Source organism: Hypanus sabinus (genome assembly GCF_030144855.1).
Source record: "Hypanus sabinus isolate sHypSab1 chromosome Y unlocalized genomic scaffold, sHypSab1.hap1 SUPER_Y_unloc_8, whole genome shotgun sequence".
Classification (NCBI taxonomy): domain Eukaryota; kingdom Metazoa; phylum Chordata; class Chondrichthyes; order Myliobatiformes; family Dasyatidae; genus Hypanus; species Hypanus sabinus.
This window is the reverse complement of record NW_026779038.1, coordinates 516,425-660,603: the sequence shown is the minus strand read 5'-3', so window position 1 is coordinate 660,603 and position 144,179 is coordinate 516,425. Positions and strand designations below refer to the sequence as shown.

Here is a 144,179-nt window from a genome sequence, read left to right as displayed (position 1 = left end):
CCTGTCTGATCTTTACGTATCAGTATGGGTAGAAACTCCTCTAATCGTTTGGCCATGATGGAGGTAAAGGACCTATAATCTACATTAAGAACGGATATTGGTCTAAATGACCCGCATTCCATCTGATCCTTACCTTCTTTCGGTATAGCTGAGATTATCGCTTCCTTCCAACTGGGTGGCATTTGTGCCTTTCTTAGAGCCCAGTTCAGTGTGGGGAGTAAAACAGGAATTAACTCATTTTTAAATTCTTTGTACCACTCTGCTGTATACCCATCTGATCCTGGTGACTTGCCTAATTTAAGCCTACTAATTGCAGCTTTTAATTCAACTTTAGTTATGTCAGCAGTCATCGTTCTATTTTGTTCTTCGCTTAAAGTGGGTAACTCTAGAGAATTCAAGTAGGTGTCAATTTAGGTTATGCTCCCCCCGGAAATTTGGAATATAGCGTTTTGTAAAATACTTCAAAAGCTTCTTGAATTTCACTTAGCTTATTTTTTAATCATTTTTGTTCTTGGGTCCCTAATTTCTATGAATTGTATTTTCTGCTATCTTTTTTTTTCAGTTTCCATGCCAGTATTTTCATAGATTTCAATTCACTTTCATAATGTCTCTGTTTCAGAAACATTAAGTTTTTCCTGATTTCTTGTGTAGCCAAATTATTTATTTCAATCCTAATCTTTTAATTTCCCCTAATGTATCCCGTGCCAAATTCAATTTGTGTTTTTTCTTTAGTTCCTTCAGCCTATTTTGTAATTCCACTAATGTTTTATTCCTTTTTTTTATATGAAGATATCGCTATAATTTTCCCTCTTAAGACCGCCTTCAGAGTATCCCATAAAATGGGAGGTGGAACCTCTCCATTATCATTAAATTCTAAGTAGAGGCCAATTTCTTTTTTTAATTTGTTCCTTAAAATATGGATCATTGAGTAGACTTGAATTTAGTTTCCAAATAGTATTCTTCGGTTGTAGGTCAAAATCATCAGATAAATATATAGGTGCATGGTCACTTACATCTATTGTCCCAATTCCACAGGTGTTTATTTTGACTTTGTCTATTCCAAATGTTATGAAATAGTCTATTCTTGTATATACAGAATGGGGAGCAGAATAATGAGTGTAATCCCTTCTGTCAGGGAAAAGATCCCTCCATGTATCAATTAAACCAACATCCTCAAAGTGTGTGTTAACTTTCTTATGTAAAGATTTTGTTTCATAGGTTTTTCTATTGGAAGAGTCTAACTTTGATTGTAATTGTAAATTTAATTCTCCCCCACATATCAGGAGACCTTCTGTTTCCATTACCATAATATCAGTAATTTTCTGAAAGAAACCAATATCACTTCCTGGGGGTGCGTATATATTCAATAGAGAAACTGAATTGCCATCTATATTCCCCCTTACCAGAATATATATCTGCCTTCTTTATCTCCCATTTCAAATATTTTTTTCAAAATTTAGCTTACTTGAGGTAAGAATAGCAACTGCTCTCCTATGTCCTGATTTATATGAGGAGTAAAACAGATTAGTGAAGCCCATTCCCTTTAGTTTTTATGCTCATTATCATTTAAATGAGTTTCCTGTAAATATACTACATGGGCTTGTTCTTTTTTCATTTTGGGTAAAATTCTCTTACGTTTGGTTGGATTTAATAGCCCATTGACATTAAAAGAAATGAATTTTACCTTGTCCTTAGCCATCTGTATTTATCTGTCAATGTATCATTGAAATTAGAATAAAATTTAATCAATCTATTCCCTGAACAAATAAGAACCAAGAAATGGAAATAATAACAAAAATGGCAACGAACGTGTGATTCCAAGGCTGAGGTCTCTGGTAGATGATCCTGCGTTGAGCTAGAGGAAATGTCTAGCTGTGGGGGAATAACCCCTCCTACTTGTGAACTTGTGAGTTGAGGGCCTCCATTACAGTATTCATAAAAGTCAGTGAACAAATCCATTACACAGAAAAAATTTCCCTGTGTACTCCTCTTATATATATATATATACACACACGCACATTACACACATACACATATATGCACACACACACATACACACACACACACACACACATACACACACACACACACACACACACACACACACACACACACACACACACACACATACACACACACACACACACACACACACACACAGACACTCACACACACACACACACACACACACACACACACACACACACACACACACACACACACACACACACACACACACACACACACACACACACGCATATATATATATTCTCATTTTGGTGGGGAAAAAGGAGTAACAACTAAGTAATATAAAATCCACATTATAATAAGTATTTCTCGAGATAGGTATATCACCGTCTACTTTTGCTTCTGTTTAGCTTCTCAACATTTGTAAAGTTAGCCAAACCTTATGGCTCTTCTGAAGGGGGTGAGGACTGACTTTAGGAAACTCCCGGTCTCTTCCTGATATATTTCTCTCGGCCTCCTCCTGTCTCCTGCCTTCTCGATTTTCGCACTATTTCCCAAGTCGAGCAGGACAATTCCTCTGTCAGGCTTTCCCTTGTTTTGGTCATGCTGACGAGCAACCCTCTGGCCTTCATGTCTGTAGTCACCTCTTCCACTGTCTGGTATAACCACGTTCCGTTGTCATAAAACACTCGAAGTTTAGCAGGGTACGGAGTTTAAAATCTAATCTCATTTTGCTTTAATACTCGCTTTATTTTGGAGTATTCTTTGCATTTCTGGAAAACCACGGGGGGGGGTAATCTTGGTCGAAATATATTAATTTATTGTCTAAAAACACTCTCTTCTTACCCCAGGCCCTTTGTAGAATCTCCGCCTTGGTGCTGGGTCCTGAGGTCCACTGCATTGAGACAGGTTGAATAAGGGACTTCAGCATCTGCGTTTTTTGGTATCTGCGAGGGGTTCCGGAACCAATCCCCTGCAGATAAGGAGGGCCGACTGTATATCTCTTCTGTAAGGGGAATTGTGAGTCAGTTGGTGAACCAGGCAGGAACAGCCACAGACTGTCCTGTTTGAGTGTCTAACTGAGTACACACCAGGTGCTTTGAATAAAGAGTTTGTACTTATACAGTCTCTGAGTGAGGTTTTCCGGCCACACGTTCCTGCCTGATAGCCATATTTCTCCTTACTCAAATTAAATGCTTTCCTAACTTATCTGTTCCTATTCCTCTTCATTGCTATGGTAAAGGAGATAGAATTGTGATCACTATCTCCAAAATGCTCTCACTGGGAGATCTGACACCTGACCAGGTTCATTTCCCAATACCAGATCAAGTACAGCCTCTCCTCTTGTAGGTTTATCTACATATTGTGTCAGGAAACCACCCTGAACACACCTAACAAACTCCACCCCATTTAAATCCTCACTTATGATGCCAATTGATATTTGGGGAATTAAAATCTCCCACCACAACAACACTGTTACTATTACACAGGTTCAGAATCTCTCTCCTTAATTGCTTCTCAATGTCACTGTTACTATTGGGGGGGGGTCTATAAAAAACACCCAGTAAAGTTATTGACCCCTTCCTGTTCCTAATCTCCACCCACAGAGACTCCGTGGACAATCCCTCCATGACGTCCACCTTTTCTGCAGCCGTGACACTATCTCTGATCAAAAGTGCCACGCCCCCACCACTTTTGCCTCCCTCCCTGTCCTTTCTGAAACATCTAAAACCCAGCACTTGAAGTAACCATTCCTGTCCCTGAGCCATCCAAGTCTCTGTAATGGCCACCACATCGTAGCTCCAAGTACTGATCCACACTCTAAGCTCATCCACTTTGTTCACAACACTCCTTGTGTTAAAATAAACACATTTCAAACCATCGGTCTGAGCGTGTCCCTTCTCTATCACCTGCCTATCCTCCCCCTCACACTGTCTACAAGCTTTCTCTATTTGTGAGCCAACCTCCTCTTCTCCAGTCTCTTAGGTTTGGCTCCCACACCACCCCCAGCAATTCTAGTTTAAACTCTCCCCAGTAGCCTTAGCAAACCTCCCCGCCAGGATATTGGTCCCCCTGGGATTCAAGTACAACCTGTCCTTTTTGTACAGGTCACTCCTGCCCCAAAATTAAAGAAATCTGAATCCCTAACCCCTATTCCAATCCATCTGCCACACATTTATCATTCTTAATCTAGTCATACTCAGATTTATCTGACTTGTCTTCTCACAGTGAATGTGGACATGACAGGAGGGGAAGTCAATGGTGATGGTGGTGATGTTTTTTATTATAAATTTTTTAATTGTATTTTCAAATTGTTACAGAAGGAAAAAAAATTATCAACCTTTCCCCCTCCCCTTAACCCCTTCCCCCAACATATCAAGAAAGAAAGAAAGGAAGGAAGGAAGGGAGGGAGGGAGGGAGGGAAGGAAGGAAGGAAGGAAGGAAGGAAGGAAGGAAGGAAGAAAGAAAGAAAGAAAGAAAGAAAGAAAGAAAGAAAGAAAGAAAGAAAGAAAGAAAGAAAGAAAGAAAGAAAAAGAAAGAAAGAGTGAAAGAAAGAAAGATTCATGGAGTTCATAATAGCTTTAGTATATATATTTCTTTCTTTTCCCAAATAACCAATAATTATATCTTCAGAGCATCTATATATTTAATCCTATCTTTTGTAAATAAGGGTGCCAAATTTTCAGAAATATTTCATATTTATCTCAAGTAATTTTTTCAAGTGGAATGCAGCTGAAAATTTCATTCTTCCAACGATCTATACTTAAGTATGAATCTGATTTCCAAGTAACTGCAATCGCCTTTTTGGCTACTGCCAATGCAATTTTTATGAATTCTTTCTGATATTTATTCAGTTTGGATTTCAGTTTTATCCCTTCAATATCGCCTAGTAAAAATAATGTTGGATTATGTGGAAGTTGTATTCCAAAAATTGGTTCCAATAAAACTCTTAAATTTGTCCAAAAAGGTTGAATTTTAAAACAAGACCGTGTAAAAAAGTACCAATTTCTTGATTACATCGGAAACATTGATCAGATAAATTTGGCTTTAATTTATTTATTTTTTGTGGTGTAATATATAATTGATGTAAAAAATTATATTGCACTAATTTTAACCGAACATTTGTTGCATTTGTCATACTGTCAAGACATAGTCTCTACCAACTTGTTTCTTCAATTTTAATATTCAAATCACTTTCCCAGTTTTGTCTTGACATGAATTCCTTGTTTAATTGCCTGTTTTTGAATCAATCTATACATACAAGAAATATTTTTTAAAATTTTTCCTTTTTGAATTAAAGTTTCTATTTCATTAGGTTTCGGCAATAACATTGTTTGACCCAATTTATCTCTTAAATAAGCCCTTAATTGGAAATAACAAAAAAGAGTGTTGTTTGATATTTTGTCTTTATTCTTTAATTGACCAAATGACATTAATATACTTCCTTCAAAACTATCTCCTATATATCTAATCCCTTTTTGAAACCAATTGTATAAAAGTTGGTTATCCATTGTAAAAGGAATAAGTTTATTTTGAATTAAAGGTCTCTTTGCTAATAAAGATTTCTTTGTCTCATCATCAACATTTATCTTATTCCATAAATCAATCAAATGTGTTAGTATAGGAGATACTTTCTTTTCTGGTATCCATTTAGATTCCCATTTATATATTTCCTCTAGCTCAACGCAACGTCATCTACTAGAGACCTCAGCCTTGGAATCACACTTTCATTGCCATTTTTGTTATTATTTGCATTTCTTGATTCTTCTTTATTCAGGGAGTAGATCGATTAGGTTTTATTCTGCTAATTTCAATAATACATTGACAGATAAATACAGATGGCTAAGGACAAAGTAAGTTTCATTTCTTTTAATGTCAATGGGCTATTAAATCCAATCAAACATAAGAGAATTTTATCCAAAATGAAAAAAAGAACAAACCTGTTGTGGTGACCCACTTTCTGCGCAGGCTAACCGGCTATTTGATAAACTATTTGATAAATATCCATTGATTTAAATCCTAGCAGTAGGATTGTCATATAGTGTCTGTGTAGTTTTAATAATTCTGTCTTGGAAACCAAATCTATGTACAACTCTGTAAAGAAAATTACAATTAACCAAATTAAATGCTTTTTCAGCGTCCACACTTATCACTACTGCTTTGATTTTATTTTTTTGTATATGATCCATAATGTGAAGTGTCCTTCGTATATTGTCTTGAGTCTGGCATTGTCATATAAAACCAGTCTGATCGTTACATATCAGTATGGGTAGAAACTCCTCTAATCGTTTGGCCATGATGGAGGTAAAGGACCTATAATCTACATTAAGAACGGATATTGGTCTAAATGACCCGCATTCCATTTTACCCTGCCTTCTTTTGGTATAGCTGAGATTATCGCTTCCTTCCAACTGGGTGGTATTTGTGTCTTTTTTAGAGCCCAGTTCAGTGTAGGGAGTAAAACAGGAATTAACTCATTTTTAAATTCTTTGTACCACTCTGCCGTATATCCATCTGATCCTGGTGACTTGCCTAATTTAAGCCTACTAATTGCAGCTCTTAATTCAACTTTAGTTATGTCAGCAGTCATCGTTCTATTTTGTTCTTCGCTTAAAGTGGGTAACTCTAGAGAATTCAAGAAGGTGTCAATTTGGGTTATGCTTTCCCCTGGAACTCGGAATATAGAGTTTTGTAAAACACTTCAAAAGCTTCTGGAATTTCACAGCTTATTTTTTATCATTTTTGTTTTTGGGTCCCTAATTCTATGAATTGTATTTTCTGCTATCTGTTTATTTCAGTTTCCACACCAGTATTTTCATAGATTTTGATCCACTTTCATAATGTCTCTGTTTCAGAAACATTAATTTTTTCCTGATTTCTTGCATAACCAAATTATTAATTTCATTCCTAATTTTAAAAATGTCTCCTAATGTATCGTGCCAAATTCAATTTGTGTTTTTTCTCTAGTTCCTTCAGCCTATTTTGTAATTCCTCATGTTTTATTCCTTTTTTTTCTTTTATGAAGATATCGCTATAATTTTCCCTCTTAAGACTGCCTTCAGAGTATCCCATAAAATGGGAGGTGAAACCTCTCCATTATCATTAAATTCTAAATAGAGACCAATTAATTTTTAAATTTGTTCCTTAAAATATGGATCATTGAGTGGACTTGAATTTAGTTTCCAAATAGTATTCTTTGGTTGTAGGTCAAAATCAACAGATAAATATATAGGTCCATGGTGACTTACATTTATTGTCCCAATTCCACAGGTGTTTATTTTGACTTTGTCTATTCCAAATGTTGTGAAATAGTCTATTCTTGTATATACAGAATGGGGAGCAGAATAATGAGTGTAATCCCTTCTGTCAGGGAAAAGATCCCTTCATATATCAATTAAACCAACATCCTCAAAGAGTGTATTAACTTTCTTATGTAAGGATTTTGTTTCATAGGTTTTTCTATTGGAGAGTCTAACTTTGGTTGTAATTGTAAATTTAAGTCTCCCCTCATATCAGGAGACCTTCTGTTTCCGTTACCATAATATCAGTAATTTTCTGAAAGAAACCAATATCACTTCCTGGGGGTGCGTATATATTCAATAGAGTAACTGAATTGCCATCTATATTCCCCCTTACCAGAATATATCTTTCTATCTCCCATTTTGAATATTTTTTTCAAAATTTAGCTTACTTGAGATAAGAATAGCAACTTCTCTCCTATGTCCTGATTTATATGAGGAGAAAAACAGATTAGTGAAGCCCATTCCCTTTAGTTTTTTAAGCTCATTATCATTTAAATGAGTTTCCTGTAAATATACTACATGGGCTTGTTCTTTTTTCACTTTGGATAAAATTCTCTTACGTTTGATTGGATTTGATAGCCCATTGAAATTAAAAGAAATGAATTTTACCTTGTCCTTAGCCATCTGTATTTATCTGTCAATGTATCATTGAAATTAGAATAAAACTTAATCGATCTACTCCCTGAACAAATAAGAACCAAGAAACTCAAATAATAACAAAAACGACAATGAACGTGTGATTCCGAGGCTGAGGTCTCTAGTAGATGACCCTGCGTTAAGCTAGAGGAAATGTCTAGCTGTGGGGGATAACCCCTCCTACTTGTGAGTTGAGGGTCCCCTTTGCAGTATTCATAAAAGTCAGTGAACAAATCCATTACACAGAAAAGATTTCCCTATGTACTCCTCCTATATATATATCTATATATATACACACATACACACACACACACACACACACACACACACACACACACACACACACACACACACACACACACACACACACACACACACACACACACACACACACACACACACACACCACCCACACCCACACACATATATATTCTCATTTTTGTTGGGGAAAAGGAGCAAATAAAGAGATACAACTAAGTAATATAAAATCCACATTATAATAAGTATTTCTCGAGATAGGTATATCACCGTCTACTTTTGCTTCTGTTTAGCTTCTCAACATTTGTAAAGTTAGCCAAACCTTATGGCTCTTCTGAAGGGGGTGAGGACTGTCTTTGGGAAACTCCCAGTCCCTTCCTGATATATTTCTCTCGGCCTCCTCCTGTCTCCTGCCTTCTCGATTCCCAAGTGGGGCGGGATAATTCCTCTGTCAGGCTTTCCCTCATTTTGGTCAAGCTGACAGGCAACCCTCTGGCCTTCATGTCTGTAGTCGACTCTTCCACTGTCTGGTACAACCGCCTCCTGTCTTTATAAAAACACTCAAAGTTTAGCAGGGTACGGAGTTTGAAATCTAATCTTATTTTGCTGCAGTTCTACACTGCAGTCATTGAGTCTGTCCTGTGCATGTCCTGTGTGTGTGGTTTGGAGCCGCCACCAAGCAGGATAGAACCAGACTACAGCGCACAGTGAGGACTGCCAAGTGCATCATTGGGGCCTCCCTGCCCTCTATTGTGGACCTGTACTCTTCCAGGTTGAAGAAGAGGGCGGGGAACATCATAAAGGACTCCTTCCATCCTGCGCACGGACTGTTTGAACTGCTTCCGTCTGGTAGGCGCTTCAGATCCCTCCAGACTAAGACTAATAGGCACTGGAGAAGTTTTTTCCCTACTGCAGTCACTTTGCTGAACAGTTAACTGCCGGTTAACCGTCGGCTAACTATTACTTGGATTGCACTACTTGTATGTATAATCTATATTTTCATTTATATTTATCATTATTATTGTTATGAGCAGAGAGACAACATCAGCCGGAAGTAAATTCCTTGTATGTGTACAGGTACTTGGCGATTAAAGTCTGATTCTGATTCTGATATTTGCTTTACTTCTTTGCATTTCTGGAGGACCGTGGGGGGGGGGGTGATCTTGGTCTAAAAACACTCTCTTCTTACCCCAGGCCCTTTGTAGAATCTCCACCGTGGTGCTGTACTGAAGGAATTTAATTATAATTGAACGTGGCTTTCTATCTTGAGTAGGTTTCGGAATGAAAGCACAGTGCATTCTCTCTTGACTTCCAGCTTCATAGCCGGGGGAAGATCCAGTACGTCCCGCAGTAACTTTCTGACAAACTCCATCATGGACGAGCCCTTCGCTCCTTGGGGAACGTTGTAGATTCTGATATTTTTCCGCCGTGATCTTCCCTCCAGGTCAAACTGTTTACCTTCTTGGTGATGTATTATTTTTATTGTCTTACTCAGTATCCGTTCCACGTTTTGAATGCAATCTTCCACCTTCTCAATTCGAATCTCTGCCACCGCTATTTTTTGATTGACGTTGGCGAGCTCTGACTTAATATCATGTAGCTGCTGCTTTATTTCTTTCTGGAACTCTCTTATCTCTTTCAGGATTTCGAAGACATTCGCCACTTTGCCTGATCGAGGCCCAGCAGCTGCCTCGGTAGCACGTGATCGGGTCGAAGAGCCGCTCGCTGCACTCCTCTCGGACGCAGGCTCCACAGTGGCGCTTTTTTAATTTCCATTCCTTTCCCCCATTCTTGCCCCTCTTTTCAGTTCAAACATTTTTCAAAAAATATTATATTTGACGGGTTAACGGGGTTTAATACGTGTTTTTCCGGAGGAGGTAGTGACTTAAGCTGCCATTCTCGATGATGACGTCACCAGAAAACCTTCTATGTTTTCTAATGCAGACAGACTGCAGGGACATTCAGAGAGAGAGTGTCCTTCACCTATTCTGTGGATTACTGGAACTTTCTTGCTTGCCATCTTAAGGCTTTAAGGACTTGTGGTGAACTATGTGTATACCTGTCTGGACACGCCCCCTTCTGACTGCTCCTGTGGCTCCTCCCACAGGCCCCTGTATAAAGGAGACCTGAGGCCCAACGCCTGGCCTCAGTCTCCAGGACCTAGTATGATGGACACTCACTCCTGGTTCCTTCTTCCAGTCAATAAAAGCCGATATCTCGCCTTACGTCTCAGTGTGAGTTATTGATGGTGCATCAATTTTATTGACTGGAAGTTTTAAAACATGGAAACCATTTTACGTCCGGAAAGGTTGGATTTGGACCCTCAAGACCCTGACGCAGCTCTCGCTTTTGAACACTGGCTTGCCTGCTTCCAATCGTACTTGGAGGAGGTTCGTGCAACTGAACCCGCCATTATGCACAGAATCCTACTCTCGAGGGTCACCCCCAAAGTTTACTTCATTATCCAGGACCTGCCGACCTACGATGGGGCACTGGACGCCCTCAAAAGACAGTACCTGCGGCCGGTGAACACCGTCTATGCAAGGCATCGTTTAGCTACCCGGCAACAGCGGCCTGGCGAATCGTGCGCTGAGTTTCTCCGAGCACTACAGACACTCGTCCGACCTTGCGACTGCAAGACGCTCACGGCAGAACAGCATGCGGAGCTGCTGGTGCGAGACGCCTTTGTGACGGGACTGAGGTCAGTGTACATGCGCCAGCGGCTGCTGGAGAACTCGGATCTTACCTTAAGCTCGGCGATAGAGAAGGCCAACGCTCTAGAAGCTGCGCGGCATAACGCCGACGCTGTCCAGTCGCGCGATTCCCCGCCGGTTTCGTGGACGCCTCAGACCCCGCCACCGCCGGCTCCCGGGAGCGAATTCGCCAACGCCGCCGCCAGTCGCGATTCCACGAGCTCCCCGACCCAGACCACGGCTGTGGCCCGTAAGAAACTCGTGCTTTGTTATTTCTGTGGCCAAAAGAAACATCCTCGACAACGCTGTCCAGCGCGAGAAGCGACCTGCTCCAGCTGCGGAAAGCGGGGCCACTTCGCCAAGGACTGTAAGTCTCAACCTCGAGCGGAGTGCAGCGCTGCGGGTGAAACGTGGGGGCCGCCATCTTGCATGCCCGGATGTGGGCGGCCATCTTTGGTGACGTCAGCACGCCCCGCCCCCGATCCTCGGATGCTGACCGGGTACCCCGGATGTGAGCGGCCATCTTTGTCGGCGTCAGCATGCCCCGCCCCCGGCCCTCCGATGCTGACCGGGTCTCTGGCCACTGTAACTCTCAACCAAAGTGCCCCATACCAGCTTGCAAGGTCCATGATGGACATCCGGGTGGAGGGCCATAGGACTAGATGCCTGTTTGACATGGGCAGCACTGGGAGTTTTATTCACCCGGACACAGTGCAACGCTGCGGACTCGCAATGCGGCCGGTAAGTCGGAGGTTCCATTTGGCTTCTGGGTCGCAGTCCGCAGACATCTGGGCGGGTTGTGTAGCGATATTGGTGGTGCAAGGCACAGAATATCGGAACTTTGAGCTACTGGTCATGCCTAATCTGTACGCACCTGTGCTGTTGGGGCTGGACTTCCAGAGCCATCTCGGAAGTGTGACTATGGTATACGACGGGCCCCTCCCACCACTCACTGTCAGGAATCCTCAGTTTTGTGGGACTTCTTCACATACCCTGCTACTGACCACACACACACACGGACACACACATCCCATCCAGAACCAGGCCGACAGCTGCGCTACTGACACCACTTGCAGCCTCTCCACTCTCAAGGTCCCTCCCCCACCGCTGTTCGCCAACCTGACCCCCGACTGTAAGCCTGTGGCAACTAAAAGCAGGAGGTACAGCGCGGGGGACAGGGCCTTCATTCAGTCGGAGGTGCAGCGGCTGCTCAGGGAGGGGATCATGGAGCCAAGCTCAAGCCCTTGGAGGGCCCAGGTGGTTGTTGTTCGGACTGGGCAGAAAAATAGGATGGTGGTGGACTATAGTCAAACCATCAATAGGTTTACACAGCTTGACGCGTACCCCCTACCCCGCATCGCGGATATGGTCAACCAGATTGCTCAGTACAAAGTGTACTCGACCATAGATCTGAAATCCGCTTATCACCAGCTCCCCATCTGCCCAGAGGACCGCCCCTACACCGCCTTCGAGGCGGGCGGCCGGCTCTATCACTTCCTGCGCGTCCCATTCGGTGTCACAAATGGTGTCTCTGTCTTCCAGAGGGAAATGGACCGGATGGTGGACCAGTACCAACTGCAGGCCACATTTCCCTATCTGGATAACATCACCATCTGTGGTCACGACAGGCCAGATCACGACGCCAACCTCCAACGATTTCTCCAAGTGGCCGCAGCTCTGAACCTTACTTATAACAGGGACAAGTGTGTGTTTGGAACCACCCGCCTAGCTATACTTGGGTATGTCGTGGAAAACGGGATTATTGGCCCTGATCCCGAACGTATGCGCCCCCTGTTAGAACTCCCTCTTCCCACCACTCTCAAGGCCCTCAGACGGTGCCTGGGTTTTTTTTCCTATTACGCCCAATGGGTCCCCCATTACGCAGACAAGGCTCGCCCCCTGGTCAAGTCTACCTCGTTTCCCCTCTGCTGAGGCCCGCGCGGCCTTCAGCTGCATTAAAGAGGACATTGCCAAAGCTACGATGCATGCGGTGGACGAGACCGCTCCCTTCCAAGTGGAGTGTGATGCCTCCGATTTTGCTCTGGCTGCTACCCTCAATCAGGAAGGCAGACCAGTAGCATTCTTTTCTCGCACCCTCCAAGGCTCTGAAATTCGGCACTCCGCGGTGGAGAAAGAAGCCCAGGCCATAGTGGAAGCTATTAGGCACTGGAGGCACTATCTCGCCGGCAAAAGGTTCACCTTGCTGACCGACCAGCGCTCGGTTGCGTTCCTGTTCAGCAACCAACAGTGGGGCAAAATCAAAAATGATAAGATTTTGCGGTGGAGGATAGAACTCTCCACCTACACCTATGATATCCTGTACCGGCCTGGCAGACTCAATGAGCCCCCTGATGCCCTATCCCGGGGAACGTGTGCTAGCGCACAGCTCGACCAGCTATACGCCCTCCATGCAGATCTTTACCATCCGGGGGTCACCCGAATTTACCATTTTGTGAAAGCTCGGAACCTGCCATACTCCCTGGAGGACATCAGGATGATGACCAGGGACTGCCAAATTTGCGCTGAGTGCAAACCGCACTTCTACCGTCCTGACACGGCGCAACTTGTCAAGGCCACCCGCCCTTTTGAACGACTGAGTGTTGACTTTAAGGGCCCCCTTCCCTCCACTGACCGCAATGTCTATTTTCTCAGTGTTATCGACGAGTACTCACGGTTCCCCTTTGCCATCCCCTGCCCCGACACCACTGCCACGTCCGTCATAAAAGCCCTGCGCCAGCTCTTCACTCTGTTCGGGTATCCCTGCTATATCCACAGTGATAGAGGGTCCTCCTTTATGAGTGAGGAGCTGCGCCAGTACTTGCTAGCTAGGGGCATTGCTACCAGTCGGACCACGAGTTATAATCCCCGGGGTAATGGCCAGGTGGAGCGGGAGAATGCCACAGTGTGGAAGGCCACACTTTTAGCCCTTAAGTCAAAAGGGTTGCCGGTCTCTCGATGGCAGGAGGTCCTCCCTGAGGCACTGCACTCTATCCGCTCTCTGTTATGTACGTCCACCAATGCCACCCCTCACAAACGCCTATTTTCTTTTCCCAGGAAGTCTGTCACTGGGACCACCCTACCAGTTTGGCTGACGTCCCCGGGGCCAGTGCTGCTCCAGAAGCATGTGAGGAGCAATAAATACTCCCCGCTGGTAGAGAGGGTTCACCTTCTACATGCGAACCCCCAGTATGCTTACGTGGTCTTACCTGATGGGCGGGAGGACACGGTCTCCATCCGTGACCTGGCACCCGCAGGTGCTGCAGACCACTAGCCTGAAGGCTCTCCGGTAACTGTGAACCCTGCACCAGAGGTGACACCGTGCTCATTAGGCCCTACACAGACTCCTCACGACACTTGTATACCGGGCGTTTCGTACGCATTTATACCAGGCGCCTCGCACATGCATGAGGGATCACCGGCGCCTAGTGGGCAGGAACAAGCGCAACCTCCGTCCCCTGTGCAATCACCAATGTCGCCGGCATCCATGCGATCACAGCCGGTGCTACGTCGATCGCAGCGACAGATTCGACCACCTGATAGACTTGACTTGTAAGAAACTTTGCCACATGGGGACTCTTTCAAACAAAGGGGGGGTGAATGTGGTGAACTATGTGCCTGTCTGGACACGCCCCCTGCTGACTGCTCCTGTGGCTCCTCCCACAGGCCCCTGTATAAAGGAGATCTGAGGCCTGACGCTCGGCCTCAGTCTCCAGAACATAGTATGATGGACACTCACTCCTGGTCCCTTCTTCCAGTCAATAAAAGCCGATATCTCGCCTTACGTCTCAGTGTGAGTTATTGATGGTGCATCAGGACTGTCCCTAAGCCTAACAGTTTGGGAGCCACAAATACATAACATTGTTTAGGAGAGTAGTTTGTTTAATCTTCTGTGTTTTGAGTAGATACTAATAAATATAGTGGTTTAAACCTTGACTCTGGTTGTGGTCTATTGCTACTGGTGCTAACAAAAAAAAATAGAAAAATCTGAGACAAGTCGGTTTTGATAGTCCTTATGCAATATGTCCTAGAGGTTAATTTGCAGAATGAGTCTGAGGTACTGAGGGCAAATGCAATGATAGCATGCATTTCATGAGGACTAGAATATAAAAACAAGGATGTAATGTTGAGACTTCATAAAGCACTGATGAGGCTTCGTGTAGATTATTGTGAGCAGTTTCGGTCTCTATCTTAGAAAGGATGTGCTGAAACTAGAGAGGGTTCAAAGCAGGTTCATGAAAATGATTATGGGAATAAATGGATTGTCATATGCAGAGCATTTGATGTGTTTACTGGAATTCAGAAGAATGAGGAGTGATAGTGAAAATGATAGCGTTACTGGTTTTTATATGCATTCCAAGCAATCCCCTCCTTTGTTCCTAACCTGTTTTTTTATAGACTAAACTCTAAAATTTTATCTTTTATTTGGAATACCAAAAATCCTAGATTGAGTAAACCTTTATTGCAGAAATTATTAAAGTATGGTGGTATGGCCTTGCAAACTTTAGAACGTCCTACTGGGCAATTAATATTCGTTAACTTTCTTTTTGGATTCATTTTTCAGATATATATGACTGTCCCTTATGGGTGGATTTGGAGAAAAATTTGGTGAAGGGGTATTCTTTGGCCTCTTTACTGAGAGCTCCTCTCCCTTTGGTTGCTTTCTAAGATTGGTAGTTGAGATCTTAATCCTATTATTAAACATACATTAAGATTCTGGTTTCAGTTTCATAGATCCTTTGATTTTAATAATTTTGTCCTTTCTAGTAAAATTCATCTTAACTTTTTTTTAAATTTTAGTTTTCTATCAGACCTTTTCAATTTGGAAATCCAAAGTAATAATAACTTTTTTAGATTTGTTCATGGACAACAGTTTAATATCTTTTACTCAGTTAGTGGATAAATATGATCTATCTAATGTACACTTTTTTAGATATTTACTAATTAGGAATTTTCTACTTAGTTTGCTTCCAGCTTTTCCCTCTGCTTATTCATCTAATATTATTGATACTCCTTTTCAGGTCAAGCCATTTCAAAAAGGACTCATAGCTATAGTTTATAAATGGCTATTGAATTTCCGTTATGTTAGCTAATCATAAAATTAAAGCTGCATGGGAATTGGAGTTTCAGAAGTCTCTTTCAAAGAATTAATGGGATAAAGATAAATTAGCCTGTATTTTTTTTAGTATTAATCCTATTTGTGACAGATGTAATATTGAGGTGGCTACTTTAACAAGTATGTTCTAGTCTTCTATCGTTAGATAATTTTTGGAAAGAAGTCTACAAAACATTATGCAAAGTCTCAAATTTGGATTTACAACCAAAATTGCTATTAACAGCAATTTTTGGGACAATTCGATTGGAAGCAGGAGATATTCCAGCTTCTGCTCTACGAATGATAGCTTTTACATTTTGCTTAAATGGAAGGACTCTAATCCTCCTACCGTCTTTTATTGGCTTTCCCCTATCATGTCCTGTTTAAGTCTAGAGAAAATAAGAAGTTGGACATTGGATACATCCTTTATATTTGAGGAAACTTGACGACCCTTTATTCATTATTTTCATAGGCTCTGACTTATGGCCCTTCCAGTTACCTTTTTGAAGTTTTGGATTTGATCAGAAAGGCTTTCCTTTTATCCCGCAAACACCAGGAAATCTGCAGATGCTGGAAATTCAAACAACAACACACACAAAATGCTGGTGGAACACAGCAGGACAGGCAGCATCTATAGGAGAAGTACTGTCGACGTTTCGGGCCGAGACCCTTCGTCAGGACTAACTGAAAGGAAAGATACCGAGTGGGGGGGGGGTGGAGGAGGAAATGATAGGAGAAGACCGGAGGGGGTGGGATGAAGCTGAGAGCTGGAAAGGTAATTGGCGAAAGTGATACAGAGCTGGAGAAGGGAAAGGATCATGGGACGGGAGGCCTCGGGAGAAAGAAAGGGGGGGAACACCAGAGGGAGATGGAGAACAGGCAAACAACTAAATATGTCAGGGATGGGGTAAGATGGGGAGGAGGGGCATTAACAGAAGTTAGAGAAGTCAATGTTCATGCCATCAGGTTGGAGGCTACCCAGCCAGTTGTTCCTCCAACCTGAGTTTGGGTTCATTTGGACAACAGAGGAGGCCGTGGATAGACAGATCAGAATGGGAATGGGATGTGGAATTAAAATGTGTGGCCACTGGGAGATCCAGTGGGGGTGGTGAAACGAGGAGAGAGAATTGCAGGAGTATAAGAGTGAGAGACAGGGGAGATAGTGTGTAAAGGGACAGACAGGGTAGTTGGAGAGATGGGGAGAGTATGAGATATAGGTGAGGTAGTAATTGGGAAATGGGATGTTGTTGTTGTTCGTCCTTCGGAGTCGAAGATGACCACGACTTCTGTCAAGTGGAGGGTTGTGACTGTGGGTCCGGAGGTGACTGGTGAGGCCAATCCTGGCCCTGAAAGCTCGCCCACATGTGGGACACATGAGGGTAGGTGCTGCAGTGGAAGTGGAGGTAGTTCGAGCCTTGCGCACGGTGCGTTTCCTCTGAGCCTCTGCGGTGCGTCTGATTTCTGCTGCATACGCTCCTTTAGTGGTCCTGCTCCACCAGGTTGGGCGGTCCAGAGCAAGCGATTCCCAGCTACTGGGATTGATGTTGAAGTTTTTGAGGGACACTTTGAGTCAGTCTTTGAAATGTTTCTTCTGCCCTCCAACTGAGTGCTTGCCCTGGCTCAGCTCTCCATACAGCAGCTGTTTTGGTAGTCGACTGTCAGACATCCTGACGACATGGCCAGCCCATCTGGCTTGGGCTTTCTGTAGGAGGGTGTAGATGCTGTGGGTGCTAGCCCGCTCCAGGACCTCCGTGTCTGGGACTTTGTCCTGCCATCATATGTGGAGAAGTCTGCGGAGGCAGCTCAAGTGGAAGTGGTTGAGCTGTTTTGCGTGTCTGCTGTAGACAGTCCAGGTCTTGCTGGCATAGAGGAGGGTGGTGAGAACCACTGCTCGGTAGACCTTCAGCTTGGGTGTAAGGCTGAGTCCTCTCCGCTCCCATACATTCTCACGGAGTCTCCCAAAGGCGGCACTGGCTTTGGCAATTCTGTTGCTGATCCCTGCATCTATGTTCACCGCTCGTGATAGAGTACTGCCCAGATAAGTAAAACTGTCGACTACCAGTAGCTTTTGCCCCTTTATTGTGATGTGTGGTTCCTGGTAGGGCTTTCCACGTGCGGGCTGGTACATAACTTCAGTCTTTGTGGTGCTGATTGTAAGACCAAAGTTGGCACAGGCTCGTGAGAGGCAGTCCATTTCTCGCTGCATCTTCTGCTCTGTGCTGGCATTGAGAGCGCAATCATCAGCGAATAAGAGGTCTCTGACGACAGTCTCCTTTACCTTTGTAACAGCCTGTAGACTGAATGGAGGAGGGAAAGATGGGTGGTGAATGAGAGGTATTGAGAATTGGAGGAGAGTGAGACAAAGGTTAAGGAGAGAAGTGGGAAGGAAGAAATAGAGGAAGGAGAATGAGGATGTAATGGTGGACAGGGAAAGATGAGGGTTGATAATGTGGAAAGGATTGCAAGACAAGTAGAGAAAGTAGGTCAGACCCAGGATGGATGAAGTGATGGGCATGTTTAAACAAGGATGAGAAATGAATGGAGAGGTGAGGAATGGGAGGGAGAGATGGAGAAAATGGGGAAGACAAGACAGGGAGAGAAAGATTTTTGGGAGGGAAACGATTTTGGCAGGTTTCACAGGTGATGGGATGAAGGGGATGAAAAGGATGAGAGGCAGAGGCAGGAAAGAGGGAGAATCAGAAGGGAGGTAGAAATAGGGAGAAAGAGGGAGTTGCAGATAAAGTAAGGGGGATGGTGAAGGGGTGGAAGGGAGAAGGAGGACAAGATAGAAGGGAATGATAGGAGGGAGACATAGGTAGGAGTGTGATATTGGTCAATTATCTCGTGGTACGAGACAAGGCTGTCCCTTAAGTCCTTTATTATTCAATATTGCATTAGAACCTTTAGCAATTGCTATTCGTGAATCTCCTAATATTTTTGGTATTACCCGTAATGAGAAGTTATACAAATTATCTCTTTATGCTGATGATTTGTTGTTATATATTTCTGACCCTGATAGGTCTATTCCTGCTATTTTATCCTTGTTGGTTCAATTTGGTACTTTTTCTGGTTATAAACTAAATTTAGATAAGAGTGAATTATTTCCTTTAAATGCACAAACTTTATTGAGTGATAGGATACCATTTAAAGTTGTTACTGATAACTTTACCTATCTAGGTATAAAAATTACCAAGAAATATAAAGATTTATTTAGACTGAATTTTTTACCTATGCTTCATCAAATTCATCAACTTCCTACAAGATGGTCTCCTTTGTTTTTATCATTAATTGGTCGGATTAATGCTGTTAAAATGATGATTTTACCGAAATTTTTATACTTATTTCAAGCCCTACCAGTTTTTATTCCTAAATCTTCTTTTGATAGCATTGATTCAAAAATTTCCTCATTTGTGTGGCAAAATAAAAACCCTAGGTTAAGTGAAAAGCAATTACAAAAATCAAAAAAAGATGGTGGTTTAGCTTTACCCAATTTTAGATTTTATTATTGGGCAAATAATATTCGTAATTTATTGTATTGGAAACTAGATTTGGATTCACCACTGTGCCCACAGTGGGTAAATTTGGAATGTAATGAGGTAAAGGGATATTCTCTATTCTCTGTTCTTGGTTCTTGTCTTCCTGCGGATTTAATTAAATTTAATAAACAAATATTTAATCCTGTTATTAAACATACATTACGAATTTGGTTTCAATTTCGTAAGTTTTTTAGTTTGAAAAACTTTGTTCTTGATAGCCCTATCTTATTTAATTTCTTTTTCAAACCTTCCTGGACAGATCAAGCTTTTAACATATGGAAAAGGAAAGGTATAAAATGTTTTCGTGATCTCTTTTTTGAAGATACTTTGATGTCATTTGATCAACTTTCCAACAAATTTGAATTACCTAAATCTAATATTTTCAGATATTTACAAATTAGAAATTTCTTGCATAAAGTTTTACCATCTTTTCCTAATTCAACTTTGGTGGACATTACAGATTTGATCTTTACCTTAAATCCTTGTCAAAAGGGATTAGTAGCTTTTATTTATAATATGATTATGAAGATACAACCAGAAATATCAGTTAGAATTAAACAAGAATGGGAAAAAGAACTTCAATATAACATATCAACAGATAAATGGGAAAAAATTTTGCAAATGGTTAATTCTTCTTCTATATGTGCTAAACATGCTTTAATACAATTTAAAATTGTACATAGAGCTCATATGTCTAAAGATAAACTTGCTCGATTCTATTCTCATATTAACCCTCAATGTGACAGATGTCATTCAGAAGTGGCCTCATTGACCCATATGTTCTGGTCATGTCCCACTTTACATAATTATTGGAAGGACATATTTACTACTATTTCCTCAATTTGGAATATAGATTTACAACCTCATTCTATTACTGCAATTTTTGGCATACCAAATGAAGATGGTAATCAGTTTTCCCCTTCAATCAGACGAATGATTGCTTTTGTAACATTAATGGCCAGAAGGTCTATATTACAAAATTGGAAAGAAGTAAATCCTCCTACCATATTTCAATGGCTTTCTCAAACTATTTCTTATCTGAGTTTGGAAAAAATTAGAAGCACTATTTTTGACTCATCAATTAAATTTGAAGAAACTTGGAGACCGTTTATTAGACATTTTCATATGAATTAATTTGGCCTTTTCCAGACCTTCTCTCTGCTTATTCATGTTCAGGTATGGAGTTCCGGAGTTCTTTGACACTATTATATACTTGTAAACTGTTATTATTGCCCATGTTAGTTTAGTTTAGTGTTTTATTTTTTTTTAATATATATTTTTTTCACATATTTTTAATATATATTTTTCTTTTTTAATGGTTATTTTTGTTTTTTTTCATATAATCATGTGGACTTGATTGATTAAGGTATTCTCTTCTGTTGATGTTTAGTAGGATATTGTTATCTTATTATCAATGTGATTTCAAGTCTATTGTATTCACAACTTACTTATTACTATGTTATTTTTTTTGTGTATATATGAAAATCAATAAAAAGATTGAAAAAGAAAGAAAGAAAGGAGTGTGATATTGGTATGAGGGAAAACAGAGGGAAGTACTGAAGTACAGGAAGAATCTTGAAGATAGGATGGAAAAATAAGCATATAGAAAATTTGTTATGTTTTATAACTTCGAAACATGAAATTAATTCAAAGGAAGACCGGGAATGCAGGTTTAACTTCATGTTTAATTTAAGTGAGGTGTGCACATGGTAGCGTGTTAATGTATACGATTCATGGATTTTTACACATAGCCCATAATTATTTAAATGAACACAAATGCTTAATCAAATAGTTATGAAGGTGAAGCAACTCTGAGGGGACGAAGGGTACAAAGTCACCCCCTCCTTTTTGAGAATCGCAGGATCGCTATTAATTTGGGTCTGAGACCCAGGAAATGAGAGAGAGATGTCCAGAATACACAACCAGGTGGAAGGTGTCCTGACCTCAGTGGAATGGAACTACTGATAACGGCCATTGTCTCTTGGAGATGGAATTGTGTATTGAGCACTGTACAATTCATTGAAACCCCTCAGGGGACAACCAGAGTGGGCTGGGTGAGGGATTTCATCATCCCAACCTGATTGACATCTGAGACCCCGTGAGTGAGGATAAAAGAGTGGTCTGGGGTACAACCCCTTTAGATGCACCAGGAGAAACACTAGAAATCCTGTGACAGCGTTTAATAGCGACAGCCGGTGGGAGCTCGTGTGTGTCCTCCCTTGCCTGGGTGGCGAGCTCACCACGGAAGAACGGTTTAGCTAAAGGAGAGGCAAGTGAACGGCCACGACAGTGAGACACCTGATGGATCAAAATCATAAAGGAAAGCCGGCAAGTTTTTCTCCAAAACTCTCTCTCTCTCTCCAACCATTGCAAACCCAGCGGTCCCCAATGGCTGCAGCCTGCATGAACTTAGTGAACTTTATATTTCCATCGGACAATACATTATCCCCTAGACAACGATAGCTTATTTCTTATTGATTATTATTATACCCCCACTTTTAGATTTAGTATTGATGACATAATTATCTGTATATTTGCATTAATATTATTTTCATGTATTTTTACTAATACTGTTAAAAATAGTATCATCAGACTTCAACTGATGTCTCTATCTTTGCTGGTAAGTGACCCAGTTACGGGGTTCGTAACAAAATATACTTATATACAAGATTACTCAAATAATACTTATAGTAAATACTAAATACATGGCATTCCTCCGTGATTATCAACTGCAACTCACTAGAGAATGCACTAACTATATACACAGCACACTATATAGTACAACTTCTAAAAGTGCATATTCACAACACAGTAAATTTTAAATTGTCACATTCAGGCCTAAAGAATTAATCACTGTGGAGGATTTCTTACTCTTGTGGGTTAACATCTTTTCTGACAAGAGGGAAACATACATTTGATCAGTGAGACTTGTGGGTGTGAAAATAATCTCAGGCCTGCTCTTTGTTACTGTTAGGAATTTATTTTGAAACTGCAGAAATTGGCTCTGCCAGCTCTAAACACCTTTCTTCCTCCTTTTGCTTGATCTTCAGAAGGTCCATTTATTTTACTTTAGTTTTATTAACCATTTTAATACTTCTTTCACAATTTTATCTCTCTCCTTGGTTTCCTAATTCACAATGCCATCTGACAAATCATCTGTTTTTTTATCTCCATTGACTTTTATTTTTGACCTTCCATTCATCCAGCTGTACTTTGGTCATTAAACCTACTTTTACAAGTAGGTTTTTGCCTCTTACTTGAAGTTCATGCAATAACTTTAATACACACAAAGTAGATTCTGATTCTTTACATTCACAAAAACTGAATGCTTTTAACTTTCCTTAAGCTTCTTGAATTTTATTCACGTTTAAAACATAGGCTCCTGCTACAAGTAACTGCCTGATTAACATAATCAGAAGCTTTCTCACAAATGTTGTCTATAAAAATTGTTGCAGTTGGAATAATGCTTTTGTTACTTCCAAGTTTCCTCTGAGCGGTATGTGTCTAAGTGTGTGTGTTTGTGAGAGGAAATATACACGTGTTAGTGTATTTTGCGAGAGTGCGTCTGCTTGTGAATGAGGATATTCGTAAGTATGTGCTGATTGTGTGTACTTGTCTGCATGTTTGTGTGGCTCTGAGATTATCTGTGTTTATGCATGATTCATAGTCATAAAATACTGCAGCACCAAAACAAGCCAATTGGCTACTAAGTCCATGTCAAATTATTTATCTGCCTAGATCCATCAGCACATCCATGTACTTAATCAAATTTCTCTTAAATGTTGAAATTAAAACTGCATCCACCACTTCTACTGCTAGTTCATTCCACATTTTCACAATTCTCTGAAAGGAGCAATTTCCTTTCATATTACCCTTAAAACTTTCAGCTTTACTTTTGACTCATGAACTCTAGTCCTACCTAACCTCAGTGGAAAAGGCCTCCTATTTGTATTTACCTTGTCTATACCCCTCATAATTTTACATGCCTCTATCAAATCTGTCTCATTTCCCTTCACTCTAGGGAATAAAGTCTTAACCTCTTCAATTTTTCCCTATTATGCCAGCCAAGTCTTGGCAACATCCTTGTAAGTTTGCTCTGCACTCTTTCAATGTTACTGTTATTATTCCTGGAGGTGCACAATACCGTAAATCAGGACTCACCAACATCTTATACAACTTCAACACAACATCCCAATGTCCATAATCAATACTTTTGATTTATAAAGATCAATTTGCCAAAACTTTTCTCTACAACACTACCTGTGACTCAGCTTTCAACAAATTATGCATTTGTAATCCCAGATCCCTCTATTCTACCAAACTCCTCTATGTCCGGGCCGAGACCCTTCGTCGGGACAGTGCTTCTGCCTATAGATGCTGCCTGGCCTGCTGTGTTCCACCAGCACTTTGTGTGTGTTGTTGTTTGAATTTCTAGCATCTGCAGATTTCCTCGTGTTTGCTCATCAACTATCACTCTCCGGCTTCTCCCACGAATAGAATGTTTAATATTATTACATCCAGTCAGTCAGTTGGATGTCTTTTAGAGTGACATGCATGTTGTAGCCACATATTAATTTAGTAATTAGTAAAAAGTATCAGACTGTTGAGGAGAACAAAGCTCCAACAAGATAGACTATCCCCACCTCAGGTTATGGCTGCGGCGCTGCGCAGCGTGGGATTAAGGAGGACCGTGGCGGGCGGACATTTTTTTTTAACAAACATTGAACATATGCTAACAAAGCCAGGGAATCACATATAAGCAGCAACAAATATATAATCATTAACTTCAAATAAACAAATAAAAAAGAAAACACACTTTAAATACTGCTGTACGGAAGGAACTATATCTAAAAGGAGTCACAAAACAAAAACACTTCAGAATGAGAAGCGCCGGCTGCGCAAGCGCAGGTGATAAGACAGCCGACAGTGCGGGAGATGCGCAGGCGATAGAACACCAGAGGTTACAGTTCAGGACGTAGTGTTTGTGTGTCCTCGTTGCTGCCGCCATTTTTTTTCCCACTTCCCTGAATCCCGGTCCCGTATTCCGCCAAGACCCACAACGTCCGGACCTGGATCAGGTGAGAGGAACGGAAAGATTGTTGGGGAGGGGGCGGTTTGCTTTGAGAACCGGTAAGTGATGTGTGTGTCTGAGGGACAAACAAAACGGGCCGAATTTTTCCGCTATACTGCGAGGTCTGGGCCTCACTCCTCAAACAATTAAGGGACAGGAACTAGTTCTGACTAGGTTGGTCAACAGGGTGAACCGGGTGTGTGAGGTGTTGGATGAGAAAACGATTGGCCCTCAGACAGCGGTAAATGGAATAGGCCTGAGCCCTGCGGCTCGGTATCTTAGGGAATGTTAGAATAATGGGGGCAGTGAAGGTGATGAAGACATAGCTGGAAAGACGGAGTGATAGAGAGAAGCAAACTAGACTGGAAACCTTCAGGACGTATCACGGAGGAATCTCACGATGGGAGGGGAGGGAGAAAGGAGATGTCACCGGAGGTCCTCAAGAAAATAGGACGGGCAGCTGCGAATTAACGGGTGGAGGTGACAGAGAAGGTAGGGAAAAGGGATGTAGTTGGGGAGACAAGTTATCGGAGTAAAGGTTTGTAGGGAACAAAATCGAGTGGGAGGAGTCTGTAGAATAGAAGAAGAATGAAATGGGGGAGGGAGGAGAAGGGAGTTTGGGAACCGCACAGGGATGTAATGCAGAAGTAGGGGAAAGGAAAGCATAGCGAAAGGAGAGAGTTTAGAGCCAGGGAGAGTTAAAAGTACAGGCAGTGAGATAGGTTGGAAGAGAGAGAGGGGAATTGAAGATGGGAGCGGAGGGTTGTAGTGCAATGGGAGAAGAAGGCCCAACAGATTTGGGAAAGATGTGCCTTAAAGGAGAGAATTCACACAGCGGGATGCAAAGATGGAGTTAATTGAGTTGGGAAGCTGAATTGCTGTCAATGTATGTAATTGGAATTGATGAAGTTCTCACAGAGAGTTAAGGAGAGGAAGAATGTTTTGAGTAGGGTAGGTGCTGAGGGATCAAGGAGAGTGGGAGAGAGGAAAAAGTTAGGGTGTAAGCTGGGCTTCACAAGGTAGAAGAGCAGAGTGCTGGTAGGGGCTGGGATAATCTTATCCTGAATTACCTTGTTTAATTCATAGCTCCCATGTGTTGCTGGTTCAAAGTTCAAAGTAAGTTTGTGTATGTCACCATGTACAACTCTGACAATCAATTTTTTGCAGGCATACACAATAAACCCAATAGCCATGTTAGAATCAATGAATGATGACACCAACCAGTGTACAAAAGATAAGAACTTTGCAAATGCAAAAAGAAAGAAAAACACTGATATATATAAAAATACTGTGTACAATACATGAAATTCTTACTAACATCTCCTGAACCATTGGTCTGTTATACACTATTAATTAACAACCAAAAAACAACCATTAACAACCATTATGGTTATCAAAATAAACCAAGGAATTTTTCAGACTAACTCTAAGCCCACTGTGGTTCTGTCCAGCTTTAAATTTTTTGCTAATTTACTTGAATGAGATGACATAGCATATCCAATTAGAAACAATCAAATGAAATATACCTTGACTCAGCTGTATATGGATGATTTAGAATTACACGCCCCTCCATCAGTTAAGCTAAAATAATTAATTTGGATAGTAGAACTATTCTTGAATGATATAAAGATGAACTTTGGAGTGGATAAATGTAGAACATTAAACAAAAAAAATCCGTGGGATCCGCATGTGCAGATTCAACCAACCGCGGATCAGGAAAACCCAGAAGTTCTCTCTCTCCAGCACTCATTGTTTGAGCATTGTTCGCCTTGTGTCCTGTTTTGTCGCTATTTTGTTTCTGTGGAAAAATAGCCCCTAAAAAGCAATTACGTGGTCAAAGCAATTCCTCAAAGGCTAAGAGGGAGTGTAAAGTGCTATCTCTCGCCGAGAAAGTAGAAGTCTTAGGATCTTTTGAAAAGTGGCACGTCGCTTGCCAAAGTGGTCCTCAGCCCTCAACCTCCACAGATCCTGACTTTATTATTATTGAGTGTCCTTATTGCCTAAACAATACAGTGTAACAACTATTTATATAGCATTTACATTGAATTAGGTATTATAAGTACTGTAGTCTAGAGATGTAGGTACTACTCACTTAGGCATTTTTTGCCTTGCGTCTCTTTCGCTTGCTACTTGTGAGAGAGAGGAAGGTGTTTAAAGCTAGTAAAGGATGGCTGGCTAGCTATGTAAAGCCTCAAGAACTTAAAGATCACAGGAGAACCAGCCAAGAGTAAGGGTCCCAGAACAGATCCCTGAGGCACTCAACTGGTGACCAACCTCCATGCAGAATATGACCTGTCTACAATCACTCTCTGCCTTCTGGGCAAGCCAGTTCTGGATCCACAAAGCAATGTCCCCTTGGATCCCACACCTCTTTACTTTCTCAATAAGTCTTGCATGGGTTACCTTATCAAATACCTTGCTGAAATCCATATGCACTACATCTACTGCTCTATCCTCATTAATGTGTTTAGTCACATCCTCAAAAAATTCAACTAGGATCATAAGGCCTTTGATATAGCCATGCTGACTACTCCTAATCATATTATACCTCTCCAAATGTTCATAAATCCAGCCTCTCTGGATCTTTTCCAGCAACTTTCCAACCACTGAAGTAAGACTATGTAAATCTTCAGAAAGCCATAATATAACACACCTCTAGAATAGTCCAAAAGTTCTTAGCATTTGAGAAATTAGTGTTGTAGGCTATACCATACCTTAGGTTTTATAGGCTTGCATTGAAAAATGCAATAAATATTGAGGAATGAGATGAAAAGACCTTGTAAATGAGTCCATAGGTTGTGGGAACATTTCAATGAGGCAAGTGAAATTGGCCTCTTTGGTTCAAGAGACCAATTGCTGAGGGGTAATAACTGTTCCTGAATTTGGTGCTGAGTCTTGTACCTTCTTTCTAATGGCAGCAGTGAGAAGAGATCATGGCCTGGGTGATGGGAGATCCTGATGATGGATGCTGTACTTTTACAACAACTGTGGAGTTGTGCTCAGTGGCTAGGTGGTTTTCATCCATGATGGATTGGACTATATACACTACCTTTTTATAGGAAATTCTGTTGAAGGGCATTCATGTTCCATACCAGGCTTTGATGCAACTCTTCATTAGACATCTATAGAAGTTTGTTGAATTATTAGGTTCATGCCGAAACTTGGCAAATTTCTGAGGAAGTAGAGGTGCTGTTTTACTTTTCTCAAAATTGCACCAATATGCTGACCCTCTGAAACTATAACACTGGGGAATTTAAAGTTGCTGACTTCACACTTCCGATATCCAGATGTGGACTGGCTCATGGGCCTCTGGTTTCCTCTTAATTGCAGAAGATGGCGACAGTGAACAATGTGACAAGATCGACATCCTTCAAAGCTCATGAAACTAATTCTTTCATGCTGTTTATTTAATCATTTTCTTTAAAATTTTATCTATGTTTTGATAGTGTGTTTTTGGGCTAATTAAGTCAGCTGCACTTTGCTGTCTCTGACTGAGGTTTTGAGAGGAGACTACAGCTGGAAGTCAAGAAGCTTGGAGGTAGGGCACAAGCCCATGATTGACTCCATTTCTCACTGATCTCTCTAATGAAAATGTCAAAGAAGGTTAAAACCAACGAAGTTGAGTGCAGAAGTTGAGCAGGTGTTTAAGGCTTTTTCTTGCTCGAAGATGTGAAATCCATAGGTCCCAGGAAGAGTTCAGTTAATACAGTTTGTAGATTGGACTCTACAGTTCATATTATGATGTTTTTCTGGTTCCTTGACATTCCTCTTTTTTGTTAGTGTTTTGTGCAGTTCTGATAAAGGTGGACTGGTGCTGCAGACTGCAGATAGTTAGCTTGATATGATCTGAGCAAAACTTAATATGCCTGGATTTTTGATGTTTTGTATTCTGTGTTTTCTCCACGATACATCTGTTGAGGTTTTTGAGTGTATTCGTTGACATGCCAAATCTCTTAGACTAATAAAGTGTACCTACTATCTTGCTTTCTTTATAATTACATCGATATATTGGGACCAGGTTAGATCCTCAGAGATCTTGACACCCAGGAACTTGAAGCTGCTCACTCTCTCCACTTCTGATCCCTCTATGAGGATTGGTGTGTGTTCCTTCATGTTACCCTTCCTGAAGTCCACAATCAGCTCTTTAGTTTTACTGATGTTGAGTGCCAGGTTGTTGTTGCGGCACCATTCCACTAGTTGGCATATCTCACTCCTGTACGCCCCCTCATCACCACCTGAGATTCTGCCAACAATTGTTATATCGTCAGCAAATTTACAGCTGGTGTTTTAGCCATGCACAGTCGTGAATACAGAAAGTAGAGCAGTGGGCTAAACACACATCCTGAATTGCTGGTGTTGATCATCAGCAAGGAGGATATGTTGCCACCAATCCGCACAGATTGTGGTCTTCTGTTTAGGAAGTCGAGGTCCAGTTACAGAAGGAGGTACAGAGGCCCAGGTTCCGCAAGTTCTCAATCAGGATTGTGGAAATGATGGTATTAAATGCTGAGCTATAGTCGATGAACAATGTCTTGACGTAGGTGTTTGTGTTGTCCAGGTGGTCTAAAGCCGTGTGAAGAGCCATTGAGATAGCGTCTGCCATTGACCTATTGTGGCGATAGGCAAATTGCAATGGGTCCAGGTCCTTGCTGAGGCAGGAGTTCAGTCTAAGTATGACCAACCTCTCAAAGCATTTCATCATCGTCGGTGTGAGTGTTACCGGGAGATAGTTGGCTACTTGGTCTTACTGACATTGAGTAAGAGGATGTTTTTATGGCTGATTCATCACCAAACTTGAATATGGTACTGGAGCTGCACTTAGTCATACTGTCTCAGGTGTAAAGCAGGTAGAGCAGGGAGCTAAGCAATCTGCCTTAGGTATCCCTGTTCAAATAGATATTGTGGAGGAGATCTTGTTTCCAATCTGAATTGACTAGGGTCTGCAAATGAGGAAATTAATGATTCAATTGCACATGGAGGCATTGAAGCTCAGGCCTTGAAGCTTATTGATTAGTTTTGTGGGGATGATAGCACTGATTGCAGCCACAGTCATCCTTCTAACTCATTTCATCAATGAGTGATAGGTGGCAATATTTTACTCAGGATTGGGAGTCAAAATTTAGGAGGCATGGATTTTAAGTGAGTGGGAAGCAAGTTAAGGGGACAGCTTCTTCCCAGGGTGGTGGATATATGGAACAAGCTGCCAGAGGAAGTGATGAAGGTAGTGATCATGGTATGGAGTGCAGAAGAGTAGGGGGAATCTCAGTATGCAAGGTAGGACATACCATGAATGGTGGGGAGTAACAGGATTGGACACACAGTTAAATGGTAATGAATGTTAAAGAATAGGGGGACTTCAATGTCCAGAGTCAATTTTGTGCATGACATGTGCAGAGGAACAGGCAGACCTCATTGTGCAAATACAGGGCATGCCCCATGAATGGTGAGACCTGTCAGATCTCAATAATTTTTGATCCATGAAGTTCTTGTAGAAGTTCAGAAATGAGCAAGAAATTTGGATTTATTGATTCTTCATCTGTTTTAAAGTTTAAAAAAATACAGAGCATTTAAAGCTTAGTGAGAAGCTGAGAAGGAAAAGCAGAGATTCAGTAGATTTAATAAAAAGATGGTTGCATTTGAAAAATCTACCACATTTGTACCTGAGGTAATAGATTGGTTACCCTGTTATAACAATTATAAAACGTATATAATGTGCTAACACTTAGGCAATGGAAAATGAAAAGGTATATATTGAATAACTTTCTGAACACCTTCTGCCACTTGCTGTGAAAAATTCATGGGTTTGTTAACAATTATGCCAGGAAAAAGAAATTAATTCAACTAGAATTTTATAAGAAAGCAAAAAGTGCTGTGTCCTAAGCCTCCTTTACTCTCTGTATATTCATGACTGTGCTGCCACCCACAGCTCATATCTGCTAATTAGATTTGCATAAATTTGGCCTAATCTCGTAACAATGAGGCAGCCTACAGACACGTAATGTGAAGAAAACAGCCTCTCCGTCAATATTGCAAAAACAAAGGAACTGGTTGTGAAAGAACTCCTGTCGAAAGAAAGGCTAACCCCTGTTGACTTCAATGGATATAGGATCGAGAGAGTGAACAGCTTTATGTTCCTCAGCATATACCGGCTGTTAAACCTTTCTTCTGATTATTACATGTTACTAGATGCAAGAATGCACAGCACTGCAGAGAATAAAACAACAGCTTTTTGTTTAGTGGTCCGTCACTAGAGAGAGTCCTCCTTAGGCACACACAAAAGCCCATTCTAGAGGTCTCTGCAAAGCCCAGATATACTGAGTTTTTAATCATTTTTTGTCACATACTCAGGAAATGCTTTTTAGCTACCCCACAATTCAATGGCCAGCGACAGTGGTATTTTTGAGGCAGAGACTGAAAATTCAGACCAACCGGGACAATGTGCGCCATTAAATAATTTCTAACTTTCCGACCGTCAGTTCTGCATATTTGTAGACAGGTTATAATTTTAGATTACCACATCCTGAAATGCAAAAGCCATTGGTGCATATGTGGCTTGCCATCGAATGAGACCTTTTATCATCTCATTCCCTTTTATCATATCATAATATAATTAAATTGGGGCTGAAAACAGTGCCGCTAATTTGTTAGTGAAAGCTTGGCAGCAAGTGTTTAAACAGGTCAACAGTACACAACACACAATGATAATCATGACAAGAATGTAGGAGAATAGAGGCCCATGATCCCCCTAGCAATCAGCTGAGCCACCCTCCTCCTCCTCCTGCGGACCCTTGCCTAAAACTATCCAACTGCTCCTGGATCTCCAGAATCGCGTGAGAGACATTATAGGACTTGTCCCTGACATGAGTGATGCACTTATCTCCAACTATGGCACACTCCCCTCCCTGCTGGTAGTCCATAGCATACCGGGTCTGCAGAGCGTAAAGCCAAACTTCTGCTATTTTTTGGTTGATTGCCTCCAGGCCCTCGATTGTGCTGTTCCCCAATGCCGTCAGCCCATAGTCGAGGTAGTTTCAATTCCTGGCAGCTACGGCCCCTGCAGATCCCTCAATGGAGAATGTGCTTAGCCAGCCATAGCCTACCGCTGATCCCAGAGTGGTCGGGTCCTTATAATCCACACAAACTTCTTTACTGATGGATTGTGCCACCAGTTGTTGTCAAATGTGAGCTTCCTGTGGGCAAGGAATGGTGAGAGGGCTGATTGTTCCAACTGCGAATAGTTGAGGCAGAACATTGGTATATCCGCTCTCTGCCCGGTAGCGTGTGGAAATTTCAGGAAATATTTTCTGATAACAGGTATTTTCAGCGCCGTATACCGGGGTGAATGCCAGTGACATTGTCCCTCTAGAAACATGAGTCCCATTACAATGACTGCATTGGGTAGGGAAACACACCTTTCTCGAGTACAGATACATGAAAACTTACCTCTTATTACTCTGCAATCATGATTCAGACACTGTTTTTCAATACAGGGCATGTACTTAGAGTCTTCGACAATTATACACCCCCATCCTAATCGTTGGAAACAGAAAGGGGTGCTTTGGGTGCCCCTACAGCTAGAGTTAGTGACCCAACTTCCCTTTTCCCGACCGTCATTTCGTTGCCTCTGTGCCTTTAGCCAGGACTGAGTTCCCCAGCACTTGGATCGCCAGTTCTCAGAGCTGCACCCTAAGGTACTATTCAAACTTTCCACACACCGTCCCATCCTCACTCTTGTAAACCTTCTCTTATGACCTTTACACTCTGCCTGAGCTATCCTCTTTTACTAACTCCTCACAATCCTTTCAGATGGGTTAGCCACGAATAGTGCCTCCACGGATTGAGCTAAGGGGTAACATACAGTTCTGTTACCGTATAATGAAAGAGATTCATGAAAGAGATTACTTTCTGAAGAGATTACTTTCTGAAGTATCTGTTAGTACAAACATTAAGAGCAAGTCTGACAACAATCACTTCTTTTCTAGCGGCCATCGTTTGCAATCGTTCAGGTGAATCCTTCTCCAGTAGTTTTACTGCTTCGGCATTCGGAGAAGGATCTGAAAAGGTCCTTTCCACCAGGGCCTGAGCTTGGGGCTCTCCCACTCCGTTATCAATACCGAATCTCCAATTTTCAAATCCCGCCACTCTGCCTCTGGTTTTTCTTGAGGTTTAAACGCCTCCTGTATTTGAGAATGAAGAAACTTTAGAGAGGATGATAACTGCCTGAAATACCTTAGCAATTCATCCCCCGTAACATTAAGGTAAACTTGGGTGGGAGGCTGAGTGTTAACATCCCATGGGGTCCTTCCGGGACATCCAAAAATAATTTCAGCTGCTGATACTCCAGCAATGGAATGGGTAGTAACCCTCATACGATACAAAGCTAACGGAAGGACCTTCAGCCAGTTCAGTCCGGTTTCGGACATTAACTCAGCCAATTTAATTTTCGGGGTGCCATTAGCCCATTCCACCACTCCTACAGCCCTAGGGTGATAGGCACAGTGGAATCGCTGTTCAATGTGCAGCAGCTTGCATAGTTCTTTATTTATTTTCCCCACCAATTGAGGACCATTGTCCGAACTTATCTGTCTGGGTAAGCGGAATCTTGGTATAATCTCTGTAAGTAACAACCTTATCGCTGTGGAAGCTTTATTATGTTGGAAAGGCTTCAATCCATCTACAATCACTAGACAATACTTATAACAGTGTACGGGCAGTAGTTCGATAAAATCAGGCTGAATACGTTCAAGAGGATCATTTGGCAAGGGGGTTTTTCCTGGGGCATATTGTACTCCTTTTCCCATGTTCGTTTATTGGCGTATCAGACATGATTGTATTTTCTCTTGTGCCACCTCCTCCGATCTAGGGTGCTACCAGGTGCGTAATAGAGTGTTATTCATTCCCTCCTTGCCAAGGCATATATCAGTATGCAGGCAATCAATAAGCATTGGTAACAAAGCATCAGGTATATGAACTTGGCCAACTGGAATGAGTCAGAGGCTCTCAGACGCAGAGTGCGAACACCCATGCATTTTCCAGATTAGTTTTTCCTGAATCGGGGAGTACCCCAGTAGTTGTTGCACAGTGTCCATGTCTGGAATACCCTTCATCATTGTGGTCAGCCTGCAGGCCAAGGCCAATTTCTCTGCTGTGGAGACAATATAAATGGCAGTTTGCGCTGCTAATTTGGCTGCCCTGTCTGCCCAATTATTACCTTGGGTAACTGTAGAGGAGTCAGAGAGATGCACTGAGCACTTGATGACAGCCAGTTGTTTTGGGAGGAGGATGGCACTGAGGAGGTTCAGTATGTATGAGGCATTCTGGATAGGAGTCCCTGTGGAAGTGAGGAATCCCTGATGGGCCCACAGTTGCCCGAAGTCATGAGCCACCCAAAAACGTAATGGGAGTCAGTGAAAATACTGGCCACTTCATCCTTGCCCAATATACAGGCTGTCGTCAAGGCAAATAGTTCTGCCTTTTATGCCGAGACAGGAGGTTGTAAGGATGCTGAGCCGACCACAGCCGAGTCGTTCACAGTGGCGTAACCACTAAGGCAGGTTGGGGATTTGAGCATGGGGCGGCCCATATGATGCCACTCTGGGCCCATTAGAGTGGACAGTGAACCCGTGGCCTGATTGATCCACCCATCCTGGGATGTAATACCTATTGTGAGATTTCCGGTGAGGAGGTGGATATGGTCACCGGACCATCTCACACTCGACCTTTGTGGGTTTGGATTCTTTAATCGGATACTCCAATAGAATAAACGCATTCGTTTCATCTGGGGTTGTGAATTATTTGACCAGTTCATATTGTTGGTGCTGATGGCTGCAGTGATAATCACAGGGATACATTGCAAGAGAATAGTATTAAACTGAGATAAAAGATTACCAGCATTATAGGCAGTACTCTCAGCATAGGTTATGTTAGTGGAGTAGCAACAGTCCCAAAGTCAGTACTGTCTTCCCTTTCTTTGGGTTTACATTCTAAGACTTTGGTCATGTCAATGGGCTGTTGCAGGGTCTTGTTAAAGGGCCCGCTTGATTTTCTCTACCTGTTCCATTGGGTCTGAGGTCGCTCTCAAAAATGCCTGCCAATTATTGTGATTATCTAGTCCCTCATACCATTTAGTCCGTTCATCCTGAGTGAGGGCAATTCAGCACAGACTGAAAAGATCTTGGGGGGGGGGGGTAGCCTGATACATTTGAATGGAATTTATTATGCAGTCTATAAAATCGTCAGGATTCATTTGATGGTTAGGTGCCTTGCTCACGATCATGCACATTTCATGAGGTTTCCACGGGGTATAAATGTGCAGAGTGGGTTCATCGGCATTTCCATGGAGATTGGGTCGGGAGTACATGTGGAGTATTTGTATCTGGGGCCACAGGACCACAGGAGTCATCATCATCTTACTCCTCATCTGGGTCAATCAAGGGGCTGTCCCCTATTACAGTTTATTCATTGTGGCCATGGGGTAGATCCTTTCTGTGACTTGTTTAGTATGGCTTCTTGTTCTAGCTGCAATGGGATCACTAAATTTCTCTGGCCATTGTATCTGCTCCTGTCCCTGTTCCTCAGGTTTCTGAGGTGTATAAGGAGGTGGTGATTGGTGTGTCTGTTGTTGAGGGACTTGAGGGTAAAGTGGGGCCATGGGGCTCACTTACCAATCCTCCTCAATTTCATTTGTATCGTCAGTCTCATTTTGGACCAACATCGGTAATCCAGACATGTCTGGATGTACCTCCATTTTACCCTGATAATTAAAAACCTGATGTCTCCGTCCAGTTCCGTCCCCTGTCTTCTCCCTTCTTTTTACTCCTTTATCATGGTCCTAACACTGAAACTTCAACATTTCCCATGGTTTGGGTTTGCCTTCCATATCACACTCACTAGTCCCTCTTTTACGTGCATTGTTTTTCCAGCTACCTTATCTAGACATTATTTAATTCTCAGCCATCCTTTTCCATGTTGACAAAGTTTTCCATTTTTCACCTGAATTTCTTTTACACATTCCCTTTTATTTTAATAAATTTCTTTATATTTCAGGTCTCCCCTAATGGCCCCGTTTCACTTCCCAATTTCTTAACTAATGAGGCAGATAATTTACAAAAATCATTGTTTTCCCTAGGGTTCTCTTTACAAGTTTTAAACAAGTGGGTTTCCAGTCCTAACATCAAGGGTCTGACCCATTTTTTCTTTTACCCATTAATTTGTGGAGTGTCTCTTTGCACCCACTTCAGAGTGCTGACTTTTTCACATGGGGGATTTCCCCTCTTAACAACTGGTCTAAGGCAGGGTGTCTTGAGACAGCCCAGTTATCCTCAGCTTCCTTCAAAATGTATTTATACCGGACTATTTCCTCTAACTCTTCTTAAACAAGGGTGAATCCTCAAACCCACTTTCTAAAACCAGGCTAATCCTCAGGCCCACTCTTTTACACCAGGCAAATCGTCAAGCCCACTTTTTTTTTACAGCAGGCAATTCCTCAAACCCACTACAAAAGGTGAATCCTCAAGCCCATTTACACCACTTTTTCACGCCAGGCTAAAACTCAGGCCCACCTGGCTGATCCTCAAGACATACTTCCCCACTTTTTTTTACACCAGGTGAATCCTCAAAACAATTTTTTTCACCAGGAGAATCCTGAATCCCATTTCTCCCTCTTTTTTACACTGGGCGAATTCTGAAACCCACTTTTTTACACCGGGCGAATCGTCGAGCCTGCTTTTTTTACACTGGGTGAATCCTCAAACCCATTTCCCCCACTTTTTAAACCTGGCGAATCCTGAAGCCCGTTTTCCCCACCTTTTTACACCAGGCGAATTCTCAAACCCACTTTTTTGCACCAGGCTAATTCTCAAGCCCACTTTTTTACACCGAGTGAATCCTCAAACTTAATTTTTTACACTTGGTGAATCCTCAAGCCCACTTTTTTTCACCGGGCTAATTCACAAGCACACTTTTTTACATGAAGTGAATTTTGAAGCCCATTTTCCACACTTGCTTACACCAGGCAAATCCTCGATCACACTTTTTTTCGCCAGGTGAATATTCAAGCCCACTTTTTGTCACCTGGCAAACCCTCAAACCCACTTTTTTACTGCAGGCGAATCCTCAAACGCATGTTTTTATACCAGGCGAATCCTGAAGCCCATTTCCCCCACTTTTTTACACCGGGCGACTCCTCAAACTCGGATTTACCTCCTCCCCAAGATCCACAAGCCAGACTGTTCTGGCAGACCCATAGTTTCAGCCTGCTCCTGCCCCACCAAACTTGTGTCTGCCTACTTGGACTCCATTTTATCCCCCATAGTTCAGACTCTCCCCACCTACATCCAGGATACATCCTATGCCTTTCACCTCTTCAAGAACTTCCAATTCCCCGGCCCCAACTGCTTCATTTTTACCACGGATGTTCAATCTTTATACACCTCCATCCCCCCATCAAGAAGGCCTCAAAGCCCTCCACTACCTTTTGGATAACAGACCCTGCCAGTTCCCCAGCACCACCACACTTCTCCGGTTGGCAGAGCTTGTTCTAACTCTCAATAACTTCTCCTTTGGTTCTTCCCACTTTCTCCAGACCAAGGGTGTAGCCATGGGCACTCGCATGGGTCCCAGCTATGCCTCCCTCTTCGTGGGTTATGTGGAACAGTCTATGCTCCAAATCTATACTGGTACCACTCCCCAACTTTTCCTCCGCTACATCAATGACTACATTGGTGCTGCTTCCTGCACCCATGCTGAGATTGTCAATTTCATTGACTTTGCCTCTAACTTTCACCCAGCCCTTAGATTCACTTGGTCCATCTCGGACACTTCTCTCCCCTTTCTTGATCTCTCAGTCTCCATCTCTGGAGATAGACTGTGTACTGACATCTTCTATAAACCCACTGACTCCCTTAACTATCTTGACTATACGCCTTCCCACCCTGCCCAATGCAAAAATGCCATTCCCCATTCCCAGTTCCTCCATCTCCGCCATATCTGTTCCCAGGATGAGGCTTTCCATTCCAGGACATCTCAAACGTCCTCTTTCTTTCAGGATCGTGGTTTCCCTTCTGGCGTCATCAATGATGCCCTCACCCACATCTCCATTTCCTGCACTTCAGCCCTTAACCCATCCTCCTGCCACCACAACAGGGACCGTGTTCCCCTTGTCCTCACCTATCACCCCACCAGCCTCCGGATACAGCATATTATCCTCTGCAACTTCCGCCACCTTCAACAGGATCCCACCACTAAGGACATCTTTCCCTCTCTACCCCTCTCCGCTTTTCGCAGGGATCGTTCCCTCCACGACTACCTGGTCCACACGTCCCACCCAGCATTTATCCCTGCAAGTGTAAGTGCTACACCTGTCCCCACACCTCCCCCCTTACCACCATTCTGGGCCCCAGACAGTCCTTCCAGGTGAGGCAACACTTCACCTGCGAGTCTGCTGGAGTCGTCTATTGCATTTGGAACTCCCGGTGCGGCCTTGTCTACATCGGCGAATCCTGACGTAGATTGGGGGACCGCTTCATCGAGCACCTCCGCTCCGTCTGTCACAGTAGACAGGATCTCCCAGTTGCCACTCACTTCAACTCTGCCTCTCATTCCCATCTAGATATGTCCATACATGGCCTCCTCTACTGCCATGATGAGGCCAAACTCAGGTTAGAGGAGCAACACCTCATCTACCGTCTGGGTAGCCTCCAGCCTGGTGGTGTGAACATTGAATTCTCCAATTTCCGGTAATTCCCTCCCCCTCCCCCTTCCCCTATCCTAGGTCCCTCTCTGCATCTCTCCCCTTTCAACTTCCTGCTGCTTTACCTCTACAGTTCTTTCAAGTTTATCCTCTCCCCCTCCCTCCTTTATCCTTCCTCTGATTGGTTTTCCACCTGGCGCCTCTAGCCCTTCCCCCTCCCCTATCTCTATTACTGGGCTTCGGCTGTCTCTTCCCCCCCCATTTCTGATTAAGGGTCTCAACCCGAAATGTTGGCTACTCTTTTCTCACGGATGCTGCCTGACCTACGTATTCTTTGATCCACAGCATCTGCAGTTGTATTTTTGTGTTTCGAATCCTCAAACCCACCTTTTTTCTGGGCTACTTCTCAAGCCCACTTTTTTACACCGAGTTGACCCTCAAATTTACTTTTTTTCACCGGGTGAATCCTGGAGCCCATTTCCCCCACTTTTTTTTAGACTTCTTTTAGTCACCTTTAAATAATTTCTAATTTCCCAACATATTTGTAGACAGGTTATAATTTTAGATTGCCATATCCTACAGGTGCAATAGCCATTGGTGCCTACATGGCGTGCTGTCAAACTAGCCTTTTTATCATCCCACGGCTCTGTGGTGAAAAAGCACCTCTTTCATCTCAGACAGTTGAAGAAATTTGCTATGGGGCCCCAAGTCCTAAGAACTTTCAACAGGGGCACGATTGAGAGCATCTTGACTTGCTGCATCACTGCCTGGTATGAGATTCTGCAGAGAGTGGTGTGGACATCCCAGTGAGTCTGTAGATGTGAACTTTTCACTGTTCAGACATTTAAAAAGACAGGTGCGTGAAAAGAGCCTGAAGCATCATTGGGGACCCCAGGTACACCAAACACAACCTGTTTCAGCTGCTACCATCCAGGAAGCGATACCACAGCATAAAAGCCAGGACCAACAGGCTCCAGGACAGCTTCTTCCACCAGGGCATCAGATTGATTAATTCATGCTGATGCAATTATATTTCTATGGTTTATCAACTATCCTGTTGTACATACTGTTTATTATAAATTGCACATTTAGATGGAGACGTAAAGATTTTTACTCTTGATGGATGTGAAGAATGTAAGTAATAAAGCCAATTCAATTCAAAAACCCAACACCTAAAGTGCTTCAATTCACTGTGTAATGAATTAGACTGCATGCAAGAAAAGATTTTCACTGTACCTTAGTTACCTAACTAACCCTCACGTGTGTGAAGATAGGGAAAAGTAATAACCAGTGCAGAATAGTATACAGATCTTAATGGAGTGCAGGCAGACAATAAGGTAAAATGGGCATGACGAGGTAGATTGTGAAGTCAAGAATGCATCTTGTACTGGTAGTCTTATAACAGAGGGGTAGAAACAGTTAATTATGTGCTTTCAGATTTTTGTATCTTCAGTCTGATGGGAGAGGGGAGAAGAATGTTGGAGTGAGTGGTGTATTTAAATATGCTGCCTGCTTTACTGAGGTAGTGAAAATATGGAGAGAATGCTTGTGGAGGTTGGAGGAGAGATTGGTTTCATAATGTGCTGACCCATGTTTCCAATTTTATTCAGTGACAGCCAGAGTGGTTACAGTAACAAGCTGTGATGCATCCAGACAGAATGTCTTCTGTGGTACATTAACAAAAAAAATTGGTAAAGGGAACATGTTCATTCTAAGTTCCTATTACCATTTTTGTAGTTTATAGTAGGGGTGCTGTGGGGATTGACTACCCATGCAGTCAGCAAGAGAGTTGCTGAAGAAAATAATTCTTTTCATTGCAGGAACATCTGAGATTTTCTGGAGAGAGCTGCATAATCCACACATTTGGATTCATTGACATGGATCCTGGTGTTGAAGGAGGACTCAATGTCACCTTGACTCTCAGGCTGCTGATGCATGGAAAGGTTTGTGTCCCACCATGGGGGGAGCGGTTGAGGTGAGGAGGCAATGTGTTCTGATTCAGCTGGGGAGGGCTCAAGAAAGATTCATAGGAATGTTGATGTAATGGACAACCTGAGTCAGGCTGGGTCTGTCTTCCCTAGATGCAGGAAGCTGAGGGAGTAATTAGGCAGAGATTTATAGAAATGAGGGGCAACCATAACGTATATTATTTGGAGTCATCCCCATAGTAATGGGGGTTCAAAACAAGAAATGTTAAAATGAGATCTGAGGGCAAGTTTTTCCAAATATGTATGGAATAAGGAAATTGTAGAGGCAGGTACATTAATAACACTTAAAATTGGACAGGGACATGAAAAGGAAAGGTTTAGAGGAAATTCAACATGCCTCTCTGGACCCTTACCAATGCAGTAGGGAATGCACTCAGTCTGGATGCATCATGATTCATGTACTATAAGTTTGACTAGTGATTGGATGGGTCAGAGCACAGAATGCAGAAAAATAACCATATAACCATATAACAATCACAGCACGGAAACAGGCCATCTCGGCCCTCCTAGTCCGTGCCGAACTCTTAATCTCACCTAGTCCCACCTACCCGCACTCAGCCCATAACCCTCCACTCCTTTCCTGTCCATATACCTATCCAATTTTATCCAACCTATCCAAAAATGTGCAAGTTCATTGTTCTGTGAAATTGGGGACACAGGGTGGTCTACTTTTGAAGATCATTTTGAGCAAATTTTGTCCATCTACAAAAGAACATCAGCTGAGTGATTTGTCATTTCTGTTCTGTCTGCAGGAAGTGGGAAGTATCATTGGGAAGGTTAGTGGTTGTGTGAAAATTTATTTTCTCTGCCTTTTCTCAGAGTTTTGAACAGTAGATAACTATGCCTCTCTCTCCCTCACCTCAGAAAGGAGAGACAGTGAAGAAGATGCGAGAAGAGGTAAGGGGCCTATTTTCCATTCTTGACAGGATCTGCTTTTGTGTTGGTGCTTAATTTAAAATACTTTCTCTTTCACACAGAGTGGAGCACGAATTAATATCTCTGAGGGCAACTGTCCTGAGCGGATTGTTACTCTGTCAGGACCCACCAGTGCCATCTTCAAAGCATTCACCATGATCACTCACAAACTGGAGGAGGTCAGTTTGGTTATTCCTGCAGTCTCTGCATGAGTCAACAGTTGTGAATTTGAAGTTTAGGGAGTTTCAAGTGGGAAATCTGTATAATATGATCTGGCTTTTATAGTTCTCTCTTTTTATCTAATTTTTTCTGTTGTTTTTTTATGTTTTTATCTCTTCACTATCTTTTTCTATTTCCTTTTCTTCCCGATATCTACTGTCTCTCGGATTGTGTCTGTGGGCTGCCCATTATTAACATTGTATCTGACCCTTAGGATATCAACAGTGGCATGGTGAACAGCAATGCCTCCAGCCAGCCTCCAGTCACTCTGCGAATTGTTATCCCAGCCAGTCAGTGCGGATCGCTGATCGGGAAAGGCGGTTGCAAAATCAAGGAGATCCGTGAAGTGAGTTATGCAATCATGTCACTTAGGGAGTGGGCTTAGCCTGGTGTATACCTATCTGTACCTGGTTCCAGTTTGGAGCTGCGTCTGCTGCCCCTAATCTTTGCACAGAACTGCATCTGCTTTTGGTCTGAGAACAGAAACCTTGGTGGAGTTATAGATAGAGAAGATGGTTGTCAAAGAATTTAGTTGTGTATAAGGACATAAGAACTAGGAACTGAGAAGGCCATCTGACTCTTTGAACCTTTCAGTAAAACATAATTGATCTGAGTGTGGACAGATCAATCTAGATGCCTTTTCCTCTTACTCCACCAATCTAATCTAATGGTATTTCAAGTATGTTTAATGAGGTAGCCTTTACTACTTCTACAGGTGGAGAATTCTACAGATACATTATTCTCTAAGAAAAACTGTCTCTCATTTTTGAAGCTATGCACATTAATGGTCAAACTCGGTAAGTCAGACAGCATCCATGGAAATGAATAAACAGTTGACGTTCTGGGTCGAAACCCTTCTTCAAAACTGGAAAGAAAAGAGGAAGATACCAGAATAAGAAGGTGGTGGGGAGAAAGCTAGAAAGTGAAACCACGTGGGTGGAAGAGGGGAAATCAAGTAAGAAGCTTGGGGTTGATAAATGGAAAAGGCAAAACGAATGAAGAAAGGAATCGAGAGTGAACCTGTGGAAAGCAGGGAGAGGTAGAGGTGTATTTAATGGTTGAGTCATGTTGAAACTAATGGAAATTCCTGAAAATGATGTGAGGTCAAGAGGAACACTGTTAAGGTGCATCTTTGATGTCCTAGACAAGAAATTCTCAACCTGGGAACATACAGAGGGGATGCAAGAACTGGAAAATGGAATGATATTTTTACAGTAGACAGGGTGGGAAATGGTATAGTAGCATAGTTCTGGGGATGGGTAGGTTATAAAATATGATGTTAAGAGTTTGGCTCCAAAGATGGAGACAAGAGAATGAGGAAAGACTTTCCTAAATTTTTTCTCCCAGTTCTGGACACTATATCCCTTAGTTCTAGTCTCATCTGCCAGTGGAAACAGTTTTCCTGCTTCTGATCTTATCCTTATTGATGAGTTGAAAATTGGGACAAAGATATGGCAGATGAAGATAAGTCTGAGGTCAAACATAAGAATAAGTCATTTTTAGGTAGGTCTCACAGAAACATATACACTAAGGTAGAGTTTAACATCATTGGGCCTAATGTGAAATGCTTATATGCAGCAACTTCACAGCGCATGGATTAAACAACTGTGTAAAATATGTTTCACATTTATAATGGAAGACTGAAAAAAACTACAAATCAACATATCAGCGCAAAAAGTAAACAAAATCGGAACTCATCCGTTAGAAAGCCCATAAGTAGCAACACAAGCAGAAAGGCACGACTACAGGTGCTAAAACAACAAAAAGCCCACTGGTGGGACTCAGCAGGTTAAGTGGCATGTGGGCTAGGGAAGGAATTATTATTGTTTCAGATCTAAACCCCAAATCACTGAGTTTCTCCAACTGATTACTAACACAAGTAGATAGGATTGCCTTCAACTCCTGGGATGTTGAATATAAAAGTAAGGAAGTCACATTACAGCTTTACAAAACTGTAGGCATCATCTGGAGAACTACATTCTGTTCTGTTTACAGGACATTGTGGGGGCTTTGACAAGAGTTGCAAGTTTTAATAAGGATGCTGCCTGGATTAGAGAACATGAGTTTAAAAGGAGGGATTAGATAAACTTTCTCTGGAGCAGTGGAGGTTGAGGGGAGACCTAATGATTTATGAGAGGCATAGATACAAATGTTCAAAATTCCAATTTAATGTCAGAAATGTTTACAATATACATACTGAAATGCTTTTTTATCGCAAAACGTTCACAAAAACAGAGAAGTGCCCCAAAGAATGATCGACATTTACACGTGAGAACCCCAAAGTCCCCCCCCAGCTTCCCCTTCCCACTCATAAGCAGCAGCAGGCAACAATCCCCCCACTCCCTGTCAACGCCGATATACTCAAATCGAGAAGGAATTACTTGCCATAGCTTATGGGTGTGAGAAGTTCCACTAGTATGTATATGGCAAAGAAATCCAGGTTGAGAGTGATCACAAACCACTTGAGAGCATCTTCAAAAAGCCACTTCACCAAGCTCTTATGAGGCTGCAAAGGATGCTTCTCAGGCTACAGAGGTACACTCTCACAGTCACCTATAAGCCAGGAAAAGAACTGTACATCGCTGATGCTTTGAGTCGTGCTTAACTCAAAGAGCAAAAGGAAAAGTTGCTAGGAAGAGACCTGGAGGTCAGCTGGGTTACGCCTCAGCTACCCATCTCTGAGGAGAAGTTGAACATGTTCAGGAAAGCGACTGAAGATGATCCTGAAATGCAAATGCTAAAAGACATTGCAATGAATGGATGGCCAACAGAAAGAAAAGATGTTCCAAAAGAAATATAGAAATACTGGACATTTAAAGAGGAAATCAGCTATGCATCAGGACTAATGTTCAAAACCGCAAAACTCATCGTACCAAACCAAATGAGACAGGAAATGCTGAACAGAACTCATGAGTCACACCTGGGATGTTGAAATGTAAAGAAAGAGCAAGGGACATTCTCTGTTGGCCAGGTATGTCAACTCAGATAGAGGACATTGTGTCTCAGTGTGCTGACTGTAATGAAAACAAAAACAGCAATCCAAGGGAGCCTTTGCTTCCCCATCCACTACCAGGAAGACCATGGGAGAAGCTTGGCACAGATCTCTTTCACTACAATAGTGCAGAATATCTGCTTTGTGTGGACTACTATTCAAAATATCCAGAGATCACCAAGTGACACGTCAAGTCAAGGTGTCATTACCGCAATGAAGTCGACATTTGCAAGACATGGTATTCCAGATATTGTCGTCAGTGACAATGGTCCACAATATGCCAGTGGTGAGTTTAGAGAGTTTTCAGAAAGCTGGGAATTTCAACATGTTACTTCCAGTCCTGGGCATGCTCAGTCTAATGGACAAGCCCAGAGAACTGTACAAACTGTGAAGAACATGCTCAAGAGGCACAAAGCAGCAACATTGCTCTGCTTGAATACCGCAACACACCGATTGAGGGTGTGGGGTTCTCTCCTGCGCAGCTGTTGATGGGATGTCGTCTGAAGTCCAAGCTGCCAGCATCCACAACTCTACTAACTCCTGAAAGTAATGCTCAAGTACATGACAAGCTAAAGTACAAGCAAATAAAGCAAAAGGGCTACTATGACAGACATACAAGACAGTTGCCAGATCTGCATACGGGTGAAAATGTCAGAATACAGAGAGGAGACGCTTGGCAGCCAGCTGTGGTTGTGAACAAGCATCAGCAACCAAGATCCTTCATAGTTTGCACGGTGGATGGAAGAGTCTACAGGAGGATCAGGAAGCATCTGCTGAAGACAGGCGAGAGGGAGTTTCCACGTACAGATACACAGGACATTTCCACGGATACAGACATGGAAACAAATGACTCCAAGAGTGAGGGGCATGACGAAATCCCACTGCACAACGAAGGTGAAGGTTCGGCGCAGACTGACAGAGGTGGGAATGCAGACCACAAAGACCCAGAGGTCACTTGAGAGACTAACACTGATGAAGGACAAGCACAGTCACAGTTGTATCGCACACGGTCTGGGAGACAAGACAAACTTCCAGCTGGATACAGAGACTAGATCTACCTACCGTCTCATACAGTTTGATCTCAGAATGGTGGTGCAGGCTCGAAGGGCCAAATGATCTACTTCTGCACCTATTGAGGCAAAGTCACACATGATATAAGTCCCAAGGTGTGAAATAAAAGGTTTATTAGTCGATGTTAGTAAAAGAAAATATATTGCTGTTAGTATTGTAAGATACAATGTAGAATACAGTATAAGAAGTTAAGATGTTTATTTTAGTTTATGTAATGGCTGTTGCAATGTAAGAAAGGCATTGTTTTGGTAATTCACAGGGTTGTAAAAAAGTCTTGAGAAGGGGGATGTAATGTACTGTGTGAGTTCGTAGGTCAGAGTGCATATGATGTCAGGACGGGGGTTAAGAAAGTGGAGGTCTGTTGAATAAATGTGATTGTTCAATCTACAGCCATGTCCGAGTCACATCAATACTACATTACCGAGCACAAGGCGTGAGCTAGGTGATAACAAAGACACAGACCTTGCAGCCCAAAGACTATCACAATTCATCTGGCATTCAACAAATCATATGTTTTCTCTCTAATAAGGGAGAGGTGTCCCCTTTTTCACAGCAAGCAGGAGATATAACAACCTATTGGTTTAGGATGTTTAAAAGTCTGTTCTTAGGGACTGTTCTTAGGACCAATTACACACCCCCATCCTAATCGTTGGAAACAGAAAGGGGTGCTTTGGGTGCCCCTACAGCTAGAGTTAGTGACCTAACTTCCCTTTTCCCGACCGTCATTTCGTTGCCTCTGTGCCTTTAGCCAGGACTGAGTTTCGCCAGTTCTCAGAGCTCCACCCTAAGGTACTGTTCAAACTTTCCACACACACACACAAATTTAGGAGATGACACATGAATGGAGGTTTATTGACATTGTGCAGGCATTAGTGATCACTCTAGTTACTGGTTCAAACAATGTGAAACCAAAGGGTTGGTATCTGTGCTATACTTGAATAGGTTTATTTTATCAGTGTTTGACATGGCCTTTTGCTGTGCTGCCTTGTTCTGTGTACAGAGGTTTAATAGTTCATTATCAAGTTTGCAAGTCTTCAGTGTCTGAAAGGTCTTTTTTTGTGGTTTTGCTCCATTTCCTGTAACACCCCACTCTGTCTCTCCAGTCAACCGGAGCCCAGGTCCAGGTGGCTGGCGATATGCTACCCAACTCAACTGAAAGAGCTATCACAATTGCTGGGACTCCACCATCCATCATTGAGTGTGCCAAACAGATCTGTGTGGTGATCCTGGAGGTAGGTGAGGATTATTGAGAGAACAGTGATGACTAGAAGGAATTGGAATCTTCTAGGTTGGGACAGGGTGCCTGCCTTGTCGCCTAGATAATTAGAGCTGTTCTCTGTCAGGGACCTCAGGTTTAATCCTGTAATGAGAATCATCGCTGGCATAAATTATAAAATTTGTTTGCGGCTGAAGTAAGGCTGCAAAATGTACTGTAAACTTATAATTAGCTGGTGTACCTATTGCATATGAGCCTCAGAAAAAATGTTATGGCATTAAATTAGGAGCCACCCTAAAATAATATTATCTTCCAGTCATGATTAGAATAATACATAATGATTATTGTTACTATCAAATGAACCAGGGAATGATTTTGTACAATCTGAATTTTTTTCACAGAAGTCTAAAGTGCTTGGCACCAGGTAGATGTTTATGAAGTCAAATGCCAATGAATAATACATTTTGAAATCTTCACATTGGTAATGTACAGAGCAGTATTTGAATTGTAAATGGTTTGTTCATTTGGCATTGGCTTTGTTCCGTTATTTGTAACAGGATACAGATGGTCAGGGATAATAAGGATAAATACTGTAGAAGTTAAATGCTGCAGAAGAGGAATAGAGCGTGTATTCAGCAAGCCAGGCAGTATTTGTGCTAAAAAGACGTTTCGGGCCAAAACCCATCTGCTGAGTCCCTCCATCATTTTGTGTGTGTGGCTTGGATTTTCAGTATCTGCAGACTTGTTAGTGAGGTATATTTATGGGTTTATGGATTGTTCAGAAATCTGATTATGAAAGAGAAGAAGCTGTTCCTAACACATTGTAGATTTTCAGGATCCTATTTCTATTCACTAATGATAATGATGAGAAGAGGGGAAGTCATAGATATTGACTTCATTCTTAATGATGGATGAAGCCTTCTCGAAACACTGCCTGTTGAAGATGGTGGAGAGGGTTATGGCTGTAATGGAATCAGCTCAGTGTACAAACCTCTGCATCTTATGACCCAGTGTTTTGGAGCTATTGGCAGAGATACAAACAGAATGACTATCACGTCAAGGATGCAAGAAAGACTGATCAGACCTGTTCATGCCCTCATCAACTATCTGCCTTTTTAAGTATAGAAACATAGAGAAACTACAGCACAATACAGGCCCTTCAGCCCACAAAGTTGTGCTGAACATGTCCCTACCCTAGAAATTACTAGGATCACCCATAGCCCTCTATTTTTCTAAGCTCCATGTACCTATCTAAATGTCTGTTAAAAGACCCTATTGTATCTGCCTCCACCACTGTTGCCGGCAGCCCATTCCACACACTCACCACTCTCTGAGTAAAAAACTTAACCCTGACATCTCCTCTGTACCTACTCCTCAGCACCTTAAACCTGTGTCTCTTGTATTTCAGCCCTGGGAAAAAGCCTCTGACAATGCACATGATCAGTGTGTCTCATCATCTTATACACCTCTATCAGGTCACCTCTCATCCTCCATCATTCCAAACAGAAAAGGCCGAGTTCACTCAACCTACTCTCATAAGGCATGCACCCCAATCCAGGCAACATCCTTGTAAATCTCCTCTGCACCCTTTCTATGGTTTCCACATCCTTCCTGTAGTGAGGCGACCAGAACTGAACAGTTCTCTAAGTGGGGTTAGACCAGGGTCCTATATAGCTGCAACATTACCTCTTAGCTCCTAAATTCAATTCCAAGTTCGATGAAGGCCAATACACCATACACCTTTTAGCCATAGAGTCAACCTGCGCAGCAGCTTTGAGTGCCCTATGGACTCGGACCCCAAGATCCCTCTGATCTTCCACACCGCCAAGAGTCTCACCATTAATATTATATTCTGCCATCATATTTGACCTACCAAAATGAACCACCTCACACTTATCTGAGTTGAACTCCATTTGCAACTTCTCAGTCCAGTTATGCAACCTATCAATTTCCTGCTGTAACCTCTGACAGCCTTCCACACTATCCACAGCACCTCCAACCTTTGTATCATCAGCAAATTTACTAACCCATTCCTCACTTCTTTATCCTGATCATTAATTAAAATAACGAAGAGAAGGGGTCCCAGAACAGATCCCTGAGGCACACCACTGGGCACCGGCCTCCATGCAGAATATAACCACTCTTTGTCTTCAGTGGCTAAGCCAATTCTGGATCTACAGAGCAAAGTCCCCATGGATCCCATGCCTCCTAACTTTCTCAATAAGCCTTGCATGGGGTAGCTTATCAAATGCCTTGCTGAAATCCATGTACACTACATTTACTGCTCTTCCTTCATCAATGTGTTTAGTCAAATCCTCAAAAATTCAGTCAGGCTTGTAAGGCAAGACCTGCCCTTGACAAAGCCATGCTGACTATTCCTAATCATAGTTTGCCTCTCAGGATCTTTACCATCAACTTACTGACCACTGATGTAAGAGTCAGTGGTCTGTAATTTCCTGGGCTATCTCTATTTCCTTTCTTCAATAAGGTAACAATATCGGCAACCCTTCAATCCTCTCGAACCTCTCCAATCCCTAATAATGATGCAAAATGATTGTCAGAAGCTTAGCAATCTCCTCTCTTGCCTCCCACTGTAGCCTGGGGTACATCTCGTCTGGTCCTAGAGACATACCCAACTTGTTGATTTTTGAAAGCTCCAGCACACCCTCTTTCTTAATGTCTATATGCTCAAGCTTTTCATTTCGCTGTAAGTCATCCCCATAATCACCAAGATCCTTTTATGTAGTGAAGACTGAAGCAATGTATTCATTAAGTATCTGCCATCTCCTCCAGTTCCATACACACTTTTCCATTGTCACACTTGATAGGACCTGTTCTCTCACATCCCCTCTTGCTCTTCACATACTTCACATACTTCACATACTTTGGAGTTTTCCTTAATCCTGTTCACCAAGGCCTCTTCCTTGTATCACTTGATCAAAACTGCTTGCTGTGCGCAAGCATTTGGAGAGGAACAGAAAGGATAAAGATGCCAAGTTCTGCTTGATTCTTATTGAGAGCAGAACCCACAGAATGGCCCAGTATTACAAGTACAAGAGGGTGCTTCCACCCAACTGGAAGTATGAATCCTCTACTGCTTCAGCACTGGTAGCCTAACGACAGTCTTCATTGAATGAATGGATCTCATAAAAAAGCAAATCAATTTGTCATGCTAACTAACGTTGAGTTTTGATTGAGATGGAATCCTTGGTATTACACTATTAAAATGGACAGTATGGCCAAGCAGTTTTGTCACAAGTTTCTTTGTACTGATTAAAACTTGCTACCAAGTATTACAAGTCTGGGATAAATCTTCCTGTGAGGATGATTCCTCAGCCTCTTGTATTTGTAAACTTAATATCCATATGACTCCCATTTAAGATTGTAATTCACAAAAACATTAGAAGGATTTATTAATCTATTCTTGATTGGATCTGTTGTCCTGTCATGGAAATGTTCACTTTGTTCCACCTAGTATAAAAGTAGCCTATCCTGGCCTAAACTAATTAACAAGGCTATTCATTTGAGCAAATATTTTAAGTTGGAGATGTTATTCTTTGTAGGTGTGCTTCACTGTCTGCTGATTGTTGAGCTGCTTTTAAAACAATATTTATCTTTATGTCACATCCCAAATAAATAAAGTTTAAAAAAAAAGAATGTAGAAGATTAAGAGGAGATTTGATAAAGGCACGTAAAATTATGAGGGGTATAGATGGGGTAAATTCAAACAGGTCCTTTCCGTTGAGTGGGTCTTCAACTAGACGTCATGAGTTAAGGGTGAAAATTGAAAAGTTGAAGGGAAAATGTCTACACTCAGAGGGTCGGAGAGTGCGGAATGATCTGCCAGCATAAGTGGAGCATGCAAGCGCTATTTCAATATATAAAAGAAATTTGGATAGGTACTTGGATGGAGGGCTGTGGTCCCAGTGCAAGTCAGTAGTAGTTGGCAGTGTAAATGGTTGGTATTGACTAGATAGGCTGAGGGTTTGTTTCTGTGCCATTCCTATAACTAATCTCTACATTGCAGCCTTTGCCACATATCAATAGGATAGTAAGGGTAAGAATTGGATGATTTGGCAGTTAACCGTGAATTAACTGAGATTGATGCAGAGGACAGGGCTTCAGATTTCTGAAACATTGGGGTCTTTTGGGGAAGATACGATCTGTTTAAAAAAAAAAGAGGCTATACCTAAACCCAAGGGAGACCAAAATTCTTAAGGCAGGGATTTGTTAGAGTTGTCACATCAGGTTGCTTTTATTGTCATTTCAACCATAACTGCTGGTACAGTACATAGTGAAAACGAGACAATGTTCTTCCAGGGCCATGGTTCAACATGAAACAGCACAAAGCTACATTAGACTTAAGCTCTACACGGGACTACATAAAGTGAACAGAAAAGTGCCAGACTGTACAATAATTAATAAACAAGTCAATAGACACGGTAAAGGGCAACTTACAATATGATAATAAATGATATAAATGTAAATTCAAACAATGTTTTAGCAGGAATTGAGAAATAAATGAGCAAAAAATTGCAAAGTGAGTAGAATGGTGTTCAGTTGTGTGTGAGTGTGCACGCGCTTGTGCTTCTGACAGTTGGTGTCAGACTGGACTCTTGAGTATTGAGGAGTCTGATAGCTTGGGGGAAGAAACTGTTACACAGTCTGGTCGTGAGAGCCCAAATGCTTCGGTACCTTTTCCCAGATGGCAGGATGGAGAAGAGTTTGTATGAGAGGTGCCTGGGGTCCTTCATAATGTTGTTAACTTTGCGGGTGCAGCATGTGATGTAAATATCCATAATAGCGGAAAGAGAGACCCTGATGATCTTCTCAGCTGACCTCACTATCCACTGCAGGATCTTGCGATCCGAGATGGTGCAATTTTCGAACCAGGCAGTGATGCAGCTGTTCAGGATGCTCTCAGTACAACCCCTGTAGAATGTGATGAGGATGAGGGGAGTGGGAGATGGACTTTCCTCAGCCTTTGAAGAATGTAGAGATGTTGCTGGGCTTTCCTGGCTATGGAGCTGCTGTTGAGGGACCAGGTGAACACCAAGAAATTTGATGCTCTTTACGATCTCTACAGAGGAGACGTTGATGTTCAGAGGAGAGTGGTTGCTCTGTGCTCTCCTGAAGTCAACGCCATCTCTTTTGTTCACATTCAGAGACAGGTTGTTGACCCTGTATCAGTCCATTAGCCGCTGTACCTCCCTTCTGTATGCTGACTCATTGTTCTTGTAGATGAGACCCACCATGGTTGTGTCATCGGTGAACTTCATGATGTGGTTCTAGCTGTATATTGCTGCACAGTTGTGGGTCAGTTGGGGATGGTTTAAATTAATTTGGTAAGGAGATGGGAATCAGAGTGATAGGGTGGAGGAATAGTCAATTTGTATAGAAGTGGATGCAGGATGTAGTTAGATTGACGCTTTAAACTAAATAGTTGGTTCAACAGTCGGGATAAGTGAGAATAAATTAGAAAGGAAGTACAGTGTAGAAAAGTTTATGAAGGTCTCCAGAATAAATATAAAGACAAAAAGCATAGAAAGGATTAAGAATTCTGGTATTGTGGGTGGAAAATTTAAAAGGGTGATGAATGCAAGGCAGAAAATGTTATATTGAAAGTATTACAGAAAAGGGTGATGATCTTGTAGCACAGTTAGAGATTAGCTTTACTTCACTTAATTGTCACCAAACAATTGAAACTAGAGCATACAATCATCACAGTGATATTTGTTTCTGCGCTTCGCGCTCCCTAAAGTACAAATCAAAGTAAATATAATAAAAATTTGAATTATAAATCATAATTAGAAAACAGAGAAGGGAAAGTACAGTAATGCAAGTCAGGTCCTGATATTTGGAAGGTACGGCCCAGATCCGGGTCAGGATCCGTTCAACAGTCTTATCACAGTTGGAAAGAAGCTGTTCCCAAATCTGGCTGTACGAATCTTCATGCTCCTGAACTTTCTCCCGGAGGGAAAAGGGACAAAAAGTGTGTTGGCTGGGTGGGTTGTGTCCTTGATTATCCTGGCAGCACTGCTCCGACAGTGTGCAGTGTAAAGTGAGTCCAAGGATGGAAGATTGGTTTGTGTGATGTGCTGGGCTAGTTCACGATCTTCTGCAGCTTCTTCCAGTCTTGGACAGGACAACCCATACCAGGTTGTGATGCACCCTAGAAGAATGCTTTCTACGGTGCATCTATAAAAATTAGTGAGGGTTTTAGGAGACAGGCCAAATTTCCTCAGCTTTCTCAGGAAGTAAAGGTGCTGGTGAGCCTTCTTGGCAGTGGACTCTGCTTGGTTAGACCAAGTCAGGTCATTTGTGATATTCACCCTGAGGAACTTAAAGCTTTTGACCTGTTCCACCTGCACACCACCGATGTAGATGGGGTCCTGCGGTCGGCTACTCCTTCTGAAGTCAACAACCAATTCCTTCGTCTTGGCTGACATTGAGGGATAGGTTATTGTCTTCGCACCATGCCACCAGGTTTTTAATTTCCTCTCTGTACTCAGACTCATCATTACCCAAGATACGGCCTACAATTGTGGTGTCATCAGCAAACTTATATATTGAGTTTGATGGAAACTTGGCTACACAATCATGGGTGTACAATGAGTACAGCAGGGGGCTGAGTACACAGCCTTGTGGGGCACCAGTGCTCAGAGTGATTGTAGAGGAGAACTTGTCCCCTATTTTTACAGCCTGGGTCCTGTCTGTGAGGAAGTTGAAGATCCAGCTGCAGATCTGAGTGCAAAGACCCAGGTTCCAGAGCTTAGGAATCAGTTTATTTGGAATGATGGTATTAAAGGCAGAGCTGTAGCCGATGAAAAGGAGCCTTACATATGCGTCTTTATTCTCCAGGTGTTCTAAGGAGGAATGTAGTGCCAGAGAGAGATGGCATCTGCCGTTGACCTGTTGCTCTGGTAGGCAAATTGCAAAGTGTCGAGATTGACTGGTAGGTTATGGTTGATGTGTTCCATAACCAATTGTCGAGACACTTCATTGCAATTGGTGTCAGAGCCACAGGTCGATAGTCCTTCAGTCATGCCACCTTGCTTTTCTTCGGCACCAGGATTATCATTGCCTTCTTAAAACACAAGGGGATCTTAGACTGAAGCAGGGAGCAGTTGAAGATGTCAGCAAACACTCCAGCTAGCTCGCTTGCACAGGCCCAGAGAACCCGTCCTGGGACGCCATCTGGGCCCGTCACCTTCCTTGGATTTATCTTCAGGAAGGCTCTTCTAATGTCTTCCTCGGTGACGATGAATCTCGATGCCACCAGGTCCAGTTCATCCAGAGGGGGCGGGACACTCCTCTTCTGTTAGAATCTTGTGTAGAATACGTTAAGTTTGTCAGGAAGAGAAGCACTACAGTTATTGATATTCCCAGCCTTTTCTTTGTGCCCAGTGATCTCATTTAGACCCCGCCATAGTCTACCAGCATCCCTCTGGTTAGCCTGGGCTTCCAACTTGGCTCGATAATGCCTCTGGGTGCCCTTAATGGCTTTCCAGAGTTCACGCCTGGATTCCATGTAGTGACTGGTATCTCTGGACCTAAAAGCTGTAGCTCTAGCCTTCAAAAGGGACTGGACCTCATAATTCATCCAAGGCTCCCGGTTAGGGAATACCCGGATCGTCTTGCGAGACACACAGTCCTCTGTACATTTCCAGATAAAGTCTGTGACAGCTGAGGCATACTCATCGAGGTTAGCTGCCAAGTCCTTGAATACTAACCAGTCCACCGATTCAAAGCAGTCACAGAGAACCTCATCCGTTTCCTCTGTCCAACGCGACACCACTTTTGACACCATGACCTCCCGCTTCAGTTTCTGTTTGTAAGTCGGGATGAGGAGTACGGCCTGATGGTCTGATTTTCCAAAGTGAGGTCATTGGACAGAACGGTAGGCATCTTTGACTGCTGTGTAGCAGTGGTCAAGTATATTTGGGTTTCTAGTGGAGCAGGAGACATGTTGGTATAACTTTGGCAGCACTTTTCTGAGGTTGACCCGGTTAAAGTCCCCGGCAGTAATGAGCAAAGCCTCCGGATACCTGGTCTCAAGTTCACTGATGTTGGCATACAGTGTATTCACAGCACACTCCACGTCCGCCTGGGGGGAATGTAGACCACTGTCATTAATTATGGATTGAATTGAAAAGTTGTGAGATAATGTTGCAGCTCTAAACTTGGTTAGGTCACACTTGTAATATTATGTTAATTTCTGGTTGATTTGTTATAGAAAGGGTACAGAGGAGATTTACCAGGATGCTATTTGCACTAGAGATCGTGTCTTAAGATGAGACAGAGCAAACGCAGATGAGAGATGACTTGATAGTTGTGTACAAAATGATCATCAGCATAGATCAAGTAGATAGCCAGAGACTTTGTCCCTGGGCTTAAATGGCTAAGGTGAGGGACATAAGTTTAAGATGATTGGAAGAATGTGTGTCAGAGATGTTTATTGCACACTGGTATATGAAACACCCTGCAGATAACAGGAAGATGGTGTGATATCTGGAAGGTGCTGCCAGAAGACTGGGGGTGCCAGATGGAATTGGGTACATTCAATGGATTTGAGGGAAGGTTACTGCCCAATGGAAGCAAATGGTATAAGTGCAGAATAAGGTCAGTATGGATAGGGTGGGCTTAGGGGGTTGTTTCATTGCTGTCCTACTGAGAGTAAAGAGTGTTTTTGTAACTGCTACTTTAATCATTGTTTTCTCCAGATGGAGAACGGAATCTCTGCTAGATATTACTAATTCTTCAGCGCTTTAGTTCCCCTGCTAAAGTACTCCATTTTCTTTGGATCACCCAACCTAATGTGACATTAGTGGGTTAGTCATTTGTTGTAAATGGTCCCAATGATTGATTGATGAGGGATATAATCTAGAGGCAGTCGATGAAATTTAGTGTAATTAGGAATGGAATTAGTGTGTCCAAGAGCCTGTGTTTCAGCCCTGCTAGGTGATAGTAACATCACATTGAGGTGCATTTTGGAATATAAGGGACACTTCCATTACCTGTGCCTGAAGAAGTATGTTATCTCTGAAAGGGGTTCACTGCAGGTTCACAAGAGCTAGCTAGGAACAAAACCACTTGGCATGTGAAGACCATTTAATGCTTTTATGCTTTTGAGGGATGAGGGAACGAGTACCTCTGAAATTTGGATACTGAAAGGTAGAGTGTATTTGAAGTGGATGTCTTCATCAGTGGGAGAGTCCTGGATTTCAAGTAAAAATGGGCAGGTTCTTGGGAGATACAAGAAATCTGGAGTGACAAACAAGCTGCGGGGGGGAATTGTGTAGGTCAAGAGGCATCTGGCGGTGGATGGGGAGGAGGAATTATTGACATCTTGGTTCAAAGCCCTGAGTCAGGATTTGAAACATAATTGGTCCCATCCACTCATCTAGTCTCTTCGACCCAGAGGGTTTTTTCGAACAGCTTCTAAACAACTAAGATTCTGTAGGTACTCAAAGTACAGAGAAACACACACACACAAAATGCTGAAAGAACTCAGCAATACAGACAACATCCATGGACAGATTATTGTTAGTCCTGATGGAGGGTGTTTCCCAAAAAAGCTGACTTGTTTATTTCTCCCATTATGAGTTCCTCTAGCAATTTGTGTATGTTCACAACAGATTGTTGAGAGTATAGTGTTTAGGGTTTATGGACCATGATTAAACTGTGGACCAAGTCTGATGGACTGACAGCCTAATTATGCTTTTGTATATTGCGGTAAGCACATCCCAGATTTGCATACTGAGGGCGAGGGTGTGGTCCCTCAGAGCCTCTGCTACATTCAGAATGCTCTGCTAACTTGTTGTCTCTCTATCTATCTTCTAGCAATCTCCACCGAAGGGTATTACTGTGCCATACCGACCTAAGCCCATCTCAGCTCCTGTCATCTTTGCAGGTGGGCAGGTAAGGACCCTGCCTCTTTCTCAGTTGCCTCGATCGTTCTTGTTGCTTCGTTATTCATTTTCTACCTTTCCCAAAGGTTGGTTATTTTGAGGATAGTGTAGAAAGTTGTTGTAAGTTGTATTGAATCATTGGTGGGATACAGAGCTAAGTTAGAAATGGTAGATGGAATTCAGTTTGGAAAAGTGCGAAATGATAAACTTTGGAAAATCAAACTTGAAAGCAGAGAACATGGTTAGTGATAGAATTCTTAGGAGTGTGGAGGAACAAAAAGCCCGGTTTCACATCCATAGATTCATCAAAGTTATCACACAGTTCATAGGGTGTTTAAGAAAATGTCTGCTGTATTGGCATTTTTTGGTTAGGGGGTTGAGTTCTAGAATCAGTAGGTTAGAACACTTTGTTAGAACATGGAGTATTGTGCTCAGTTCTGGTTGCGTCATTTAGGAAGCTTAAGAAGAGGCTACTGAGAAGATTTACCAGAGTGCTGTCTGGATTAGACAGCATATCTTAAGAGAATAGGTTGAGTGAGCTGGGCTTCTCTCTTTGAAGTGTAGGAAAATGAGAAATGACTTGGATAGAGGTTTACAAGATGATGAGGCTCATTTTTCCTAGGGCAGCAACACCAGATCCATGTAAGTTGTTTGGAGAAATGTATGGGGAGATGTTAGAGGTAGGTTTTTTACTCAAGAGTGTGGTGTGTGCTTGTGTACACTGCCAGATGTGCTGGTATTGGGGTAGCATTAAAAAGCATTACTGATTTTTAAGAGACAATTGGATAGGTATATAGACGAAAGAGAAATGAAGGGCCATGTGGGAGGGACTGGTTAAATTGTTCTTGTAATAGGTTAAAAGGCCAGCACAACATCATGGGCTGTAGGGCCTGTAGTGTTCTATGATCCCCCTTGGCCAGCTTGTGCGGATCATTTAACCTCGGCCTTGGGACATGGGTTGGATTGGAAATGGTGGTTGATCCACTTACATTTCTTTTCTTCTTTGATTTGTAGGCTTATACCATTCAGGGACAGTTTGCCATTCCACATCCTGATGTGAGTTCTTTTCGTGTTTTATTCAAATCTCAAAAGTTTTGTACAATTTTACAGAAATATTCCTTCACAGTTTTAAAGTTTGACTTTTATAAAGTTATGATTAGGTTGTATGTAGTTCTGGTTGTCCTATTGCAGGAAGGATACAGAGTCTTTGAAGAAGGTGCAGAAGAGGTTCTCTGGGATGTAAAGAGGAAAGGTACTATAAGGAAAGGTTGAACAAACTAGGTTGTTTTCTCTGGAGTTAAGAGGCTGAGGAGAAACCTGACATATTAAGGACACTTAAGAGTCCAGATGGATGAAAAAAGAATGTAGAGCATTGTATGAGGAAAGAGTTAGATTTATTCTCAAGGCTGGCACAACATCCTGGTCTGAGGAGAACATACTGTGCTGTACTGATCTATGTTTGATGTTACGTTATGTGATATATAAAATGCTAATGGACCAATGTTAGTATTATGTGCAGTTCTTTTCTCCTGCCTACAACCTGAAACTAGAAAGAAAATATACGAGGATGGTGGTAGGACTTGAGGACATGATTTAAGAAAAAAATAAATATTTTTGGATTTTATTTCCTGGAGTGAAAAGGATAAGGGTATAGACAGGTTAAATGCTTGGAGGCTTTTTCCATTGAGACTGAATGAGACTAGAATTAGGAGTCATAGGCTTAGCGTGAAAAGTGAATTTCTTAAGGAGGAAGAACATATTTAATCAGAGAGTAGCGTGAGTATGGAACCAACTGTCGGTGGAGGTAGTAAATGTGGACTGGTTGACTAGATTGCCACTCTTTGAAGTTTACAGTGACTAATAGAGTGGGGAAGACGTCCTTTATCATTGTAGTTTAAGGCCTCTGATGCTGGCTTTTTGCCCCAAGAAGGTGTCTGTTACTGGGCATGGGACTCTCTGCCTCTCTGGGCAACTGATACTGTTTTATTATTCATGTGTAGCATGATATAGAGATATCTGTTCGAATATTTATATGCAATATGTTTTCACTCTTTTTGCTTTATCCCTTCTGTTCATACAGCTAACTAAGCTTCACCAATTGGCCATGCAGCAGACACCTTTCACACCGGTGGGACAAACCAGCCCTGGATATTCTGGTTAGTATCTTGGCATCTAGTAAACCAGAAGTCAGGGATGCTGGTTATGTATCATTCTACACCCCACAGTAACCCTTGAGTCATGGATGCTGGTCATAGATCATCCTGCATTTCCCAGTGATTACCTGGGTCAGGGATACAGGTCACAGGTTATTCTAATGAATCTAGTGTACCATTTGTCAGAGCCAATGCGAAGTTTATTGTCACATACACATGTACTTGTATGCAATTAAATGCTTGCTTGCAGCATAATCACAGGCACATAAATTAGGTTTAAATTATACATATTTTCACGAGACAAGAACTAGAGCAAACTTAAGTCTAGTGTAAAGTGATCATAGTGTTGTTAGTCTGTAGTGATTAGGGTTGTACCTGTTGTTTCAAGAACAAAATATTTGAAGAGAACTAGATGTCCTCTCAGTGTGGGATTTGAGGTCTCATTATCTCCTTCCCAATGGGGACTGTAAGACAACGAAAAGGCTTTGATGCTGGATATCTTTTGATGTTACCTTCATGAGACAGTACGTCCTGTAGATACTACTGTATCTAGGAATAGACAATAGGTGCAGAAGTAGACCATTCGGCCCCTCGAGTCTGTACCGCCATTCTGAGATCATGGCTGATCATTCACTATCAATACCCAGTCCCTGCCTTGTCCCCATATCCCTTGATTCTCCTATCCATCAGATATCTATCTAGCTCCTTCTTGAAAGCATCCAGAGAATTGGCCTCCACCGTCTTCCGAGGCAGTGCATTCCACACCTCCACAACTCTCTGGGAGAAGAAGCTCTTCCTCAACTCTGTTTTAAATAACTGACCTCTTATTCTCAATCCATGCCCTTTGGTACTGGACTCTCCCAACATCTGGAACATATTTCCTGCCTCAATCCTATCAAATCCTTTAATTATCTTAAACGTTTCAATCAGATCCCCTCTCAATCTCCTCAATTCCAGCATGTACAAGCCCAATCTCTCCAATCTCTCTGCGTAAGACAGCCCTGCCATCCCAGGAATCAACCTAGTGAATCTACGCTGCACTTCCTCAATTGCCAGAATGTCCTTCCTTAAACCTGGAGACCAAAACTGTACACAATATTCCAGGTGTGGTCTTACCAGGGCGCTGTACAAATGCAAAAGGACATCCTTGCTCTTGTACTCAATTCCCCTTGTAACAAAGGCCAACATTCCATTTGCCCTCTTCACTGCCTGTTGCACTTGCTCATTCACCTTCATTGACTGGTGAACTAGGACTCCTAGGTCTCTTTGCATTTCTCCCTTACCTAACTCTACACCGTTCAGACAATACTCTGCCCTCTTGTTCCTGCTTCCAAAGTGGATAACTTCACATTTATTCACATTGAATGACATCTGCCAAGTATCTGCCCACTCACCCAGCCTATCCAAGTCTCCCTGTATTCTCCTAACGTCCTCTTCGCATGTCACACTGCCACCCAGTTTAGTATTGTCAGCAAACTTGCTGGTATAGTTTTCAATGCCCTCATCTAAATCGTTGACATAAATCATAAAGAGCTGTGGTCCCAATACAGAGCCCTGTGGTACCCCACTAGTCACCTCCAGCCAGTCCGAGAAACACCCATTCACTGTTACCCTTTGCTTTCTATCTGCCAACCAGTTTTCTATCCATGTTGAAACCCTGCCCCCAATGCCATGAGCTCTGATTTTACTCACCAATCTCCTATGTGGCACCTTATCGAATGCCTTCTGAAAATCTAGGTACACAACATCCACTGGCTTATCTTCGTCTAACATCCTTGTTACACCCTCAAAAAACTGCAACAGATTAGTCAAGCATAATTTGCCCTTGGTAAATCCATGCTGGCTCGGCCTAATCCTATTACTGCCATCAAGATGTGCCACTATTTCGTCCTTAATAATGGACTCAAGCATCTTCCCCACGACTTTCGTTAGGCTAACAGGGCGATAGTTCTCCGTTTTCTCCTTCTCTCCCTTCTTGAAAAGTGGGATAACATTAGCCACTCTCCAATCTTCAGGAACTGATCCTGAATCTAAGGATAATGAAGATACTCATGGTTTATTGGGCTAAGTCCACTACTCTGTAGCTTTTTGCAGGCCATAATGATTCCAGTTTTAACTCTTACAGCTGGACATTTGTAGTTTATTAGAAAGCTCATTGATGAGTCAACCCTCCTTAACCACCTAATAAAGGCTCAATGATCACTCATCATTCTACAGACCTGAGTGATCCACTGGGTCATGGTTACTGATAAAAAGTTTTTTTATAGATCCTAGTGATTAGGTCTGTGTTTGGAAGGATGTGGAACTCCTGGATTAGAGGGCAAGAGTTAATAGGAAGAGGTTGAACAAACTTGGGTTATTTTCTCTGGAGCACCAGAGGCTGATGGAGATCCAATCAGACAGCAGCTGGCTTAGAGTCAGCAACCTGTCTGGGCCCAAGCAAAGCTGCAAAGCTCCCTTGTCTTTTTTACATTTGCAGGAGACAGCTGAATATTAAGAACATCAAGTTCAGCAGACCTACTCACTAGTGAGTTGTGGGATATTGATGGAGGTGGACTTGTTGCGCACCATGTTGTAGCTGCATCAGCTAGCCAGGAAAGACATTGCGCAATCCAACAAATGGTGGAAATAATTGGCTTAGACGTTTTACTTGTGATCACAAAGCAATGTTGAATTTTGGTAATGTAGAATACAGTTAGCCCACTGTATCCGCAGGGGATTAGCTCCAAGATCCCTGCGGATACCAAAATTCGCGGATGCTCAAGTCCCTTAACATGTTTTGGTGCAATGGTCTTTAGGACCCAGTGGAACCCTGGACTTTAATTTACATGTCTCCATGTGGTGGACATTAGAACCTGGCGGCGCAGCTCTGAATCTGCAGTGTTTCTGTTCATGAAAATAATCACAATCGCGATTGAAAAGAGGTGAAACGCCATCAGTCATTGGAAAAGCGTTAGGCTACAGTCGGTCAACGATCGGGACAATTTTACTGCAGAATATGAAGGGTTCTGCCCTGATGAAAGCTACAATTATTACTAAGCAATGCAGTGGATAAATTATTGAAATATGTATGTTTCTTAAATGTTTTATATACATAGAAAGGTAAAATATGTACTATGTACTAAGAAAAACGTTCGACTGATGCTAAATAATACCAAATGTACCTGTTCCGACTTCAAATCCGACTTAAAGACGGACTCAGGAATGGAACTCATTTACAACCCGGGGACTGCCTGTACTTTTATATCATTTCTAGATAACTTATAATACCTAATACAATGTAAATACTATGTGTTTTGTTATGTATGTTGTTATACGTACATAGGATTGATTAATGACAAGAAAAAATAGTCTGTATATGCTCAAGCAGCGAGTGCTGGAGAGAGAACTTATGGGTTTTCCAGATCCGTGGCTGGTTGAATCCGCGCATACGGAATCTGCGGATAAGGAGGGCCGACTGTACTTAAAGTAAGATTCACACACAAGAGCTGTTGACGTTTTGGGCTGAGACCCTTCGTCAGGACTCGGCCCGAAACGTTGACAGTGCTTCTCTCTATAGATACTGCCTGGTCTGCTGTGTTCCAGCATTTTGTGTGAGTTGTTGTTTGAATTTCCAGCATCTGCAGATTTCTGCGTGTTTGCTTTCAAGTAAGATTCATTGTTTCTTTGGCAAAACTGTTGGCTGGCAAACTAAGTTGTCTAAGTTGTTGTGCAAAAAAAGTCCTATCAGAGGTTACAGTGGGACATTGATAGGATGCAAAACTGGGTTGAGAAGTGGCAGATGGAGTTCAACCCAGATAAGTGTGAGGTGATTCATTTTGGTAGGTCAAATATGAAGGCAGAATAGAGTATTAATGGTAAGACTCTTGGCAGTGTGGAGGATCAGAGGCGATCTTGGGGTCCGAGTGCATAGGACGCTCAAAGCGTGCAGGTTGACTCTGTGGTTAAGAGGGCATACTCTTATTGACCTTCAATCATGGAATTGAATTTAGAAGCTGAGAGGTAATGTTACAGCTATAAAGAACCCTGGTCAGACCCCACTTGGAGTACTGTGCTCAGTTCTGGTCGCCTCACTACAGGAAGGATGTGGGAGCATAGGAAGGGTGCAGAGGAGATTTACAAGGATGTTGCCTGGATTGGGGTGCATGCCTTATGAGAATAGGTTGAGTGAACTCGGCCTTTTCTGTTTGGAACGATGGAGAATGAGAGGTGACCTGATAGAGGTTTATAAGTTGATGAGACACACTGATCATGTGGATAGTCAGAGGCTTTTTCCCAGGGCTGAAATAGTTGCCACAAGAGGACACAAGTTTAAGGTGCTGGGGAGTAGGTACAGAGATGTCAGGGGTAAATTTTTTACACAGTGAGTGGTGAGTACGTGGAATGGGCTTCCGGCAATGGTGGTGGAGGCAGATACGATAGCGTCTTTTAAAAGGCTTTTGGATAGGTACATGGAACTTAGAAAATTAGAGGGCTAAAGGTAAGCCTAGTAATTTCTAAGGTAGGGTCATGTTCAGCACAACTTTGTGGGCCGAAGGGCCTGTATTGTGCTGTAGGTTTTGTATGTTTCTATGTAGTCTTGGGATTGCCTGTTGTGGCTGCTGACAAAGGAGACACAAGCTGGCTGTGTGCTGCTAGTTCCCTTCTGTCAGTGAAGGGAACTATATTTGGCTATATTGTTGTTTATATTTGAATGACAGTTAACTTGAATTAGAGATCTACAAGATTATGACAGAAATAGACAGGGTAAACATTCAGAATCTACTTCTCATGGTAATATGTCATTCTAGAGGCATGGGTATAGCATAAAAGATTGAAGATTAACTTTATTTGCAATCTGTAAATCTAAACACAGTGAAAAACTTATTAGCATCAATAACTAACACAGTCTGCAGAGTATTGCAGTGTTTTTGCACCAGTGTAATAACTGATCCATATGTCTTTAGAATATTGGAAGAAACCTATTTGGTCACAGGGTGAATGTACAAGCTCTTCACAGAGAACAGCACAAATTGAACCCTGAATAGTTATTACTTCCTCCCTCTTTGATAGAGGTTTACAAATCAAGGTTTTATATAGAGGGTGGTGCTTGGAACATAATACCACTGAAGGTGACGGAAATGCATCCAATAGGAACAGCTTCTTTCCTTTCACCATGTTTTCTGAATGGCCCATGGACACTATCTTGTTATTTCTCCTTTGTTTGTTTGCTTGCTTACTATTGCAAATTTATATTAGTTTTTATCCCTTGTATTGTACTGTTGCTGCAAAATATAAAATTACACCCACATATGTCTGATAATAAAGCTGATTCTGAAGTGCAAAATTTAAGAGACCTTTAGATGTGTAACAGGCAGGGAATGAGAGTGGGGAAATGCAGTCATCCCTCCTTATCCACAAGTTCTGCACGTGAATTCAACCAACCGTGAATCGGGAAAACCTGGAAGTGCTCTTCCAGCACTTGTTGTTCGAGCAAGTACAGACTTTTTTCTTAAAATTATTCCCTAAACAATACAGTTTAACAAATATTTTACATAGCATTTAGGTATATTAGGTATTATAAGTAATCTAGAGATGATTTAAAGTATACGGGAGAATGTGTGTAGGTTATCTTGGATTGGGATTGATAAAAAATCTGAAGTTCTCTTAATGAGCAAGTCAGGCAGGTATATTTGGTATTATTTAGTATCAGTTAGTCAAACATTTGTCTTGGTATATATATAAAGGGGGTTTCTTTTTCTTTTTGTTACTGTTGGGAAAGGGTTTCCTTTTGTTAACTAGCAGGAATGCTAATTTACTGATAACGAGAATGGTATTCCTTTGTAAACCAAATGGGGATTAATGTTCTTTCTTCTGAGTCTGTAAGCTATTGTTGACGGGCTTTTGGGCAGATCGGCGCGAGGGGGTCGAGAGAGAGGACGCAATGCTCTAAGCTGGGCGAGGATCGGACCCCAAAGGGGGGTCCGAGGCCGGGAGATTCTCCGGGGGGGGGGGGATGAAGCTAGATGTGCTTGGTTGACCACTCGGAGGGTCCTGAGCTGTTTGGAGAGTCGAGGAGTTCGGAGAGGATCGAATGGTGGCCAGAAGACTTCAGTAATTGAGCTCCAACGGCTGTGCACGAAGTGGTTTGGACTTTGATAAGTTTGGCGCCTTTTCTTTAATTTTCTCTTCATATATACTGTATCGTTATTAATCACTTAGTTATAGTAACCTTTATAAATTGTACTCATTTAATCGCATATGGTGTACTGTCTGTTTTTGGGCGAGGCGGGGACATCACACAGCATCCACACCAGCTGGTTACCCAGTTTGGCGGGGCCGAAGGCTGCTCCCCCTAGACGAGAACGAGCTGAGCGAGCCTGAGGCGACCCAGGGGGTTACATTGTGGGGGCTCGTCCGGGATTGATTTCTGTGGAAGCTGTGTGATCACCCTCTTTAAATTGTGTCTGCGGCGAAGAGCTGGTGTGCCTTTGTGGGTGTGTGATTGCTGGTTATTGCTACGTGTGTGTTGGGTAGGGTGGCTGCTGTTGCTAGCCTGGAGGTCATTGTTCGAGTTCCGACTAGTGCTGATGAAATGGTGGTGGGACCATGGACTGTCCGTACTGTTTGGAGAGTGAGGAGTGACAGGTTGGGATGTTTCAGCAGTAGGTGAGCTGCGCCCAGTTGTTGGAATAACGTCCAGCCCTAAAGGGGCGGAGCGGATTCCTCAGTTGTTGGGTGAGTGGCAGTGCTTGGCTGAGGGAAGGCGACAGGGACGGGTTGAAAGTTTGAGTAGGCGGGCTGGTGACTTTGTTAGAACTGTCGGGCGCAATTACCTCGAAGTGACCGCTGCCAGTTCTGGTAAAGTGTGGGAAAATGCGTGTGGTTCGACTGGAAGTCAAATGCCGCAGCTGGGGGGCTTCATATCCGTGGCAGGAGATTGGTGGGAAGTTTTTAGGGTATCCCTTTTTGCCTAGGGGGGCAGATAAATTGCTTGTGGTGCCAAGGAGATCAGTTGTTCCGTTGATTCGAGAGGTGTCGGGAAACTTAGAGGAGGCCCAGTGGGGGAACGGCTTGGGGTCTCTGGGGGAGCACGTTTCCAGCAATGTACCAAGGAACTCCCGAAAGGAGCAGACTCTATTCCTGAAGGCTTACAGGGGCCACACGCACAGGTGTTGTTACGGATGGATGGAAGTCAAGTTAAAGCCATCCTCGGCACCGGGGCGCCGGTTAAGTTGCTGTACAGTTTGTTTCATAACCATTATTGGAAGCATTTACCCTTGACGACATTGAGGACACTGGAGATTCGGGGTACCAGTGCCGGTGATTATCCAGACGACGGTTGTTGGTCAGTGAAAATGGAGTTCTTGGAGGCAAATGTGGAGGAGACTGAGGTTCAGGAATCGTTAATGCTGATGTGTCCGGACCCTGTTGAGACGGGCAGCGTTTCTGTTCTAGAGAGAACCAATATCCTGCTGGTGTGCTTGGGGGCTTGCCCGGAGGAGGCGGGTGAGCGTTGTTTGGAGGCATTGTCGATGCACCCAGTTTCGAGCTGCTTGTGTGGACGTGTGTAGCAGCATTGGGCTGATACCGAATTCAAACAAGAGCCATTGGCGGTACGGCCTGGGGGAAGTATCTGAGGGTGAGACCCTCCTAGTGGACGCTGCGAAATACCACGAGGGAGCGGAGTTGACTGCTGAAGACACCTCGGAGAGAGAGAGGTTGCGCCGACTGGCCCCTGAAGCCGTGGAAGACGTAGGCAGCGTGTGTGTGGATTGTATTGCATTGAAGAGGCGGACTGTCAGTGACCAGAATATGGCCCTGAGGGCCGGAGAGGCGATGGCCTGTCTGAGTGGTGCGAAATGGTTTAAGGTGCTGGATCTGAGGAGTGGATGTTGCCAGGTCCGGATGATTGGGGCCGACAAGGAGAAGACGGCCGTTATAAATTCCCTAGGAATCTGGAGCCCTTGCAACCTTCCTGCTGGGCAGGTGGAAGACCATAGGGGATGTGGAGGCGTTTGGAGTTTTGGTGTATGTGGATGATCTCTTGGTGTTTGGATTTGCCTCAGGAGAATATGAAGTGAGGTCGTTGCAGGAGCAGCTGAGAACTACCGAGTTAAAGTATTTTCGGGACACGTGCCAGGGCTGACGAAGGTCGCAGCTCGTGTGTGACTGTCTCTACGGAATCAAGTTTGAAATGAAGACGGAGAGACTGGAGAAAGTGATCTGGAACCATTTGGAAGACTTACAAGTTGGAGAGAATGAAGAAAGTTGTCTGACTGAGGGTAATAGCAAACTGAGAACCCGGAGAGGCGAGTTTGCGGAGGTGAAGAAATTACAGACGAATCTCAGAAGAGAGAAGCGGAAACTTGAAGGGAACCTGAAGATGACCATCGACAGTTCAAATGAAGTGCAAAACCTGGAAGTTGATCTGGAAGAAGTCATGAGGAAGAAAAAGCTGGAGAGAAGTGCAGTGAATACTGAACAGGAGGTTGAAGAGACTGCGGGAGCAGTGCAGGCCAGGTGTTTCCGTTTGGAGAAGATCAAACAGCAGCTACCGATCACAGGAATGAGGAAGAATACAGATTCGATGGATGATGTGCTGGATGTGTGGTACATGCTGCCTTTTGCTGACTTTCCCTCGATTGAGGAAGAGACCTTTGGCCCTTCTCCCATTGAGTCAGGTGTAGCGGGGAGGGTTAGCTGTGTGTAGTGTGGGGCATGAGTGAGAGGTTGAGAGAGGAGTTGGTAGTGGGCCAAGGTATCCCCAGTTGTGTCCGAGCCTGAAGGGTTTAGGTGAGGGGGTACGGAGGCCTCAGAAGGGTTAGGGAACTCCCAGATAGTTGGCCTAAGTAGCGCCTGAGGAACAGGGCGTGAGGGTTACTGTGTGGGGAGGAGATGTCACTGTTTGTGCTTGGGTTACGGTGTGTTGGCAGGAAAGGTGGCGAGTTATTTAGTGGTCATGAGGACATGACTTTTATTTGGTGGAGGAAGTGTGTAAAGGGGGTTTCTTTTTTTTTCTTTGTTACTGTTGGGAAAGGGTTTCCTTTTGTTAACTAGCAGGAATGCTAATTTACTGATAACGAGAATGGTATTCCTTTGTAAACCAAATGGGGATTAATGTTCTTTCTTCTGAGTCTGTAAGCTTTTGTTGACGGGCTTTTGGGCAGATCGGCGCGAGGGGGTCGAGAGAGAGGACGCAATGCTCTAAGCTGGGCGAGGATCGGACCCCAAAGGGGGGTCTGAGGCCGGGAGATTCTCCGAGGACGGGGGGGATGAAGCTAGATGTGCTTGGTTGACCACTCGGAGGGTCCTGAGCTGTTTGGAGAGTCGAGGAGTTCGGAGGGTCCTGAGCTGCGAGTCGAGGAGTTCGGAGGGGAGCGAATGGAGGCCAGAAAACTTCAGTAATTGAGCTCCAACGGTTGTGCACGAAGTGGTTTGGACTTTGATAAGTTTGGCGCCTTTTCTTTAATTTTCTCTTCATATATACTGTATCGTTATTAATCACTTAGTTATAGTAACCTTTATAAATTGTACTCATTTAATCGCATATGGTGTACTGTCTGTTTTTGGGCGAGGCGGGGACATCACACAGCATCCACACCAGCTGATTACCCAGTTTGGCGGGGCCGAAGGCTGCTCCCCCGAAACGAGAACGAGCTGAGCGAGCCTGAGGCGACCCAGGTGGTTACATATAGTATATATTTTACCTTTCTATGCATATAAAACACTTAAGAACGTATGTTTCAGCGCCGGGCTTGGGAACGAAAGTTCCCGAGTTTGATCTAGTGACAGATCACCCCCGAGTGTGCTCTCCATCCGTGTCTGGTTGATGTGGAGGATCAAAAACCCAAAACCCAATAATCAAACCGTGACATTGCTTAGTAATAATTGCAGCTTTCATCAGGGCAGGGCTATTCTCACTTTACCCTTTAAAATTGTTCAGATTGTTGACCGACATAGCCTAACGCTTTTCCAATGACCGATAGTATTTTCAATCTTTCCAATTGCTTTTTTATTTCAACTTTAATTTCAATTGTGATTATTTTTGTGAACAGAAACACTGCGGATTCAGAGCTCCGCTGCCAGGTCCTAATGTCCACCACACGGAGACTGGTCAAATAAGGTCTGGGGTTCCGCTGGGTCCTAAGGTCCACTGCATTGAGACAGGTTGAATAAGGAACTTGAGATTTATGTTTGTTGGTATCTGAGAGGGGTCCTGGAACCAATCCCTCGCAGATAAGGAGGGCCAACTGTACCACAATCAGTTAAGTGGGTTAGATTAAATAGGTAGTTTGGTAAGCACAGACCTGCTGGGCTGGAGGAGTTTGTACTTTGTTCCAAGGGGTTGTCCACCTCTTAAAAGCTCAGCTGCTTTCAATAACTATCTGAAGTCTGTCTTGCTCTCCCACAGGTCTGGACTCCTCTCAGACTAGTTCTCATGAAATTGCCATACCCAATGATGTGAGTACCCTGTTCGTTCTTTGCCTTCGTTCTCCCCCCTTCAATACCTTGCAGCTTCTGTCTTACTGACCACCTAACAGAACTAGAAAACATTGGGATGGGCCCCAAAAGGTCTGTGTCGGATATCATCAGAAAATGATGTTTAGGACAATAAGACATAGAAGATGATAAGGTCATCTTCGCTCTTCTATTATGGCTGATTTATTAAGTCTTGAGCCCATTCTCTGTCTTCTCCCCATAATCTTTAACGCTGTAATTAATTAAGAACCTATCAACTATTTTAAATGTACAGAATGATTGGCCAACACTGCCATTTATGGCAGTGAATTCCACAGACTTTCCATGCTCTGCTTAAAGAGACTTGCCCTCATCTCCATTCTAAATGGATGTTGCTCTATTCTGAGGCTGTGCGCTCTGGTTGTAGACTCCCCCACCTCAGGAAACATCCTCTCTACATGCAAGTTATCGGCCACCCTTCAACACCTTATCTTTCTCTGTAAATCTCTTCCCTCCTTCCTCTCTCTGATGATCCCTGATTTCCTGTAACCCACCACTCAGTATTCACCCGACCCTTGTGGTATCGCTGCCATCCCTTGCCTCTCTGTTGTCCCCCTCACCTCTCCCACATATGTGCCACGCCATTTCCTGCTTCCTGTCTCTGTAACGATCACCCCTTTCTCATCTCTGTGAAGATCCCTCATCAGCCTGTCTCTGACATACTGAATCTTCTCCTTCTGTCATGATACTAAGTGGGAGAAACTAGGGTTGCCTTAGACACAGGAGATACTCTCTTATGACAGAGATGAGACAAAGGAAAAAGAGGTCACATAGAGGTGGTGGGAGGTTAGATAGAGCTGGGTGATAAGGGAGACAGAGAGTATCACAGAGAAATAGGAGAGATGAAAGGGTATCACAAAGAAATGGGAGAAAGGAGATGCAACATGTAAGAGGCATCAAAGGGCAGAGGAAGCAGATTCACACGGAACATGGGAGAGAAGAGTTTCAAAGAGAGATAGGTCAGGTGTCACAGACACTTGGGGAAGCAAGAAGGTGTCATAGAAAGATGGGAGATAAGAGGTTTCCAATAGAGTGATGGGAGAATAGACAATTCACGAGGAGATTGAAGAGGATGTTTAAAAGAGGATCAAGGGAGGAGCAGTATCACAGTGAGATGGGTGAGAGGAGGGAATTTACAGGGAGGTGGGAAAGTAGAGACTTTACAGAGAGATGGCAAAAAAGAGGGAATTCACAGAGAGATGGGAAAGAGGAGGGAATTCACAGAGAGATTGGAGAGGATGGAATTCACAGAGAGATGGGAGAGGAGGGAATTTACAGAGAGATGGGGAGAAGAGGGAACTTACAGAGAGATGGGGGAGAAGAGGGAATTTACAGAGAGATGGGGAGAAGGAATTCACAGAGATGGGAGAGGGGATTTACTGGGAGAGAGGAGAAAATTCACAGAGAGATGGCAGAGTGAAGGGAATTTACTGAGATGGGAGAGCTGAGGGAATTTTCGGAGAGATGGGTGAGCTGAAGGAATTCACAGAGAGATGGAAGAGCTGAGGGAATTCACAGAGGGGAAAGAGGATGGAATTAGAGATGGGAGAAAGGAGGGAAATTACAGAGAGATTGGAGGGGGATTTACTGGGAGAGAGGAGAAAACATAGAGAGATGGGAGAGAAGGGAATTCAGAGAGATATCGGAGAGTGGATTTCACAGAGAGATGGGAGAGAGGAGAAACTTTACAGAGAGATGGAAGAGAGGAGGGAATTCACAGAGAGATGGGAGAGGAATTTACAGAGTGATGGGAAAGGAGGGATCTCACAGAGTCATGGGAGAGGAGTGATTTCACAGAGAAATGTCAGAGTGGGGGAATTCACAGAGAGAGGAGAGAAGGGAATTCAGAGAGGATGGAATTCACCGAGATGGGAGACAGGAGGGAATTTACAGAGAGATTGGAGAGGGGATTTACTAGGAGAGAGGAGAGAATTTATAGAGAGATGGGAGAGGAGGGAATTCACAGAGAGATTGGAGAGGAGGGAATTTCCCAGAGAGATGGGAGAGGAGAGTTTTCACAGAGAGATGGAAGAGAAGGGAATTCACAGAGATATGGGAGTGTGTAGGGAATTCACAGAGAAATTGGAGAGGGGGGAATTCCCAGAGAGCTGGAGGAGGAGGGAATTCACAGAAAAAGGAGAGGTGGGAATTTTTCAGAGACATGGGAGAATGGAGGGAATACACTGAGAGATTAGAGAATGAAGGGAATTCACTGAGAGATTGGAGAGGAGGGCATTCACGTTGATGGCAGAGAGGAGGGAATTCACAGAGAGATGGGAGAGTTTTGGGAATTTACAGAGCTGGAAGAAAGGAGGGACTTCACAGAAAGATGGGAGAAAGGAGAGAATTTACAAAGATATTGAAGAGACGGAACTTACTGAGAGGTAGGAGAGAGGAGGGAAGTCACAGAGAGATGGGGGGGGGGAATTCCCAGAAAGATGGAGGAGGAGGGAATTCACATTAAACGGAGAGGAGGGAATTCACAGAGATGGGAGAGGAGGTGCTTTACAGAGAGATGGGAGTGCAGGGAATTCACAGAGAAATGGGAGAGGGGATTTCACAGAGAAATGTGAGAGTGGAGGGAAATGAGGGAGAGATGCGATACTGGAGGGTATTCACAGAGAGAATAGAGATAGGTGGGAATTTACAGAGAGATTGTAGAGGGCATTTACTGGTAGAGAGGAGAGAATTTATAGAGACATGGGAGAGGATTTTACAGAGAGATGGGAGAGTGGAGTGAATTCACAGAGATGGGAGGGAGAGGAGGGAATTCACAGAGATGGGAGAGTATAGGGTATTCACAGAGAGATGGAAGAGTGGAAGGAATTCACTGAGACATGGGAGACAGTGGAGGGAATTCAGAGAGATGAGAGAGGATGGAATTCACAGAGAGATTGGAGAAGGGAGGGAATTTTCAGAGAGATTGGAGTGAAGAGACAATTCACAGAGAGATGGGAGCGAAAGGATTTCACAGAGAGGAGAGTGGAGGGAATTCACAGATGGGAGAGAGGAGGGAATTCACAGAGAGATAGGAGAGTGGAGGGAAATCACAGAGATGGGACAGAGGAGGGAATTCACAGAGAGTTGGAAGAGAGGAGGCAATTTGGAGAGCAATTGGAGAAAGGAGGGAATTTAAAGAGTGATTGGAGAAAGGAAGGAATTCACTGAGATTGAAGAGGAGGGAATAAACATTGATGGGAGAGAGGAGGGAATTCACAGAGGCGGGAGAGTGGCGGAAATTTAGTTGGGAGAGAGGATGGAATTCACTGAGAGGTGGTAGAGATGGGATTTCACAGAGATGGGAGAGGGGATTTACTGGGAGAGAGGAGAAACTTTACAGAGATGGGAGAGAGGAGGGAATTCACAGAGAGATAGAGTGGAGGGATTTCACAGTGAGTTGGGAGGGGGAATTCACAGAGATTGCAGCGGAGGGAATTCACAGAGATATAGTGCAGGGACTTCACAGAGAAATAGGAGAGGGGATTTCACAGAGAGATCTGAGAGTGGAGGGAAATGAGAGAGATGGAATAGAGGATGGAATTCACAGAGATGGTAGAGAATTCACTGAGAGATGGGAGAAAGGAGAGAAATTATAGCGAGATTGGAGTGAAGAGACAATTCACAGAGAGATGGGAGCGACAGGATTTCACAGAGAGATGGAAGAGAAGGGAATTCACAGAGATATGGGAGTGTGTAGGGAATTCACAGAGAGATTGGTGGGAATTCTCAGAGAGATGGGATGTAGGAGGTAATTTACAGAGAGACTGGAGAGGGCATTTACTTGGAGAGAGTAGAGAATTTATAGAGAGATGGGAGGATTTTCACATAAGATGGGAGAGGACGGATTTCACATCGAAATGGCAGAGTGGAGGGAATTCACAGAGAGAGGAGAGAAGGGAATTCACAGAGAGATGGGAGAATGGAAGGAATTCACATTGATAGGAGAGAGGAGGAAATTCACTGAGAGTTGGGAGAGAGGATGGAATTCACATTGATAGGAGAGAGGAGGGAATTTCCAGAGTGATTGAAGAAAGGAGGGAATACATAGAGAGATCGGAGAGGAGGGAATTCAGGGAGAGAGGGGAGAGAAGGGATTTCAGAGATATGGAAGGGAATTCACTGAGAGTTGGGAGAGAGTGGAGGGAATTTACAGAGAGATTGGAGAGAGGTGGGAATTCACAGAGAGATTGGAGAAGGGAGGGAATTCACAGAGAGTTGGGAGAGAGGAGGTAATTCACAGAGAGATGGGAGAGGAGGCAATTGACAGAGATGGGAAAGAGGATGGAATTCACAGAGAGGGAATTTACAGAGATATTGGAGAGAGGGTATTTACTGAGATATAGGAGAGTGGAGGGAAGTCACAGTGAGATGGGAGAGATGGAATTCACAGAGAGATGGGAGAGGAGGGAATTCACAGAGATATGGGAGTGTGTAGGGAATTCACAGAGAGATGGGAGAGAGGAGAAACTTTACAGAGAGATGGGAGAGAGGAGGGAATTCACAGAGAGATGGGAGAGGAGGGAATTTACAGAGTGATGGGAAAGGAGGGATTTCACAGTCATGGGAGAGGAGTGATTTCACAGAGAAATGACAGAGTGGGGGGAATTCACAGAGAGAGGAGAGAAGGGAATTCAGAGAGGATGAAATTCACCGAGATGGGAGACTGGAGGGAATTTACAGAGAGATTGGAGAGGGGATTTACTGGGAGAGAGGAGAAACTTTACAGAGATGGGAGAGGAGGGAATTCACAGAGAGATGGGAGGGGGAATTCACAGAGATTGCAGAGGAGGGAATTCACAGAGATATAGTGCAGGGACTTCACAGAGAAATGGGAGAGGGGATTTCACAGAGAGATCTGAGAGTGGAGGGAAATGAGAGATGGAATAGTGGATGGAATTCACAGAGATGGTAGAGAATTCACTGAGAGATGGGAGAAAGGAAAGAAATTACAGCGAGATTGGAGTGAAGAGACAATTCACAGAGAGATGGGAGTGACAGGATTTCACAGAGAGATAGGAGAGTGGAGGGATTTCACAGAGAGATTGGAGAGGGATTTCACAGAGATTGGAGAGGGAATTCACAGAGAGATGGGAGAGAGGAGGTAATTTACAGAGTGTTTGGAGAAAGGAGGGAATTCACATTGATGGGAGAGAGGAGGGATTTCACAGAGGGATGGGAGAGTGTAGGGAATTCAGAGAGATTGAAGATGAGGGAAACGAAGTGATGGGAGAGAGGAAATTCACAGAGAGGGGAAAGAGTAGGAATTCAGAGAGATGGGAATGAGCAGGGAATTCACAGAGAGATAGGAGAGGAGGGAATTCACAGAGAGATGGGAGAAAGGAGGGATTTCACAGAGAGAGTGTAGAGGGCATTTACTGGGAGAGAGGAGAAAATTTATAGAGACATGGGAGAGGATTTCACAGATGTGAGAATGGAGTGAATTCACAGAGATGGGAGAGGAGGGAATTCACAGGGTTGGGAGAGGAGGGAATTCATAGAGAGATTGGAGAGGAGGGAATTCACAGAGAGATGGGAGAGGAGAGATTTCACAGAGAGATGGAAGAGAAATGAATTCACAGAGATATGGGAGTGTGTGGGGAATTCACAGAGAGATGGGAGAGAGGAGGGAATTCACAGAGATATGGGAGAGAAGGGAATTTACAGAGAGATTGGAGAGAGGTGGGAATTCACAGAAAAAGGAGAGGAGCTACTTTACAGAGAGTTGGGAGTGCAGGGAATTCACAGAGAAATGGGAGATAGGGAATTACGGAGAGAGTGTAGAGGGCATTTACTGGGAGAGAGGAGAAAATTTATAGAGACATGGGAGAGGATTTCACAGATGTGAGAATGGAGTGAATTCACAGAGATGGGAGAGGAGGGAATTCACAGGGTTGGGAGAGGAGGGAATTCACAGAGAGATGGGAGAGGAGAGATTTCACAGAGAGATGGAAGAGAAATGAATTCACAGAGATATGGGAGTGTGTGGGGAATTCACAGAGAGATGGGAGAGAGGAGGGAATTCACAGAGATATGGGAGACAGTGGAGGGAATTCAGAGAGATGAGAGAGGATGGAATTCACAGAGAGATTGGAGAAGGGAGGGAATTTTCAGAGAGATTGGAGTGAAGAGACAATTCACAGAGAGATGGGAGCGAAAGGATTTCACAGAGAGGAGAGTGGAGGGAATTCACAGATGGGAGAGAGGAGGGAATTCACAGAGAGATAGGAGAGTGGAGGGAAATCACAGAGATGGGACAGAGGAGGGAATTCACAGAGAGTTGGAAGAGAGGAGGCAATTTGGAGAGCAATTGGAGAAAGGAGGGAATTTAAAGAGTGATTGGAGAAAGGAAGGAATTCACTGAGATTGAAGAGGAGGGAATAAACATTGATGGGAGAGAGGAGGGAATTCACAGAGGCGGGAGAGTGGCGGAAATTTAGTTGGGAGAGAGGATGGAATTCACTGAGAGGTGGTAGAGATGGGATTTCACAGAGATGGGAGAGGGGATTTACTGGGAGAGAGGAGAAACTTTACAGAGATGGGAGAGAGGAGGGAATTCACAGAGAGATAGAGTGGAGGGATTTCACAGTGAGTTGGGAGGGGGAATTCACAGAGATTGCAGCGGAGGGAATTCACAGAGATATAGTGCAGGGACTTCACAGAGAAATAGGAGAGGGGATTTCACAGAGAGATCTGAGAGTGGAGGGAAATGAGAGAGATGGAATAGAGGATGGAATTCACAGAGATGGTAGAGAATTCACTGAGAGATGGGAGAAAGGAGAGAAATTATAGCGAGATTGGAGTGAAGAGACAATTCACAGAGAGATGGGAGCGACAGGATTTCACAGAGAGATGGAAGAGAAGGGAATTCACAGAGATATGGGAGTGTGTAGGGAATTCACAGAGAGATTGGTGGGAATTCTCAGAGAGATGGGATGTAGGAGGTAATTTACAGAGAGACTGGAGAGGGCATTTACTTGGAGAGAGTAGAGAATTTATAGAGAGATGGGAGGATTTTCACATAAGATGGGAGAGGACGGATTTCACATCGAAATGGCAGAGTGGAGGGAATTCACAGAGAGAGGAGAGAAGGGAATTCACAGAGAGATGGGAGAATGGAAGGAATTCACATTGATAGGAGAGAGGAGGAAATTCACTGAGAGTTGGGAGAGAGGATGGAATTCACATTGATAGGAGAGAGGAGGGAATTTCCAGAGTGATTGAAGAAAGGAGGGAATACATAGAGAGATCGGAGAGGAGGGAATTCAGGGAGAGAGGGGAGAGAAGGGATTTCAGAGATATGGAAGGGAATTCACTGAGAGTTGGGAGAGAGTGGAGGGAATTTACAGAGAGATTGGAGAGAGGTGGGAATTCACAGAGAGATTGGAGAAGGGAGGGAATTCACAGAGAGTTGGGAGAGAGGAGGTAATTCACAGAGAGATGGGAGAGGAGGCAATTGACAGAGATGGGAAAGAGGATGGAATTCACAGAGAGGGAATTTACAGAGATATTGGAGAGAGGGTATTTACTGAGATATAGGAGAGTGGAGGGAAGTCACAGTGAGATGGGAGAGATGGAATTCACAGAGAGATGGGAGAGGAGGGAATTCACAGAGATATGGGAGTGTGTAGGGAATTCACAGAGAGATGGGAGAGAGGAGAAACTTTACAGAGAGATGGGAGAGAGGAGGGAATTCACAGAGAGATGGGAGAGGAGGGAATTTACAGAGTGATGGGAAAGGAGGGATTTCACAGTCATGGGAGAGGAGTGATTTCACAGAGAAATGACAGAGTGGGGGGAATTCACAGAGAGAGGAGAGAAGGGAATTCAGAGAGGATGAAATTCACCGAGATGGGAGACTGGAGGGAATTTACAGAGAGATTGGAGAGGGGATTTACTGGGAGAGAGGAGAAACTTTACAGAGATGGGAGAGGAGGGAATTCACAGAGAGATGGGAGGGGGAATTCACAGAGATTGCAGAGGAGGGAATTCACAGAGATATAGTGCAGGGACTTCACAGAGAAATGGGAGAGGGGATTTCACAGAGAGATCTGAGAGTGGAGGGAAATGAGAGATGGAATAGTGGATGGAATTCACAGAGATGGTAGAGAATTCACTGAGAGATGGGAGAAAGGAAAGAAATTACAGCGAGATTGGAGTGAAGAGACAATTCACAGAGAGATGGGAGTGACAGGATTTCACAGAGAGATAGGAGAGTGGAGGGATTTCACAGAGAGATTGGAGAGGGATTTCACAGAGATTGGAGAGGGAATTCACAGAGAGATGGGAGAGAGGAGGTAATTTACAGAGTGTTTGGAGAAAGGAGGGAATTCACATTGATGGGAGAGAGGAGGGATTTCACAGAGGGATGGGAGAGTGTAGGGAATTCAGAGAGATTGAAGATGAGGGAAACGAAGTGATGGGAGAGAGGAAATTCACAGAGAGGGGAAAGAGTAGGAATTCAGAGAGATGGGAATGAGCAGGGAATTCACAGAGAGATAGGAGAGGAGGGAATTCACAGAGAGATGGGAGAAAGGAGGGATTTCACAGAGAGAGTGTAGAGGGCATTTACTGGGAGAGAGGAGAAAATTTATAGAGACATGGGAGAGGATTTCACAGATGTGAGAATGGAGTGAATTCACAGAGATGGGAGAGGAGGGAATTCACAGGGTTGGGAGAGGAGGGAATTCATAGAGAGATTGGAGAGGAGGGAATTCACAGAGAGATGGGAGAGGAGAGATTTCACAGAGAGATGGAAGAGAAATGAATTCACAGAGATATGGGAGTGTGTGGGGAATTCACAGAGAGATGGGAGAGAGGAGGGAATTCACAGAGATATGGGAGAGAAGGGAATTTACAGAGAGATTGGAGAGAGGTGGGAATTCACAGAAAAAGGAGAGGAGCTACTTTACAGAGAGTTGGGAGTGCAGGGAATTCACAGAGAAATGGGAGATAGGGAATTACGGAGAGAGTGTAGAGGGCATTTACTGGGAGAGAGGAGAAAATTTATAGAGACATGGGAGAGGATTTCACAGATGTGAGAATGGAGTGAATTCACAGAGATGGGAGAGGAGGGAATTCACAGGGTTGGGAGAGGAGGGAATTCACAGAGAGATGGGAGAGGAGAGATTTCACAGAGAGATGGAAGAGAAATGAATTCACAGAGATATGGGAGTGTGTGGGGAATTCACAGAGAGATGGGAGAGAGGAGGGAATTCACAGAGATATGGGAGAGAAGGGAATTTACAGAGAGATTGGAGAGAGGTGGGAATTCACAGAAAAAGGAGAGGAGCTACTTTACAGAGAGTTGGGAGTGCAGGGAATTCACAGAGAAATGGGAGATAGGGAATTTACGGAGAGAGTGTAGAGGGCATTTACTGGGAGAGAGGAGAAAATTTATAGAGACATGGGAGAGGATTTCACAGAGAGATGGGAGGGGGAATTCACAGAGATTGCAGAGGAGGGAATTCACAGAGATATAGTGCAGGGACTTCACAGAGAAATGGGAGAGGGGATTTCACAGAGAGATCTGAGAGTGGAGGGAAATGAGAGAGATGGAATAGTGGATGGAATTCACAGAGATGGTAGAGAATTCACTGAGAGATGGGAGAAAGGAGAGAAATTACAGCGAGATTGGAGTGAAGAGACAATTCACAGAGAGATAGGAGAGTGGAGGGATTTCACAGAGAGATTGGAGAGGGATTTCACAGAGATTGGAGAGGGAATTCACTGAGAGAGGGGAGAAAGGAGGGAATTCACAGAGAGATGGGAGAGAGGAGGTAATTTACAGAGTGTTTGGAGAAAGGAGGGAATTCACATTGATGGGAGAGAGGAGGGATTTCACAGAGGGATGGGAGAGTGTAGGGAATTCAGAGAGATTGAAGATGAGGGAAACGAAGTGATGGGAGAGAGGAAATTCACAGAGAGGGGAATGAGTAGGATTTCAGAGAGATGGGAATGAGCAGGGAATTCACAGAGAGATAGGAGAGGAGGGAATTCACAGAGAGATGGGAGAAAGGAGGGATTTCACAGAGAGAGTGTAGAGGGCATTTACTGGGAGAGGAGGGAATTTATAGAGACATGGGAGAGGATTTCACAGATGTGAGAATGGAGTGAATTCACAGAGATGGGAGAGGAGGGAATTCACAGGGTTGGGAGAGGAGGGAATTCATAGAGAGATTGGAGAGGAGGGAATTCACAGAGTGATGGGAGAGGAGAGATTTCACAGAGAGATGGAAGAGAAATGAATTCACAGAGATATGGGAGTGTGTGGGGAATTCACAGAGAGATGGGAGAGAGGAGGGAATTCACAGAGATATGGGAGAGAAGGGAATTTACAGAGAGATTGGAGAGAGGTGGGAATTCACAGAAAAAGGAGAGGAGCTACTTTACAGAGAGTTGGGAGTGCAGGGAATTCACAGAGAAATGGGAGAGGGGATTTCACAGAGAGTTGTGAGAGTGGAGGGAAATGAGAGAGAGATGCGATAGTGGAGGGTATTCACAGAGAAATGGGAGATAGGGAATTTACGGAGAGAGTGTAGAGGGCATTTACTGGGAGAGAGTAGAAAATTTATAGAGACATGGGAGAGGATTTCACAGAGAGATGGGAGAATGGAGTGAATTCACAGAGATGGAAAAGGAGGGAATTAACTGGGATGGGGCAGTAGAGGGAATTCACAGAGAGATGGAATATAGGAGGGAATTTACAGAGAGATTGGAGAGGGCATTTACTTGGAGAGAGTAGAGAATGTATAGAGAGATGGGAGAGGATTTCACACAGTGATGGGAGAGGAGGGATTTCACAGAGGGATGGGAGAGGAGGGATTTCACAGAGAGATGGCAGAGTGGAGGGAATTCACAGAGAGATAGAGTGGAGGGATTTCACAGTGAGATGGGAAGGAGAATTCACAGAGATTGCAGAGGAGGGAATTCACAGAGATATAGTGCAGGGACCACAGAGAAATGGGAGAGGGGATTTCACAGAGAGATCTGAGAGTGGAGGGAAATGAGAGAGATGGAATAGAGGATGGAATTCACAGAGATGGTAGAGAATTCACTGAGAGATGGGAGAAAGGAGAGAAATTACAGCGAGTTTGGAGTGAAGAGACAATTCACAGAGAGATGGGAGTGACAGGATTTCACAGAGTGATAGGAGAGTGGAGGGATTTCACAGTGAGGTGGGAGAGGAGGGAATTCACAGGGTTGGGAGAGGAGGGAATTCATAGAGAGATTGGAGAGGAGGGAATTCACAGAGAGATGGGAGAGGAGAGATTTCACAGAGAGATGGAAGAGAAATGAATTCACAGAGATATGGGAGTGTGTGGGGAATTCACAGAGAGATGGGAGAGAGGAGGGAATTCACAGAGATATGGGAGAGAAGGGAATTTACAGAGAGATTGGAGAGAGGTGGGAATTCACAGAAAAAGGAGAGGAGCTACTTTACAGAGAGTTGGGAGTGCAGGGAATTCACAGAGAAATGGGAGATAGGGAATTTACGGAGAGAGTGTAGAGGGCATTTACTGGGAGAGAGGAGAAAATTTATAGAGACATGGGAGAGGATTTCACAGAGAGATGGGAGGGGGAATTCACAGAGATTGCAGAGGAGGGAATTCACAGAGATATAGTGCAGGGACTTCACAGAGAAATGGGAGAGGGGATTTCACAGAGAGATCTGAGAGTGGAGGGAAATGAGAGAGATGGAATAGTGGATGGAATTCACAGAGATGGTAGAGAATTCACTGAGAGATGGGAGAAAGGAGAGAAATTACAGCGAGATTGGAGTGAAGAGACAATTCACAGAGAGATAGGAGAGTGGAGGGATTTCACAGAGAGATTGGAGAGGGATTTCACAGAGATTGGAGAGGGAATTCACTGAGAGAGGGGAGAAAGGAGGGAATTCACAGAGAGATGGGAGAGTGGAGGGATTTCACAGAGAGATCGGAGAGGGATTTCACAGAGAGAGGGGAGAGAAGAGGGAATTCACAGAGAGATTGGAGAGAAGGGATTTCACAGAGAGATGGGGAGGAGGGATTTCACAGAGTGATGGACGAGGAGGGATTTCACAGAGAGATGGGAGAGGAGGGATTTCACAGAGAGATGGGAGAGGAGGGATTTCACAGAGAAATGGGAACAAAAGGATTTCACAGAGAGATTGGCGAAGAATTTCACAGAGATTGGAGAGGGATTTCACTGAGAGGGGAGAAAGGAGGGAATTCACTGAGATTGGAGAGGAAGGAATTCACATTGATGGGAGAGGAGGGATTTCACAGAGGGATGGGAGAGTGTAGGGAATTCAGAGAGATTGAAGATGAGGGAAACGGTGATGGGAGAGAGAGGAAATTCACAGAGGGGAATGAGTGGGGAATTCAGAGAGATGGGAATGAGCAAGGAATTCACAGAGAGATAGGAGAGGAGCGAATTCAGAGAGAGATGGGAGAAAGAAGGGATTTCACAGAGAGAGTGAAGAGGGCATTTACTGGGAGAGAGGAGAGAATTTATAGAGAGATGGGAGAGGATTTCACATAGAAATGGGAGAGGAGGGATTTCACAGCGAAATGGCAGAGTGGAAGGAATTCACATTGATCGGAGAGAGGAGGAAATTCACAGAGAGATTGAAGAAAGGAGGGAATACATAGAGAGATTGGAGAGGAGGGAATTCAGGGAGAGATGGGAGAGAAGGGAATTCACTGAGAGTTGGGAGAGAGTGGAGGGAATTTGCAGAGAGATTGGAGAGCAGGCAATTGACAGAGATGGGAAAGAGGATGGAATTCACAGAGAGATGGGAGGAAGGACGGAATTTACATAGATATTGGAGAGAGGGTGTTTACTGAGATATAGGAGAGTGGAGGGAAGTCACAGTGAGATGGGAGAGTGGAGGGAACAAGGAGAGATGGGAGAGAGGAGCGAATTCACAGAGAGATGGGAGAGGAGGGAATTCACAGAGAGATTGAAGAGGGAATTCACAGAGAGATGGGAGAGGAGGGAATTCACAGAGAGATTGAAGAGGGAATTCACAGAGAGATGGGAGAGGAGAGATTTCACAGAGAGATGGAAGAGAAATGAATTCACAGACATAAGGGAGTGTGTGGGGAATTCACAGAGAGATGGGAGAGAGGAGGGAATTCACAGAGATATGGGAGAGAAGGGAATTTACAGAGAGATTGGAGAGGGCATTTACTTGGAGTGAGTAGAGAATTTATAGAGTGATGGGAGAGGATTTCATATAGAGATGGGAGAGGAGGGATTTCACAGAGAGATTGGAGAGAGGTGGGAATTTTCCGAGAGATGGGTGAAAGGAGGGTGTGCACAGAGAAATGGGAGTGGAGGGAATTCACAGAGAGATGGGATAGAAGGGAATTCACTTTGATAGGAGAGAGGAGGGAATTCACAGAGAAATGGGATAGAAGGGATTTCAGAGTTGGGAGAGGGGAGAAACTTTGCAGAGAGTTGAGAGTGTGGAGGGAATTCACAGAGAGATGAGAGATAGGAGGGAATTTACAGAGAGATTGTAGAGGGCATTTACGGAGAGAGGAGAGGATTTCACAGAGAGGTGCGAGAGTGGAGTGAATTCACAGAGATGGGAGAGTAGAGGGAATTCACAGAGAGATGGAGGAGAAGGGAATTCACTGAGAGATAGGAGAGTGTAGGGATTGCACAGAGAGATGGGAGATAGGAGGGAATACATAGAGAGATTGGAAAGGAGGGAATTCAGGGAGAGATGGGAGAGGATTTCATAGAGAGATGGGAGAGGAGGGATTTCACAGCGAAATGGCAGAGTGGAGGGAATTCTCAGAGAGAGGAGAGAAGGGAATTCACAGAGAGATTGGAGAGAGTTGGGAATTTACAGAGATGGGAGATAGGAGAGAATACATAGAGAGATTGGAAAGGAGGGAATTCAGGGAGAGATGGGAGAGGATTTCATAGAGAGATGGGAGAGAAGGGAATTCACATTGAGATGGGAGAGTGGAGGGAATTCACTGAGAGATAGGAGAGTGGAGGGATTTCACAGAGAGATGGGAGATAGGAGGGAATACATACAGAGATTGGAAAGGAAGGAATTCAGGGAGAGATGGGAGAGAAGGGAATTCACATTGAGATGGGAGAGTGGAGGGAATTCACTGAGAGATAGGAGAGTGGTGGGATTTCACAGAGAGATGGGAGATAGGAGGGAATACAGAGAGATTGGAAAGGAGGGAATTCAGGGAGAGAAGGGAATTCACTGAGAGTTGGGAGGTATTTCACAGAGAGATGGGAGAGCAGGCAATTGACAGAGATGGGAAAGGGGATGGAATTCACAGAGAGATGGAAGAAAGGACGGAATTTACAGAGATATTGGAGAGAGGGTGTTTACTGAGATAGTAGAGTGGAGGGAAGTCACAGTGAGATCAGAGAGATGGGAGAGTGGAGGGAACTTAAGGAGAGTTGGGAGAGAGGAGCGAATTCACAGTGAGATGGGAGAGGAGGGAATTCACAGAGATGGGAGAGGAGGGAATTCACAGAGAGATGGGAGAGGAGAGATTTCACAGAGAGATGGAAGAGAAGGGAATTCACAGAGATATGGGAGTGTGTAGGGAATTCACAGAGATATGGGAGAGAAGGGAATTTACAGAGAGATTGGAGAGAGGTGGGAATTCAGTGATGGGATGTAGGAGGGAATTTACAGAGAGATTGGAGAGGGCATTTACTTGGAGAGAGTAGAGAATTTATAGAGAGATGGGAGAGGATTTCACATAGAAATGGGAGAGGAGGGATTTCACAGCGAAATGGCAGAGTGGAAGGAATTCACATTGATCGGAGAGAGGAGGAAATTCACAGAGAGATTGAAGAAAGGAGGGAATACATAGAGAGATTGGAGAGGAGGGAATTCAGGGAGAGATGGGAGAGAAGGGAATTCACTGAGAGTTGGGAGAAAGTGGAGGGAATTTGCAGAGAGATTGGAGAGCAGGCAATTGACAGAGATGGGAAAGAGGATGGAATTCACAGAGAGATGGGAGGAAGGACGGAATTTACATAGATATTGGAGAGAGGGTGTTTACTGAGATATAGGAGAGTGGAGGGAAGTCACAGTGAGATGGGAGAGTGGAGGGAACTTAAGGAGAGATGGGAGAGAGGAGCGAATTCACAGAGAGATGGGAGAGGAGGGAATTCACAGAGAGATTGAAGAGGGAATTCACAGAGAGATGGGAGAGGAGAGATTTCACAGAGAGATGGAAGAGAAATGAATTCACAGACATAAGGGAGTGTGTGGGGAATTCACAGAGAGATGGGAGAGAAGGGAATTTACAGAGAGATTGGAGAGGGCATTTACTTGGAGTGAGTAGAGAATTTATAGAGTGATGGGAGAGGATTTCATATAGAGATGGGAGAGGAGGGATTTCACAGAGAGATTGGAGAGAGGTGGGAACTTTCCGAGAGATGGGTGAAAGGAGGGTGTGCACAGAGAATTGGGAGTGGAGGGAATTCACAGAGAGATGGGAGGAGGGATTTCACAGAGAGATGGGAGAGGTGGGATTTCACATAGAGATGGGAGAGGAGGGATTTCACAGAGAGATTGGAGAGGGATTTCACAGAGATTGGAGAGGGAATTCACTGAGAGAGGGGAGAAAGGAGGGAATTCACAGAGAGATGGGAGAGTGGAGGGATTTCACAGAGAGATCGGAGAGGGATTTCACAGAGAGAGGGGAGAGAAGAGGGAATTCACAGAGAGATTGGAGAGAAGGGATTTCACAGAGAGATGGGGAGGAGGGATTTCACAGAGTGATGGACGAGGAGGGATTTCACAGAGAGATGGGAGAGGAGGGATTTCACAGAGAGATGGGAGAGGAGGGATTTCACAGAGAAATGGGAACAAAAGGATTTCACAGAGAGATTGGCGAAGAATTTCACAGAGATTGGAGAGGGATTTCACTGAGAGAGGGGAGAAAGGAGGGAATTCACTGAGATTGGAGAGGAAGGAATTCACATTGATGGGAGAGGAGGGATTTCACAGAGGGATGGGAGAGTGTAGGGAATTCAGAGAGATTGAAGATGAGGGAAACGGTGATGGGAGAGAGAGGAAATTCACAGAGGGGAATGAGTGGGGAATTCAGAGAGATGGGAATGAGCAAGGAATTCACAGAGAGATAGGAGAGGAGCGAATTCAGAGAGAGATGGGAGAAAGAAGGGATTTCACAGAGAGAGTGAAGAGGGCATTTACTGGGAGAGAGGAGAGAATTTATAGAGACATGGGAGAGGATTTCACAGAGATGGGAGAATGGAGTGAATTCACAGAGATGGGAGAGGAGGGAATATACAGGGATGGGAGAGTGGAGGGAATTCACAAAGAGGTGGGATATAGGAGGGAATTTACAGAGAGATTGGAGAGGGCATTTACTAGGAGAGAGTAGAGAATTTATAGAGAGATGGGAGAGGAGTTCACATAGAGATGGGAGAGGAGGGATTTCACAGCGAAATGGCAGAGTGGAGGGAATTCTCAGAGAGAGGAGAGAAGGGAATCCACAGAGAGATTGGAGAGAGGTGGGAATTTACAGAGAGATGGGAGATAGGAGGGAATACATAGAGAGATTGGAAAGGAGGGAATTCAGGGAGAGATGGGAGAGGATTTCATAGAGAGATGGGAGAGAAGGGAATTCACATTGAGATGGGAGAGTGGAGGGAATTCACTGAGAGATAGGAGAGTGTAGGGATTTCACAGAGAGATGGGAGATAGGAGGGAATACATAGAGAGATTGGAAAGGAGGGAATTCAGGGAGAGATGGGAGAGGATTTCATAGAGAGATGGGAGAGGAGGGATTTCACAGCGAAATGGCAGAGTGGAGGGAATTCTCAGAGAGAAGAGAGAAGGGAATTCACAGAGAGATTGGAGAGAGGTGGGAATTTACAGAGAGATGGGAGATAGGAGGGAATACATAGAGAGATTGGAAAGGAGGGAATTCAGGGAGAGATGGGAGAGGATTTCATAGAGAGATGGGAGAGGAGGGAATTCACATTGAGATGGGAGAGTGGAGGGAATTCACTGAGAGATAGGAGAGTGTAGGGATTTCACAGAGAGATGGGAGATAGGAGGGAATACATAGAGAGATTGGAAAGGAGGGAATTCAGGGAGAGATGGGAGAGGATTTCATAGAGAGATGGGAGAGGAGGGATTTCACAGAGAGCTGGGAGATAGGAGGGAATACATAGATTGGAAAGGAGGGAATTCAGGGAGAGAAGGGAATTCACTGAGAGTTGGGAGGTATTTCACAGAGAGATGGGAGAGCAGGCAATTGACAGAGTTGGGAAAGAGGATGGAATTCACAGAGAGATGGAAGAAAGGACGGAATTTACAGAGATATTGGAGAGAGGGTGTTTACTGAGATAGTAGAGTGGAGGGAAGTCACAGTGAGATCAGAGAGATGGGAGAGTGGAGGGAACTTAAGGAGAGATGGGAGAGAGGAGCGAATTCACAGTGAGATGGGAGAGGAGGGAATTCACAGAGAGATGGGAGAGGAGGGAATTCACAGAGAGATGGGAGAGGAGAGATTTCACAGAGAGATGGGAGAGCAGGCAATTGACAGAGATGGGAAAGGGGATGGAATTCACAGAGAGATGGAAGAAAGGACGGAATTTACAGAGATATTGGAGAGGGTGTTTACTGAGATAGTAGAGTGGAGGGAAGTCACAGTGAGATCAGAGAGATGGGAGAGTGGAGGGAACTTAAGGAGAGATGGGAGAGAGGAGCAAATTCACAGTGAGATGGGAGAGGAGGGAATTCACAGAGATGGGAGAGGAGGGAATTCACAGAGAGATGGGAGAGGAGAGATTTCACAGAGAGATGGAAGAGGAGGGAATTCACAGAGAGATGGGAGAGGAGAGATTTCACAGAGAGATGGGAGAGCAGGCAATTGACAGAGATGGGAAAGGGGATGGAATTCACAGAGAGATGGAAGAAAGGACGGAATTTACAGAGATATTGGAGAGGGTGTTTACTGAGATAGTAGAGTGGAGGGAAGTCACAGTGAGATCAGAGAGATGGGAGAGTGGAGGGAACTTAAGGAGAGATGGGAGAGAGGAGCGAATTCACAGTGAGATGGGAGAGGAGGGAATTCACAGAGATGGGAGAGGAGGGAATTCACAGAGAGATGGGAGAGGAGAGATTTCACAGAGAGATGGAAGAGAAGGGAATTCACAGAGATATGGGAGTGTGTAGGGAATTCACATATATATGGGAGAGAAGGGAATTTACAGAGAGATTGGAGAGAGGTGGGAATTCAGAGATGGGATGTAGGAGGGAATTTACAGAGAGATTGGAGAGGGCATTTACTTGGAGAGAGTAGAGAATTTATAGAGAGATGGGAGAGGATTTCACATAGAAATGGGAGAGGAGGGATTTCACAGCGAAATGGCAGAGTGGAAGGAATTCACATTGATCGGAGAGAGGAGGAAATTCACAGAGAGATTGAAGAAAGGAGGGAATACATAGAGAGATTGGAGAGGGGGGAATTCAGGGAGAGATGGGAGAGAAGGGAATTCACTGAGAGTTGGGAGAGAGTGGAGGGAATTTGCAGAGAGATTGGAGAGCAGGCAATTGACAGAGATGGGAAAGAGGATGGAATTCACAGAGAGATGGGAGGAAGGACGGAATTTACATAGATATTGGAGAGAGGGTGTTTACTGAGATATAGGAGAGTGGAGGGAAGTCACAGTGAGATGGGAGAGTGGAGGGATCTTAAGGAGAGATGGGAGAGAGGAGCGAATTCACAGAGAGATGGGAGAGGAGGGAATTCACAGAGAGATTGAAGAGGGAATTCACAGAGAGATGGGAGAGGAGAGATTTCACAGAGAGATGGAAGAGAAATGAATTCACAGACATAAGGGAGTGTGTGGGGAATTCACAGAGAGATGGGAGAGAGGAGGGAATTCACAGAGATATGGGAGAGAAGGGAATTTACAGAGAGATTGGAGAGGGCATTTACTTGGAGTGAGTAGAGAATTTATAGAGTGATGGGAGAGGATTTCATATAGAGATGGGAGAGGAGGGATTTCACAGAGAGATTGGAGAGAGGTGGGAATTTTCCGAGAGATGGGTGAAAGGAGGGTGTGCACAGAGAAATGGGAGTGGAGGGAATTCACAGAGAGATGGGAGGAGGGATTTCACAGAGAGATGGGATAGAAGGGAATTCACTTTGATAGGAGAGAGGAGGGAATTCACAGAGAAATGGGATAGAAGGGATTTCAGAGTTGGGAGAGGGGAGAAACTTTGCAGAGAGTTGAGAGTGTGGAGGGAATTCACAGAGAGATGAGAGATAGGAGGGAATTTACAGAGAGATTGTAGAGGGCATTTACGGAGAGAGGAGAGGATTTCACAGAGAGGTGCGAGAGTGGAGTGAATTCACAGAGATGGGAGAGTAGAGGGAATTCACAGAGAGATGGAGGAGAAGGGAATTCACTGAGAGATAGGAGAGTGTAGGGATTGCACAGAGAGATGGGAGATAGGAGGGAATACATAGAGAGATTGGAAAGGAGGGAATTCAGGGAGAGATGGGAGAGGATTTCATAGAGAGATGGGAGAGGAGGGATTTCACAGCGAAATGGCAGAGTGGAGGGAATTCTCAGAGAGAGGAGAGAAGGGAATTCACAGAGAGATTGGAGAGAGTTGGGAATTTACAGAGATGGGAGATAGGAGGGAATACATAGAGAGATTGGAAAGGAGGGAATTCAGGGAGAGATGGGAGAGGATTTCATAGAGAGATGGGAGAGAAGGGAATTCACATTGAGATGGGAGAGTGGAGGGAATTCACTGAGAGATAGGAGAGTGGAGGGATTTCACAGAGAGATGGGAGATAGGAGGGAATACATAGAGAGATTGGAAAGGAAGGAATTCAGGGAGAGATGGGAGAGAAGGGAATTCACATTGAGATGGGAGAGTGGAGGGAATTCACTGAGAGATAGGAGAGTGGAGGGATTTCACAGAGAGATGGGAGATAGGAGGGAATACAGAGAGATTGGAAAGGAGGGAATTCAGGGAGAGAAGGGAATTCACTGAGAGTTGGGAGGTATTTCACAGAGAGATGGGAGAGCAGGCAATTGACAGAGATGGGAAAGGGGATGGAATTCACAGAGAGATGGAAGAAAGGACGGAATTTACAGAGATATTGGAGAGAGGGTGTTTACTGAGGTAGTAGAGTGGAGGGAAGTCACAGTGAGATCAGAGAGATGGGAGAGTGGAGGGAACTTAAGGAGAGATGGGAGAGAGGAGCGAATTCACAGTGAGATGGGAGAGGAGGGAATTCACAGAGAGATGGGAGAGGAGAAATTTCACAGAGAGATGGAAGAGAAGGGAATTCACAGAGATATGGGAGGAGGGAATTCACAGAGAGATGGGAGGAGGGATTTCACAGAGAGATGGGATAGAAGGGAATTCACTTTGATAGGAGAGAGGAGGGAATTCACAGAGAAATGGGATAGAAGGGATTTCAGAGTTGGGAGAGGGGAGAAACTATACAGAGAGTTGAGAGTGTGGCGGGAATTCACAGAGAGATGAGAGATAGGAGGGAATTTACAGAGAGATTGTAGAGGGCAATTACTGTGAGAGAGGAGAGGATTTCACAGAGAGGTGCGAGAGTGGAGTGAATTCACAGAGATGGGAGAGTAGAGGGAGTTCAGAGAGAGATGGAGGAGAAGGGAATTCACTGAGAGAGGGGAGACAGTGGTGGGAATTCACAGAGATGAGAGAGGATGGAATTCACAGAGAGATTGGAGAAGGGAGGGAATTTTCAGAGAGATTGGAGTGAAGGGACAATTCACAGAGAGATGGGAGCAAAAGGATTTCACAGGGAGAGGAGAGTGGAGGGATTTCACAGAGAGATGAGAGATAGGAGGGAATTTACAGAGAAATTGTAGAGGGCATTTACTGGGAGAGGAGAGAATTTATAGAGACATGGGAGAGCATTTCACAGAGAGATGGGAGAGTGGAGTGAATTCACAGAGATGGGAGAGTTGAGGGAATTCACTGAAAGATGGGAGTCAGTGGAGGGAATTCAGAGAGATGAGAGAGAATGGAATTCACAGAGAGATTGGAGAAGGGAGGGAATTCACAGAGAGATGGGAGAGGATGGAATTCACAGAGAGATGGGAGTGGAGGGAATTCACAGAGCGATGGAATATAGGAGGGAATTTACAGAGAGATTGGAGAGTGCATTTACTGGTAGAGAGGAGAGAATTTATAGAGACATGGGAGAGCATTTTACAGAGAGATGGGAGAGTGGAGTGAATTCACAGAGATGGGAGGAAGAGGAGGGAATTGACAGAGATGGGAGAGTATAGGGTATTCACAGAGAGATGGAAGAGAAGGGAATTCACTGAGAGATGGGAGAGTGGAAGGAATTCACTGAGACATGGGAGAGTGCAGGGAATTCAGAGAGATGAGAGAGGATGGAATTCACAGAGAGATTGGAGAAGGGAGGGAATTTTCAGAGAGATTGGAGTGAAGAGACAATTCACAGAGAGATGGGAGCGAAAGGATTTCACAGAGAGCTAGGAGAGTGGAGGGATTTCACAGAGAGATGGAGATAGGAGGGAATACATAGAGAGATTGGAAAGGAGGGAATTCAGGGAGAGATGTGAGAGGATTTCATAGAGAGATGGGAGAGAAGGGAATTCACATTGAGATGGGAGAGTGGAGGGAATTCACTGAGAGATAGGAGAGTGGAGGGATTTCACAGAGAGATGGGAGATAGGAGGGAATACATAGATTGGAAAGGAGGGAATTCAGGGAGAGAAGGGAATTCACTGAGAGTTGGGAGGTATTTCACAGAGAGATGGGAGAGCAGGCAATTGACAGAGATGGGAAAGGGGATGGAATTCACAGAGAGATGGAAGAAAGGACGGAATTTACAGAGATATTGGAGAGAGGGTGTTTACTGAGATAGTAGAGTGGAGGGAAGTCACAATGAGATCAGAGAGATGGGAGAGTGGAGGGAACTTAAGGAGAGATGGGAGAGAGGAGCGAATTCACAGTGAGATGGGAGAGGAGGGAATTCACAGAGATGGGAGAGGAGGGAATTCACAGAGAGATGGGAGAGGAGAGATTTCACAGAGAGATGGAAGAGAAATGAATTCACAGACATAAGGGAGTGTGTGGGGAATTCACAGAGATATGGGAGAGAAGGGAATTTACAGAGAGATTGGAGAGAGGTGGGAATTCAGAGATGGGATGTAGGAGGGAATTTACAGAGAGATTGGAGGGCATTTACTTGGAGAGAGTAGAGAATTTATAGAGAGATGGGAGAGGATTTCACATAGAAATGGGAGAGGAGGGATTTCACAGCGAAATGGCAGAGTGGAAGGAATTCACATTGATTGGAGAGAGGAGGAAATTCACAGAGAGATTGAAGAAAGGAGGGAATACATAGAGAGATTGGAGTGGAGGGAATTCAGGGAGAGATGGGAGAGAAGGGAATTCACTGAGAGTTGGGAGAGAGTGGAGGGAATTTACAGAGAGATTGGAGAGCAGGCAATTGACAGAGATGGGAAAGAGGATGGAATTCACAGAGAGATGGGAGGAAGGACGGAATTTACATAGATATTGGAGAGAGGGTGTTTACTGAGATATAGGAGAGTGGAGGGAAGTCACAGTCAGATGGGAGAGTGGAGGGAACTTAAGGAGAGATGGGAGAGAGGAGCGAATTCACAGAGAGATGGGAGAGTAGAGGGAATTCACGGAGAGATGGAGGAGAAGGGAATTCACTGAGAGATAGGAGAGTGTAGGGATTGCACAGAGAGATGGGAGATAGGAGGGAATACATAGAGAGATTGGAAAGGAGGGAATTCAGGGAGAGATGGGAGAGGATTTCATAGAGAGATGGGAGAGGAGGGATTTCACAGCGAAATGGCAGAGTGGAGGGAATTCTCAGAGAGAGGAGAGAAGGGAATTCACAGAGAGATTGGAGAGAGTTGGGAATTTACAGAGATGGGAGATAGGAGGGAATACATAGAGAGATTGGAAAGGAGGGAATTCAGGGAGAGATGGGAGAGGATTTCATAGAGAGATGGGAGAGAAGGGAATTCACATTGAGATGGGAGAGTGGAGGGAATTCACTGAGAGATAGGAGAGTGGAGGGATTTCACAGAGAGATGGGAGATAGGAGGGAATACATAGAGAGATTGGAAAGGAAGGAATTCAGGGAGAGATGGGAGAGAAGGGAATTCACATTGAGATGGGAGAGTGGAGGGAATTCACTGAGAGATAGGAGAGTGGAGGGATTTCACAGAGAGATGGGAGATAGGAGGGAATACAGAGAGATTGGAAAGGAGGGAATTCAGGGAGAGAAGGGAATTCACTGAGAGTTGGGAGGTATTTCACAGAGAGATGGGAGAGCAGGCAATTGACAGAGATGGGAAAGGGGATGGAATTCACAGAGAGATGGAAGAAAGGACGGAATTTACAGAGATATTGGAGAGAGGGTGTTTACTGAGGTAGTAGAGTGGAGGGAAGTCACAGTGAGATCAGAGAGATGGGAGAGTGGAGGGAACTTAAGGAGAGATGGGAGAGAGGAGCGAATTCACAGTGAGATGGGAGAGGAGGGAATTCACAGAGAGATGGGAGAGGAGAAATTTCACAGAGAGATGGAAGAGAAGGGAATTCACAGAGATATGGGAGGAGGGAATTCACAGAGAGATGGGAGGAGGGATTTCACAGAGAGATGGGATAGAAGGGAATTCACTTTGATAGGAGAGAGGAGGGAATTCACAGAGAAATGGGATAGAAGGGATTTCAGAGTTGGGAGAGGGGAGAAACTATACAGAGAGTTGAGAGTGTGGCGGGAATTCACAGAGAGATGAGAGATAGGAGGGAATTTACAGAGAGATTGTAGAGGGCAATTACTGTGAGAGAGGAGAGGATTTCACAGAGAGGTGCGAGAGTGGAGTGAATTCACAGAGATGGGAGAGTAGAGGGAGTTCAGAGAGAGATGGAGGAGAAGGGAATTCACTGAGAGAGGGGAGACAGTGGTGGGAATTCACAGAGATGAGAGAGGATGGAATTCACAGAGAGATTGGAGAAGGGAGGGAATTTTCAGAGAGATTGGAGTGAAGGGACAATTCACAGAGAGATGGGAGCAAAAGGATTTCACAGGGAGAGGAGAGTGGAGGGATTTCACAGAGAGATGAGAGATAGGAGGGAATTTACAGAGAAATTGTAGAGGGCATTTACTGGGAGAGGAGAGAATTTATAGAGACATGGGAGAGCATTTCACAGAGAGATGGGAGAGTGGAGTGAATTCACAGAGATGGGAGAGTTGAGGGAATTCACTGAAAGATGGGAGTCAGTGGAGGGAATTCAGAGAGATGAGAGAGAATGGAATTCACAGAGAGATTGGAGAAGGGAGGGAATTCACAGAGAGATGGGAGAGGATGGAATTCACAGAGAGATGGGAGTGGAGGGAATTCACAGAGCGATGGAATATAGGAGGGAATTTACAGAGAGATTGGAGAGTGCATTTACTGGTAGAGAGGAGAGAATTTATAGAGACATGGGAGAGCATTTTACAGAGAGATGGGAGAGTGGAGTGAATTCACAGAGATGGGAGGAAGAGGAGGGAATTGACAGAGATGGGAGAGTATAGGGTATTCACAGAGAGATGGAAGAGAAGGGAATTCACTGAGAGATGGGAGAGTGGAAGGAATTCACTGAGACATGGGAGAGTGCAGGGAATTCAGAGAGATGAGAGAGGATGGAATTCACAGAGAGATTGGAGAAGGGAGGGAATTTTCAGAGAGATTGGAGTGAAGAGACAATTCACAGAGAGATGGGAGCGAAAGGATTTCACAGAGAGCTAGGAGAGTGGAGGGATTTCACAGAGAGATGGAGATAGGAGGGAATACATAGAGAGATTGGAAAGGAGGGAATTCAGGGAGAGATGTGAGAGGATTTCATAGAGAGATGGGAGAGAAGGGAATTCACATTGAGATGGGAGAGTGGAGGGAATTCACTGAGAGATAGGAGAGTGGAGGGATTTCACAGAGAGATGGGAGATAGGAGGGAATACATAGATTGGAAAGGAGGGAATTCAGGGAGAGAAGGGAATTCACTGAGAGTTGGGAGGTATTTCACAGAGAGATGGGAGAGCAGGCAATTGACAGAGATGGGAAAGGGGATGGAATTCACAGAGAGATGGAAGAAAGGACGGAATTTACAGAGATATTGGAGAGAGGGTGTTTACTGAGATAGTAGAGTGGAGGGAAGTCACAATGAGATCAGAGAGATGGGAGAGTGGAGGGAACTTAAGGAGAGATGGGAGAGAGGAGCGAATTCACAGTGAGATGGGAGAGGAGGGAATTCACAGAGATGGGAGAGGAGGGAATTCACAGAGAGATGGGAGAGGAGAGATTTCACAGAGAGATGGAAGAGAAATGAATTCACAGACATAAGGGAGTGTGTGGGGAATTCACAGAGATATGGGAGAGAAGGGAATTTACAGAGAGATTGGAGAGAGGTGGGAATTCAGAGATGGGATGTAGGAGGGAATTTACAGAGAGATTGGAGGGCATTTACTTGGAGAGAGTAGAGAATTTATAGAGAGATGGGAGAGGATTTCACATAGAAATGGGAGAGGAGGGATTTCACAGCGAAATGGCAGAGTGGAAGGAATTCACATTGATTGGAGAGAGGAGGAAATTCACAGAGAGATTGAAGAAAGGAGGGAATACATAGAGAGATTGGAGTGGAGGGAATTCAGGGAGAGATGGGAGAGAAGGGAATTCACTGAGAGTTGGGAGAGAGTGGAGGGAATTTACAGAGAGATTGGAGAGCAGGCAATTGACAGAGATGGGAAAGAGGATGGAATTCACAGAGAGATGGGAGGAAGGACGGAATTTACATAGATATTGGAGAGAGGGTGTTTACTGAGATATAGGAGAGTGGAGGGAAGTCACAGTCAGATGGGAGAGTGGAGGGAACTTAAGGAGAGATGGGAGAGAGGAGCGAATTCACAGAGAGATGGGAGAGGAGGGAATTCACAGAGAGATTGAAGAGGGAATTCACAGAGAGATGGGAGAGGAGAGATTTCACAGAGAGATGGAAGAGAAATGAATTCACAGACATAAGGGAGTGTGTGGGGAATTCACAGAGAGATGGGAGAGAGGAGGGAATTCACAGAGATATGGGAGAGAAGGGAATTTACAGAGAGATTGGAGAGGGCATTTACTTGGAGTGAGTAGAGAATTTATAGAGTGATGGGAGAGGATTTCATATAGAGATGGGAGAGGAGGGATTTCACAGAGAGATTGGAGAGAGGTGGGAATTTTCCGAGAGATGGGTGAAAGGAGGGTGTGCACAGAGAAATGGGAGTGGAGGGAATTCACAGAGAGATGGGAGGAGGGATTTCACAGAGAGATGGGATAGAAGGGAATTCACTTTGATAGGAGAGAGGAGGGAATTCACAGAGAAATGGGATAGAAGGGATTTCAGAGTTGGGAGAGGGGAGAAACTTTGCAGAGAGTTGAGAGTGTGGAGGGAATTCACAGAGAGATGAGAGATAGGAGGGAATTTACAGAGAGATTGTAGAGGGCATTTACGGAGAGAGGAGAGGATTTCACAGAGAGGTGCGAGAGTGGAGTGAATTCACAGAGATGGGAGAGTAGAGGGAATTCACAGAGAGATGGAGGAGAAGGGAATTCACTGAGAGATAGGAGAGTGTAGGGATTGCACAGAGAGATGGGAGATAGGAGGGAATACATAGAGAGATTGGAAAGGAGGGAATTCAGGGAGAGATGGGAGAGGATTTCATAGAGAGATGGGAGAGGAGGGATTTCACAGCGAAATGGCAGAGTGGAGGGAATTCTCAGAGAGAGGAGAGAAGGGAATTCACAGAGAGATTGGAGAGAGTTGGGAATTTACAGAGATGGGAGATAGGAGGGAATACATAGAGAGATTGGAAAGGAGGGAATTCAGGGAGAGATGGGAGAGGATTTCATAGAGAGATGGGAGAGAAGGGAATTCACATTGAGATGGGAGAGTGGAGGGAATTCACTGAGAGATAGGAGAGTGGAGGGATTTCACAGAGAGATGGGAGATAGGAGGGAATACATAGAGAGATTGGAAAGGAAGGAATTCAGGGAGAGATGGGAGAGAAGGGAATTCACATTGAGATGGGAGAGTGGAGGGAATTCACTGAGAGATAGGAGAGTGGAGGGATTTCACAGAGAGATGGGAGATAGGAGGGAATACAGAGAGATTGGAAAGGAGGGAATTCAGGGAGAGAAGGGAATTCACTGAGAGTTGGGAGGTATTTCACAGAGAGATGGGAGAGCAGGCAATTGACAGAGATGGGAAAGGGGATGGAATTCACAGAGAGATGGAAGAAAGGACGGAATTTACAGAGATATTGGAGAGAGGGTGTTTACTGAGGTAGTAGAGTGGAGGGAAGTCACAGTGAGATCAGAGAGATGGGAGAGTGGAGGGAACTTAAGGAGAGATGGGAGAGAGGAGCGAATTCACAGTGAGATGGGAGAGGAGGGAATTCACAGAGAGATGGGAGAGGAGAAATTTCACAGAGAGATGGAAGAGAAGGGAATTCACAGAGATATGGGAGGAGGGAATTCACAGAGAGATGGGAGGAGGGATTTCACAGAGAGATGGGATAGAAGGGAATTCACTTTGATAGGAGAGAGGAGGGAATTCACAGAGAAATGGGATAGAAGGGATTTCAGATTTGGGAGAGGGGAGAAACTATACAGAGAGTTGAGAGTGTGGCGGGAATTCACAGAGAGATGAGAGATAGGAGGGAATTTACAGAGAGATTGTAGAGGGCAATTACTGTGAGAGAGGAGAGGATTTCACAGAGAGGTGCGAGAGTGGAGTGAATTCACAGAGATGGGAGAGTAGAGGGAGTTCAGAGAGAGATGGAGGAGAAGGGAATTCACTGAGAGAGGGGAGACAGTGGTGGGAATTCACAGAGATGAGAGAGGATGGAATTCACAGAGAGATTGGAGAAGGGAGGGAATTTTCAGAGAGATTGGAGTGAAGGGACAATTCACAGAGAGATGGGAGCAAAAGGATTTCACAGGGAGAGGAGAGTGGAGGGATTTCACAGAGAGATGAGAGATAGGAGGGAATTTACAGAGAAATTGTAGAGGGCATTTACTGGGAGAGGAGAGAATTTATAGAGACATGGGAGAGCATTTCACAGAGAGATGGGAGAGTGGAGTGAATTCACAGAGATGGGAGAGTTGAGGGAATTCACTGAAAGATGGGAGTCAGTGGAGGGAATTCAGAGAGATGAGAGAGAATGGAATTCACAGAGAGATTGGAGAAGGGAGGGAATTCACAGAGAGATGGGAGAGGATGGAATTCACAGAGAGATGGGAGTGGAGGGAATTCACAGAGCGATGGAATATAGGAGGGAATTTACAGAGAGATTGGAGAGTGCATTTACTGGTAGAGAGGAGAGAATTTATAGAGACATGGGAGAGCATTTTACAGAGAGATGGGAGAGTGGAGTGAATTCACAGAGATGGGAGGAAGAGGAGGGAATTGACAGAGATGGGAGAGTATAGGGTATTCACAGAGAGATGGAAGAGAAGGGAATTCACTGAGAGATGGGAGAGTGGAAGGAATTCACTGAGACATGGGAGAGTGCAGGGAATTCAGAGAGATGAGAGAGGATGGAATTCACAGAGAGATTGGAGAAGGGAGGGAATTTTCAGAGAGATTGGAGTGAAGAGACAATTCACAGAGAGATGGGAGCGAAAGGATTTCACAGAGAGCTAGGAGAGTGGAGGGATTTCACAGAGAGATGGAGATAGGAGGGAATACATAGAGAGATTGGAAAGGAGGGAATTCAGGGAGAGATGTGAGAGGATTTCATAGAGAGATGGGAGAGAAGGGAATTCACATTGAGATGGGAGAGTGGAGGGAATTCACTGAGAGATAGGAGAGTGGAGGGATTTCACAGAGAGATGGGAGATAGGAGGGAATACATAGATTGGAAAGGAGGGAATTCAGGGAGAGAAGGGAATTCACTGAGAGTTGGGAGGTATTTCACAGAGAGATGGGAGAGCAGGCAATTGACAGAGATGGGAAAGGGGATGGAATTCACAGAGAGATGGAAGAAAGGACGGAATTTACAGAGATATTGGAGAGAGGGTGTTTACTGAGATAGTAGAGTGGAGGGAAGTCACAATGAGATCAGAGAGATGGGAGAGTGGAGGGAACTTAAGGAGAGATGGGAGAGAGGAGCGAATTCACAGTGAGATGGGAGAGGAGGGAATTCACAGAGATGGGAGAGGAGGGAATTCACAGAGAGATGGGAGAGGAGAGATTTCACAGAGAGATGGAAGAGAAATGAATTCACAGACATAAGGGAGTGTGTGGGGAATTCACAGAGATATGGGAGAGAAGGGAATTTACAGAGAGATTGGAGAGAGGTGGGAATTCAGAGATGGGATGTAGGAGGGAATTTACAGAGAGATTGGAGGGCATTTACTTGGAGAGAGTAGAGAATTTATAGAGAGATGGGAGAGGATTTCACATAGAAATGGGAGAGGAGGGATTTCACAGCGAAATGGCAGAGTGGAAGGAATTCACATTGATTGGAGAGAGGAGGAAATTCACAGAGAGATTGAAGAAAGGAGGGAATACATAGAGAGATTGGAGTGGAGGGAATTCAGGGAGAGATGGGAGAGAAGGGAATTCACTGAGAGTTGGGAGAGAGTGGAGGGAATTTACAGAGAGATTGGAGAGCAGGCAATTGACAGAGATGGGAAAGAGGATGGAATTCACAGAGAGATGGGAGGAAGGACGGAATTTACATAGATATTGGAGAGAGGGTGTTTACTGAGATATAGGAGAGTGGAGGGAAGTCACAGTCAGATGGGAGAGTGGAGGGAACTTAAGGAGAGATGGGAGAGAGGAGCGAATTCACAGAGAGATGGGAGAGGAGGGAATTCACAGAGAGATTGAAGAGGGAATTCACAGAGAGATGGGAGAGGAGAGATTTCACAGAGAGATGGGATAGAAGGGAATTCACTTTGATAGGAGAGAGGAGGGAATTCTCAGAGAAATGGGATAGAAGGGATTTCAGAGTTGGGAGAGGGGAGAAACTATACAGAGAGTTGAGAGTGTGGCGGGAATTCACAGAGAGATGAGAGATAGGAGGGAATTTACAGAGAGATTGTAGAGGGCAATTACTGTGAGAGAGGAGAGGATTTCACAGAGAGGTGCGAGAGTGGAGTGAATTCACAGAGATGGGAGAGTAGAGGGAGTTCAGAGAGAGGGAGGAAAAGGGAATTCACTGAGAGAGGGGAGATAGTGGTGGGAATTCACAGAGATGAGAGAGGATGGAATTCACAGAGAGATTGGAGAAGGGAGGGAATTTTCAGAGAGATTGGAGTGAAGGGACAATTCACAGAGAGATGGGAGCGAAAGGATTTCACAGGGAGATAGCAGAGTGGAGGGATTTCACAGAGAGATGGGAGAGGAGAAATTTCACAGAGAGATGGAAGAGAAGGGAATTCACAGAGATATGGGAGGAGGGAATTCACAGAGAGATGGGAGGAGGGATTTCACAGAGAGATGGGATAGAAGGGAATTCACTTTGATAGGAGAGAGGAGGGAATTCACAGAGAAATGGGATAGAAGGGATTTCAGAGTTGGGAGAGGGGAGAAACTATACAGAGAGTTGAGAGTGTGGCGGGAATTCACAGAGAGATGAGAGATAGGAGGGAATTTACAGAGAGATTGTAGAGGGCAATTACTGTGAGAGAGGAGAGGATTTCACAGAGAGGTGCGAGAGTGGAGTGAATTCACAGAGATGGGAGAGTAGAGGGAGTTCAGAGAGAGATGGAGGAGAAGGGAATTCACTGAGAGAGGGGAGACAGTGGTGGGAATTCACAGAGATGAGAGAGGATGGAATTCACAGAGAGATTGGAGAAGGGAGGGAATTTTCAGAGAGATTGGAGTGAAGGGACAATTCACAGAGAGATGGGAGCAAAAGGATTTCACAGGGAGAGGAGAGTGGAGGGATTTCACAGAGAGATGAGAGATAGGAGGGAATTTACAGAGAAATTGTAGAGGGCATTTACTGGGAGAGGAGAGAATTTATAGAGACATGGGAGAGCATTTCACAGAGAGATGGGAGAGTGGAGTGAATTCACAGAGATGGGAGAGTTGAGGGAATTCACTGAAAGATGGGAGTCAGTGGAGGGAATTCAGAGAGATGAGAGAGAATGGAATTCACAGAGAGATTGGAGAAGGGAGGGAATTCACAGAGAGATGGGAGAGGATGGAATTCACAGAGAGATGGGAGTGGAGGGAATTCACAGAGCGATGGAATATAGGAGGGAATTTACAGAGAGATTGGAGAGTGCATTTACTGGTAGAGAGGAGAGAATTTATAGAGACATGGGAGAGCATTTTACAGAGAGATGGGAGAGTGGAGTGAATTCACAGAGATGGGAGGAAGAGGAGGGAATTGACAGAGATGGGAGAGTATAGGGTATTCACAGAGAGATGGAAGAGAAGGGAATTCACTGAGAGATGGGAGAGTGGAAGGAATTCACTGAGACATGGGAGAGTGCAGGGAATTCAGAGAGATGAGAGAGGATGGAATTCACAGAGAGATTGGAGAAGGGAGGGAATTTTCAGAGAGATTGGAGTGAAGAGACAATTCACAGAGAGATGGGAGCGAAAGGATTTCACAGAGAGCTAGGAGAGTGGAGGGATTTCACAGAGAGATGGAGATAGGAGGGAATACATAGAGAGATTGGAAAGGAGGGAATTCAGGGAGAGATGTGAGAGGATTTCATAGAGAGATGGGAGAGAAGGGAATTCACATTGAGATGGGAGAGTGGAGGGAATTCACTGAGAGATAGGAGAGTGGAGGGATTTCACAGAGAGATGGGAGATAGGAGGGAATACATAGATTGGAAAGGAGGGAATTCAGGGAGAGAAGGGAATTCACTGAGAGTTGGGAGGTATTTCACAGAGAGATGGGAGAGCAGGCAATTGACAGAGATGGGAAAGGGGATGGAATTCACAGAGAGATGGAAGAAAGGACGGAATTTACAGAGATATTGGAGAGAGGGTGTTTACTGAGATAGTAGAGTGGAGGGAAGTCACAATGAGATCAGAGAGATGGGAGAGTGGAGGGAACTTAAGGAGAGATGGGAGAGAGGAGCGAATTCACAGTGAGATGGGAGAGGAGGGAATTCACAGAGATGGGAGAGGAGGGAATTCACAGAGAGATGGGAGAGGAGAGATTTCACAGAGAGATGGAAGAGAAATGAATTCACAGACATAAGGGAGTGTGTGGGGAATTCACAGAGATATGGGAGAGAAGGGAATTTACAGAGAGATTGGAGAGAGGTGGGAATTCAGAGATGGGATGTAGGAGGGAATTTACAGAGAGATTGGAGGGCATTTACTTGGAGAGAGTAGAGAATTTATAGAGACATGGGAGAGCATTTTACAGAGAGATGGGAGAGTGGAGTGAATTCACAGAGATGGGAGGAAGAGGAGGGAATTGACAGAGATGGGAGAGTATAGGGTATTCACAGAGAGATGGAAGAGAAGGGAATTCACTGAGAGATGGGAGAGTGGAGGGAATTCACTGAGACATGGGAGACAGTGGAGGGAATTCAGAGAGATGAGAGAGGATGGAATTCACAGAGAGATTGGAGAAGGGAGGGAATTTTCAGAGAGATTGGAGTGAAGAGACAATTCACAGAGAGATGGGAGCGAAAGGATTTCACAAAGAGCTAGGAGAGTGGAGGGATTTCACAGAGAGATCGGAGAGGGATTTCACAGAGAGATAGGAGAGTGGAGGGATTTCACAGTGAGGTGGGAGAAAGGGAATTCAGAGATGGGAGAGAGGATGGAATTCACAGAGAGATTGGAGAGAAGGGATTTCACAGAGAGATGGGGAGGAGGGATTTCACAGTGATGGACGAGGAGGGATTTCACAGAGAGATGGGAGAGGAGGGATTTCACAGAGAGATGTGAGAGGAGGGATTTCACAGAGAAATGGGAACGAAAGGATTTCACAGAGAGATGGGAGAGGAGGGATTTCACAGAGAGATTGGCAAGGAATTTCACAGAGATTGGAGAGGGATTTCACTGAGAGAGGGGAGAAAGGAGGGAATTCACTGAGATTGGTGAGGAAGGAATTCACATTGATGGGAGAGGAGAGATTTCACAGAGGGATGGGAGAGTGTAGGGAATTCAGAGAGATTGAAGATGAGGGAAACGGTGATGGGAGAGAGGGGAAATTCACAGAGAGGGGAATGAGTGGGGAATTCAGAGAGATTGGAATGAGCAGGGAATTCACAGAGAGATAGGAGAGGAGCGAATTCACAGAGAGAAGGGAGAAAGAAGGGATTTCACAGAGAGAGTGAAGAGGGCATTTACTGGGAGAGAGGAGAGAATTTATAGAGACATTTGAGAGGATTTCACAGAGATGGGAGAATGGAGTGAATTCACAGAGATGGGAGAGGAGGGAATTCACAGGGATGGGAGAGTGGAGGGAATTCACAAAGAGGTGGGATATAGGAGGGAATTTACAGAGAGATTGGAGAGGGCATTTACTAGGAGAGAGTAGAGAATTTATAAAGAGATGGGAGAGGAGTTCACATAGAGATGGGAGAGGAGGGATTTCACAGCGAAATGGCAGAGTGGAGGGAATTCACAGAGAGAGGAGAGAAGGGAATTCACAGAGAGATTGGTGAGAGGTGGGAATTTACAGAGAGATTGGAGAGGTGGGAATTCAGAGAGAGATGGGAGATAAGAAAATTCACAGAGAGATGGGAGAGTGGAGGGAATTCACTGAGAGATAGGAGAGTGGAGGGATTTCACAGAGAGATGGGAGATAGGAGGGAATACATAGAGAGATTGGAAAGGAGGGAATTCAGGGAGAGATGGGAGAGGATTTCATAGAGAGATGGGAGAGAAGGGAATTCACATTGAGATGGGAGAGTGGAGGGAATTCAATGAGAGATAGGAGAGTAGAGGGATTTCACAGAGAGATGGGAGATAGGAGGGAATACATAGAGAGATTGGAAAGGAGGGAATTCAGGGAGAGATGGGAGAGGATTTCATAGAGAGATGGGAGAGAAGGGAATTCACATTGAGATGGGAGAGTGGAGGGAATTCACTGAGAGATAGGAGAGTGTAGGGATTTCACAGAGAGATGGGAGATAGGAGGGAATACATAGAGAGATTGGAAAGGAGGGAATTCAGGAAGAGAAGGGAATTCACTGAGAGTTGGGAGGTATTTCACAGAGAGATGGGAGAGCAGGCAATTGACAGAGATGGGAAAGAGGATGGAATTCACAGAGATGGAAGAAAGGACGGAATTTACAGAGATATTGGAGAGAGGGTGTTTACTGAGATAGTAGAGTGGAGGGAAGTCACAGTGAGATCAGAGAGATGGGAGAGTGGAGGGAACTTAAGGAGAGATGGGAGAGAGGAGTGAATTCACAGTGAGATGGGAGAGGAGGGAATTCACAGAGAGATGGGAGAGGAGGGAATTCACAGAGAGATGGGAGAGGAGAGATTTCACAGAGATGGGAATTCACAGAGATATGGGAGAGAAGGGAATTTACAGAGAGATTGGAGAGAGGTGGGAATTCAGAGATGGGATGTAGGAGGGAATTTACAGAGAGATTGGAGAGGGCATTTACTTGGAGAGAGTAGAGAATTTATAGAGAGATGGGAGAGGATTTCACATAGAAATGGGAGAGGAGGGATTTCACAGCGAAATGGCAGAGTGGAAGGAATTCACATTGATTGGAGAGAGGAGGAAATTCACAGAGAGATTGAAGAAAGGAGGGAATACATAGAGAGATTGGAGTGGAGGGAATTCAGGGAGAGATGGGAGAGAAGGGAATTCACTGAGAGTTGGGAGAGAGTGGAGGGAATTTACAGAGAGATTGGAGAGCAGGCAATTGACAGAGATGGGAAAGAGGATGGAATTCACAGAGAGATGGGAGGAAGGACGGAATTTACATAGATATTGGAGAGAGGGTGTTTACTGAGATATAGGAGAGTGGAGGGAAGTCACAGTCAGATGGGAGAGTGGAGGGAACTTAAGGAGAGATGGGAGAGAGGAGCGAATTCACAGAGAGATGGGAGAGGAGGGAATTCACAGAGAGATTGAAGAGGGAATTCACAGAGAGATGGGAGAGGAGAGATTTCACAGAGAGATGGGATAGAAGGGAATTCACTTTGATAGGAGAGAGGAGGGAATTCTCAGAGAAATGGGATAGAAGGGATTTCAGAGTTGGGAGAGGGGAGAAACTATACAGAGAGTTGAGAGTGTGGCGGGAATTCACAGAGAGATGAGAGATAGGAGGGAATTTACAGAGAGATTGTAGAGGGCAATTACTGTGAGAGAGGAGAGGATTTCACAGAGAGGTGCGAGAGTGGAGTGAATTCACAGAGATGGGAGAGTAGAGGGAGTTCAGAGAGAGGGAGGAAAAGGGAATTCACTGAGAGAGGGGAGATAGTGGTGGGAATTCACAGAGATGAGAGAGGATGGAATTCACAGAGAGATTGGAGAAGGGAGGGAATTTTCAGAGAGATTGGAGTGAAGGGACAATTCACAGAGAGATGGGAGCGAAAGGATTTCACAGGGAGATAGCAGAGTGGAGGGATTTCACAGAGAGATCGGAGAGAGGTGGGAATTCACAGAGGGTTGGAAGAGAGGAGGTAATTCACAGAGAGATGGGAGAGGAGGCAATTGACAGAGAGCTGGGAAAGAGGATGGAATTCACAGCGAGATGGGAGAAAGGAGGGAATTTACAGAGATATTGGAGAGAGGGAATTTACTGAGATAGTAGAGTGGAGGGAAGTCACAGTGAGATGGGAGAGATGGGGGAATTTACAGAGAGATGGGAGAGTGGAGGGAACTTAAGGAGAGATGGGAGGGAGGAGCGAATTCACAGTGAGATGGGAGAGGATGGAATTCACAGAGAGATGGGAGTGGAGGGAATTCACAGAGCGATGGAATATAGGAGGGAATTTACAGAGAGATTGGAGAGGGCATTTACTGGTAGAGAGGAGAGAATTTATAGAGACATGGGAGAGCATTTTACAGAGAGATGGGAGAGTGGAGTGAATTCACAGAGATGGGAGGAAGAGGAGGGAATTGACAGAGATGGGAGAGTATAGGGTATTCACAGAGAGATGGAAGAGAAGGGAATTCACTGAGAGATGGGAGAGTGGAGGGAATTCACTGAGACATGGGAGACAGTGGAGGGAATTCAGAGAGATGAGAGAGGATGGAATTCACAGAGAGATTGGAGAAGGGAGGGAATTTTCAGAGAGATTGGAGTGAAGAGACAATTCACAGAGAGATGGGAGCGAAAGGATTTCACAAAGAGCTAGGAGAGTGGAGGGATTTCACAGAGAGATCGGAGAGGGATTTCACAGAGAGATAGGAGAGTGGAGGGATTTCACAGTGAGGTGGGAGAAAGGGAATTCAGAGATGGGAGAGAGGATGGAATTCACAGAGAGATTGGAGAGAAGGGATTTCACAGAGAGATGGGGAGGAGGGATTTCACAGTGATGGACGAGGAGGGATTTCACAGAGAGATGGGAGAGGAGGGATTTCACAGAGAGATGTGAGAGGAGGGATTTCACAGAGAAATGGGAACGAAAGGATTTCACAGAGAGATGGGAGAGGAGGGATTTCACAGAGAGATTGGCAAGGAATTTCACAGAGATTGGAGAGGGATTTCACTGAGAGAGGGGAGAAAGGAGGGAATTCACTGAGATTGGTGAGGAAGGAATTCACATTGATGGGAGAGGAGAGATTTCACAGAGGGATGGGAGAGTGTAGGGAATTCAGAGAGATTGAAGATGAGGGAAACGGTGATGGGAGAGAGGGGAAATTCACAGAGAGGGGAATGAGTGGGGAATTCAGAGAGATTGGAATGAGCAGGGAATTCACAGAGAGATAGGAGAGGAGCGAATTCACAGAGAGAAGGGAGAAAGAAGGGATTTCACAGAGAGAGTGAAGAGGGCATTTACTGGGAGAGAGGAGAGAATTTATAGAGACATTTGAGAGGATTTCACAGAGATGGGAGAATGGAGTGAATTCACAGAGATGGGAGAGGAGGGAATTCACAGGGATGGGAGAGTGGAGGGAATTCACAAAGAGGTGGGATATAGGAGGGAATTTACAGAGAGATTGGAGAGGGCATTTACTAGGAGAGAGTAGAGAATTTATAAAGAGATGGGAGAGGAGTTCACATAGAGATGGGAGAGGAGGGATTTCACAGCGAAATGGCAGAGTGGAGGGAATTCACAGAGAGAGGAGAGAAGGGAATTCACAGAGAGATTGGTGAGAGGTGGGAATTTACAGAGAGATTGGAGAGGTGGGAATTCAGAGAGAGATGGGAGATAAGAAAATTCACAGAGAGATGGGAGAGTGGAGGGAATTCACTGAGAGATAGGAGAGTGGAGGGATTTCACAGAGAGATGGGAGATAGGAGGGAATACATAGAGAGATTGGAAAGGAGGGAATTCAGGGAGAGATGGGAGAGGATTTCATAGAGAGATGGGAGAGAAGGGAATTCACATTGAGATGGGAGAGTGGAGGGAATTCAATGAGAGATAGGAGAGTAGAGGGATTTCACAGAGAGATGGGAGATAGGAGGGAATACATAGAGAGATTGGAAAGGAGGGAATTCAGGAAGAGAAGGGAATTCACTGAGAGTTGGGAGGTATTTCACAGAGAGATGGGAGAGCAGGCAATTGACAGAGATGGGAAAGAGGATGGAATTCACAGAGATGGAAGAAAGGACGGAATTTACAGAGATATTGGAGAGAGGGTGTTTACTGAGATAGTAGAGTGGAGGGAAGTCACAGTGAGATCAGAGAGATGGGAGAGTGGAGGGAACTTAAGGAGAGATGGGAGAGAGGAGTGAATTCACAGTGAGATGGGAGAGGAGGGAATTCACAGAGAGATGGGAGAGGAGGGAATTCACAGAGAGATGGGAGAGGAGAGATTTCACAGAGATGGGAATTCACAGAGATATGGGAGAGAAGGGAATTTACAGAGAGATTGGAGAGAGGTGGGAATTCAGAGATGGGATGTAGGAGGGAATTTACAGAGAGATTGGAGAGGGCATTTACTTGGAGAGAGTAGAGAATTTATAGAGAGATGGGAGAGGATTTCACATAGAAATGGGAGAGGAGGGATTTCACAGCGAAATGGCAGAGTGGAAGGAATTCACATTGATCGGAGAGAGGAGGAAATTCACAGAGAGATTGAAGAAAGGAGGGAATACATAGAGAGATTGGAGAGGAGGGAATTCAGGGAGAGATGGGAGAGAAGGGAATTCACTGAGAGTTGGGAGAGAGTGGAGGGAATTTACAGAGAGATTGGAGAGCAGGCAATTGACAGAGATGGGAAAGAGGATGGAATTCACAGAGAGATGGGAGAAAGGACGGAATTTACATAGATATTGGAGAGAGGGTGTTTACTGAGGTATAGGAGAGTGGAGGGAAGTCACAGTGAGATGGGAGAGTGGAGGGAACTTAAGGAGAGATGGGAGAGAGGAGCGAATTCACAGAGAGATGGGAGAGGAGGGAATTCACAGAGAGATTGAAGGGGGAATTCACAGAGAGATGGGAGGAGGGATTTCACAGAGAGATGGGATAGAAGGGAATTCACTTTGATAGGAGAGAAGAGGGAATTCACAGAGAAATGGGATAGAAGGGATTTCAGAGTTGGGAGAGGGGAGAAACTTTGCAGAGAGTTGAGAGTGTGGAGGGAATTCACAGAGAGATGAGAGATAGGAGGGAATTTACAGAGAGATTGTAGAGGGCATTTACTGGGAGAGAGGAGAGGATTTCACAGAGAGGTGCGAGAGTGGAGTGAATTCACAGAATTGGGAGAGTAGAGGGAATTCACAGAGAGATGGAGGAGAAGGGAATTCACTGAGAGAGGGGAGACAGTGGTGGGAATTCACAGAGATGAGAGAGGATGGAATTCACAGAGAGATTGGAGAAGGGAGGGAATTTTCAGATAGATTGGAGTGAAGGGACAATTCACAGAGAGATGGGAGCGAAAGGATTTCACAGGGAGATAGGAGAGTGGAGGGATTTCACAGAGAGATCCGAGAGGTGGGAATTCACAGAGGGTTGGAAGAGAGGAGGTAATTCACAGAGAGATGGGAGAGGAGGCAATTGACAGAGATCTGGGAAAGAGGATGGAATTCACAGCGAGATGGGAGAAAGGAGGGAATTTACAGAGATATTGGAGAGAGGGAATTTACTGAGATATAGGAGAGTGAAGGGAAGACACAGTGAGATGGGAGAGATGGGGGAATTCACAGAGAGATGGGAGAGAGGAGGGAATTCTCAGAGAGTAGGGAGAGAGGAGGTAATTCACAGAGAGATGGGAGAGGAGGCAATTGATAGAGAGATGGGAAAGAGGATGGAATTCACATAGAGATGGGAGAGGAGGGATTTCACAGCGAAATGGCAGAGTGGAGGGAAGTCACAGAGAGAGGTGAGAAGGGAATTCAGAGAGATGGGAGAGTGGAAGGAATTCACATTGATTGGAGAGAGGAGGGAATTCACATTGATAGGAGAGAGGAGGGAATTCACAGAGAGATGGGAGAGAGAATGGATTTCACATTGATAGGCGAGAGGAGGTAATTTCCAGAGAGATTGAAGATAGGAGAGAATTCAGGGAGAGATGGGAGAGAAGGGAATTCACTGAGAGTTGGGAGAGAGTGGAGGGAATTTACAGAGAGATTGGAGTGAAGAGACAATTCACAGAGATGGGAGCGAAAGGATATCACAGGGAGATAGGAGAGTGGAGGGATTTAACAGAGAGATCGGAGAGGGATTTCACAGAGAGATCGGAGAGGGATTTCACAGAGAGATTGGAGAGGGAATTCACAGAGAGAGGGGAGAGAGGAGGGAATTCACAGAGGGTTGGAAGAGAGGAGGTAATTCACAGAGAGATGGGAGAGGAGGCGATTGACAGAGAGCTGGGAAAGAGGATGGAATTCACAGCGAGATGGGAGAAAGGAGGGAATTTACAGAGATATTTGAGAGAGGGAATTTACTGAGATAGTAGAGTGGAGGGAAGTCACAGTGAGATGGGAGAGATGGGGGAATTCACAGAGAGATGGGAGAGTGGAGGGAACTTAAGGAAAGATGGGAGAGAGGAGCGAATTCACAGTGAGATGGGAGAGGATGGAATTCACAGAGAGATGGGAGAGGAGGGAATTCACAGAGCGATGGAATATAGGAGGGAATTTACAGAGAGATTGGAGAAGGCATTTACTGGTAGAAAGGAGAGAATTTATAGAGACATGGGAGAGCATTTTACAGAGAGATGGGAGAGTGGAGTGAATTCACAGATGGGAGGGGGAGGAGGGAATTGACAGAGATGGGAGAGTATAGGGTATTCACAGAGAGATGGAAGAGAAGGGAATTCACTGAGAGATGGGAGAGTGGAGGGAATTCACTGAGACATGGGTGACAGTGGAGGGAATTCAGAGTGATGAGAGAGGATGGAATTCACAGAGAGATTGGAGAAGGGAGGGAATTTTCAGAGAGATTGGAGTGAAGAGACAATTCACAGAGAGATGGGAGCGAAAGGATTTCACAGAGAGCTAGGAGAGTGGAGGGATTTCACAGAGAGATCAGAGAGGGATTTCACAGAGAGATAGGAGAGTGGAGGGATTTCACAGTGAGGTGGGAGAAAGGAGGGAATTCAGAGATGGGAGAGAGGATGGAATTCACAGAGAGATTGGAGAGAAGGGATTTCACAGAGAGATGGGAGAGGAGGGATTTCACAGAGAAATGGGAACGAAAGGATTTCACAGAGAGATGGGAGAGGAGGGATTTCAGAGAGATTGGCAAGGAATTTCACAGGGATTGGAGAGGGATTTCACTGAGAGAGGGGAGAAAGGAGGGAATTCACTGAGATTGGAGAGGAAGGAATTCACATTGATGGGAGAGGAGGGATTTCACAGAGGGATGGGAGAGTGTAGGGAATTCAGAGAGATTGAAGATGAGGGAAACGGTGATGGGAGAGAGAGGAAATTCACAGAGAGGGGAATGAGTGGGGAATTCAGAGAGATGGGAATGAGCAGGGAATTCACAGAGAGATAGGAGAGGAGCGAATTCACAGAGAGCTGGGAGAAAGAAGGGATTTCACAGAGAGAGTGAAGAGGGCATTTACTGGGAGAGAGGAGAGAATTTATAGAGACATGGGAGAGGTTTTCACAGAGAGATGGGAGAATGGAGTGAATTCACAGAGATGGGAGAGGAGGGAATTCACAGGGATGGGAGAGTGGAGGGAATTCACAAAGAGGTGGGATATAGGAGGGAATTTACAGAGAGTTTGGAGAGGGTATTTACTAGGAGAGAGTAGAGAATTTATAGAGAGATGGGAGAGGAGTTCACATAGAGATGGGAGGGGAGGGATTTCACAGCGAAATGGCAGAGTGGAGGGAATTCACAGAGAGAGGAGAGAAGGGAATTCACAGAGAGATTGGAGAGAGGTGGGAATTTACAGAGAGATTGGAGAGGTGGGAATTCAGAGAGAGATGGGAGATAAGAAAATTCACAGAGAGATGGGAGAGTGGAGGGAATTCACTGAGAGATAGGAGAGTGGAGGGATTTCACAGAGAGATGGGAGATAGGAGGGAATACAGAGAGATTGGAAAGGAGGGAATTCAGGGAGAGATGGGAGAGGATTTCATAGAGAGATGGGAGAGAAGGGAATTCACATTGAGATGGGAGAGTGGAGGGAATTCAATGAGAGATAGGAGAGTGGAGGGATTTCACAGAGAGATGGGAGATACGAGGGAATACATAGAGAGATTGGAAAGGAGGGAATTCAGGAAGAGAAGGGAATTCACTGAGAGTTGGGAGGTATTTCACAGAGAGATGGGAGAGCAGGCAATTGACAGAGATGGGAAAGAGGATGGAATTCACAGAGAGATGGAAGAAAGGACGGAATTTACAGAGATATTGGAGAGAGGGTGTTTACTGAGATAGTAGAGTGGAGGGAAGTCACAGTGAGATCAGAGAGATGGGAGAGTGGAGGGAACTTAAGGAGAGATGGGAGAGAGGAGCGAATTCACAGTGAGATGGGAGAGGAGGGAATTCACAGAGAGATGGGAGAGGAGGGAATTCACAGAGAGATGGGAGAGGAGAGATTTCACAGAGAGATGGAAGAGAAGGGAATTCACAGAGATATGGGAGTGTGTAGGGAATTCACAGAGATTTGGGAGAGAAGGGAATTTACAGAGAGATTGGAGAGAGGTGGGAATTTACAGAGAGATGGGAGATAGGAGGGAATACATAGAGAGATTGGAAAGGAGGGAATTCAGGGAGAGATGGGAGAGGATTTCATAGAGAGATGGGAGAGAAGGGAATTCACATTGAGATGGGAGAGTGGAGGGAATTCACTGAGAGATAGGAGAGTGGAGGGATTTCACAGAGAGATGGGAGATAGCAGGGAATACATAGAGAGATTGGAAAGGAGGGAATTCAGGGAGAGAAGGGAATTCACTGAGAGTTGGGAGGTATTTCACAGAGAGATGGGAGAGCAGGCACTTGACAGAGATGGGAAAGAGGATGGAATTCACAGAGAGATGGAAGAAAGGACGGAATTTACAGAGAAATTGGAGAGAGGGTGTTTACTGAGATAGTAGAGTGGAGGGAAGTCACAGTGAGATCAGAGAGATGGGAGAGTGGAGGGAACTTATGGAGAGATGGGAGAGAGGAGCGAATTCACAGTGAGATGGGAGAGGAGGGAATTCACAGAGAGATGGGAGAGGAGGGAATTCACAGAGATATGGGAGAGAAGGGAATTTACAGAGAGATTGGAGAGAGGTGGAAATTCAGAGATGGGATGTAGGAGGGAATTTACAGAGAGATTGGAGAGGGCATTTACTTGGAGAGAGTAGAGAATTTATAGAGAGATGGGAGAGGATTTCACATAGAAATGGGAGAGGAGGGATTTCACAGCGAAATGGCAGAGTGGAAGGAATTCACATTGATCGGAGAGAGGAGGAAATTCACAGAGAGATTGAAGAAAGGAGGGAATACATAGAGAGATTGGAGAGGAGGGAATTCAGGGAGAGATGGGAGAGAAGGGAATTCACTGAGAGTTGGGAGGAAGGACGGAATTTACATAGATATTGGAGAGAGGGTGTTTACTGAGATATAGGAGAGTGGAGGGAAGTCACAGTGAGATGGGAGAGTGGAGGGAACTTAAGGAGAGATGGGAGAGAGGAGCGAATTCACAGAGAGATGGGAGAGGAGGGAATTCACAGAGAGATTGAAGAGAAATGAATTCACAGACATAAGGGAGTGTGTGGGGAATTCACAGAGAGATGGGAGAGAGGAGGGAATTCACAGAGATATGGGAGAGAAGGGAATTTACAGAGAGATTGGAGAGGGCATTTACTTGGAGTGAGTAGAGAATTTATAGAGTGATGGGAGAGGATTTCATATAGAGATGGGAGAGGAGGGATTTCACAGAGAGATTGGAGAGAGGTGGGAATTTTCCGAGAGATGGGTGAAAGGAGGGTGTGCACAGAGAAATGGGAGTGGAGGGAATTCACAGAGAGATGGGAGGAGGGATTTCACAGAGAGATGGGATAGAAGGGAATTCACTTTGATAGGAGAGAGGAGGGAATTCACAGAGAAATGGGATAGAAGGGATTTCAGAGTTGGGAGAGGGGAGAAACTTTACAGAGAGTTGAGAGTGTGGAGGGAATTCACAGAGAGATGAGAGATAGGAGGGAATTTACAGAGAGATTGTAGAGGGCATTTACGGAGAGAGGAGAGGATTTCACAGAGAGGTGCGAGAGTGGAGTGAATTCACAGAGATGGGAGAGTAGAGGGAATTCACAGAGAGATGGAGGAGAAGGGAATTCACTGAGAGAGGGGAGACAGTGGTGGGAATTCACAGAGATGAGAGAGGATGGAATTCACAGAGAGATTGGAGAAGGGAGGGAATTTTCAGATAGATTGGAGTGAAGGGACAATTCACAGAGAGATGGGAGCGAAAGGATTTCACAGGGAGATAGGAGAGTGGAGGGATTTCACAGAGAGATGAGAGATAGGAAGGAATTTACAGAGAAATTGTAGAGGGCATTTACTGGGAGAGGAGAGAATTTATAGAGACATGGGAGAGGATTTCACAGAGAGATGGGAGAGTGGAGTGAATTCGCAGAGATGGGAGAGTTGAGGGAATTCACTGAAAGATGGGAGACAGTGGAGGGAATTCAGAGAGATGAGAGAGAATGGAATTCACAGAGAGATTGGAGAAGGGAGGGAATTTTCGGAGAGATTGGAGTCAAGAGACAATTCACAGAGAGATGGGAGCGAAATGATTTCACAGGGAGATAGCAGAGTGGAGGGATTTCACAGAGAGATCGGAGAGAGGTGGGAATTCACAGAGAGATGGGAGAGGAGGCAATTGACAGAGAGCTGGGAAAGAGGATGGAATTCACAGCGAGATGGGAGAAAGGAGGGAATTTACAGAGATATTGGAGAGAGGGAATTTACTGAGATATAGGAGAGTGAAGGGAAGTCAGTGAGATGGGAGAGATGGGGGAATTCACAGAGAGTTGGGAGAGAGGAGGGAATTCTCAGAGAGTTGGGAGAGAGGAGGTAATTCACAGAGAGATGGGAGAGGAGGCAATTGATAGAGAGATGGGAAAGAGGATGGAATTCACATAGAGATGGGAGAGGAGGGATTTCACAGCGAAATGGCAGAGTGGAGGGAAGTCACAGAGAGAGGTGAGAAGGGAATTCACAGAGAGATGTTAGAGTGGAAGGAATTCACATTGATTGGAGAGAGGAGGGAATTCACATTGATAGGAGAGAGGAGGGAATTCACAGAGAGATGGGAGAGAGAATGGATTTCACATTGATAGGCGAGTGGAGGTAATTTCCAGAGAGATTGAAGATAGGAGAGAATTCAGGGAGAGATGGGAGAGAAGGGAATTCACTGAGAGTTGGGAGAGAGTGGAGGGAATTTACAGAGAGATTGGAGTGAAGAGACAATTCACAGAGATGGGAGTGAAAGGATATCACAGGGAGACAGGAGAGTGGAGGGATTTAAGTGGAGAGATCGGAGAGGGATTTCACAGAGAGATCGGAGAGGGATTTCACAGAGAGATTGGAGAGGGAATTCACAGAGAGAGGGGAGAGAGGAGGGAATTCACAGAGATGGGAGAGAGGAGGGAATTCACAGAGAGTTGGAAGAGAGGAGGCAATTTGGAGAGCAGTTGGAAAAAGGAGGGAATTTAAAGAGTGATTGGAGAAAGGAAGGAATTCACTGAGATTGAAGAGGAGGGAATTCACATTGATGGGAGAGAGGAGGGAATTCACAGAGGATGGAGAGTGGCGGGAATTTAGTTGGGAGAGAGGATTGAATTCACTGAGAGGTGGTAGAGATGGGATTTCACAGAGATGGGAGAGGGGATTTACTGGGAGAGAGGAGAAACTTTACAGAGAGATGGGAGAGAGGAGGGAATTCACAGAGAGATGGGAGAGGAGGGAATTCACAGAGAGATGGGAAAGGAGGGATTTCACAGAATCATGGCAGAGGAATGATTTCACAGAGAAATGACAGAGTGGGGGGAATTCACAGAGAAGAAGAGAAGGGAATTCAGAGAGGATGGAATTCACCGAGATGGGAGACAAGAGGGAATTCACAGAGAGTTGGGGGAGAGGAGGTAATTCACAGAGAGATGGGAGAGGAGGCCATTGACAGAGAGATGGGAAAGAGGATGGAATTCACAGAGAGATGGGAGAAAGGAGGGAATTTACAGAGATATTGGAGAGAGAGAATTTACTGAGATATAGGAGAGTGGAGGGAAGTCACAGTGAGATGGGGGAATTCACAGAGAGATGGGAGAGTGGAGGGAACTTTAGGAGAGACAGGAGAGAGGAGCGAATTCACAGAGAGATGGGAGAGGTGGGAATTCACAGAGAGATTGGAGAGAGGTGGGAATTTTCAGAGAGATGGTGAAAGGAGGGTGTGCACAGAGAGATGGGAGTGGAGGGAATTCACAGAAAGATGGGAGGAGGGATTTTACAGAGAAATGGGATAGAAGGGAATTCACTTTGATAGTAGAGAGGAGGGAATTCACAGAGAAATGGGATAGAAGGGATTTCAGAGTTGGGAGAGGGGAGAAACTACAGAGAGTTGGGAGTGTGGAGGGAATTCACAGAGAGATGGGAGATAGGAGGGAATTTACAGAGAGATTGGAGAGGGCATTTACTTGGAGAGAGGAGAGAATTTATAGAGAGATGGGAGAGGAGGGATTTCACAGCGAAATGGCAGAGTGGAGGGATTTCACAGAGAGAGGAGAGAAGGGAATTCACAGAGAGATGGGAGAGTGGAAGGAATTCACATTGATAGGAGAGATGGGAGAGAGGAGCAAATTCACAGAGAGAAGGGAGAAGAGGGAATTCACAGAGCTGGGATAGGAGGGAATGCACCGAGAGATGAAAGAGAAGGGAATTCACAGAGATATGGGAGAGTGGAGGGAATTCACTGAGAGATGGGAGAGAGGAGGGAATTTACAGAGAGATTGGAGAGAGGTGGGAATTCACAGGGTGATGGGAGAGAGGATGGAATTCACAGAGAGATTGTAGGGAAGGGATTTCACAGAGATGGGATAGAGGGGATTTACTTGGAGAGAGGAGAAAATTTACAGAGACATGGGAGAGTGGAGTGAATACACAGAGATTGGAGAATGAAGGGAATTCACTGAGAGGTTGGAGAGGAGGGAATTCACATTGATGGAAGAAAGGTGGGAATTCGCAGAGAGATGGGAGAAAGGAGGGTATTTACAGAGAGTTTGGAGTGAAGAGACATTTCATAGAGAGATGGGAACGAAAGGATTTCACAGAGAGATAGGAGAGTGGAGGGATTTCACAGAGAGATCGGAGAGGGATTTCACAGAGGGGCGAGAGGAGGGAATTCACAGAGTTGGAAGAGAGGAGGCAATTTGGAGAGCAATTGGAGAAAGGAAGTAATTTAAAGAGTGATTGGAGAAAGGAAGGAATTCACTGAGATTGAAGAGGAGGGAATTCACATTGATGGGAGAGAGGAGGGAATTCACAGTGACGGGAGAGTGGCGGGAATTTAGTTGGGAGAGTGGATGGAATTCACTGAGAGGTGGTAGAGTTGGGATTTCACAGAGATGGGAGAAGGGATTTAACTGGGAGAGAGGAGAAACTTTACAGAGAGATGGGAGAGAGGAGGGAATTCACAGAGAGATGGGAGAGGAGTGATTTCACAGAGAAATGACAGAGTGGGGAGAATTCACAGAGAGAGGAGAGAAGAGAATTCAGAGAGGATGGAATTCACCGAGATGGGAGACAGGAGGGAATTTACAGAGAGATTGGAGAGGGGATTTACTGGGAGAGAGGAGAGAATTTATAGAGAGATGGGAGAGGATTTCATAGAGAGATGGGAGAGAAGGGAATTCACAGAGAGATAGAGTGGAGAGATTTCACAGAGTGATGGGAGATAGGAGGGAATTTACAGAGAGATTGGAGAGGGCATTTAGTTGGAGAGAGGAGAGAATTTATAGAGAGATGGGAGAGGATTTCACAGAGATTGCAGAGGAGGTAATTCACAGAGAGATAGTGCAGGGAATTCACAGAGAAATGGGAGAGGGTATTTCAGAGAGATCTGAGAGTGGAGGGAAATCAGGGATGGAATAGAGGATGGAATTCACAGAGTTGGTAGAGAATTCACTGAGAGATGGGAGAAAGGAAAGAATTTACAGCGAGATTGGAGTGAAGAGACAATTCACAGAGAGATGGGATGACAGGATTTCACAGAGAGATAGGAGAGTGGAGGGATTTCACAGTGAGGTGGGAGAAAGGAGGGAATTCAGAGATGGGAGAGAGGATGGAATTCACAGAGAGATTGTAGAGAAGGGATTTCACAGAGATGGGATAGAGGGGATTTACTTGGAGAGAGGAGAAAATTTACAGAGACATGGGAGAGTGGAGTGAATACACAGAGATTGGAGAATGAAGGGAATTCACTGAGAGGTTGGAGAGGAGGGAATTCACATTGATGGAAGAAAGGAGGGAATTCGCAGAGAGATGGGAATTTACAGAGAGATTGGAGTGAAGAGACAATTCACAGAGAGATGGGAGCGAAAGGATTTCACAGAGAGATAGGAGAGTGGAGGGATTTCACAGAGAGATCGGAGAGGGATTTCACAGAGAGAGGGGAGAGGAGGGAATTCACAGAGTTGGAAGAGAGGAGGCAATTTGGAGAGCAATTGGAGAAAGGAAGGAATTCACTGAGATTGAAGAGGAGGGAATTCACATTGATGGGAGAGAGGAGGGAATTCACAGAGACGGGAGAGTGTCGGGAATTTAGTTGGGAGAGAGGATGGAATTCACTGAGAGGTGGTAGAGATGGGATTTCACAGAGATGGGAGAGGGGATTTACTGGGAGAGAGGAGAAACTTTACAGAGAGATGGGAGAGAGGAGGGAATTCACAGAGATGGGAGAGAGGAGGGAATTCACAGAGAGTTGGAAGAGAGGAGGCAATTTGGAGAGCAGTTGGAAAAAGGAGGGAATTTAAAGAGTGATTGGAGAAAGGAAGGAATTCACTGAGATTGAAGAGGAGGGAATTCACATTGATGGGAGAGAGGAGGGAATTCACAGAGACGGGAGAGTGGCGGGAATTTAGTTGGGAGAGAGGATTGAATTCACTGAGAGGTGGTAGAGATGGGATTTCACAGAGATGGGAGAGGGGATTTACTGGGAGAGAGGAGAAACTTTACAGAGAGATGGGAGAGAGGAGGGAATTCACAGAGATGGGAGAGAGGAGGGAATTCACAGAGAGTTGGAAGAGAGGAGGCAATTTGGAGAGCAGTTGGAAAAAGGAGGGAATTTAAAGAGTGATTGGAGAAAGGAAGGAATTCACTGAGATTGAAGAGGAGGGAATTCACATTGATGGGAGAGAGGAGGGAATTCACAGAGACGGGAGAGTGGCGGGAATTTAGTTGGGAGAGAGGATTGAATTCACTGAGAGGTGGTAGAGATGGGATTTCACAGAGATGGGAGAGGGGATTTACTGGGAGAGAGGAGAAACTTTACAGAGAGATGGGAGAGAGGAGGGAATTCACAGAGAGATGGGAGAGGAGGGAATTCACAGAGAGATGGGAAAGGAGGGATTTCACAGAATCATGGCAGAGGAATGATTTCACAGAGAAATGACAGAGTGGGGGGAATTCACAGAGAAGAAGAGAAGGGAATTCAGAGAGGATGGAATTCACCGAGATGGGAGACAAGAGGGAATTCACAGAGAGTTGGGGGAGAGGAGGTAATTCACAGAGAGATGGGAGAGGAGGCCATTGACAGAGAGATGGGAAAGAGGATGGAATTCACAGAGAGATGGGAGAAAGGAGGGAATTTACAGAGATATTGGAGAGAGAGAATTTACTGAGATATAGGAGAGTGGAGGGAAGTCACAGTGAGATGGGGGAATTCACAGAGAGATGGGAGAGTGGAGGGAACTTTAGGAGAGACAGGAGAGAGGAGCGAATTCACAGAGAGATGGGAGAGGTGGGAATTCACAGAGAGATTGGAGAGAGGTGGGAATTTTCAGAGAGATGGTGAAAGGAGGGTGTGCACAGAGAGATGGGAGTGGAGGGAATTCACAGAAAGATGGGAGGAGGGATTTTACAGAGAGATGGGATAGAAGGGAATTCACTTTGATAGTAAAGAGGAGGGAATTCACAGAGAAATGGGATAGAAGGGATTTCAGAGTTGGGAGAGGGGAGAAACTACAGAGAGTTGGGAGTGTGGAGGGAATTCACAGAGAGATGGGAGATAGGAGGGAATTTACAGAGAGATTGGAGAGGGCATTACTTGGAGAGAGGAGAGAATTTATAGAGAGATGGGAGAGGAGGGATTTCACAGCGAAATGGCAGAGTGGAGGGATTTCACAGAGAGAGGAGAGAAGGGAATTCACAGAGAGATGGGAGAGTGGAAGGAATTCACATTGATAGGAGAGATGGGAGAGAGGAGCAAATTCACAGAGAGAAGGGAGAAGAGGGAATTCACAGAGCTGGGATAGGAGGGAATGCACCGAGAGATGAAAGAGAAGGGAATTCACAGAGATATGGGAGAGTGGAGGGAATTCACTGAGAGATGGGAGAGAGGAGGGAATTTACAGAGAGATTGGAGAGAGGTGGGAATTCACAGGGTGATGGGAGAGAGGATGGAATTCACAGAGAGATTGTAGGGAAGGGATTTCACAGAGATGGGATAGAGGGGATTTACTTGGAGAGAGGAGAAAATTTACAGAGACATGGGAGAGTGGAGTGAATACACAGAGATTGGAGAATGAAGGGAATTCACTGAGAGGTTGGAGAGGAGGGAATTCACATTGATGGAAGAAAGGTGGGAATTCGCAGAGAGATGGGAGAAAGGAGGGTATTTACAGAGAGTTTGGAGTGAAGAGACATTTCATAGAGAGATGGGAACGAAAGGATTTCACAGAGAGATAGGAGAGTGGAGGGATTTCACAGAGAGATCGGAGAGGGATTTCACAGAGGGGCGAGAGGAGGGAATTCACAGAGTTGGAAGAGAGGAGGCAATTTGGAGAGCAATTGGAGAAAGGAAGTAATTTAAAGAGTGATTGGAGAAAGGAAGGAATTCACTGAGTTTGAAGAGGAGGGAATTCACATTGATGGGAGAGAGGAGGGAATTCACAGTGACGGGAGAGTGGCGGGAATTTAGTTGGGAGAGTGGATGGAATTCACTGAGAGGTGGTAGAGTTGGGATTTCACAGAGATGGGAGAAGGGATTTAACTGGGAGAGAGGAGAAACTTTACAGAGAGATGGGAGAGAGGAGGGAATTCACAGAGAGATGGGAGAGGAGTGATTTCACAGAGAAATGACAGAGTGGGGAGAATTCACAGAGAGAGGAGAGAAGAGAATTCAGAGAGGATGGAATTCACCGAGATGGGAGACAGGAGGGAATTTACAGAGAGATTGGAGAGGGGATTTACTGGGAGAGAGGAGAGAATTTATAGAGAGATGGGAGAGGATTTCATAGAGAGATGGGAGAGAAGGGAATTCACAGAGAGATAGAGTGGAGAGATTTCACAGAGTGATGGGAGATAGGAGGGAATTTACAGAGAGATTGGAGAGGGCATTTAGTTGGAGAGAGGAGAGAATTTATAGAGAGATGGGAGAGGATTTCACAGAGATTGCAGAGGAGGTAATTCACAGAGAGATAGTGCAGGGAATTCACAGAGAAATGGGAGAGGGTATTTCAGAGAGATCTGAGAGTGGAGGGAAATCAGAGGGATGGAATAGAGGATGGAATTCACAGAGTTGGTAGAGAATTCACTGAGAGATGGGAGAAAGGAAAGAATTTACAGCGAGATTGGAGTGAAGAGACAATTCACAGAGAGATGGGATGACAGGATTTCACAGAGAGATAGGAGAGTGGAGGGATTTCACAGTGAGGTGGGAGAAAGGAGGGAATTCAGAGATGGGAGAGAGGATGGAATTCACAGAGAGATTGTAGAGAAGGGATTTCACAGAGATGGGATAGAGGGGATTTACTTGGAGAGAGGAGAAAATTTACAGAGACATGGGAGAGTGGAGTGAATACACAGAGATTGGAGAATGAAGGGAATTCACTGAGAGGTTGGAGAGGAGGGAATTCACATTGATGGAAGAAAGGAGGGAATTCGCAGAGAGATGGGAGAAAGGAGGGAATTTACAGAGAGATTGGAGTGAAGAGACAATTCACAGAGAGATGGGAGCGAAAGGATTTCACAGAGAGATAGGAGAGTGGAGGGATTTCACAGAGAGATCGGAGAGGGATTTCACAGAGAGAGGGGAGAGGAGGGAATTCACAGAGTTGGAAGAGAGGAGGCAATTTGGAGAGCAATTGGAGAAAGGAAGGAATTCACTGAGATTGAAGAGGAGGGAATTCACATTGATGGGAGAGAGGAGGGAATTCACAGAGACGGGAGAGTGTCGGGAATTTAGTTGGGAGAGAGGATGGAATTCACTGAGAGGTGGTAGAGATGGGATTTCACAGAGATGGGAGAGGGGATTTACTGGGAGAGAGGAGAAACTTTACAGAGAGATGGGAGAGAGGAGGGATTTCACAGAGAGATGGGAGAGGAGGGATTTCACAGAGAGATGGGAGAGAAGGGATTTCACAGAGAGATGGGAGAGGAGGGATTTCACAGAGATGGGAGAGGAGGGATTTCACAGAGAGATGGGAACGAAAGGATTTCACAGAGAGAGGAGAGTGGAGGGATTTCACAGAGAGATTGGAGAGGGAATTCACTGAGAGAGTGGAGAAAGGAGGGAATTCACAGAGAGATGGGAGAGAGGAGGGAATTTACAGAGTGGAGAAAGGAGGGAATTCACTGAGATTGGAGAGGAGGGATTTCACAGAGGGATGGGAGAGTGTAGGGAATTCAGAGAGATTGAAGATGAGGGAATTCACATAGAGATGGGAAAGTAGATGGAATTTACTGAGATGGTAGAGCTGAGGGAAACAGTGATGTGAGAGAGAGGAAATTCACAGAGAGGGGAATGAGTGGGGAATTCAGAGAGGGGAATGAGTAGGGAATTCACAGAGAGGAGAGGAGCGAATTCAGAGAGATGGGAGAAAGGAGGGATTTCACAGAGAGATAGGAGAGTGTAGGGAATTCACAGAGAGATTGGAGAGGGAATTCACTGAGAGAGTGGAGAAAGGAGGGAATTCACAGAGAGATGGGAGAGAGGAGGGAATTTACAGAGTGGAGAAAGGAGGGAATTCACTGAGATTGGAGAGGAGGGATTTCACAGAGGGATGGGAGAGTGTAGGGAATTCAGAGAGATTGAAGATGAGGGAATTCACATAGAGATGGGAAAGTAGATGGAATTTACTGAGATGGTAGAGCTGAGGGAAACAGTGACGTGAGAGAGAGGAAATTCACAGAGGGGAAATGAGTGGGGAATTCAGAGAGGGGAATGAGCAGGGAATTCACAGAGAGGAGAGGAGCGAATTCAGAGAGATGGGAGAAAGGAGGGATTTCACAGAGAGATAGGAGAGTGTAGGGAATTGACAGAGAGATTGAAGAGGAGGGAATTCACAGAGAGATGGGAGAGGTCGGAATTCGCTATGAGATGGGAGAGGAGGGAATATACAGAGAGATGGGAGAGAGATGTGTCACAGTGAGATTTGACGGAGAATGGATGTCACAGTGATGCGAGAGTGATGGGGTTTCAGAGAGTTTGGACAGAGAAGGGGTGTCAGTGATTTTGGAGAATGGTTGTCAGATGTGAGAGAAAAGAGGTGTCACAGTTAACAAGGAAGACGTCTTTTAACAGTGATGGGAGAGAATGGGTTTCACGGAAGGATGGAGGTGAGTATATGTTTAACACAGCAGAGCGGGAAGGAGTATGACAGTGAAATAGAGGATGAATATCTGAAAGAGATTGAAGAGGGGAGATACGGGAATGGGACAGAGGATGGCATCTTGAGGGATGGGAGAGTGATAATGTGTCAAAGAGATGAGAGGAGGAGTGCCACATAGAGATGTTAACAGAAGGGATTTTACAGAGAGATGGAAGGAGGTTGTCAAAGAGACAATGGAAGTAGGGGTGTCACTGATGAGAAAACAGATGGGAGATGGGAGAAAAGAGGCATTTGTCAAATGGGACAGAGGAGTGTTTTTACAAAGAGATGGAATAGGACCTGTCAGGGAGTTGTGAAGTAGGCGTGTCACAGATGAGAAAACAGATGTTTCACAGAGCGATGCGAGAGACGAGTTTCACAGAGATGTTTATCAAAGAGATGGGACGTATGGGTGTCACAGATGAGAGAGCAGAGGTGTTTCAAAGACAGATGAGAGACAATAAGAGTGTCAGTGATAGGAGAGCAGTTGTGTCATAGAGTTGAGAAAGAGAACTGGTGTCACAGGGAGGTGAGGGGATTTTACAGGGACGTGACTGGAGATGTTCAACAGAGAGATGGGAGAAAGGGATGTTACTGAGAGATCAGAGTGTCAGAGCAATAGGAGTTAGGATGTTGCAGATAGGTGGAATAGAGGAGGTGCATCACAGAGAGATGGATGCGAAATGTTGTTTATCAGATAGAAGAGAGGAGATGTTTAACACAGGGATTGGTGGGAGGAGGGGATTCATAGAGGAATGGGAGAGGAGTGTTGTCAGAGATGTGAGAGTGTTGGGATCTCACAGAGAAGGGAGAGAGGAATTGTTTCTTAGGGAATTGGGGAGGAGGGCTATCACAAGTAAATTGGAGAGGGGCTGTGTTCAACAAATGCAAGGGAGGAAGGGTTTGTCAGAGAAAAGTAGTCATACTGTGGTGTCACAGAGACATGGGAGATAAGAGTATCACAGAATAATGAGGGGTGACACATGAGAGAGGTAGGTTATCAGAGAAATTGGAAAGAGAAGGAAATTTCCAGAGAAATAGAAGAGGTGTTAGAGACATGGGAAGGAATAGGGGTTTTGCAGGAATATAGGAGAGAAGCATTGTCATAGAGAGATGGTGTTACAGAGCATGGGAGTGTGAAGGGTTTTCACAGAGGGAGACTGGAGGATATCACAGAGATGGGGATTTGAGAGTTGTCACAAATGGGAGAGAGAAGGGGTTTCATGGTGAGATTGGGGAGAGGCAAGGTGTCAGATAGAGAAGAATGTTTTCATATCGAGATGGGAGAGGTGAGAGAATTTGCAGAAAACTAGAGATGAAGGATTTTATGGAATGATAGGAGATGAGTCAGAGAAATGAGGGAGAGGAGCGGGGTCATGGAATTAGCAATGTGGAGAAGTACTCACTTACTTTTAGAAACTAGTGTGGACCCCTTGTACAGCAATAACTTGACCAAATTTTTGGGGGAATTTGATGAGTCGTGCACATCAGTTTGGAGGAATTTTAGGACATTACTCCTTACAAAACTATTCAACTCTGGAATGATTGTAGACTTCCTTACATGTACTGCTTATTTAATTTCTGTCCACAATATTTCTATGGGATTTAGGTCAGGACTTGCTCATTCAAAAGCAATTTTTAAACCATTTTGTTATTAATATACACTTGTCACTTGGGTCATTGTCTTGTTGCTACTTCCACTATGCTTCACAGTTGGGATGAGGTTTTGGTATTGGCGTGTGATGCCCTTTTTCCCAAACACAATGATGTGTCAAGACATGACAAGTAGTTCTGATTTTATCTCATATACCCACAGAAGTGTGGTGGAACATCCAGGTGTTTTTTTTTTGCAAAGGAGACGTGCAGCAATGATTTTTTTGAGAGCAGTGATATTCCCTGTGGTCTCTTTCCATGAACACTATTCTTGTAGGTGTTTTTCTTATAATGGACACTTGAACAGCAACTTTAGCAAATTCTTGAGATTTCTATGTCTTTCTCCCGTTGGGTTCTTTTTAACTTCCTTCAGTATTGCATATTGTGGTCTTGATTTGATCTTTACAGGATAGCTGTTCCTAGGAAGATAACAACGGTACTGAATTTCCTTATTTGTAGACAATTTCTCTAATGTGGACTGATGAACACTCAATCTTTAGAAATGCTGTTGTAACCTTTTTCCAGATTTGTGCATCTCTAGAATTCTTCTAAGCTCCTCTGAAAGTTGTTTTGATCAAGGCATGGTGCATATAAGCAGATCTTTCTTGAGAAGAGTAGGCTTTGTCAGTAACATGACCTTCTGTTTGCTTTTTTTATAGGACAGGGTACATCTACAACTCACACTTCCAATCTCACTGATTGGAACACCTGACTCCAAATAGCTTTTGTAGAAGGGATTACGTCAGATGTTTTTGTAAATCTTCCAACAAATACATGTTGGATCATTTTTCTCAACAAATAAGTAATTTCTTGTATTTTTTAGATAGGTTCTTTTTATTTCGTTTTAGGACAGATGAAATCTGTTAACATTTTAGATCATAATTTATGCAGAAATTGAGAGGATTTTAGTACCACAGTATTTAAGAACACTCCTCTCTGCTGCCTCTCTGAACCATCCCTCTGATAACCCCTTCATCTCTTCCACTTCTCTGGGATCTCTTCTCTTGTCCTGTCACAGCTTATCCCATCTCTCTATGATGCTCCCTCCAATCTCTGTGACACCCCTCTTATCTCCCATCTCTCTTTGATACTGTCATCCATCCCTGTCTGTGACACCCCTCCACTCTGCATCCCCTCCTCTTCATCACATCTGCAACACATCCTCTAACACCCTTTCATATCTTCCCTCTTTGTCTTGCCCCTTGACCCTCCTTCCTGTCTGCAATACTCCCTGCTTTCTCCCTTCTCCCTGATTGCCAGTTTCCTGTGTGACATTCTCTCCTCTCTCTTGCACATTCCTCTGTCACACTTATCTTCTCACCTCCAACTCTCTTCACTCTGACACTCTTGTTTCCTGTCTGTGACATACCATTCTCTCTCCAGTCTGTCTGTGAGCCCCCAACCCCACTGCCTGTGACAACTCCTCTGACCCATCTGTCTGGCATCCCTTCTGCGTCCCATCTCTCTATAATGCCCCTCCTCTCTCCCATCTATCTGTAACACATCTGCACTTTCCCTCCTCTCTCGTTCTCATGCTATTCACTTCTGCTTCTCTGAGACACACTCACATCTGACATCCCTTTTCTTCCACCTCTCTGACATGCTCACCTCTCTATGAAACCCCTCCTCTCCCATTTCTCTGTGACAGTCCTCTCTTACCTCCATGACATCGGCTCTCTTTTCTCTCACCTCTCTAATGATTCCTCCTCTTCTGCCTTTCTGTGTTTCTCAACCCTTCAGACACCTCTTGTGACACCTCTCCTCTCATTTCCTAGCTGATTGGATGTATCATTGGACGACAAGGTAGCAAGATTAATGAAATCCGACAGATGTCTGGGGCACAGATCAAGATCTCCAACCCTGCCGAAGGCTCGAATGACCGACAGATCACCATCACTGGCTCACCTGCCAACATTAGTCTGGCACAGTACCTTATTAATGCAAGGCAAGATGTCAGGGGAGCTGACCATTTCCTCTCCCTCCCCAACCCTGATAGGAATTTAATGCAGCTCTGTTCCTGTTGTGTGACTTTTTAGCCTGTACTGTGACCATGATGACTAAGTGGGTCACAGGATCTGCTAATATGTGAGAGCATAACAGCTTCAGGTCCACCTTATCTATGCTGCAGTCCCTGAGATTATAACTGTGGACGGTACTCTACAGGCAGTCAGTCCCTGGATTACGAACGAGCTCTGTTCCTCAGTCTGTCTTTAAGTCGGATTTGTACGTAAGTCAAAACAGGTACATCCGGTATTATTTATTGTCAGTTAGTCAAACGTTTGTGTTAGTATATAGTGTATATTTTACCTTTCTATGCATATAAAACACTTAAGAAACGTATGTATTCCAATAATTAAACCATTGCGTTGCTTGGTAATAATTGTAGCTTTCATCTGGGCAGGGCCTTTCACATGCTCCATTATTCTCACCTTATCCTTTAAAATTGTTCAGATTGTTGACCGACTGTAGCCTAACTTTTTTCCAGTGACCGATGGTGTTTCACCTCTTTCAGATTTCTTTATTATTTTATTTTCAATCGCGATCATTTTCCATCAACGGAACAGAAACACTTGTGGATTCAGCAGCAGCCACAGGTGGTGGGTCCCGAGCTCCCCTGAGTTCTAAAGCCCACCTGCACTGAGACAAGTTAAATTGGACAAGTGAGGGTAGTGTTGACTGGAAAAGGGGTGTCAGGGTGAAACTTGCTAGAAAAGATCTAAGCCAAATACAAAGTTACACACTCAAAGTGTTAGTGGTAATGACTTAAAATGGCAGAAGCCGTCACATTTTTAATATAATGGGCTTCATGGCAGGCCATTTGTAAGTATGAGTTGTTCGTAAGTCTGAGGTTCGTAACTCAGGGACTGCCTGTATTAAGAACACCCTATTACAGTGGTGTTACAGGGAAGTACACTGGAACTACCACCCCAGCCTAAGATTGTTATATGTTAAATTTGGACTGGGGGGGATGAGATTCCAATCTGAGGCCCAGTTGGTTCCAGGCTGGTAGTGCATTCTCAGGAGGGGAGTAGAGGCAAACTATCCAACCAGACATCATCAGATCTCATCTACTACCTTAACCTTATCAGGATAAGCTGCATTGAATTCCAGTGAGAGACAGGAGTTTCCTGATCTCTGATGGGCCAGGAAGGAGTGTGGGGGCTGTTGCATCACATATGAACAGGGTGTGCAAAGTGCAGGAATGCAAGGGGAGTGTATCGGATCTGCTATTTGTGTGCATGTGCTTGCACTTCACTGTGTGTGGTTACATGAGGTGGTCTGTGTGACTATGTTTATGGTTCTAATACAGTGTGTATGCATGTATTTTGTAAACTTGTGTGCCCCTCCACTACCAACCCCTACCCAAACCTCCCTCCATCAACAAGTGCCCAGTACAGTGATTATTGTATAGTATGGTATTCACACTGCTCACACATGCCTTTCTTCTTCTTTCCCTACATTCTAGGTTGTCTTCCGAAGCATCAGGAATGGCGAGTCAGTAATACAGTCTCCTTGACCAGTTCTACGCCCATGCAGTTTGTAAATTTGTACCTGTCTGCGGCCTGGCAGTTCAACTACCCTGTCTTTCTTCCTTCGCTACCCTTTCCTTTGTTGGATATTCCTGCACCCAAATCTCTATATATTTGCCTTTCCTCTGCTCCCCTCTTTTTACTTGCTTTGGATTTTTTTGACTTTTGATTTGAAAACCATCATTTAAGAGAGATGGTTGAAAGTGCATAACAGCAGTTGTATCCCAAGCAGACTGATGTCTCCCTGGTGTCAACTAAAATTCTGTAATGTTGGAATTTTTTAATAAATGAAAAGACAAGAACAACTGGGGATCAAACCTATGTTGAACATTCTATCACAGTCTGTAAAGCAGAGAGGGTAGTGTTGAGTGAGGATGGATAAGGTGGTTTATGTGATTGTCAGATGTTATGGAACCCAGTGATGCAGGGGGTAGAACTGCTACATCATTGCTTCAGAAATTCAGGTTCAATCCTGACCAGTTTGAGATGTGTCTGTTTTAATGCAAGGAGTGTTGTGATCAATGTGAATGAGCTTAGAGTGTGGATCAGTACTTGGAGCAATGATGTGGTGACCATTACAGAGACTTGGATGGCTCAGGGGCAGGAATGGTTACTTCAAGTGCCAGGCTTTAGATGTTTCAGAAAGGACAGGGAGGGAGGCAAAAGAGGTGGGGACGTGGCACTGTTGATCAGAGATAGTGTCACTGCTGCAAAAAAGGAAGAAAACATGGAGGGATTGTCTACGGAGTCTCTGTGGGTGGAGGTTAGGAAAAGGAAGGGGTCAATAACTTTACTGGGTGTTTTTGTAGACCAGCCAATAGGAACAGGGATATCGAGGAGCAGATAGGAAAACAGATCCTGGAAAGGTGTAATAATAAGAGTTGTGATGGGAGATTTTAATTTCCCAAATATTGATTGGCATCTCCCCAGAGCAAGGTTGGAGTTTGTTAGGTGTGTTCAGGAATGTCTCAGTGGGAGAGCATTTTGGAGATAGTGATCATAATTCTATCTCCTTTACAATAAAATTAGAGAGAGATAGGAACTGACAAATTAGAAAAGCGTTTATTTGAGACTAAGGGGTATTATGAGGCTGTTGGACAGGAGATCCACTGCACCTTGTCCCATCTCCAGCCATCTCAACTCTTGTCTTGCCACTGGATCCAGATGTGAATTGGGAAGAGAGGATGAGGCTGACAATATGCAACTCTCCCTTGCTTAAAGTGGGAGAGTTTAAAATGCGAGCAGATTGAGAGGGGGAAGGTCATTCCTTCGGCAGTTTGAAAGGGGCATGACTGTGCAAGTGCTTTAAAGTTGGCCTCTTAGACAGCAGGAGAGTTTAAAAAGAGAGCAGATTAACGGAGCAGGCAACGTAGAAGTGGGAGACAGGAAGTATTAGGAAGACTTTGGCTTGAGATGCTGAGGACGATCTTGCTCCCAGTCAGGTAAGGCCGGTCAGCTCCTTTAATTAATCTAATTAACAGAAGTAGTTCTTTCTTCCCCTTGGCGAGGTAAGTGGGTGAGTAGACATTTTCCCTTCTTTCTTTCCTATCGAATTAGGTAGCATGTCTGCAGGGTTAGTGTCAGATGTGGGAATCTTGGGAGATTTCCAGCCTCCCTGATGGCCACATCTGCGTCAGGTACTCCGAGATTCAGCTCCTCGGAAACCGTGTTAGGGATCTGGAGCTGCAGCTTGATGACCTACTGCTTGTTAGGGAAAGTGAAGAGGTGATAGACAGGAGCTACAGGGAGGTAGTCATCCCTAGGCTACAGGGGTCAGAAAACTGGGTGACTGTCAGGAGAGGGAAGGGAAATGCCTGGAGAGTGGAGAGCACCCCTGTGGCTGCCCCCCTCAGCAACAAGTATATCATTTTGGATGCTGTTGAGGGGGATGTCCTGTCAGGGGACAGCCACTGTGACCGGGTCTCTGGCACTGAGCCTGGCGCTGTTGGGAAGGAGGGAGAAGAGGAATGCGGTAGTCATAGGGGATTCCCATAGTCAGGGGAATAGACAGGAGATTCTGTGAGCCTGGTAGAGATACCTGCATGGTATGTTGCCTTCTAGATGCCAGAGTACAGGATGTCTCGGATCAGGTCCAGAATATTCTGAAGGGAGAGGGTGAGCAGCCAGCTGTCTTGGTAGATGTTGGTACCAACGACATAGATAGGAAAAGGGAGGAGGTCCTGAAGAGAGATTTCTGGGAGTTAGGAAGGAAGCTGAGAATCAGGAGCTCCAGTGTAACAATCTCAGGATCGCTACCTGTGCCACGTGCTAGCGAGGGCAAGAATAGTAGGATCAGGCAGAAGACTGTGTGGCTGAGAGACTGGTGCAGGGGGCAGGGCTTCAAATTCTTGGATCATTGGGATCTCTTCAGGGGGAAGTATGACCTGTTCAAAAAGGACGGGTTACACCTGGATCCAAAGGGGACCAATATCCTGGTGAGAAGGTTTAATAGAGTTGTTAGGGAGGGTTTAAGCTACTTTGACAGGGGGATGGGAACAGGAATGATAGGTAGAGGAGTCTTTTTCCCAAGGCTGAAATGGTTCCCTCAAGAGGACACAGGTTTAAGGTGCTGGGGAGTAGGTACAGAGGAGATGTCAGGGGTAAGTTTTTTACTCAGAGAGTAGTAAGTGTGTGGAATGGGTTGCCAGAAACAGTGGTGGAGGCGGATACGATAGGGTCTTTTAAGATACTTAATAGAAAAATAGAGGGCTTTGGGCAAGCTTAGTAATTTGTAAGGTTGGAACATGTTCGGCACAACTTTGAGAAAAGGCCATAAACATGGTCTGGAGAAAGATCAGTCGTAATAAATGCAAAACCTTGATCAAGGAATAAAACACAGGGGACAAATAGGGAATGAAATACAGGGTCCCAGGAGCATGTCTGGCTTACTGACCCTGTTTGATGAGAGTGATCACGATGAGGACTGGCTAGTGACAAGACCCCCAACACCGTATCGGGAGTTTTTTCTGATGTGCATTAATAATATTGACTGCTGGGTAAGTCTAGGAAAGAAAACACTGGGTCCAGTTCAAGATGCATCTTAATCTTTTCCAGTTCACCCAAAATATCACTCCAGTATGCCTGAAGTTTGGGACAAGTCCAAAAATAGTGGGTGGAAGTTCCAGTATTTACTTCACAGTTAGAACACATTGGGGAAACCCCTGTCTTAAATTTTTAGAGGTGATCTGGAGTCAGATGGGCTCTGTGCAGAATTTTGAGTTGCAACACTTCAGTTCTATTACAAACTGAAATCTTCTTTGCATTATCACAGATGTCTTCCCATGTTTCAGCTGTAATTTCTACTCCCAGCTCTTCCTCCCAGACTCTTCTCAGCTGTTCAGCCTTTCCAGAAGAACATTCCCTCAGGATGCTGTAAAAAGTACGAATGGAGACTTCACCCTTAGAACAAAACACCCTCTTTTCTATGTCAGAGCTATAGAAATCGGTTAACAATGATGTTCTTTTTTTGTACTATTTGACTAAAAGATGTCATTATTCCTTCATCTAACAAATCTCCTAGATGGAAAATACCCGTAGAAATCCAAAGTTTAAATCCAGAATCCATTATGCCAGGCTGAAAATCTGGACTGCCGGTTATTGGAGTGAAGGCTGATACTTTCTCTGTGTTGCCCTCAATTTGTCACACTGCCCTCCAAGCCCTGACTGTATCAATTGTTATTGGATTGCAACAATATTCCTTAACTAGTTTCATCTTATTGAGGAAAAGTAAATTATTAAGAGGGTATTTTGTTTGTGAAGCTTCAGTATCCAACCAAATTGAAGAGGGGTACCTGCAAACCCAGTCAACCACGTAAGATGAAAAGGAACTTTTTATTGATGTCTGGAAAATCCAGACTCCCTAGACTACTGGGAAGCTGTAACTTAGACAGGGTCTGAGTTACAAGATCTTTTTTTTTGTTCCAGATGAAAGATACAAACCAGCTATTTATTTTTTCTCTTCCAATTTTTTATTAGTTTCTGCATAAAGGGACACAGAGTACAAGATATATAAGTCAAAAGAAAAAAATATAATAGTACTAAATACATTGTATTAAAAATACAGTTACAATCACAAATCCCTGTATTCATAAAAATTAAATTAAATTGTAATATAATAATTCTGTTATACAGAAAAAAATCTAAACCGACTAAGTCAGAGCTGTTAGGAAAAGCAAGAAAAAGTCCTTATAATAAAATATATTAGTAGTCACCATCTGTATTTTATAACAAATCAAAAGGTTTTGAAAATAACTCAAAAATGTATAAAAGTATATATAATGTATGCTTTACAATATTTTTGCACAATGTATAAAAGTCTTGGCTAAAGTCATTCAAAAACTGAACGTCGGATATTCTCTAAATTTAAGCATGACATGACATCCCGTAACCATTGAGCATGAGTAGGTGGAACAGCATCCTTCCATTTAAGCAAGAGCACCCTCCTAGCTATAAGAGAAGTAAAAGCCAAGATATGCAAATCAGGTGTCTCCAAAATAAAGTCTTTTCCTCCAACAATACTAAATAATGCAATCAAAGGGTTAGGCTTAAAAATTACCTTGAAAAGTCCAAAACATGTGAATTAATGAAGCTTCTCCATTATTACATCTATCACAGAAAGATATTGAATAAAAACAAGATAGCTTATCTTTAGACATGAGCCCTATGAACCACTTCATATTGTAAGAGGGAATGACAGGTACATATCAATGAAGTATTGACCAATTTTAAAATTTCATTTTAAGTTTCCTCAGAAATAGAAGTCTATAAATCTTGTTTCCAGGGATTTTTAGATTTGTCTATAGGAACATTTCTCATTCCTAACAACATACCATTAATATTGGATATTGAACCATTATAAAAAGGTTTCAAATTAAAAATTACATCTAATAAGTCCTGGTTGGAACTTATAGGAAATGTATATAGTTGAAAATACAGAAAGTCTCCAATTTGTAAATAACAAAAAAAATGAGTTTTGTGTAAAATATATTTATCTGACATTTGCTCAGACGAAAGAAGACTTCCTCCAACAAACAAATCCTGGAAGCATTTAATACCCAAAATATCCATTCTTTAAAAACTGAATTGGTCATTGAAGGTTTAAAAAAATAGTTAAATGGGGCTAGACAAAGAAAATCTCAATAGACTAAAGAATTTCCTAAATTCTATCCAGATCCTCAAAGTGTGTTTACCAAATTTTCAGTTTATTGTCATTTAGAAACCACAAATGCGATGCAGTTAAAAAATGAGACAACGTTCCCCCAGAATGATACCACAAAAGCATATGACAAAACAGATTACACCAGAAAATACATTTAACGTTTGGCAATCCCCAGTCCAGAGTCCGGAGAGGCTGCTGCTTATTAATATTGCACTACCATCTTGGCGCATTCCCTGGAAAGGAGCTCCAAATCCACCAGACAAAAACGACCAAAAACTAAAGCTACAAGACCTGCACAAAACCACATAGTTACAACATATAGTTACAACATATAGTTACAACAGTGCAAACGATAGCATAATTGATAAAAAAAAACACTGTGGGCACAGTAAAAATAGTCCAAAGATGTTAAAGGACTATAATTTCAAAAGAAATCACCAGTTTCCACAAGTCCCCAGGATCCCGACAGACTTGCCATCCCACGCCAGTGGCAGAAGGGAATACCCCCACTATGGACTTCCACGACTCAGCCTTGCAGACACAGCACACAACGAAAGCTCTGTCGAAACCAGCTTCGCAGACAGTGAAAGCGACCTGACCGCAGTGGACTCCGAGTCCATCGAACCTCCAAGCGGACAACCATACCCTGTGGCGCAGCTGCTCCGAGCACCATCCTCTGCCGAGCATATTAAGACGATCCTGCCAACGGCCGTTGGCAATGTGGACCCCGAGGACCAGTGGCCTGTTCTTCCCAGCAGAGTATGTCCAAAATGTAAGATTTTGTATATTGACTGCCCAATAATAGACAATAGGTGCAGAAGTAGACCATTCGGCCCCTCGAATCTGCACCGCCATTCTGAGATCATGGCTGATCATTCACTATCAATACCCAGTCCCTGCCTTGTCTCCATATCCCTTGATTCCCCTATCCATCAGATATCTATCTAGCTCCTTTTTGAAAGCATCCAGAGAATTGACCTCCACCGTCTTCCGAGGCAGTGCATTCCACAACTCTCTGGGAGAAGAAGCTCTTCCTCAACTCTGTTTTAAATAACTGACCTCTTATTCTCAATCCATGCCCTCTGGTACTGGACTCTCCCAACATCTGGAACATACTTCCTGCCTCAATCCTATCAAATCCTTTAATTATCTTAAACGTTTCAATCAGATCCCCTCTCAATTTCCTCAATTCCAGTATGTACAAGCCCAATCTCTCCAATCTCTCTGCGTAATAAAACATAAAACCTGGTAAAGCTAAACTTCCATTCTTAAAGTTTTGAAGATGAACTTTATTCAGTCAAGAACGTTTTTCCATATATGAGAAGATAGAATCGAGAGAATCAAAAAAAGATTTAGGAATAAAATAGGAAATGCCTGAAAAAGATGTGTGAATTTAGGTAAAGTGTTCATTTTAATAGAGTTCATTTGGCCAATCAAGGATAACAAAAAAGGCCACCAGTTTGATAGTGCCTTTTTTTTTTACAAAATTCAGTAAAGTAAAATTTTCATTAAATAGGTGTTTAAAGTTCTTGGTAATTGTTACACTCAAATAGGTAAATTGATTATTATAATTTTAAAAGGAAGGTTAGTATTAATTGATGACAAATTATTCTGAGGAAAAAGTTCACTCTTATGTAAATTCAGTTTGCATCCTGAAAGCTGGCTAAAACAACGTAGAGGAAGCTCAGGAGGTAGTGAAGTCGCGACATTAGAAATAAAAAGCAATAGATCATCAGCATAAAGCAAAACTTTATGAACTGTCCCTCCTTAGAATACCAGTAATATCATCAGATTCTCGAAAAGCAATGGCTAAGGGTTCTAAGGCCAAATCAAAGAGCAAAGGGCTCAGGGGACAACCTTGTTTAGTTCCACGTGAAATTTAAAAGGGTTAGAATTCTGAAAATTAAGGACCCTGGAAGAAGGAGATATAATTTCACCCATTGAATAAAATTGGGCCCAAAATTAAGTTTTTCTAATGTTTTGAATGAACCATTCAACTTGATCAAATGCCTTATCAGCGTCCAAAGAAACACATTTTGATACCTCCTTAGAAGGGGAATAAATAACATTTAATAAAAGACGAATATTAAAGTGGGGATATCGATTTTTAATAAATCCCATCTGATCATCAGAAATGATAGATAGTAAAATATTTTCAATTCTACGGGCCAGAACTTTAGATAGGATTTTAGTATCAATGTAAAGTAAAGAAATTGGTCTGTATGAAGAGCATTCAGTAGGGTTCTTACTCTTTTTAAGAATAAGCGAAATAGAAGCTTCAGAAAAAGATTGTGGCAACCTACCCAACTTAAAGGAGTCTGAGAAAACTACACATAAATAAGGTATAAGTAGTAACGGAAAAGCCTTTAAAAAAAATGCAGAAAATCCGTCAAGATCTCGTAACCTTCCCTGAGTGCAAGGAATGTACAGCCCCGGCAAATTCATCATACAAAATAGGTTGATCCAACTGTTTTCAGTCACCAACAGAAAGTGCAGGAATGTTTAGTTGATCTAAAAAATTATTCATTACAGTGTTACCTTTGAGAGGGTCAAAACTATAAAGTTTAGAATAATGTTAAAGTTGCTGGTGGTGGATATGTTAGGGTCTTTGTTAAGAGATTCCTAGATAGGTATATGGAGCTCAGAAAAATGTTAGCCCTAGGTAATTTCCCCGGTAAGGACATGTTCCACACAGCTTTGTGGGCTGAAAGGCCTGTATTGTGCTGTAGGCTTTCTATGCTTCTGTGCTTCTAAAAAGAACCTTAAGTGTTAACATGTTTACACAAAAAAATCCTAGCAGTTTAACTTTGTTAAAATAACGATGTCTTTTTGGAAGGGTCATGGTGCTGTGCTAGTGAGCCAAGGTCAGCAATAAACCTCTTAGGCCCTGGGAAGTGAATATATATTACAGTTAAAACTGACTGTTTTAGACCCAGGTGCTATCGTACTGATGAAAGCTGAGTATGCACACTAAATAATGTCAGCAAAATGTAGCTTTTAAATAAGGAAAGGGAGTGGAAACTACATCTAACCTTAAGATTCAGTTTATTGTCATCTAGAAACCACAAATGAGTTTAACCACACAGTTAAAAAATGAGACAACGTTCCTCCAGAACGATATCACAAAAGCATATGACAAAATAGACTACACCAGAAAATCCACGTAACGTTTGGCAATCCCCAATCCAGAGTCCGGAGAGGCTGCTGCGTATTAATACCCCGCTACCATCTTAGTGCGTTTCCCAGAAAGGAGCTCCAAATCCACCAGACAAGAAGACCAAAAACTAAAGCTACAAGACCTGCACAAAACCAGATAGTTACAACATATATTTACACCAGTGTAAACAATAGCATAATTGATGATAAAAAACAGACCATGGGCACAGTAAAACTAGTCCAAAGATGTTAAAAGACTACAAGTTCGAAATAAACCACCACACAGTTTCCGCAAATCCCCAGGGTCCCGACAGACTCATCCCACGCCGGTGGAAGAAGGGAATACCCCCGCTATGGACTTCCACGGTGCCACTGGACTCAGCCTTGCAGACACAATGAAAACTCCCATCAAACTCAGCCTCACATGACACAGAACACAGTGAAAGCGCCCCGACCGCAGTAGACTCTTGAGTCCGTCAAACCTCTGAGCCTCTGGCACAGCTTCTCCAAATGTATTAGGACGCCACCAGCAACACGGCCCCAAGGACTGGGGGCCTGTTCTTCTCAGCAGAGACCTGGACCTCACAGCAGCAGCAACAACAAAGAGGGCCTTCCTGGAGATTTCCAGACGTTCCTCTGTGCTCCCACATCTATTTTTCAACAGATTAGAATTGTGCACGGCTTAACAAATGACATATTAGCTCCGGAGTGGCAGCTGCAAGCTGTGTCGCGCGACCATCTTGGCTTAAGGCCATTAAAAGAAATAGGAGGCTGTGAAAATATATCACTCCTGATTTCAAAACAGCACACCAAACAGCCACTGCTGAATGGTGGATTTAGTGCAGTAAATAACTAATGACAATAAATGTGCATTGGATTTTAAATGCTTAATACTCAGTGTTGAAACTGCTCTCATCTCTACCATGGGAACAAGTCAGGTGAAGCCCATGAACTGGGACAATGAGACTGTATGAGTGCATTGTGTTGAATTTAATGCAGACAAATTGGTAAGTAATAATAAATAAATATGAAGAACACAAATAGAATGATTCCTTGTAAGTGAGTCCATAGATTGTGGGAACATTTCAATGAAGGGGCAAATTAAATTGAAGTTATTGATTCAAGAGTCTGATGGTTTTTGGATAATAATTGTATGAGTCACGGCCTTCACTTACAACCATAATACTTATGCTAATATATAATGAACTGCTTCACTGCTTGTGACATATGATACTGATTCCAACTTATAACCAGAAAACAGAAGGCAAGATTATTGGATCAAGGACTATTTGAAGTGAAAGGCTCTGTTGGAGGGAATTAGTTGTAGAGGCACTGGGTGAATAATCTCTAGGCAACAATCAATCATTTCACTTTCTTATACTGCTGACAGTTCCACTGAATAAGTTTCTATATTAATTAAACACTCTCCTTTTCCAATTTCCTTTCTCCAGTATCTTACAGCAGCAATTATATTATCAATACAAAAGACAATGACCAAATCTCAGATGTTTCCAATTATAATTATAGGTATTTCCAGATAATACAATGAAAACCCACAGTAGGTAAAGTTGTTCACAGTCACTCAGGCTAAACCTGAAATATTTTCATGTCAGATGTTAATACTTAACATTTTTCTGAAGGCTATATCTCTTTCAACACAGTAAACTTGACTCCATCCAGGAAGAGGAGCCCACGACCCAAAATAGTACTAGCAGTGCATCTCATTGACAAAATACATGCTAAATATTTGCTTTGTTACTTTCCTGCAGCTCCAACAGCAGCTTGGAGACATGTGACCTCTATCTCCAAGGTGGTCAAAGGATTTCTTGTATGGGAACACCACACACTTAAGTTTCTCCTTTAAACTGAACAGACTCCTGACTTGCAATCATATTGCCAATCCTTCTTTTATTATCATCATTGAAACCCTGCAATTCCATTCCTATTCTCATCAGAAGGTCAGCAGTTGCTCAAGGAGATGGTTTGGCACCAATTTGTCAGGGACAGTAAGGAATCAGCAACATATTTTGCCCTTTGTGGAAACTTCGAGTTATTGCTCTAAGAAAGCAGTGTAGTTTGTTCTGTAATTTCATCAATACATTTCAAATGTTGCTTTTGATCAGTTACAGGCAACAATGAGCTAACTTTACATTCAGTGTTTAAGTCTTTAACCTTGATCACCAGAATACTGACTGAAATAGCAATGATAATGATTGATACTAGAAGCATGGTACAGCACATAAACAGGCCTTTTGACCCTTCTTGGCTGTGCAGAACCATTTTTCTGCCTAGTCCCACTGACCTGCGCCTGGGCCGCATCCCTCCAAACCCCTCTCACCCATATACCTGTCCCAAGTTTTTCTTAAATATCAAAAGTGAGCCCACATTCACCGCTTCATCTGGCAGCTCATTCCACACTCCCTCCACTCTCTTTGTGAAGAAGCCCCTCCCCCATGTTCCCTTTAAACTTTTCACCCATAACCCATGATCTGTGTTTTTTTTTCCTCCCTGGCCTCAGTGGAAAAAGCCTGCTTGCATTCACTCTATACCCATCATAATTTTATACACCTCTATCAAATCACCCCTCATTCTTCGCTCCAGGGAATAAAGTCCTAACTTATTAAACCTTTCTCTGTAACTCAGTTTCTCAAGTCCCGGCAACATCCTTGTAAACCTTCTCTGCACCCTTTCAACCTTATTAATATCCTGCCTGTAATTAGGTGACCAAAATTGCACACAATACTCCAAATTCAGTCTGATCAATGTCTTATACAATTTCACCATTACGTTCCAACTCTTATATTCAATACTTTACGGATTCAAGCAACAATAAATATCTGAGTTAGGCAAGGGTTTTAATAACAAATAACACGTTTATTAAACACTGAAAACAAACCCCCCCCCAAAAGTAAACAAACACTAACGTAACCGGAAATCAGCTGCTGTGCGGCAGCTTAAACAGTTCTTAAAGCGATGTTGCAAAAACAGTTCTTAAAGCGATGTTGCAAAAACAGTTCTTTAAAGTAGTATTGCCAAAAGTTCAAAATGCTCACAGTCCATTTAAGGGAGAGACTTTTTAAGACGATTTAAATTCTCTTTCACGTCGTGTTGCTTCGGTTCCCAAGATCGAACTTTTTCCCACGAAGGATTTACGAAACGAAATGGCTTAAAGGCACTGAACTTTCCTTTACAACACTGTCCTCAACCCTTTCTCCTATTTCGCAGGGATTAACACGAGAACAGTCAACGCATTCCTTCCGAATAAGGATCAAACAAGGTCGAACCTGTTTCACCGTCGAAATCGATTCTCCTCAATCTTTTAACTCCTAAACTCCGATCTTCACTCTCCACTGATTCTCAACTAGCAGTATTATAAAGAAACTGCTGGCAATGACCTTTTAAACTTTAGGCATTAAATAAAACTTCATCTTCCAACTAAACTGTGTCATAACATTAAATCACGCAGTGGCATGAAGTCAACATGGCAAATCCAGCCACAAACTGCCCCTCCTCACAGGGAGGGGTCCTCCTTTTATACCCTGTAAAAAAATCCTGTCACATGACCTATACTGGCGGGAAAATGACGTCACTCCACCACCACAAGACCATTACCTCAACTCCAGTATAGCTTCAACACCAGTCACGTGACAAGTACCCCACTGTCACGTGTCATGAGTACGTAACAATACCAAAAGCTTTCTTTACAACCCTATCTACTTGTGAAGCCACTTTTAGGGAATTATGTATCTGTACTCCCAGATCCCTCTGTTCTACTGCACTCCTCAGTCCTACCATTTACCTTGTGTGTTCTACCTTGGTTTGACCTTCCAAAGTGCAATACCTCACACTTGTCTATATTAAACTCCATCTGACATTTTTCAGCCCATTTCTCCATCTGGTCCAAATCCCTCTAAGCTTTGAAAACCTTCCTCACTGTCCACTACACCTCCAATCTTGTATCATCAGCAAATTTGCTGATCCAATTTGCCACATTATCATCCAGATCATTGATACAGATAACTTAACAATGGACCCAGCACTGATCCCTGTGGCACACCACTAGTCACAGGCCTCCACTCAAAGTAGCAATCCTCCACTACCACTCTGGCTTCTTCCATTGAGCCAATGCTTAATCCAATTTACTACCTCTCCATGTATACCTAGCGACTGAATCTTACTAACTAACCTCCCATGCGGAACCTTGTCAAAGGCCTTACTGAAGTCCATGTATATAACATACACTGCCTTCCCTTCAGTCACTTTCCCGGTAACTTCTTTGAAAAACTCTAAAAGATTGGTTAAACTTGACCTACCACGCACAAAGCCATGCTGACTTTTTCTAATAAGTCCCTGTCTATCCAAATACTTGTAGATCCTATCTCTTAGTATTCCTTCCAATCATATACACCGATGCCAAACTTACCGGCCTATAATTTCCCAGCTTACTTTTTGAGCCTTTTTTAAACAACGGAACTACATGAGCTATCCTCCAATCCTCCGGCACCTGACCCATGGATATCGACATCTTAAATATTTCTGCCAGGGCCCCAGCAATTTCAACTCTAGTCTCCTTTAATGCTTTTTATGCTGTAGATGATGGAACAGATGGTTTTGTTGCCAAGTTTGCAGTGATATGAAGATCGGTGGAGGGGCAAATAGTGTTGAGGAAACACGTTGTGTGCAGAAGGACATTCAGATTAGGAGAATAGGTAAGAAAGTAGCAAATTAAATTCAGTGTTGGAAAATTCATGGTCATGCACTTTGGTAGGAGAAATAAATGTGCAGATTATTTTCTAAATAGAAAATTCAAAAATCTGTGATACAAAGGGACTTGGGAGTCCTTGTGCAGAAAATTCTAAAGGGTAACTTAAAGTTTAGTAAGCGGTGAGGAAGGCAAATGCCATGTTGGCATTCATTTCAAGTGGTCTATAATAGAAGAGCAGGGATGTGATGCTGAGCCTTTAAAAAGCACTGTTGAGGCCTCATCTTGAGTATTGTGAACAGTTTTGGGTTCATCTAAGAAAAGATGTGCTGGCATTGGAGAGGGTTCAGAGGAGGTTCACAAGGATGACTCTGGAAATGAAAGGGTTATCATACAAGGAACATTTCATGCTTCCAATCATTCTTCATATCAGGGAGAAGAGTTTAAATAGTGTTTCACAGGAACTGGCACATTAACAGTGGAACAATCGATTTGCAATTCACTAGTAGGAGTAAATAAAAGTAAGGCAGAGTGGTCATTGTATGAGTGGATTAGTGTAGGATTGGGAAAGGTTTTGGTGAGAAGTCACGGGTAAGGCTGTTGTGGTTGAATAAAAATTCACTGAATAATTAAATAAAGTAAGGATGCAGGTTCAGGTGTTACGTACTCGTGACACATGACAGTGGAGCCCTTGTCATGTGATTGGGGTTGAAGCTGTACTGGACTTGAGGTGATGGTCTTGTGATGGTGGAATGATGTCATTTTCCCGCCAGTAGAGATCATGTGACAGGTTTTTTTTCAGGTTATAAAAGGAAGACCCCACCCTGTGAGGAGGGGCAGTTCGTGGCTGGATTTGCCAAGTTGATTTCATGCCACTGTGTGTTTGAAGTGATGACGCAGTTTAGTTGAAGGATGAAGTTTTTATTTAATGTCTAAAGTTTAAGAGGTCATTGCCAGCAGGTTCTTTATGATTCTGTTATTTCGCAATTAGAGGAGATTGAAGATTCAAAGTTGGAAGTTAAAGATCGAGGAGAATCGCTTTCTACGGTGAAACGGGGGTGACCTTTGTTTGATCCTTATTTGGAAGGATTTCGTTGACTATCTTCGTGCTAATCCCTAGGTTTACCTAGAAAGGATTGAAGGTAGTGTGGAAGGAAAGGTCAGTGCCTTTAAGCCGTTCTGTTTCGTAAATTTTTCGTGGGAAGTTCGATGTCAGGGATCGAAGCAAGCGACGTGAAAGAGAACCTAAATCGTCCTATAAAGTCTCTCCTTTTAAATGGACTGTGAGCATATCGAACTTTTGGCAATACCACTTTTAAGAACTGTTTTGGAATACCACTTTACGAACTGTTTGAACAGCCGCTCAGCAGCTGTTTCCGGTTACGGTAGTGTTTGTTTACTTTTGGGGGGTTTGTTTTCTGTGTTTAATAAACCTGTTGTTTGTTATAAGAAACCCTTGCCAATCTCATATATTTATTGTTGCCTGAATACGTAACATTAAATATGGGGGCTCGTCCGGGATTGAATCATTTGTGTTTAAATGCTTGCTGACTTTTAAATCGGTGTTTTGGAAACGGGGATTACTCGGTTCTTTTGTTTGGCTTGTTGTGGTATTTGGTAGCAATAAATATTGATGAGTTTCTGGCTTCGCCAGCTGCGGTGGTGTTGGCGAAGGCGAAAAAAACTGAAATGTTTGAGATAGCTAGTAGATTGCGACTTAAAGGTATTTTGCAGACTACTTCTAAGGCTGTGATACAGAGAAAAATCGCGTCACACTATGTGGAATCGGGTGTTTTTGATGAATCGATTTTAGAGTCGTTTCCAATAAGTAATCTGGAGATGCAGTTGCAAATCGAACAAATGAAATTGGAGAGGTGTAAATTGGAGATGGAACAAAAGCAGAGAGAATTTGCATATGTAATGGAGGAATTAAAGTCTGGGAATCAGTCTTCTGGTTTTAAAAAAACGTTTGTTGCTAGTCAAGAAATTAAATTGGTCCCTCCATTTAGTGAAACAGAAGTGGAAAGGTATTTTCAACATTTTGAAACTATTGCTCGGATGTCAGAGTGGCCAAAAGATAAATGGTCAGTGTTGTTACAGAGTGTAATTAAAGGCAAAGCACAACAAGTTTACACAGCTTTAACAGCTGCGCAAGCACTTGATTATGATATTGTAAAGAGGCATATTTTAAACGCATATGAGTTAGTCCCAGAAGCATATAGGGAAAGATTCAGAAGTTTGAAAAAGTCTGTGGAAAAAACTTATGTGGAATTTGCCTATGATAAAGCTATGTGTTTTGAGAGATGGGTTTCTTCTAAAAATGTAAATGGGGACTATGATACATTGAGAGAGCTGATTTTAATGGAGGAATTTAAAAGAAGCATTCCTGTTGAAGTAAGGACCTACTTAAATGAGAAGGATACTGATAAATTGCAGGACTGTGCTAAATTAGCTGATGAGTATGTTTTGATCCATAAGAGCAAATTTCCTCAGGGCAGAATTTTTAAGAGGAAAAATAACACGGAGACTCCAGGTAAATTTGAAATTAAATCGGAGGTTAATGAGAAAGTTGATGAGAAAGGAAAGCCTGTGAAGGAAAGACAGTTTGGTCTTACTTGTAACTATTGTAAGAAGCCTGGCCATGTAATAGCTAACTGTTACAAATTGAAAAAGAAAGAGAAGGAAGCAGTTCCAGATGCTTGTGTGCAACATACTGAAGCACCTGTAAAGTTACAGGGTTTGATAAAAACAAATGAGGCTTTGTTAGAGTCTGACCAAGTTAGAAAGGGATATGATCATTTTGTAACTGAAGGGTTTGTATCCTTGAAGGAAGGATCTACTCTGGTGCCAATAAAAATCCTTAAGGATACTGGTGCGTCTCAATCACTGATGTTAGACAGTGTGTTGAAGTTTGATGAAGAGTCTGATACTGGTGAGGTAAATTACATAAGAGGTGTTGGAAGTGATTTTATGCCTGTACATTTACATAAAGTAAATTTAAAGTCAGGGTTAGTTACTGGATTTGTTAAAGTAGGATTACAGCATAGCTTACCTGTGAAGGGTATTTCTTTATTGTTAGGTAATGACTTGGCAGGTAGACAAGTTTTTCCTGAAGTGCATTTGACAATGGAGTCAGAGGAAGCAGAGTTGAATTCTAACACAGATTCTTCCTGTATTGTGACTAGAGCTATGGCTAAAAAGATTGATGCGCAGAATGAGGTTGTTATTCAGGACTGTTCGACTCAGGATTCAAGTTTTGAGGATGTGTCAGAGACTTCCTTATCGTCGTTGTTTGAACAAGATTCTGGGAGTAAGTCTGACTATAAAGATTTATCTTTGTCTCAGAAGGAGAT

General features: G+C 43.9%; 1 protein-coding gene across 5 annotated transcripts; it reads left to right on the top strand.

Annotated features, from left to right (window-relative positions):
- The first annotated feature begins 24,412 nt into the window (after positions 1–24,412).
- On the top strand, positions 24,413–128,115 carry LOC132386034 (poly(rC)-binding protein 3-like). 5 transcript variants are annotated; one of them, XM_059958319.1, is made up of 13 exons: positions 24,413–24,564; positions 40,068–40,190; positions 40,988–41,011; positions 41,100–41,132; positions 41,213–41,329; positions 41,584–41,715; positions 46,536–46,664; positions 56,492–56,569; positions 57,574–57,615; positions 58,640–58,715; positions 69,106–69,155; positions 126,056–126,225; positions 127,747–128,115. In XM_059958319.1, the coding sequence occupies exons 2-13, from the start codon at positions 40,125–40,127 to the stop codon at positions 127,781–127,783; spliced, it is 954 nt and encodes a 317-aa protein (XP_059814302.1). In that variant the 5' UTR covers positions 24,413–24,564; positions 40,068–40,124; the 3' UTR covers positions 127,784–128,115. The 5 variants fall into 5 exon arrangements, with proteins under 5 accessions (XP_059814302.1, XP_059814303.1, XP_059814304.1 ...); XM_059958320.1 differs by lacking the exon at positions 40,988–41,011; XM_059958321.1 differs by lacking the exon at positions 57,574–57,615.
- Positions 128,116–144,179: the final 16,064 nt, after the last annotated feature.

Excerpts from the sequence above, each read along its gene's own strand:
- LOC132386034 (XM_059958319.1), top strand. The coding sequence starts at position 40,125 with ATGGATCCTGGTGTTGAAGGAGGACTCAATGTCACCTTGACTCTCAGG. Across the intron at positions 41,012-41,099 it reads TGGGAAGTATCATTGGGAAG|AAAGGAGAGACAGTGAAGAA; the intron begins GTTAGTGGTTGT and ends CCCTCACCTCAG. Across the intron at positions 126,226-127,746 it reads CAGTACCTTATTAATGCAAG|GTTGTCTTCCGAAGCATCAG; the intron begins GCAAGATGTCAG and ends CCTACATTCTAG.